This window comes from Aphis gossypii, chromosome 2 (genome assembly GCF_020184175.1).
Source record: "Aphis gossypii isolate Hap1 chromosome 2, ASM2018417v2, whole genome shotgun sequence".
In the NCBI taxonomy this organism is placed as follows: Eukaryota; Metazoa; Arthropoda; class Insecta; order Hemiptera; family Aphididae; genus Aphis; species Aphis gossypii.
In genome coordinates this window covers 4,995,885-5,140,063 of record NC_065531.1, presented here as the reverse complement: position 1 = coordinate 5,140,063, position 144,179 = coordinate 4,995,885, and the positions used below count along the sequence as shown (strand labels likewise).

Genomic DNA, 144,179 nt, shown 5'->3' with positions numbered 1-144,179 from the left:
ATATTTGAGTTAAAGATTCACAGTAGATTATACTAATATAGATTATCTAAAACATAACAATAAAATCATATTAAAAATGATTGTCAACTATCAATAAGGAAACATAATATTACTTTATATTATTAGTTTTCTAATACTAAAAGAAATCATTTTTGTAATAGGTATTATAATACGTAATTTATTACTTTTTGCATTATATAATTATTTTTGATTTTAGAGTATAAAATAAGTAATAAAAACCATATATGATTTTTCGCTAATCATCTTTTAAGATTAAATATTCTAGACTTAATTATATTATAAATTCGTTTGATGGAGCCCATTGCTCAATCATCCATAACAAAAAAAATATCGTTCGTTTTAATTAAAAAATGTATGTTAAATAATTTATGGTAGTTAATAATGGTTTTTTTTCCAATTTTCATAACCATAAATATAAAAATAATGATTTTTTTTATCTCAGACTACCTAGTACCTATATTTCATGTTTTTGTCATAAAATTGACTTTCGAATTTAAAAACTCTTTAATGATTTCGATAAACAATGAAAGGTAGTAAAATTGTTTATAACAAACTCGTGAATAGTCAAAAAATCAGCTACCTAGTCAAATTATTATAGCTGGTTAATAGGTACTTGAAAATAATCGTACAAACTAAAAATTAAATAAATTAATCAATAAAATAATAGTTAATTAGATTTTAACTTATCATTATTGGAATAAGTAAAATATTTTTATTTAAACATTTATATAATATTACGAAAATATTTTAAATTGTATAACTATTTTTAGAATTACATTTTTGTACACATATATATATATGTAGATCATTTTGCGGTAGACTACGGATAATCAAGAGTACACTGTATTTCTTTTGTATAATTAAATGAAAAAAGTATACATTTTTATAGTAAGTTATCATCAATTGTCTAAGTGTTACGATATTTTGAATGACAACATATATTTTTAATTTCAAATTACACAGTAAAACATTATTCGAAGTATTTAAATTTCTATTAATATAATTTCGAAAAAGTAGCTTATTAGTAATACCTTAAAAGTATTTTAAGTTTATGCGAGTGCAGTTGGAAAACCATATTTTACAACATTCGATGGTACCACTTCAATCTATCACATTAGAACTTTTAATATTTAAACCTCATATAATGATTGTCCGAAAAAATCGATTTTTATTGATCGAATATCTCAAAAATATATATATTCTGCTTTATTTTATTTAAGGAATTATAAATGCCTATTTTTATTAAAAATGTATAATGATAAAAAGATTAAAAGACAAATTATATTAAAAAAATATTGTTTATTTACCGATTTAAAATTATATTTGCAAAAATATTAATAGATTTTAAAATAATGAATTACTCGGTGATAACAGATACTATGATACATTTTTTAAGTTTTAAATACAGACCGACTATAATACTGAATAGGGTACTCAAAAATCAGGTCACAATGAACCATTTTTCAAAAAGAGATAATTGGACCATTAAAATTATAAAGTTATATCAGGCAAACCCGGTGATTAGATCACTATTTTAAAGAATATTGGAACATTAAAAGCTAGAAAACGAACTTTAAATCAAGATAATTATTTTTAATGATAAAAAAAAAATACGAAGAAGGAGATTTTTAGATTTGAATTTTTAAATTATGTATTACATTTTTTTTTTTTTTGAAAAAAATAAAACCAAGTAATAATTATTATTTGACTAATCTTATGTATCTAGTTGTATATTGTATATTTATTAAAAATAATGTAAAATTAATACATTTTTTTTTTTTTTTTATTTTTTAAATGTAATCTACAATCTATACCACTTTGGCACAATAAGTAGATGTGAAACAGATTAGTTATATACAAATTATTAAAATAAAAAATGCATCATATTCTTAATAATATTTATATATAATACGTGAAATTTTTGGGGAAAGCAGCCACCCATTAGTAACACTTTCATTTGGAATTTAATTTTTTAATTTATATATTTAAAGTTTTTTTTTTTTTTTTTTTTAATTAATATTGAGATTAGGTGACAAAAGATCACGACACCATTTCCGTTTTAACCAAAATTAATACATGATAAATTATTTTCGTTTATTTTTGTTACACATTTGTGACCCAATCACCGTTAATCAAATGTTGTATACGAAATAGATAGATAAAATGGGACCCAATTGCCGACAATCTGCTCAATATTATTTAAATATAGGATTGTACTAAATAATCATTAAGAAAGGTAGGTAAGTGCATATCTTTTTGAGTCGTATTTTTTTATTTATCGTACGTAAGCCGAATACAATTGTACCACAGATCCCTCCAACTACCAATGGTATTCGTTCTTCAGATACAAACATGCAGAAACAAATGGTAAACAAACAAGGAAGAATGAAAAGGATATATTCCTCGGTGACCTTTTTTTTAATCTATATTTCCAATAATATACATTATAATATCCACACATAAAAAAAATGAAAATACAAATCGCCCTTAACAAAATCATAACCACGATATTCAGGCGCATAACTTTCTCTTAAATTCTTTAGAGTAGAAGCACAATAAATACAAACTATGTCAAACAAATTGTCCATAATATTGGTTCGAATATAATAAAAATTATAATTACATTTTATTAGTTTTATTAATATTTCACGTAGGCATGAAAAAAATTAAACTGTAGGTACTCAGTATATTGTATCTAAGTATTTATTTTCAGCAAAATGTATTACAGCGGGAAAAATAATTAACGGAAACGTTACTTTTGTATCATAATAATTGAATGTCAACCGAAAATAAATTAATTATACAAATTCATAAAAAGGTGCAATAACGCGTTGAAGTTATTTTTACCTCAGCGTTTTTTACTACCTTTAATTTGATTAAACTCGCACCCCTCATAATTAGTTATATGTTTAATAACAATGTAATAAAATTGTTGAATTTAATATTCGTTTTGTAGACATTAAAAATAAAATGTATTGATTGCCTACTAAAAAGTTTATTTTACCAGACAAACTTAGAGAATATATATTGGTATAAACTATAAGAATATAAAATATAAAATCGTATTCGGTTAAACATTTTATTTTTATCTAACAAAAAAAAAAATATTATTATTCTTATGATATTTACCTACTTATCATAGATCAATATTATATTATTATATAAGTATAAAATAATTGAAAATCGGAAGTATATTAAAATTATAAGCGTTATAAAGTATTCAGTTTAATTAATTTTAAATGCATTAAATTCTCTATAAAATATTTTATAATAATGATAAAATAATAACCTTAGAGAATTAAACATTGCTTTCCAATTATTTATCAGTTATCACTAATCTAAAGACAAGTTAATGACAAAATTTTAATATGTTTTTAAAATTATTATTCTGACTTATTTTATGTATACTCTGATAATAACTTACATAATATCTTTTTATACACAGAAATCGATTAAGATTTTAATTAATTAATCAAGCAGGCATAGAGTTTTTAATGCAATTCGTTACTAAAAAGGTATGTACGGTGAGAAAGAGAATATATTCTGAAAAAATATCATCAACATTCATTGAGAAAAATGATAAATATTTTGAGTTCGATATCCTAATTTTAAATATTTTCACGCAAATCTATCGATTAAGTAAAAGTTCTTTGTAAAATTTTTACAACATGTATTCAGTTTGGTCTTACTTTATGTACCTATCTTTGTTATAATTTATAACACAATTATCATAAGAGTAGAGCTCAGATTTCTATGCAAAGTGCATATTTTTTTTAGTTGATCTTAGATAATAATTTCCGTGTACATAATTCGTTTCATGTAAAGGTTGCTTCAAAGCTGAAACTTTTATTTAATTTTTTTAACGCATATTTGTTCAGTATACAAATATACAATACAATTTTAGCATATTGAAAATTCAAAATATTATCTAATAATAAATTATTTTCTTGCTATTTAAGTTGTTTTCGTTTAATAAGTTTATCGTGTTTTTTTATAAACATTGTCAATATTTTGATTTAAATTATTTTATATAATTAAAGATAAGTCATGTTTGTGGTAAAATGAATTTTTTAAGGCCATTTTTGATTGTTTTTTAAAGCATATTTGTTTAATTTGAAGGTCATTTAAATCCGTGCCCTAGTTAGCATACTAGGAAAACTGTATTTAAAATATCTAAATTATTAAATTTCATCAACGCTTATAACGCACTAAGTAAAGTTTTAATGGTTTTCTTTTAGATTTAACGTTGTTGAGATCAAATTTGCTCGGATCACTCGATCTACATACACAAATATGAATATCAAAGGACAGGATTTTAATTGCTTTTTTACAATACGGTTTTATTTATTTATTTTGCGTTAAAATCTAAAAAAACATTTCTTTAGTTTATTTCTCTCCTCTGCTATTTGCATTGTTTGTAAAACGACGGTCTGTAAATTTCTTTTGACATAACGCCAGTAAAGATGCTAATTTCCGGTTGCGATCGTAGATTGCGTTTTGAGTCTGGCTAATTTACAAATATTTTGGCAGTCGCATTTTTTATACGTAGCACTTTGATGTCGAATAACGAATTAGCGTTTCTCCCGTCCGTACGGTTTTATTTCATTATTTAAATTTAAATATTCATCTTGGTATACAACGTATTACATAACAAAAAGCGACAAATTACTTTCGTTAGACAGTGTTTTAAAAAACCGACCATAATAAACACAAACACGATTGCTATTGTACGATATAACATTTTTTTTTATCATTTAACAGTACGAAAAATACATTATTATCCATTTTTGTTGTACCGTGTTAGGTACAATAAATATTAAGTATGTAGGATAGTTGCGTATATGTATTATTTTTCATTTTTAATAACATTTATATTGCTCATACTAAAAGTTGAACTAGTTAAGCTTAGACTCACAGTCATCATGTCAACAAAGCGCAAATTTCAGTGTAAATTTGTTTTTTTTCTGAATATCCAAATATAATAATTTCCAAGCACAAAGCTCGTGTCAAAGATCAAAGAATTTAAAAATAAAACATTGCATTTATTTTTATTTTTATTTATTTATTTTTTTTAAATACATTTTATAAGAATATAATACAAAATGTAATAACAATTAACGTAAAATAAATTATCTTACAAAAAAAATTATAATAATAAATACCTATTATTTATTTTGCTTTATCATATTATTTTATATACGTATTACCTAATATGTACCAGACAAAACCAACGACGTCTACACAACGACCTGACAAACTGAATGTTCGTCACATGCAGTCAAATACATATACAAGTGTATGCATATTATAGATAGTTCGTTATATTTACCACTTTTATTGATCATGAAACCGTTAAATTAAAAATAAATTTTTTTAATCATTTTTATTTAATAATTAAAAACATCATTTTAAGTTTTAAAATACGCATTATTAGTGCTTTAAATCGAATTTTTATTTAAAGACATTTAAATTCGTTCCATACACATCAAGGAACAGTATAATTACTCGTTTTTATATTCGTAACACGTTTTTCATTTAGTTTGCTATATATGTATTGATATCTTGAGCTCAACAGCATACAATTTTAACCTTAATCACGTCAAATATACAGTATAATAATATTTTTTGTTTATCTCAAAAAAAGAAAAATCTATCAATTATTTTCAGTTCTAAAAGACTACCCTACCTATATATATTTTTTTACACAAATTTAATTTGTAAAGCAAATACTTTGAGGTTATTGTTTTATTTTTTCTCGAGAAATGTAGTTTGTGCTTAATTCAAATTATATAGTAGGTAGACCATGTACAATACCTGATTTTTTCAAAAGCAACCAAAACAATTGTTAACTAATGGAAATAATGGAATAAACCAATTACCACATGCACAAAATAATATTATATTATTACATTAAACATATTATTATCATATAATTTACTGAAATATATTATATATTATATATTTATTAGTCAATACCTTATCATTTTGGAAGGTTAGGGTGTTTCTAGTGCAATACTAACCACTTCTCTAAGAAAAAAAAAATATTATTTATTGAAATATATACATATTATTCTAACATGTTTTAAATTTCGATCAATTATAATTTGTGATACAAGTAAAGTGATCTTTACAATCACTGTCGGTATGAATAATATTTAAGAACTAAAGTACCAACTGTTTCTGTTCTATCTTTAAATATATGAATATAAAATATATCAAACGATAATAATATGATATAAACAATTGTTATACTAAGTGTATACGCTTAATGTGGCTAGACATAAATCAATTGATTAAAAAGTTTTCTCGCGTAAAATGGTTAACAGAACCTATAATGCTTTACAGACACTTTTTTCTAGCCTTATAACTTAATTAAATTAGTATACTTATCTTTAAATATTGTTTACTCTCAGAAACGTATAATTCTCAATTAACTTAACATGTTTTAGTAAACAATAATTTTAAATGATTTTGTTAAAAATCAATTCATACGAAAGTAAGAAAAAATTGTATTAAAAATAAATGTTGGTTATTAGTTAATGCACGTAGGTTATCATTATTAAAATAAACTACCATTATATGCGTAATTTTATTTTTATGGACCGTGATTTATTTTGTTGGTTATTTTTGTTTGGTTTCTCTATAAATAACAGACTATTTTATCATTTATATTGTCCTGTAAGTAAATTATTATACTCAATTACATAATATAATAGAAGAAAGTATGTAATAACTGATTAGTCATAAGTATATTTTATGTATTTAAACAGATATTATTAATAACAGTTATAGCTATAGAATGAGCGTAAATTGCTGATAATCACAAGCCGCTATTTCCAAAATAACTTTTAAAAATAAAAAATTATTAAATAATGTAAGGAGGGCTTCTTTGTTAGCAGAGTATCCGCATCGGCTCCAATTTGTCCGTTTTGGCTTCCTTCAGATGCCAATGTTATGGACGTATCGGCTCCCAATTAGCAACATTTTCCTTTCCATTTACAGACTGAGGAATGATACATAAAATAAATAAAATCTAAAAAACATATGGTGTGAATTTAAATGAAACTTTTTTGACAACATTTGCTAATTTGCCCTTGTTTGTACTGATTAATCAATGTCTGAACCAAGTCGCTAATATTTTTCTGATTTTTTGTTTTTTGTATTTTTGCTGCGGAGCTTTAAATACTTAATACTTATATTGTAATATTGTATCTGCTTCAAAATTTCCATAAAATTGAACATTTTTCCTACTGCCAAAAACACGATGAACATTTGACAAAATAGAAGTGCTTTTAAAAGTACCATCAATAAAAATGTGCGTTCGCTCTTTTCTACGAATATAATAATAATAGTGATCATTCAGTATCAGAAATAACTGAAAATATTAAAAATACAATCAACTTTCTATTGCAATTCTTTATCATAATAGGACGCAATACGGCCACTAAACCGACGGAATGGTCAAACACCCAGTGCCGATACGGACTCATTAAAGCCTGCCGGGAGCCGATGCGGTATCATCCTTTGTTAAAGCTTAGTCGAATTATATTATATTATTTAATAAATATATTTGTCTCGTTTTTATGAATATAGTCAGTCTATTATAATATTTCGACCACCTTCTAATGATAATATTATTGATGATGACGCTCTGAACAGCAACAGTGTTACTTACCGGAACGAATCATCGTTTCCTCTTCTAATGGAGTTGACCTCCGAACTAATTAAACCTCGTCTCTCACAATCAGCCAGTCTGCATGAAAGTGAATCGAGTATCATCTAGACAAGTTAATTTAATAAGCATTTACTCCTATGTTTTCATAAATAAGTAACATATTAATTAAAATTTTGAGAACACTTAAAGACCATATTTTCAAATATTTAGATTTTTATATTACTTAAGAAGTGTCCTATGATAATCAAAACTTGTTTGATAATAACTAATTATAATTTCTGTAAACTGTTATAAGCAGGTGGTTTTTTGAAAATAAATTATATCCTAATCAAAATTCTAACGAATAGTTTTTGTTATTAAAATATAATTTACAGTATTACAGTATTATAGTAAGGATAAAAGTTCTTAAAAAATACTTTGAAAAAAATATGAAATACACTTTACAACTTTTATCTAGAATTGATTATACTCATAAATGTTAACAATTCATATAAAATATTGAATTAATTATGGGTAAATATTTAACAAAACTACAAAACAATTTATCTAATTTAATCTGTATATGTAAAAAAATCAAAAAAATACTCTATAATAATTTAAAATATAAATGTATCTTGAAAATTAAATGATGATAATAATAAAAAAAAACAACAAACAATAGGTATGATGTCTCAAAAATGTTGTTTTGTAATAAATTGAAAATAAGTAAATAAAATATTTTTAAAACTCTGTTAGTTGTCAAGATGATGAGTATTTGCTGTTTATAATAATCGTCCGATGTAATCTAATATTTAACTATCAACTCAATTTGATGTATATTCGCTTTAAGTGGCGTTCTGAATCAGACAGATAAACCACATTAATTGATTTCACACTCGGAGAGGCATGAGTAATGAAAATCCATATGTTACAAATTACAATAATGTTATCATCCAACACTGCTGTGAACAATAAGATAACAGCGATAATATGTATAAACATGTTAACTGCAGTGAATTTATGAAATGAATTGAACTTCCCGGAGTTGCAGTTTCCCTGCTATTTTAATTTTATGAAACAGTCTTACCAAATCGAGCACCTAGGTGGAGTTACGGACCAAGAAAAAAGTTAATCCATTTAATATATCCATTAATATTTATATGAAGTCTAAAACACTGACAATTACCTCGACATGATTCATTTTTATTGTATATTATTTATACAATGGCAATAGTACTATATACTATATGTGATCTACAAAAATCATTTGACCCGATATGAGATAAACTATACAAACCTTATTACCTTATTCATTTCATTTTGGAATTCGTCATAAACAGTATACGTTTCTTCGTTAAAACCTTAAAATGCTCATAACTCATTTCAAAATAAAAATATCAATAAAAGCTTCCGTGAAACGACCTAGATAATATTCATACTTTTAAATTTGATAATAGGTAAATTGACTCTAATATTAAAGATAAGTTAGAGAACAACATAAAATGGATTCTGCTTAACGCAAATTCGCTATTAAGTACACGTTAGTAAGACGAAGACAACACATGCGTGTTTCTCTTAACATTCAGATCACATATACAAATAACAATATTTGAAGATTTAATAATGAAAAAACTGAAGGTTTTTATCAGCATTTTAAATTGAGTTATTAAATGGAATATGTTATGAATGTTCAACAAATAACAATATAGCGAAGCGAACAGCATTTATATCATACCTATATATGTAGGTATACGTACCACGTACGTGTATATAATATAATTTTGTATAAACGTTATATCAATTTATGTTAATATTAAAAATACAATATTTCAATTTATAAATGGCTTTTTAACTATAATACCGGCTGCCATTTACAGTATAATTAAATTTTCAATTTGAGATTTTAAACGTGAATAAATAGTTGTACGTACCTATATGACAACATAACATGTAAGTCGGTAACAACTAACGAGTAAGAACACAATACAATACAAATAGGTATAGAGTTTATCATTAGAAATCATGATGATAAATTCTGAATAAATTTTAAGTAAAGTTCGATATGAACTTGGTTTGAATTCATACGTTATTTATTTGGCTTATGTAGTGAATTGTTTAAAGTGTAGTAAAAATTATCTCAAAGATTTATTATTTATTCAATAATAATATATAATGGTATTTAAAACAAAATATTATAATTTATAAGGTATGATCATCATATATCTTAAGATAAAAAAAAAATATTGAATCTAATTATTCAATTTTCATATTAAATGAATAGAACTATTTATCAATATCTCTAAATAAATTACTGAGTAGGTTATAAAATTGTTGAAAATTAAATAAAATTTTTTTTCAAAAATAATAATAATTAATACTTTAATAAGCGCTAAATCATATTATAGTTTTTAAAAGTTATTTGTATGTACATTTATGGAAATATACAATCTAAATAATGCATACCTTCAAAAGTTGAATAAATAAATGTTTATACTTCTAGTTACTTTATAGTTGTAATGATAATAATGATGAAAGAAGTAGAATGTAATTATTATATTTATCAATAAACATTTTTCATCATTTTTACGCTAAAAATAAATAGAACACAAAAAAAAATTTGTTATTCGCCAATATCATCTATTTAACATTAAATTGTACATATAAGCACCTTATTCTAAAATAATCGGTTAAGTAAACTTGAAAATAAAATTGATTTATTTTTTGTCGCCATTTTTAGGGTGAAATGATATTGAAATAACTTAAACATAAATATTTTAAAAAAAAACTTATATAATTTTTTAAGATTGTTGAGGACTATCATAAATCAACTGAACAGCTGTCCCTTACAGATTATAAGCCAAATAAATAATATTTAGGCAATCTAATAAATAGTAATAATGTTACAAATAGTTTTCTTAATTATAAAATCTGCATTTATGAATTATTTTGAATGTCTTTCACAGTTAAAAATATTTTTAACTTTACTAATTATTGAGATTAGTAAACTAAAACTAATAATAATAAATGCAGTTATAAATATATTATATAAAAAAAACAGATTTTTCGTGGAACATCGCTCCCTGAAGTTTTTAATAATAAAAGATAAAGTAAAATATAAATTACATTGTAACAATTAAGAGCACAAGTACTTATCCAACAATATAATATAATAAGAAAACCATAATATTAATTCTATAACCTAATGTTAGTACTTAGTAGACTTCTAAATATCTGTAAAATAAAAATAGATAATTTATAAATGTACTTATATAAATATAATTATGTAAATACAAATATGGGACGTATTTCAAGTAACTAGTATAAAATAATATAATATTAAAAAGTACAATACTTGAATTTAACAATTAATATAATGACAATATTAATTACATAAAAAACTTATTTTCTATTAATTATTTTATATCAAAACCAAAAATCATTATTATTCCATGTTATTATATTAAAACATTATTTGATTTTGGAGAAAAATTGTTTAGTTAATTATTTTTATTATGGACTATGGCTTTATTGCAATATTTATTGAATTTTCCTTCATGAAATAAAATAGAAGTACGGGCACTCACTTAATTGTTTAAAATCTTAATGATTATTATTATGAAGCATGACAAAAGCTGTATGTTGACTGAATAGCCTATAAAAAAAAAAACGAACAGTCGGAACGTTACATTACATTTTTTACATAGAAAGTTGTTAATGGTTTGTCGGATGAATAAAATCGTTGACATTTTATTTTTTGCATCATTTTACATCATAGATTATCTAAATATATAAATATAAATAATTTTATCAATATCTCCATTGCTCCATTAGGTACTTGAAATGCACTATAACACATTACATTGATAGCTTTAAAGATTTAAACGGCTGATCCTTATCAAAGATTCGTGACCTCGTTTTCGTTTATGTGCTCTCAAACTAAATTACACTTTTGTAATGCAACGGGCTTGTATACACAGTCAAGTTCTAGTGCATGAAGTAACTTTAAGTTTACTCTATGGCAGTTTTGATTTGGTGCAAATTTAATATCGTTGCGTTGCTTTTAAATAACGGTGTTTGCTATAAGTTTTCATTAAAACAATTAACTATTTCCATAATAATACCTATAATTAATCAGCAGTATTTAAAAATACCTTATTGTATATAGTCAACACTCAACAGGTATGATGAATAGAAATCGAGGAAAATTTAATAAGAAATATGCAGATGACGAATAAATTAAAAAATCCAGAGACAATACATACTAATAACAATATCTTCATCGGAAAACGAGCATAACGGGGCATCGTCATTATTTGACAAAAACGCTGACCGAATGATTACCTGGCTTTTTACGATTTTCCCCCGTTGAATTTTTAACGCAATAACTGCACAGTAAATAAGAATATTATTAAAATTCATCTTTATATTATATAATATTAAAATGCATATTATAAATCTATCAGATACATAACGTATTGACGATTTTAGCACAATCCTGACGAGTGACGGGAACGAGTGTGCTACAACCGCCTGCTCACATTTTATACATTTTATCTTTAATTTAATAGACCGTTTGCACACATATAAAATAATGATTTTTATACAATTGTTTAATCATAAATAAACAATATTTTTTATATAATATTATTTTTAACTACATATTAAACAAAATATAGTATTTTATTAAATAATGATTATATAAAATACGTATCTACATACACGCGTGATTATTTTATACGTAGATGATGATTTTATGCCGTTTCATATGAAGTAATTGAAATAATAAATTGAATTAGGTAACTTACATTAAGAATGAAATCGATTTAAAAATAATATATTATTATCGTCATTAATAATTATTAAAATTCAAAGATTTGGTTTGAATATTTAAAATCAATTTTTACAAATATCATTTTTTTTTTTTTTCATAAATGGTTTATATTGCGTATTTGGATGTATGTACGAAAAGCTGGTAACGACGACAAAATAATTATTAGTCATAGTTATTAAAATGTATCTTAAATCGATCTATGCATAACAACTATTCAGGTAAGATATACAAAACGGGCACAGGCGGTTGACGGTGCCTACGCTGCAAGGACATGAACACTTCTGCAATATAGTAATACATCGTACAACATATAAAGTTATCTAAAACGATATTCGCGCGAAAGTTACAACGACATAATATTATACGCAGTTCATATATTATAAAAAATATTATTATAAGTAAATTATTGTAAACGATACAGTGCACCGTCACTCGGACTCCTCCTCGTCTTCGTCCTTGATGATTCCCAGGTGCCGGGCAACGGCCTTGACGTTGCTGATGACCTCTTCCTGGACGAGGTTGAAGCTCATGGCCAAAAGGGCGATACCGAACAACAGATAGAGCGAACAGAACCATATGCGGAGCTTGGTGTCGTCGCCCTTGTTCATCACGCGCTGGGCGGGCACAAAGTCGCCGAACCCGATGGTGGTGAGCGTTATGAAGCAGAAGTACGCCGAGTCCGGTAACTCCCAGTTTTCCCAGCTCTTGAACAGGAACGCGCCCATGATTATGTAGCTGACCACTAACAGCACGCACAGCCATATGGGCACGGGCTTGATGTGGTCCGGGTTATTGTCGTCGAACTCGCACGGTTCCGCGTCGTCGTAGTAGTCGCTGTACCGAGTCGTCCGCCGAGGATATTGCCGGTTCACGGCGAAACCCAGTGGTGACATGATACGTGGACTGGGCGCCATCACTTCCAAACGTTTGCCTGAAGAAACGACGGTATATACATAATGGGTTAAAACAAAAAATAAAGCTTTAGACTTTTGACACAATAACATTTTATGACTTTTAATAATAAGTTAAACGATGCAAATCGTAATAATGTTATGAGATTAATTATCCTTTTTCAATATTATGTGCAATTGATTTTACACGTAGACAGTGACACGGTGTAAAGTTGGTAGTTATTTTGAGTATCGCTACGTTATGAATGCGTATAGTAAAAATAATATTATGTTATTTTGTATGAAATTTTAAAATTTAAGACCGTTGTCCCTTTAAGTTTTATAAATTTGTTTATTCGAAATCATAATAATGCATATTTTTCTATTTCATTGTAAATTCAATAATTAAAATAATATTAAGCTGGAACTTTAAATGGAGATTTTGCGCATCTCTCTAAAGAAATAATCAGTGTACACTGTACCTATGTCAAACTCATTTCACAAATTACTTGTTAACAATGATAATTTCGGTTAGAAAATTGAATTTATAATATTTATATTTAATTGATTAAAAATATTTATACTAAAGATTTTCTTAAGAAAATCAAAAAATGTAATCTTGTATAAATTATTATTAAAACCATTTGACGTTTTTTGCAAATATAGAATGAAATGATTGATCTGTTTTCATAATTTTTTGATAGAACGTATTAAAAAACATAAAGCATAATGATGTGTAATTATCTATAATGATCTATATGTATAATAGTGTATGGTCAAAAACGGGAAATCTCTTACAGGTCTGTGAAAGATAAATTATTTTAGCATTCTCTAATTTTATATCCTAATATTCACCTATGTAAATTTATACAACCCAAATAAATGAATAGACGACCTTACATCGGATATGCAAGAAAACATTTCATAAGTCTTTCAGTAGAAGGGAGTTAATATTTTTTTTATATATATAAATATATTCTGGGATTCGTAATTTTTCAAATAAAAAATCGTTAAGAACGACGGGAATTTCAATGGTATTTTACTATGGTATCGAGTTAGTACCTAACTGTATAAGCGCAGCGTACGGTTTGTTTTATATGCAATGAACTTATACGTTTATATATTATATAAAATACAATTATATACACTCAAATACTTGTTGGTATTTTTTGTCGTTATGCGTTTTTTTTTTTTTTTTTACAAGAAACTTATTCAATTTTAATTTTTCTTATTTTTTTTGAAAAAAAAAAAACATTTTAATTTTAAAATGATGTAAGTATATAAAAAGACCCAGATCTGTACACAGTATAAACATTCGTTTTTATTCAAATAAAAACTATTGAAATTAATGTCACGAACTTATTCAAACTTTATTCATATTGTATTACTATCATAAAATATATATTATACCTTTAACCCATTTTTCTCTTAAAGATGATCATCCAATATTTTGAAGTTTAAAATACGTTCATATATTTCATAACTTATCTTTGATAAATTGAATAAACTTTGAATCACAAAAACATGTCTTTACCGATGCATTAGCATACTAATTATACATAAAATATAGGATAAATAAATAAAGTTTAGACTTAAGATAAAGATAAAACAAAACATAAGCAAAATTTAAGCAAATTCAAACTATATACACATTAATACGTATAAACGTATATACTTAAAATTTATTATAAACATAGTAATTAAAAGTACACCATCTAATGTTCATATCAAAATGCTCAACATTATTCATACTTTTGCATTTATATTGCAAAATATAAGTTTGTGTTTACGAATCTTACAACTATAAACACTTATCATACAGTAAAATATTAATTTTATGTTTATTTTATTATTACGATTATGAAAATACGTCATTTTTAAAAAAAAAATTAAAATCAGAACCTTTTAACATTCATGATATATAACGATATCAATATATCGTTCATGGTTAATTTATGCGTATTGATATAATACGTATGTGTTTGGTAATGAAATGGTGTGTTCCCATCTGTCATGAAACTCTGTTTTCATTTTTATTTTTTTTTCACAAATAATAGCAGATGATGGTAAATCCGAAAATCTAATCCTAGATGTTAAGCGATTTCACTAGCAAGTTGCAAAAAAACTTCAGGCTTACTTAATCTCGTTCTATTATTTTCACCTTCATTTCATCCCCGTTTTCTTTGCCCGTTGCAAATTAAATGATGCCCCGGGAAACTTCACGTCCAAGGTTTAGTGGGCGGTGGTCAGAGAGATATGTATATGGGAAGCGGAGAGCGGAAAGCCGTCCGTAATATATTATTGTATTTATCCTAGGTTGTTCTAAGAACTAAAACTATGTTCTACAACCCAGCGACGGCCAATAAGTCACAATTATTCGTTCCGCTACGCAGCATAACTAAAATGTCCAATGCCATGGATGAGAAACATACATACTTTGCATACTGCAAGTACTGCGAGTACTTCGTAGTACTTTGCGAATTTAAAATATTGCACTAGTCAAACATTCGATTTTTAATTTTCAGTAAAATTTTAGATTTTGGGTTTTATTTTAACTATGAGTTAATACCAAATCATGTCGATTCGAACAAAATAATTAATTACTAAAGGATAAAAAGTATCTAACGGTCAAATCCAAAACACAAAAAAAGTATGACAATATTATAGGTTACTAAAGATTTAATAAAAATAAACTAATTCACTTAAGACCAAATGAATAAAGAAAATTATTATAATATTTGAATAATTCACTTAAGTGAAAAACAAAAACTAGTCTCTCAGTAAAAAATAAAATATAAAATACTATAAACTCTATACGTTTTTTATTAAATATTTTTATTTTTTATATATTAATATTAATAACTTATTTTTAAACCGTTATAATTATTGTTTAAGTCGGTATTCTGCTTAGTGTTTTTTATGTTTTTACTCGTGCAGTTCAACATAAAACAGCATTGTTTTTTTTAAATAATATCACAATAGGGAAATATTATTAAATAGCCGAATACGATGTTGTGTTTTATTTTTAATTTTAAAAAGGTAAACTGTTCAAGATAAATAATGTTCGCTACTTAATCATAAGCTACATATTAAAGCCACAAAAAAACCTAATAAACCCACAATATCATCAAAGTGCCAAGTACTCTCAAAACATATGCACTGTAATATGCTTTAAAACTAATTTTCATAGACATAAAATATAAAAGTAAAAATTATTTAAAATTATTAAAATGTTTTAAAAAATTAATTTTAATATGCCAATAAATTTTAACTATTTTATCTTATTAAGACATTGAAAATTTAAATAATGATAGTATTAATTTTATACACGTGATACCATAGTGTGGTATGTAATGAAATTACCTACTTAAATTTTTAAAAATTCCTGTCTGTTTTGATTTTTGATAAGGGAAAAGTAAATATTATTATTTCAAGATAAAACATGTGTGCATAAAAGTTTTCTATAAAACTATAAACTAAAATTTAGAGACTATAGTTATATTATTATATGTATATACAATTTAGTTAACTTTATAGTACCTTTTAATTTAATTCGATATTTCAATTGATCGTATATAACAAAATAAAAAGTTAATAGGTAGGTACAAAAACAAAAAATTAAATGGCAAGATGCGCCTGTACAATATTTTTCGAGAATAATTATGTCATAATCACTGGTAGTAGAGACGGTCATAATTAGTTCCGTTTTCCGTCGACAATTTTCTTCCAGTTGGTCAGAAATATACGTGCAAACGTCTGATTACGAAACAGTGGAATTGCAAACGTCCGTTCCTACCCAGGCCATATCTGAAGTCGGTCCAAAATGATTGTTATTTTCCCTCGCGCGCTCTCTCTCACACACACATACACAAATCTCGCGATTATAAGATGCACATTTTTTTTTTAAGTGGTTGCGAATGAGGATATATTCTTTTTTTTAATTATTTGAATTCTACAACCAAAAACGAGTATTTGAAATAACAATGATTTTTAGGGGTTTAATTTCATACAATAATATAATATGCCATGGGAATCGTAAATAATTCGGTTAATCAATACAAAAAGTAGAAAAAACTAACAATGATCGATAGTGAAGTTACATCGGTATATACATATACAGGGTAATTAATCATTGCATTTTACTTCTTCGATCATTTGGTTTTTCAAAGTCTGATTTAAAATAATTTAATTTATAAATATATCTCTATTTTCTAATTCTTGAGATGTTTTTGTACTATTAAAGGAGTACGCTGTTGTCGCTGTAACAAACTTTTACTTTTCAAACGATAATACTCATTTAAATGAAATTATTTAACTGATAATTTCTTTTTATAATGTTTATGAGCCTAATCCAAAATAAAAATGAGTAGTTTTAGTTATTAAACTTTATTTAACTAGAATAGCTTTGGAACATATTAGGGGTATATGTTAATTTGAAAATGTTAGTGAGTCTTATTAATTTATCAATATTTATCATTTATAAAAATGGTTCAAATTTAATAAATATTAGATCCGATACTACATCAGTTTTATATTTTTGTCAAACAATTTTTAAGGACTATTCTTTTCCATATAAACATTTCAATAACGGTTTGGTATATCAAATTTTTTTTAAAAATTATCCACTTAATAATTTAAAATAAAAAAACAAAGATTTTAGTTTAAAATATAAAAATTTGGATTACTATTAGATGTTCCTAAAGTAAGAGTCGTACAAAAAAATGACATGCGTATTGGTATACTTATAGTGAATTACACTATATATAAGAAGAGGAGAGGAAAATCTAGTATTATCAGTAGTTATGCTGCGTGCGCTCTCGTGTATGTGTATTCTATGTGTGTGATTGTCGTTTGCGACGTTTTCCTCATATACGCACCCTTACCGCCTCCACCGCCGCTACAGCCGCCACCTCCCAAGAATTCTTCACGTGACTTACTCTGATTGGAATTCCGATGTCTCGGTCGGAATTTTGGTTTCGGGTAGTAATCCTGATCAGGATGGTCCATTGGCGGCATGTCCACAACTAGATGCTGAGGTGTTTTGCTTCGGCTGTTCGTCCGCAATGTTCCCGACGGCGTTTCCGTCGCTAAATTTGGAGCGGCCGAGTGACCCCGGATGTTTCGGCGGATCTCTTGACTTTGCTTCGGATGAACTGCAAAAACAGACACAGAAAATAATATTTGTTTATTAAGCACATTATATGATACGCAGTCAACAACCACGACCACGACTACACCATGGTAAGACAAGACGATCACAAATCACGACTACACCATGACGAAATGACATTTCGAATACACCGCTGTGGATGAGTGATATTATGGAATACTATTAATATATCAGTGACATCTCAACATGTTCAAAATGACAAATAGTATCAACGGTAATTTTCACTGCCAATTAAATTATACATTACTATGATCATTTATACTAAAACCTAATATTATTATGAGTCAAAATTAACTAAAAATGTTTGACCTATCAAAATATGTAATCCAAAATTCTTTCTTTTTCTTTGTGCAATAAAGTCATACTTTTAACAAAAAACCAAATATTTTATCGACTGTTATAAAAATAACAAATTCAAAATTGACGGATAGCCAACCAAAAAAAAAAAAATTAAAGCCACTTTTCAGACTATTATTTTAAACAATATGCAGTGTATTTTAGATACAATATTGAGCACGAAACCTGTATCGCGTTAGCTGGTTTTAATCTGTTTTTTTTAGGGGAGGTTTCTGACAAATTACATTATCATTCCAAACGACTGTCACCTATCGCATAGGGCACTAAACAAAGTAGAGTTGTATACATAAAAAGTGATTCGTATTGTAGCTTTGGCGTATTTTTTTTTTACCACCTTATTGCGTATTTTTAGGACATCGTGTTTTAGTGCATACAATTTTGGTTCTCAGTACAACAATGTAGTATATTTTCACACTAATGTAATTCTATGATTTTTTTTTTTTTTTTGTTTAATACACTTTCGACAATTTATTTTGTATTTCATTCAACGAAATGGGCATCAATTCTATTCAATCTAAAAACGTAAAACTTTTTTAGGTTCATTACTAAGAGTAGTGAATACTTAGAACAACTTTAGTTATAAAAATGTTAAGTTATTTTGTTCACTGAACCGATAAGATCTGCAGTCTTAGTATTACTGTCCCCTTTAACGATATTTCTCTCGGGCTGAACACTGTTTTTCGCCGAAGTCACATGAAATTACGGTATCGTCTACAGTATAATGATTATGAAGAAAGCTCTTGGACTCCATAAATGAGGATCAGATAGGTAACATTTCGGAAAGCTTAACACTATTAGATTTATTAAACATCGTTAACAAGACGTAACTATTATTACAACACTTAAGTAATATAATAGTTCCATTTATAATCTTATTAATAATCCAATTCCGTGCTATGTTCCAGTTTGTTTTTGTTCAATATCTCTCAGCTTAATTTTAAACACATATCAACTATCCTTTTCATACTTTGTTTCATCGCTTTCTTTTTATCTTAATAGTTTTATCAATATAACCATAGTAACTTTACGTATGCGTTACACTTATGCATAATCCTAACGTAATATTGTGTCGAGTGGACCTCGTCAATGCCATTGTGTATATGTTCACAATTTCAAGTTTTAACAAGTTTTGACAAGTTTTTTTGTTGTTTCAAGTTTTGAGCTCAGTAAGTAAATGAATCTTTTTATATTTACTCTATGGTTAAGTTATATGAACATTAAAAAAATGTAATACACACATACATATTATATTATATATATTTATGTATAAATGACTTTTATCAAATATTTTATTACTAGTAAACAGAATGATAATAATAATAATAAAAACAATTAGCCATCATAATTGTAAATAATTGTCTGTAATTTTACTAAAATATCTTTGGCCAAATAATTGACAAATAACGTTCTAAATAAGTCTTAAGCGAAATTCGGTATCGCTAGCATCTATAGCTAAATAATTATAACATTGAATTCAACATAACCATTACAAATACCACTATAGTTTTATTTACAACCAAATACCAAATACTTGTATTTATAAAATAGTTTAATGTCACGAGGGTATTTTAATTAATTGAAGCTTGTTTCACAAACTTAGGTAAATCATAGGTATCAATTTAAGCAAACAAAGTAATTCAAAAGCAAAAGCGTAACAAAAAATAATTATTATGAGATTTTTGATTATAAACACTGTTTTGTTATTATATAATATATATTTATTATGAATTTTAGTTTGGTTCACTTTTGTGAGAAATCGTGTGTAAAAGACTACTTTAATTTTATTTATTTACCCCGTCTCCGCCTTTAATAATTCATTTCGTGTTAATGTATTTTAATTTTAATTATCTAACCCAAATTAAATTAAAATATCTCAGATTAAGAGATATGAAATACTGACCAAATGTATTGCATATTAATCTTATTTTTATCAGGTGTCAGTAAATTACTAACATGCACTCAACAGAATTTATAATATTCTATGTTATTTAAATTGTTGTACCATTTATAAAGCATGAATATGAAACAAAAATCTTGTTTAGCTTAAATTTTGTAAATTTTGTTACATATTATAATGATATCAAAAGTAAAATAATTATAACTCTTTTTGTATCATATTTTATATTGTATTTATCTTTAAATTATTAATAAGTTCTTATTTTAAATATAGGCAGTAATTTAGACTTACCGATTATTTACGTCTGGTTTTAATTAGCATTATAGCCAAACAAATCATCTTAATAAAATAATATACGTATCATTATTGTTACAGTGACATGCAATTCCATTGTTTTACAACGATAAATTAAACAACTGGAATGAGAATTGTTGTCACGAGTTATTTATGTCTTAAATAAAAGGTTAGCAAAATAGTATAAATTTGTATAAGCTACGCAATGAGTTTTGGACTTGTCAGCAATTTGTTTGTGAAAAAATCAAAGTTCATAAAAACTTTAGTATTACTTTTCAATAAATACCATTAATAAACCAAGTTGCATACCAAATTTACATATTTTTACTTTCCATTGATATTTTTGATGAAGCCTATTATAATAAGCATATATTTTAATATGAATGAATCTTCGTACCACACAAAAATAAATAAATTATATTAAAATTTATTAAGAAAAAAATATTTCATGTTTTAAAATATTGATTAATCAATTATAATAAATTTTAAATAGTAGTAATAAAAATGTTAAACATAAAATTGTAATTATTGATTTGAACGGTCAATTCGGTTTAAATGCACTAACTAATCATCTTGGGTATTAAAGTTTATACTCCTCTCGAAAAGATAATAAATATAAATATAATATCACCATTCACCATTCACCACATACTACTTTAGTAGCCAAATTAAATTAAATAGCGTAACATTAGAAAATATTAATAAAAAAAAAGTTATAGTCGACTACGAAATGATTTAATATATTATGAGGGCACAGTACAGGTTCTTTTTATTTTATTGAAAAACATCGCTAACAAGGAAAACCTGCAACTAGCTATATTCTTATTTTAATTATATTATATAAGAAGTATATGCGCAGGAATATTATACTATACGTAATACGTATGCGAATGAACCTTCTATTGAATCATATTTGAAATGTCTTGGAAATGTAATTATTATAAATTATTGAAGAAATAAGGAAGCTATAATTTATTTACAAGGTTTTTTCTTTCTTTCAGCAAACAGTTTTATGTTGCTGTATGCCAACATATAAATTGTATGTATACACTTACGTGTTTACATATAAAATATATGTAGTTCAGTTAGAAACGTACAAACAGTAAAATATCATAAAGCGACCTACTCAGATTAATGTCACATCTGCGTTATATTTTTTGTAAAAAAATTAGATTGATATTGTTCTAGGTGCAAAAGATACGGAAAAACATGCAATACCATAATCGTGGTTTAAAAAAAAAAATCTAAGTAAATACAAAACCAATTAAAAAATAAGAGTTTAATATTATTGACATTGTATTACAGTAATTATTCAATGTTTGTCTAAATCCTACGCTGTTATTTCAGACTTTGTTCTAGAGTGACCTACTACGATGTAATTTATTTACCATTGTAATGAATAAAAAAAAGATGTGAGAAAGTGTATACCGTTCTGCTCTAGAGTAGATATTGAGTGGGACAACTCAATATGTAGGAGATGGTAAATTATTATTTTGTGTCAAATTTTAATTCAATGATAAATCATTATATCTTTACAAAAAATGATTCTGAGCAGATATAGTCTAACAGTCTATATCACAAAGTTTATTTCATGTATGTTTTTGATATTGCTATTATAGATCAGTCAATTAGCTTACTGTTTTATACATACAAATTAATTTTACGGTAGATTGTCTAAGTTCAGATAGTTTTTTTTAGATAAAAATTGAAAAACGTATAAAGTATCTTGTATTAAATTGTCATATCTTAGATAATAAAATAGAAAAATTGTATAATTTTACCACAAAATAATTTACTAATTTTTGCGATTTTGACGAAATTCTAACTTCAGACGCTAATAATCCCTTACCCCTTAAAAAAAAAGTTTTAACTCAGAAATAATTATATTTCTGTATAATATAAATGTTATTAAATTCAATTAAAGTATCAGTTTAATATTGTTTATTATTTTTGAATTTTTTGGTAATTTCAAAAACTTTATATTTTAAATAATATGTATTCATTTAATGTAATCATAAATGATAAATACAATGTATATCATTTAATTATTTTTAAACGTACATCAATAAAATATATACTTTACTTTAATTTATGTTTCCGTATCACTATCCTATATCAATTGTTAATTTTAATATTTGCATTTAAAATATTAATTGTCTAACCCATATACAATCACAGAAAATGCTTTAATTAAAATCACAATTAATGTAAATTTAAATTATAAATATAATAATACTTTGATAATGTTAATAGTTATTAAAAAATAATGGATAATTTTCAAAACCTTACTTCTTCTAGATTCTTCCCTGTCCAGTGCATATTTATTAAATAAGATCGATGGCACTTGCTGCAGTTCTGGCCCATCCAATTGATCACCATCAGAATAACTTGGATCTAACAAAATAAAAAATAAATTTAAAATACCATTCGATGATTAAAATAAACCCTATTAATTTTCATTGTCCTCCATAAAATAGTCACACTGGTATAGCCGGGTACTTAACTTTATGTCATCGCAATACATTATTAATCCAACATACAATTATATTGATGGTTTTTCCCAGTAAAATGAATTGTATACATATATATATATTTATTATTTATATATAAAGTATTTTAAAATGTAACTGAAATACTCGTACTATGGTATATCATTTCCCTAGAAGGAAAATGTCTTACGTTCAAGAAATTCTTTTTTATAAAAATAATCTTTATTCAGACATTTCTCTAGGGATCGATATAATAAAAGTAAAAACAAACTGAAGTATATGATTATTTTAAAAAAAACTGTTACAAGATGTATTGTATTATCTTTGATAAGCGAATATTATTAGAAATATATTATAAATAAGTATTTTCTAAATATTTATTATAAAAGTTTGAAATATAATTTTTTTTTCATTTTATGTGAATAATATGGAATTAAAATGTCTCATCATAAACCACACTGCAACTATAATAACAATATCTATCTTTATCTATAAAATATATTTTCAACTCAATTTTATACTTTTATGAAAACATATAAAAAATAAATATATTATTATAATATTATATAGAAGGTATTACTTGTAGTGCATAATATTGTATAATAGCTATAAGCAATAATTTGTGTTGAAATAAACAACTCGTAAATATTTAGTAAGAAATTATTGTAAATAGGTACATATTTGGATCCAACTTGCGATATATTATACGGATTAGACGGATTGTAAGCGAAATTAATATATTTAACCATAGACTTGATTCTAGTTTTATGAAGAATAAGATATAATTTTAAATTTATAATGTGTTTTAATGGTTTTATATAGTTTAAAATTCATAATACGTAAAAGGAACGTTTATTATACTTAATGATATTTACGTGTTACTGGTTTTTACTCCACATAGGGGTACTTACTGGTTCAAATTTCTGGAGTATTTATACCAATGAAAGATACTGGTGAAATGAAAAACTATATCTATTAAGTTTATATAACTACGTTGGTACTTTCGAGTAACACTGTAGCTTTAATGTTAGTTTTTAAAGATAATTTACGATCTTGCATAAAACTCGAATTTATTACGGTACTAATGATTTTTTTAATAACCATGTTTACTTTGGAAACTTTATAAGAATAGATCAAACCAATGTTTAAATCGATCTTATTTTTTACTTCTCAACTCTTATCAATTAATATTTATTTTAGATTTAATAGTAAATTTTAGTTTTTAGCATGTATTTTTCAAATAATATTAATTATTAGTATGAACTTTTATATTTATGATTTGTCTCATTTAAACAGTTCATTATATGTATATTGTATATATATATATATTATATACATATATTTTTTTTTTAAACAGTTAAGTTTTCATGTTTTTAATTACGTCAAGTACAATTTTTAAGCAACATAAATTCAATGAATATTATTTTTGGTATTTAAACAATCACTGAAATGAAGAACATGAATCTTTTAAATATAAGTACAATGCATTTCCTTGTTTTACCTTTAACATACCTTAAATTCGTTAAATGAATTAAAACTGTGATAAAATATATACCTACTCTGTGTGTACTGTGTATCTAATTTATTACTTAACATTAACTAAGCTTAAATATTTTCATTAGAATACTTGTTATAATAAATAATATATTGATACACAAGCCTAAGATCAATTTTCTCGTTACTAATTTTATTATTGATTTCCTTTTACTCTAACAAACAAATACCAATAATACTATCTAATACCTTGTACTCGATATCGACCATGATAATAATGGTTAGAATTATTACGGTGACCACTGTTTTGACTGGTCGATCTTGGTTTAATAGCTGGCGAGTGTCTTCGTAATGGTACAGTGTCGGAATACCTGGATTGCTGTGAATATCGGTTAGGGGCTTTAACAGGCATCCCACCACCAAACATGGCATATTCTCTTTCCATTTTATCATAATACCTACAAAAAATACATAAATGTTATGAAAACAATATAAAATAAAATCTAACTATCAAAAGTCTATAGATATTTCACCTGCATTCGGTGTCTGAATAAGAAGATCTAGTGTAACAATCTGACATTCCAAGAGCACTGTCTGCTGATCTCTGTGATATTCGACCCGTTCTCTTTAGTGACGTGGTTCTGGAACTAGAAAAATATATTAAATTTTTAAAAAAAAAATTATCGTATTACAGAAATAGATTGTTATATATTTTAAAAACTCTTTTGAAAGCGCAAATTTAGAAATGACAATCAAGGATATTTTTGATTTTTTCGAGATTTTACAAAAATAAATTTTTAAGTTATCATTATGTTTAGTTATTTAATACAAACTATGTACATATATATTTTATGTACATGTGAGACGTGATGACTTCATATACTTATAAAATACTAATCTAAAACAACTATTGTACATGGAACTTAAAACTTAAATTGATTCTACTTTACCCAAAGAAATAATTTGTGTATTTCATAAATCATGAATTATCTATTTAATTTTATATAAAAAAATTTAAATATTTTAACATAAATGATAAATTTAAATAGAATACATAGTTATATACTTATATGTAATATAAAGAAAATAATTTCACTATAACAAAAATAATTTAATTGTTTAATTATATTGAAATAAAATGATCGATGTTGACGCAGCTTAATATTATAATATAATTAACTCCTCACACTTCTGCGATGGACTTTGCAAAAATATAAGACAATCAATAAACAATAAACACATTACATCAATTTCTGAATATAACTAAAAGTAGTCAAAATCCATAAAACTTGACCTATTGCGGGTCTTTAGGGGATTAACAAGTGAACGTGCTTTGACTGGGTTAAAATATGTAAATCTAAAACCCGGTACGTAAAATCTTACCCGTGTGATCTTGTAGTGGACCTTTGACTGCGGGACCTCCTTAGGGACTGTACTCGTCTCTGCCGCCTAGTGCACGTATAGCAACATACTTTCCAGTACAGGAATCTGAAGGAATGCGCCATTATGTCACCGATATTGGACAGGCATAGGAGCATCAACGGTATACCGACAATCGCGTAAATTATAGTGATTATTTTTCCGTTGAGGGTTTTCGGAGCTATGTGACCGTAACCTGAAACAAAATTATTTGGATCACCTACAAAAGCCGCTCTTATAATTTCAACCATATGATTATAAGGTACAAGTTCAAATCACGTAAGTTAACCGTATATGTTTATGCATTTTTCTAGAAACACATATTTAAATGTATTCCAAACAATTCCATTTTAAAATATAAGTTTTCAACGTATAGTTAATTTTCTTATAAAAAATACAAACAGAAATAAAATAAATAATATTTTTAAAAAAAATTGCACTTCACATGTATTAATCATCGATGTTTCAACTGGAAAATTCCAAATATTATATCCCTTATCAAACACTAGGAATATGTGAGTTTTTAATGTTATTATTATCGAATATTGCAAAACACGAAAGCTCTTTACTAGATGCCTTATGAATATTTTGCAAACACGTTTTTTATCCAAAGTTCCTTACTTCCTTATATGTAAGACTAAAGTGGTTTTATGAAATCATCGAGACTAAATGTGGTTTTACTGATTAAAGTTTAACAATAATTAAAATGGCTTTCTTATTTAAAGAACAAAGCCTGCTTAATTAAACAAAGTTTTTTAATGCCAGCCACTATACTATAAAACAGGTTAAACATAGAAAGTCGAAAATAATATACTGTAAGCAAACTTAGTAAATCAGATACAATAAATAACTACCTAAAGCTTTAAGTTATTTTAATTAATTAACAAATAGTGTTTGGTAAAACAATATTTGTAATAAATCATGTTTTTCTATTATTGTATAAATAAAACCAAAGCCAAAGTGATAATCAGAAAATCAATACATTTTTCACGTACATGAAATTTATACCCGGGCTATGTCAAATCGATTTTATTTTGGTGTCATTTACTTGAAACTAATTTATAACAATTTACAACGTCTATAAAAGAATTTGCAACTCATTTTTAACGAATCTTAAGGCAAAGATAACGTTTTGGAAGCACTAAGATTATGTGAAACTCTGATTTCACCTGTTCAGTTTCAAACTAGTGTTAACTATGTTAAGTAGTTTTTTAAGTAATATACCACATGCGTATTTACAATCTATTTAAATCAATTTTATTTTGTTTGATAAATCAAACATTATTTTTAACGATATTAAATATATATTTTTATTGTTTTATTGATAGGGAATGTAAAAGCTACATCAATACTTACACTATACCTAGTATAATATATTTACATCTTTTAGCTAATAACACTTTAATTCAATTACCTAATCATAGAGTGCTAACCAAATTTAATTTTCAAACAATTTAAAGATACATAATTTTATTTAATTAATGCCTTCACTTGTAGGTACCTAACGAAGTAACTGTTAAAAAAAAACATCTCTTAGAATCGTATAAATTAATTTATAAGCGCAATGGTTGGTTTAAAATAAAATAACAAAAATTCAGGACACATTTCTGTTTAATTAAATACATATTTAACATAACAAATTTTATAATGGTTTGTTTTTAAAATATTTAAAAACAGTTCATCTAAAAGTATGTTATTCAAGAATTATGAAAAATGCTTATAGACTTTGATAAAATTCTATAGAAAAACTAGTGTTGTACTTTGAATATTTCGAGATCATATATATTTATAAGATTCATAATAATTTATTTTATTTGAGACTAGATGAATATATTTATAATTACATACAATTAAATAAAACAAAAATATTTAAAACTTTTATGTTAACCAATGACACATTATATTATTATTTAATATACTGTACCTGTACTAAATTTATATTAAATATTATTAACTACTTCCTTCTCATAACTTAATTCATTAACTTTTTATTGATGGTTACTGTATTATAACAATTAACTGAAATTTTTGGTTATTTGTATTTTATTAAAATTAAGCATAAAAATAATAATACTCGAAAAATAAACACAATTTTATGTTCGAACAAATTACATAGTAAAATGCAATATAATTATATAAGACGTTAAACAATTAGTTTAATGTCATGGATTGTTATTACGGTACTTTGTATGCATATAATTATATTATTTGACTAGTTTATTAACAAATTACCGTGTTAATTACCATCCTGATCATTAAATTATAATTAAAATAAATCTTTTGTTAAGATTAAATCTATGGAGTGCTGTATCATAAATTAGTATGTACAATAATGTGATAATAAATAATAAATAATAATCAATAAATTGTCATATTATATTGTTTATAGGGTACATAATAAGAATGACCTAGTGATCTGCGTTATATACATACTTGTTCGTGGTTATTGCTAAAATACAAAACAAGTTATATAATATAACATTTTTTTCGTAGATCTTCAGTTATAATATTTTATTTAAGAATTACCTAAGTAAAATGAATAATGACACAAATGCATTAGTTTCTAATAAGTATTATTTAAAATATTCATTATATTACTTTACAGCATAATATTCCTGTCACATGAAAAATTTCGAATATATAGGATTAACATAATATATGATAATAATCATATAATATTGGAAATTGAGAATAAAGGCAATAAACTGGCTTATTTCATTTAAAGAAAAAAACATTTCGTATCGTACTCACTCTCCCGGAAATTGTCAGATCTAAGCGAACAAATCGAGTTTTGTTCACTTTCTGAAATGAAAATGAAGACTCATGCAATTATAATTTAAAAATTTTATATTAATTAGCCATGGTCTAAAAAAATAAACAGACGAAAAAAATTATATTGAATAAAAAATACATCCTCACGTGTCACAACGCGATCGTGATATAGGTACATCGAAAGATTTGTAACGCTTTACATGCACGTCGTCTGCGTAGTACGTCCAAAGATTCAATCAAATAGAGAGAGATCTCATGCTAGAACAATAAACGTTTATCGGGCATGGAAAATTAATAATTAACAATGTAACTCACATATATATCCTGTCAACCTAAATATGCACTCAAACTTCACGCTTATCCAGTGGACGATAATTAATAAGTTTTTTAATTTAAGTGTAATATTAAATTGTGTAGCCTACTTGTTGTTATATGTGTCGATCGTCAAGCGCATTGAACCTCAAAAAGTATTTTTTTCATCGTTGATATTATTTCGTCACCTCACGGCAATAATCATATAATACTACGACGCCCAATAAATTTTACTTACGAAATCTCTTTGTAAATCACAGTACATAATATAATTTATTGGACGATTCGCACAAAGTATGCTCCTTTTTATCCTTTGATAATTTATTCATTAAAATACTTTTTGAAATCTTTAATTGCATTAACATTATACTTACTGAGATAGTATTAAAATTTGAATAAACGAATTATCCCAGAGGCTACAAAAAATTTTAATAGTGTATAAGAGTATAACTAGTGAATCACCATTTATGTTATGTATATAATTATATTGTATAGTGTCCGATTGTATATATTATAGAAACGCACGTTGGTTCTCAAGACGAAGAAAATGTAGGAAGTCGTATATAGGTATATTATACAAACAATGACGACCTCGTTTTGATCTGGTTTGGTCATGCATAGGCTTATTGGTAGGTAAAATAATTGTTATTATTTTATTTTTCACAATCGTTAGACGGATACATGGGCGTATCACCGTCAAATTCGATATGTATTACTGTTGCAACGAGGACTTAATCGCAATCATCCGTAGTTATTTAATTCGGTTGTTTGCCAAACAATAATTTTATAAGGACATAGAACTATTACACGCATCCCAAAGTCCTAACCATTATTTTTCACTTGCGATTTAACGCAAAAACAAAAAAATTCACGTGAAACCACCGCATCACCGACCCAGGTCACGAGTGTGTTGTACAATATCGACGATATTCGATTCATCCTCTCGACCGTGCTGGCCGAAAACTGCTTTGAAAGTAAAACAGAAATTCCTATACAGACATAATATCTCGATACGTATTCGCGATTCTTCTTTGAACTGCACTATCTATCCATGTACAATAATACCCTCCAGCTAACTTTTATTCTCTGCTCACAAACAATATGTGATTAGGTTTATTGTTTTATTATACAGGATGACTTATCAAGCATTCTCATCTACCCTTTTTTATACTTAGATTATTAATTTCATCATATTGTGTTTTTTAGAATTTTTAAGTAAAATATTTAAAGAAAATGTTATTTAAAAACATATATTTTTTTTTAAATAATAATAACCAACCTTGTTTAATAAAAAAAATGTTGATTCATCTGAGTCAAAATTTGAACTATTGGTTTTTGAGTTATTACACTTAACACTTAATGTAATAAAAATAATATTATTTAATAATGATTTTATATAAAATATAAAATAGATTTATATTTAATCCAGTGACTATATTATACTACTTATTACATGATCCAAAGAGTTTTAATAAATAATAATTACTATAATTTTAAAATAATTATAATAATTTATCTTCTAAACCAATATCATCATAGACTATTATGCTTAGTATTAAAACTTTATAACTCAGAAACTACTTATTCAAATTCCGATTAACGTAAATCTATATCTTCATAAAAATCATCTCCCTATGATTTATATTAGAAAAGAGTTGGTAGTCGTTAGAAAAAAAAACTGGATTGTAACAGGACACTCATTAAATAACATAACAAATCTAAATATTTAAAATTACGATTCTTCAGTGTTCAGATTTAAATAAATAAATTATTCAAAGACAATTAGGGTGTAGTGTACACTGTTCACTGAATATGCTTGGTAAATCACCCTGTATATCTCAATTTCTTTTGATCCGTTGAAGTATAATGATTTGGGTTATCGTGGTGTATTACTTAGGGTTCTTTAAAATCATCCGAGATCAAAATAAAAATACATGTTATATCGAAAAACGTCCATAAAAACAACTAAAACTACATGCATTTCTAATGTAACTGAAAAAGATTTTAAATTCAATATAAAAAAAAAAATGTTTGTCTGTACCTTAATAATCTTATGTTCATAGATATTGTAAGTTGCGATTTTCAAATTATGTAAATTAAAATTATTGTATTCTAAAATAAAATAATCATAAAATAGAATCACTTATTAAGACACTCATGTACGAGTCTCACCACACATTTTGTACTACGATGTAATAATAACTTATTGTAATACGAATGTAAAAGCAAATTGTTTCAATCAAAACAACTGTCTAAAAAACAATAGTTTATTTTTATTAACCGTAATACTAATTTTAAATCTAAAGTTACATACAAACACGAGTATTAGACTTTAAAGTTTTATAGAAATATTTATTTTGAAATGTTTTAATACCTTAATAAAACAAATCAACATTTTGTAATTTAATGCATTTATATAAAGACTAGTTTATTTTTGACGGATGAGAATATTCTAAAACGAAAAATACAAATATATTTATTACCCGGAGGTATATAATAAAAAATAAAAAATAAATTATAATTTATTTCAAAAACAATAGCTCTTGCACTCCGTAAAGAAACTAAATTTAAATCTTAATAAACTGTTTTGGAGATTGCCGTTTCTTGAAAGAAATTCAATCCGAAATACTTATTAAAACTAACGAATTGAATAACGACAGAAATAAAAGTCCATAAAAACAAATCTGTCTTTGAAAATGGCTGCAGTGAATAATTTATTTTATTATCCCGAAGAAAGTTTGAAACGTCATCAATATTTGTCGTTGATAATTTTGTTTTAACAATTTAATTAAATTCCAACAACATTTCAATAGAAAATTATGTATATAAAAAATAGGTAACCAATAATTCGTCACAGCTAATTTAAAAAATTGTTCCCTTATTCAAAATCAAAATACATTTAAAAAAAAAAAAACAATAATTATCCAACAAAATAAAACTTTAATATACAATTGTTTTGTTTTTAATATACATCAACAGCAAAGCTATTAGCATTTTTAATCAAAGATATAACAATTTAAGTTTGTAATTTAGTTTAAGTATAATATCTATATAAAATAATGATAGCTTAAATTAAATAGTTTAATTCCGATGAATTAAAAAATGTTGTGAGTAAAGAGATGATTTTTGAATTTGAAATTATAAAATGTTCATACAATATTATTGTACATTATTAATACTTCTTACTTGTTTTTAATTCTGAATAAAATTTCCTTACTATTGATTTTATGATCACGTGACCACTTCGAAATATTATGCAGTCTAATCACAGATTTTCTTTTGCCAGTTATTATTAATGCATATGGTAGGAACCTTTTAAACATTCCTGAAGAACTCCAAAACAAATTTGTGAAGAAAACGTATACTAACAAATAAAATTATATAGAAACCATTTTTGGATAAACCCATAGTTCAGATTTAAATAATAGATTTGTTCTTATGTCAAGGTTATTTTATTGTTTTTATATTTTTACCACTAAAAAGCAAAGATTTTTAATCAGTTGAAACTTTTGAATGTTTATTAGCAGCACCACATAATATATTCTTGGATATAATTATTACTTGATAATAATCGATTAAACAAGTCATAAAGTCTAGTAAATAATAATTAAGTAGGTACGTAATATACATTATAATAGTTGCAAATGGTACAGTAATTCACGATTTACTTTCCAAATAAATAAGGACGTTTGATTCTGTGGTTTACACTCTAAAATAAAGTTAAGAGATCATTTATTATAGAAGATAAAGCACCTTATATACGATGTAGTACATTGAAATAATCAACACTATTAAAATAATATAAAACCGACAACACCGTTACTCGTTAGTAATGTCGGTACAAAAAAATCTTTTAAACGGATTTTTTTGTTTTTTTTTTTTTTTTTAATATTCGACAATTATTCTATATGTTCGCTACAGTTTATAAAAACCGGCTAGTGATGTGTAGAACATGGTGATGCAATTAAAACTTAATTTAATAAAATGACCCGTTTGCTTCACATCCCTTCGATACTTACTATTCATTAACATTCTCTAATGTATGCGAATAATATTATGATTACTGATGACTTGCTCAAACCAACACGATATTGACATAATATTATTTTCTCTGATGTATTAATGTGCGACGTCAATTTTAAGACTATTTCGTCCACACTTCACCGATTTTTTGTGATTAAACAATTAGATATAAGTATAATACGCGACTACAACCTTGCACCTCATCGCGGCGTTCCGCATAAAGCATCCATAATGATATTTAGTCTAAACAGCTAGATGATTCTTCAAAATTTAGTCAATATTTCGCTTTTGGATAAATTGTTAGATATCTTTCATAGGTACTTAAGTGTACAGTGCTCACGACTGCAATAAATTAAAAATCAAAGGACCATGCGTAAAAGTCGATTCTACCTGTTGTAATTAAGACGTTTAAATTGCGGGAGCTTTTCGATTTCGGAACGCCTTATGGTTATTAAAAAAAAAATATTATATTAATTCTTTTTGACACTGTTTCAACAATCGTTTGAAATCTACCCGAAAAACGTATTCGGGACCAGAGAACAAATTCAACTTTTTACGTTAAAAAAAAAAAAACCTGTAATCCATTACGGTGATTTTTCACAAACCATATGTAAGCAGTATGTAGCAGTGTTACGATAACGATCCATCGTGCATACCTGCTGCTGAGTAAAGTCGACGTAAATATTAGCTTTTAAGAAACATAATATTAATGTTCTTTCACAAGCCCAAGTAATAATAATTATTATCTAACATCACACGCTCGGTCGAAAATCCCGAAATTAATAAAATGTAGACGTGATAATATCATACTGTAGTATTATGACGTGCCTATAACAGCCGTATAGTTACAGTAATAATACTATAAGTACACTCTCGCCCGTGTTTGTGTTACACGCATTATGGCGAAACGTTGTGCATCGGCTCATTTCACTATCTGATTTTCAGTCCACTAACACCAGCGGGAGGACGACTGTTGCGCGTTCCGCGTTTTCCGTGTCGTAATAATAATAATTATTCTTATTAAATTATTATCACACGCGTGATAATGCCCTCTGTACACTTTTACGTATCCCATTACACGGCGCCGTTTCTGCCGTCACGATGGGCGGACGGCGCGAAAATATCGTTTTGACCGAACGGTTCGACCAGAAATCCCGGATTTTGGGTCCACGAAATCCGCTCCGACACGGCACGGCTAACTAGCGCACCGTTTGCCCAATGCGCACGAGTATCTCCGGTGGTGCCATTATTATTATAAATCGTACCTATGATGCGTATACGACGACGACGGTGTCGTGTGCGGAGACGGACGACTCCCTCCGGCCGATCGTTGCGAAATTATAATAAATAACAAATCGGTCGTTTCAAACCGTCGACGGTCACGCGGTCGCGGCGCCGCCGTCCGCGAACCTCGCGAGATCACTGTATTGAAACCGCCGACACAATAATTATTATTGTTTCTACTCATGCTGTAAAATAATAATAATAAAAAAAAACAATAGCAATAATATCGAGTTAGTTGACCGTAGAATATGGGAAAAACGCGACGTAACGAGCCTATAATAGTACGTTGTAGGTATAAGAACTGTGTGCGGGCAGCGCGGATCTAGAATAATCTCGATTGGGGTGAACTGTTTTTTTTCACTCAAAAATACGACAGATATAATTTTATTAAATATTAGGGGTATTATATTATAATAATATTATATATTTGTCAAAATCATGACAAAGTTTACTAAATTAAAAAAATTGGATCAGCTGAATGAAATTTTTCTTTCAACATTGTCTCCTCAGCAATTATTAATTTAATAACTGTTTAGTAAAATATCCATTTTAATAACGTAAATTATTGCAATTAAATAAAAAATAATTTAATAACTATGCACTAATTCAATAATGTTAAATAAATATTTCATAATTTTGTAATGTAGGTATGTGATAGATACAAATATTAAATAATTTCTTAAATTACTTTACGAATGATGTGCACTGTGCAACAATAACAAGAAATGGTAGGATAAATTTTTAATAAAATTGTTACAATTTAAAAGATTAAAAATCATTGTATATGATTCAATCAATAATTAAATACAATTTATTACATTTTTTTTTTGACCAAGTAAAGACATTATTTATCTCTGTATTTAACTAAAGTTTAAAATTTAATAAATTAATATCAATAAAATCTCCTAAAGTTTAAAAATAATATTTCAATCAAAATTATTCATAATCTACTAAATTGAACACCAAACACTCAACAAATATAATTAAAATGGGTACTTAAAAACGAAAACTTAACTATTTAATTAACTTCTTTCTTAAACGAATTTTAAACCCTTATCAATCAGCTTCTGTCAACTGTCATTGATAAATTAATTTTAAAAAATGTCAACTAACCGAAATGTCATTTATCCTTTATCAATAGTATTATTGAATGCAATTGAATTATTCAAAACAATAATAAACTTAAATATATATTATACGATAAAAAAAAAATAACGTTAATTAAATACATTAAAAATCAAATCGAGATTAGAGGTTCTCTCAATTGTTTAATTCTTTATTTATTCTCAAATGTACTTATCATACGCTACTTGCATTGATATTGTAAATATTTAAACGATATAAATAAATATAGGTTTATTATTTGTTAATATTTAACCAATATTCACTTAATGTCTTAATGTTCTTTACATTTACTAAACAGCGGAGATGCTCGTGTTCCGTGCATAATATTATACGTAACAAGGTGTACGTGGTGCAGAAAAACAAATGGTGAAATGTTAGATGTTAAAAACCCATCGCTGAACAGTTTCCACAGATTGATACTGTATTATAACATCTAATTGTTTCGCTGAATACAGTTTTTAAACCGTACAACGATGAAAGTAAAAGTGTTAATCCAAACATCTTCTCGTAACTCGTGATTTAACATACTTGCATAGTAAGTGTTATTCGATTTCGAAATATGAATATTAAATAACATAATATTATCAAACAACTCCTGGTTTTTGAATGATAATAATAATATACATCACGCTGCAGCACATACACGAATGCCGATTTGTTCCGTAATGCACGTGCAGTACGGTATACAAATTAATTATACGTTTCGAACCGTGAACGCGATTATTTCATCGGATTATTGGCGCGTATAATATATATTGTAGTATGCAGGTAGAGCGTTTCGCAGAAAAACGTCTGAAAACTTGTTTTCCGCACATGCATACATGGCCTATAATAGTTAAACATAATGCTAACAATACTGGCAACGAATCGTATCACAGTAATGTGATCGATCGCATCGACTTGTGCCGTTAACGCCGAAGGATTAAACGCTGTTTTAGGTTGTGGGCATAATTCATTTGAACGGCGCGAACGCGCGTGTTTGTGAAATAATTGGTGAAAAGCGTCAAACGCATGGATCAATTGACGTTTGAAACATTAAAGGGCACTGCACCGTGGAACAAAATCAATATTGTCCGCCGTGACCAGAGTCTGTCATTATTATACGCCCGCCGAATTCGACGCCGCTTAGCCGTGTCCGAGTCCGACTGTATACATAACACGATGTTATACAACACACGGTCGTTGTGCACGTAATGACTGTCATCCCGACCTATTGCAATAATAGTGAGCATACACGGTACACGACTGCAGCAGATTTCTGTTGCAGCTGCAGTTCGGATATCCGAACGGGCGGAGAGATTCGCACCGGAATTAATCGTACGTAAACACCGAATAACGATGTGTTCCGATGATAATATTATAATTATGTGTATTATTCTAGTAGGTTTAATTTGTGAGATGGCTTGAGTGTTCTAAGCACAAATATTACACTCGGTTTTTAAATTATTACCGTCGTAATTTGGGATTTGATGAGTTTCCATACGAGAGCACATAATATGTCGAATAATAATTTGTTTAGCCCGTACAGTGAATTTTATGAGTAGTACACCGATACAACAAATATATGATTCATATTATCATAGAAAAGCAATAGACAGTGTTGTTGAAAAACCATCGTATTGTGTTAGATTCTGAGTTATCAACTAATGCGCCAAACAATAATTAATACACTCATTCAGACATCACAAATATGAGAACGCCGTATCCATTTGGTTCAAGTTTGATACCGTAAAATGTAAAGCAAAATAGCAAATTTTGCGTTTGTTTATTAATTAATTGCATAGATGGTAATGGTACGTTTTTTCTCCTCTTAGTATTTTTTCTAATTGTAATTTCCACAGAAGTATTACTATAAAATCGCTTGTTTAAGTTTAAACTCCAAATTCAACTCAATATTGCCATACTTTATGTAATAATTTTTTTGATTTTTTTATTGTTACGAAAGTCTACTTTGATTTGGACCGGCCAAAATAGCATTTTAACGTATTTCCCATAACATATACTATATGATTCAGTTTAGTGGGATTACTGGACGACTGAGATAGCTCAACGTTTAATCCATGATAGCAAAACTAATTGAAAAATAAGCGATCTTCAGTACCGCTGACTATTGATTCTAAGTCAATTATTATTTTACCAATTATTAATCGTGGTATTAATAAATCGTATATTTTTTATCACATTGATTACTAATTATTATCATCAAATGGATAATAGTTGATTGTGGTACAAATCTGTTATATATTTTATGTTTATAAGCAACATACCTTTTCGTCATTATAATTTGTTTAAGAATGGTAAGTATACAAATGTACCTACAATAATCATCATTTTGATATGATTTAATACACAAACTTTAATAAATATATTATTTTGTCAAGGATGGTTGTTTTTTCTTAAGAAAAAATATAATAAATCGAACAAATTAACAGAATTATATTATTGTAAATATACTATTATTTTTTAATTTATAATTATTATTGCTATAATTATTTAAAATAGTTTTTACTTATTTTAAAACATGAAGTTATACGAATAAGTAAATTTATAGTTACTTTTTTTATTCCAATAATTTCTTTTAGCCAATTAACTGCAAATAAATAAACTGTCCCCCTCTACCTAATTTGAATGTGCATCTCTGAATATTATTTTTTTATCTTTATTTACTAGTTTCCCAAGGTAATTGCAGAATTAATGTTTATACTCAGACTGATAACTCCAGAACACGTCAATCGACGGCATTATATTATCGCTATAGTAGGATAAGAATATAACGAGATCATTTAATTATTTTTTCGCTTTTCTTATAATTATTATTCCATTCGTTTCGGCCGTCATGTATAGATCTGGACTGTCACAACGCATCGTATACGCACATCGCGAACACTGCAATGTATATTACCAAAGATAAAAATATTTTAATATAATGACTGCAGGTTAAGTGTATACATTAGAATACAACTGTTACATTTATTTTATACAGAAAACGTTTCAGTTTATTCGTCTACTATGTATACACGCGTGACATATAAATTATTATATAACACCTACAAAAAGATTGAAATAATATAGTATCGTTATAATATTATTATTATTTCTAGGCGTATTACTTTTTTAAGTTTGTTTTATACATTTAATAAAATATAATATACACGGATGTTACTTAAAGTAGGGTACGTGATTCAAATTTAAAACAACGTAACATCACGAACTTATACTTTTAATTGACGCAACAATAATGTAATTTATACTTAATAGGTAGGTTTATTATAATTTTTCTGTTTTTATATATAACAGAAATTTCAAAAAGGGTACTGATGATATGCACTATATTATTATGTATATTAAATACCTATTATGTTAATTGCTATGCCTATTTTATTAAATACAAAAAATCATTTAATGTTTTTGTTTTGAAAAACTAATAAATATTATTATTTTCATACTATATACCTATATTTTTTATACATAATAGTCACTATTCTAATATACAATTGGAAGAAAATAAACTCTAATATTAGTTTCGAAATGAGTTCTTTAAAAAAAAAACTGAATTGCAAATTATTATAATAATATTAAGCATTTAAAAGTCATGAAAGTTGAATTAATATTTTAAGATTTAATGCAACATTAGTACTAAGGCAACAATTTTTAAAAAGAATAATTGAATCTTTTGAATCCTATGCCCTACATATTATATTATGATTTTTCATGACAAGTAAATACCATCAGTACCCATTACAGTGAAACACATTTTTGACCGTGGACAAAATGTTTCAATGTCAATGTGTGAATTATATTATAGTCATCCAGTCGTCCTTTGGACGTGAATTTTGAAGGTAAGAGGGCATCTGCCAATATTATTATAGAGGATCGCACTGAAAAACGTGATAATAATTTTTCAAACTCGTCCAATAGTTTCCACCACCGAAGAACAATAATAATAACAACATTCCCACGTGGTTTTTTGCCGGTTATATAGTCGTCCCCTTCTATTCGACAAGAAAAAATTTTAACGCTCTCTTTTCCACTATTTCGACGACGTCTAAAATATCTGTATCCAACTGAGCTCACTAATCTTATGTAAGTCAAACAGTGTATACCGATATCGCTCATTAGACAGACTGCCACGCCGAGACGACAACAATCAAATGACGAGTGAGTAACATTAGTAGCAAATAGTAATGTCATAAGTACAAATACGTTTTCTATCTTTCAATAATATAATATTGTGTAAGTTCGACTTTTGCAATTCTACTCTCATATTGTATTCGCTTCATTTCGTCGATTCTATATAAATGAAAAGTTTTCTAAAGTTTCGAGGTAAAAACTATCAATTTAAGACACGCTCTGACTACGTCATTATAGGTTATCCGTGTGGTTGATCAAAATTAAGTTTTAATGCTAGTAACAAGCAAGAAAATTATTTCAATAGCTGCAATAATATTACAGTGGATATATATATATGTGATTTATTACATAACATTTCTTTCAAAAATACGAGCAGGTCGTAACGTGTATTTGGGATTAAAACTTAGTATTTCTTTTAAACCCAGTAATACATGTAGGAACGGTAACTATAGAAATAACATTATAATATATACCTACTATTATTTAGAAAATTATCTATGAACTGAAAAAATATACAATTTGCAAACCTCTCTCTCTCTTTCCGTGGTAATTCAAAAATAAGCTATACCTCCTTTAATACCTATACGCCCGCATTCTATATTTAATTTTGTAATTACATAGCTGCAGTAGTTATATAGAGGTACAATACTATAAAAATCTCCATCTAACAAATAATAACTATAAAATGAAATATTTTATGAAAATACATTCAAGTTCAGTTAAGAAATTGTTAATAGTGTTATTTACAAAGCTCGTATGCAAACACCACCCTATTATCATTAATATAAATTCACTATAATAACCTGAAATTAATATCATGTCGTAGACTTTGAATAATATAGTAACACCTAACTTAACTGAAGTTTCTAATAACAACAACAAAAAATAATATTAAAATACTTAATCGAAAAACGAATAAAACGTATTTGTTTACCTAAAAATGTATGTAGGATATTTCAAAGGTTTACTTTTTCCTTGAATTATTTACAATTTTAAATACTAGCTCTACTATATCAATTTAATAGTTATTTGAAATTCCTAGGAACATTGAAAATACGTTAAATAACTTTTTAAAGATCAGGCTATTGTAATTTGTAATACATAATTTAAAGATATTAAATTAAAAATGAACACTAAAATGATTAGACCAAGCATTACAATAAACGATAATAAACTGTATATATTTATTGAAAACTAACCGATGGAATGAATAATAATATAATAGTTGATATAAAATAAGACATACAATGGCATTTTTTTTAAATGTTTTTTTTTTTTTTTACAAGTACTAAAAACATCATTATATTATACTATATGAACAAGGCATTTGTATATTTACTGACTGTTTATTTACATAGGATTATGTTTGTATAATATGTTCTTTAGTGCACTAATTACCATTTTGCCACCATTATCCTAAATAATGTTGTTAAATATACTATATAGTAAAAAAATAATTATGATAAAATTGTACTTTATTACCATACCCGGAAAGGTCGGTTCCATGTTATGATTAACCCTTATACTTTGATGGTTAATTTTTTTATGGTATATTTTTTATTTCTAGTTAAAAAAAATATTTCGGTGAACAATGTTTTTATTTTATTGTAATGAAAACACTTTTGATTTATAATATAACCACCAAACCCTCAAATGATCCATTATAAAATTTTTATTTTCATCGTTTTTTATAATAAAATAATAGCTATTATTTATTGCATAAATTTTACAATAAGAGCATTAAAATAACAATTATACAGATAGGTAGTTCTAATTATCTCACCCTAGAAGTAATTTTAGAGTTGACCCCAGAAATATGGTTAGAAAAATAAATCATTCTAATGATAAATTAAAATTAAGTTTATCAAATCTTATATTATGTTATATACCTAACCACAAGTTAGTGAAAACTATAAAAGATTCCTAATAATTTAAAAACACGTTATACACATTGGTGAATACTTTGTTCATAATATTATTATGTTACGTTCAAAACTTAAAAAGATGCTTGCGCTTAATTTGTTATTTACTAAATCGTTGTTTGGTATTATTATACATACCAAAATTAAATAAACTGAGCTTAAATTTAAAATTTTTAGAAGTATTCGGTGCTGTCTTAAACGATGGATATCGCATACCTACGTATTTTACCGACGAGGACAACAGATCGAATTGACAAGGTCTCGCGACCTTGCACATATCAAAACATATACGCGTTACATTTTGGCCGCGTGGGAGCGTTAAGAATTACTGGCTCACGATATGATGGGTGAAATGGACATATGAAATTAACGATAGGTACCGGTAATCCTAATGGGTAATGTAATAATATCATGGCGATTCGGTGTCAAGGCAAACGTGGGAAAACCCATTGACCATCACAATAACAATAGCGAATGTCCGAATATGATAAATACGTTATGCTTAACCATAAACTATACGATTTGGATGAACTCAAACTAAAGTCGACAAAATCGATTAGATTTTACTAAATACGAAATCAAAATATTGTTGTATTTTGTAGAAAAACAATTAATTGATCTTGGACAAGCCAAATTATCTCAATGTAGACTGCATTCGAAAAAAAAGATGATCATAATAATGTTTATTAGTTTATTCCATACATGAATTATTCTAATTATTTCGTTCTTACATTCAATAGAGTATATTAGTTGAAATAGCAGAAAAACATAGTTTAATGTGCACAAATTATAAACTAAATTTGATATTTGAGGGTAGTAAATTACTAATTTTCAATCGAGGAAATTAAAAAAATACACGTAGATGTTTATATAAATTAATAATAAAGCTTCTTTGCGTACCAATAAAATCATTGATTAACGAATTTCAATAAAAATAAACAGTTGACCATAACATTATACAAGAAAAACACTAATAGTGGGTTGTTGCAGTCATTATGATTGTGAATGAGTAGTTTTCCTTCAAAAATAGGCTTAAATAAATAACAATTCATTCAAAGTAATAAAATAGAATTACATTTTATATGTATTCATATTTCGAAACATACAGTAAAAAAAAATCCATTAGTTCTAATTGAGGTAATATTTAACTTGTTAATCTAAGCAATAAAATTACGAGTTTCACTAGACACTATAAAATATGGTAATATTTTATAATAAATTATTTTGTTAATATAATTCATAATTTTTAATTACATAATACTTAAAATCGAAAATGATAAATATAGCTATGAACAAAGATTAAAAAATAAATTTGAAAGGGATATATCTAATAAGTTTTGAATTTAATGTTTGATTGATGGAAATAAGTAATTTAAAAATACTATATAAATATAGATTTCTTACATAAATTCAATATTTAATATGAATTAATTTATAATTAAATTTTCATAATATATGTTTAATCACCTAATATAACTTAGAAATTAATTAGTATTAAATTCCTAAAAAAGATGACTATAAAATGTCTATAAAAAACATTTTTAAAGATGATTCTTTATGGTCCATCTATTATAAATTAGAACAATAGGCTTAATTGATAAAATAATGAAATATCGATTTAAAAAACCTCGCAGTGGAAGTCTTTCGTCATAAAATGCATATGCATACTTATACAACAATATTTGAATTTTCTTATAAAATAATTGTTTATCAACATATTATTATACATTTTTTATTATAGTAATTTATTATTAAATTTATAAAGTGTGAGGTGACAATATAAAATTATATTGTGTTCCATGGCGATCCAAAATAACCAACAGTCATTGAGCTTACAAAAAATCATTCTAAATGCTTCCACTCAAAATGAACATTGTGTTTTACCTCATATTTCCACAAAATATCTATTGTTAAAACAAAATAAACTGATTCAAAGGAATATATTTTAATAAAAACTTAATAAGTATGAACAAATTTTGAGGTTCTATTACTGACTGGTCTCCCCCTTCACGACTTTTATGTTGTTATGCATAATATATCTTTTACCCATCAATGTCACATATAGTTTATGTTTAATAGTATATAATAAACTTATATTAAATAAATAAATGAAAAAATCACGCACTATTTACAACAATTTTAAATAGATGCATACGAGTATACTCTAACCTAACCTAACTTAACGATTATAACAGTATTCGATTACATTATATAATCATCAATTAAAATCTCCAACAAGATCATCTAATTAAATTCAGTATTCTATCATTTTATATCAGTGTTCATTAAAATTATTTTTAAATCAAATTTTTACTAAATAATATCACATATTAAACTGTGAATTGCAAACCTATCCTGTCAACAAATAAAATTAGGACATTTGTTTTAATGATAGGTATCATCAACTATTGTAGAACATTCGAAGTCTGTAATCTTTCGTAACACTTTGTTATGGTATCTTAACACGATAATACTATTGTCATATTAATACCATACCAACAGATTCTATACGATATTACAATCAATTTTGTCTTTTCAATAATCAGTGTTATATCTTTATGTCAGACAATTTAGTTTAATTTTATGCACTTCAATGATTTTTTAATGAAGTTATATGTTAAAAATATGCAATTTTAAATTCGACAATATTAGCTTATAAAGAGAAATTATTTTAATTTTGAACAGTGATAATTAAAATGTTTGAAATAAAAATGTATTTGGTTATAATTGAAAGAAATTTATCAAAAAATGGAAATTACTCGTTAAATAATAATTTATACATTATACGACAAAATAATAAAGGCAAAAATAAAAACAAAACTTAATTGAATTTTCTTTATTATTATTAATACCTGTAACATAATCGGGACGATATTGTACAATATTTTTAATACATCTAAATCAAAAATAAAAAAACAAATAAAAAATTAAATTACACCACAAAAATAAAATACAAAACAACATTTTTTCAATATTTCAGAATACGTACATTATATTTTGGGTACAAATATATTATTAATAGAAGTACCTATTCATTATTTGTTATTTTTATCATTATTTCACTTATATTTTATTATTTATATTCGATATGCAACAAATCGATGAGTACATTATTATAAATTATTGTAAACAGTTTAAATATTATATAATATAGGTAATACCTATTCTTTTAATCATTATCAATCAAAACTTTTACTTCGCAATTTACTAATGATTTGCAGGAACAAGAATCATATGTATAGGTATCTTGAATGTTTGAATAACTCTAGACTCTAGAGTTTTACGAGTCGCCTTACTTAATGTCATTACGAAACAATTTAAACTCTAGATTAAAATCTGTGCTTGATAACGAACTGCTGACTAAATAAAATAATATACTAACGTTATATTTATTCCTATACACGAATACACGATAGAATCGATAAATACTTGCATTAATCATTTTAAACAATGGACTTCAAATATCAAACAATCCTTATTAAGGTTAAATATAAACAGAAAATAAATTAATAAAATATTTATTTATAAACATAAAATATGCTATACAATACAAACTATAAATATTAATCAAGTGTATTACGTTTTGTTTTAGAAATTAATAACAGACCGCTATTTGCGGTATTATTAGTGTTTGTGGCGTCCACCGGCGTCACTTTAGCCGATGACGATAAATGGGTATGGGGAAGATCAAATGAGCAATTAAAGGCTGACTCGAGAATCGGGTCTTCATCCGACGAAGTAATCCGAATAGCTAAACCGTTATTGCGCAATCAGCCCAACCAAAAGCCAAATCCATTATTCCAACCCGCCAACAACCCGAGGTTGGATACTAAACATTACAGGTAAGCTTAAGGTAGGACTTAAAATATTTTTTTTGTCATCAATAAAAAAAATCTTCAAATTGTATTAGTTTTTAAAATTATTTTTTAAATACAAATAAGATAGTATTATCAATATTTTGATTAAAGAGTAATTTCAACACAACTACTAAAATAATGTACTAGAGTCATGATTGTTTTCACGTGAAAATAATTGTCGTGAATTATTGTAATATTCATTAAAAATACTATCAAATATGGGTTTTGTATCAATAATCCCGATGCCAATAAAATAATTGCACAAGTAATAATTAAATATAATATGATAGACGGATACTGATAATATTTTGAAACAACTACAATGAGATGTTACATTTAAGCTTAAATAGGGTGTTTCTAAAATTAATTATTCCTAAAGTCTTGAGCATAAAACCAACATTAACCCAAACTGTTAAATATATGTACAGGGATGACTCCATACGAAATGGACGCTATGAAGTCAACGAGGATTATGTACCAGATAGGGAACCTTTGATCCAGCAACCGATCCATATATCTGAGACTTTTAGTAGCAGGCCTTTCGACAGACCACCACCGCCGCCGCAAAATACCCTACCACAAAGACCTTTGTCAAGCTTCCAAGCACCTTTGCGACCACAGCGGCCGGCTGTAATCGTCGATTCTATACACGCACCGTCCAGAAAACCCGTGCCCGTAGCAACTGAACCAGCCGGGTCTGCAGTCGGCATACTCACTGGACCAGTGCCCTCGTGGCAACGACCGGCGGTCCACAAAAACGGCGATCCCACAAATTTCGAAAAGTGCAAATGCTCATTTTCATTCAACTGTAAATCTCCTGGTATCAAATTTGTAAGTACAATATATTATTATTATATCATACATTATCGTCGAGATCTACGCGTGAATAAAAATGATGTAATATATATCAATATATGTCCAGCTGGCACAAGGTACTTTTTGAATTTATTTATTACTATCAAATTGTCTAGGTAGACAGCACTTAAGTACTTAATTTAATTGAATTGATTCTAAAGTATCAAATTAAATTATAGTTGATAAAGTATTTAAGTATCTATATTCTATATTGAATTAAAGGGATACAAACTAAAATAATTGTTTAATATGTGGGAAATATCGTTCTTTATTTTGATAAAATTAAAACAATAACTTTAATTAAACCTATGTTTTTTGTATAAGTTTGAATATCACAAATTATAAACAAATAATTGAAACTTTAATATTTATTCCAAAATATCGTAACTATAATAAATTGAATATAGTAAGTAGAAAAAAAACCATACAAATACATTAATAATAAAATGTTTGAATACATTAAAAAAAAAACATAGAACAAAATGTGTTAATGTGTTTAGATGGAGCTTAATTAAATTTCATATTTAAATCATTGTTTTTTTAAAAAAAAAAATATGTTATATTAGCTAATCAAATTTAAAACAATTAGCATATATATTTTATCAAGGAATATTTTGATTTTTTTATGATATTAAAATTATAAATATTGTCTTTAATAAAACAATGTTATAACCAAACTAACTTTACTATATTATACTCTTTAATTTTCCGATTTCAGGAAAATGTATAAAACAACGTGGGCCAGCATTAAATACATATATATATATAAGAAAACGACGAGCATTTAGTAATTTATATTTATTACCGTATAATTAAAATTCGAAATATTACTATTTTTAATTACATAATACCTACTCGGTTTTTAATGAACAGTATATAACCCAACAGTAATCCCATAGCAAACTCCGTTCTCTTTTATCACTTATCCCTAATACATTTACCTCATTGCGTGATTAAAATTAAAGTTTAATTGAAATAATATGCTTTAAAATATAAAAAAAAAACTTGTATAGTAAATACATTCACTATTTAATATTTATCATTCATCCCTTTGAAAGTAATCATTGTATTATATTTTCTGGTTTTGCTACCATTTAATATTTTATATTCACCAGCTGAATTAAGGATCATCAAACAAAATAAGGCTTCTTATCTCAATAAAATATTATCTTGTTAAAAATGTGATTTTACAATAAACCATGTTAATAAGATTTATATAGTTTATTACATAATAATATGTGGGATGTGGATTCCAAGCATCATAATATAGTTGTTATTATCTAAATTTTTCTTTGTCCTATATAAGATTTGAACAATTTCATTAAGTGACATGCGTTTTTTTGGCGGACAAACAGTTTGTGGTAGCTACTAGCTACACACATGCAGCCCATCATACTATTAATCGGATTAGAGAAAACTCCTTTTTATCATCTTTTAAATAAATACGAATAAATCTTTACATGTTTTTATTAAGGATTAATAACTTACTAAACATTGTTAATACAAGTTTATAAAAAAATAAAAATAAATGTATTAAGTTATAATCAAAACAAGAGAAAATAAGTAATCAAGAATATAAGTTATCTGCAGATATTTCATAAAAACATTAATTATTAATGTATGTATTTTAGGGAAGCTGCGATGAGGGAAAACAATACTGTTGTTACAACGATTTCGATGGTGCAAATTCGGGAAGCCAAGAAGTAGACAAATATGGAGGAGATCGTAGCGAACCCATACCTTCTGTGTTAGTTGGCCCAAGTGGAAATCATAGACCTGGTTTGAAACCTGGTATATATGGACAAGTTTCCAACAAAAATGTAAGAACCACAAACTGTAAGTGCATGGTATACACATATTAATATTAGTTTAAGGCTATTGCTTAATATAAATAATTTATTTAAAAATAATTTAATTAATATCAATTTGCTTATAGCTAAAATAATAATAAATATAAAATAAATAAAGCCATTTTATATTAATAATATTACTATATTGTAATTGAGATTTTGGAAAATAATAACTTACATTAATATTTAAGAATATGCATAAACTCTAACTAGTACTTAAGTTTAATAAAAATATTCATTTATAATATCTATATAACTGAATTTATTACACGAAATATTATAACTTTAGATATTCAACAATAGTTAAAAAATATAACGCTATTTTTAAGAAATTTAATATTTTAATTACAATATATTATTGTAAAAAAAATGTTTCTAAAGGAATATTTTAGTTTATTGCAACTTAAATTAATTTTTAATTACAAATAAATTTTTCAGGAATATATTGATCGACAAGAATTAGTAGGTAACAGTTTTCCAAATGAACCATTATTCAACAGAAGACCAAACGAGTATGGAAACAATCCTTTTATTATTCCAAGACAATTGTAGTATATTAAATAATATTACAAGCAAATGTAATTATTATTATATATTTTTTCTTATTTAAATTGTACTATAATTTTATAAAAGCTAATTTATATTTGATGTATGCTTCATCACAAAATTGTAAAATATCAATTATTTATAATAGGTAATAGGTAGGCGCTAAAAAAGTATGATTACGGATATAAGATAATATAAAAACTATTTTACGTCTAATATTATATTCATATATAACTACGTCTTAATTATATATATAATTTTTTTATTAATTTATAAATAATTCTAATAAATATGAATTACTTTTGAAATCCAAAACATAATATAAATTATTATGAAACTATATTGTATTTATTTTTGGAGATAGTTTATATATAATAATAACTAACCACAATTTATTGCTTTTATATTTCTTTTTTTTTAATACATAAATACTTATGATAATTCATCTTATACAAACAACATATTTTAAAGTGTATTCTAAAGTATCTAGATTTTGTATTATTAGTTATTTATTTATATTTTATTTTATTGAAAAAAATAAATTATCATTTTGCTATAACCTACAATGAATTAGCAACATAAATTATTATTTAATAATTAATTTAATTAATGATTAAGATCCTATAAAATACTCAATAATAACTGCTGTGCTAGAAATATAAAATATATATATATATGTATAATTTTGTATTAGCGTATTTTAAAATTTGAATAGAAGTATTATTTTTACTTAATAATATTGCTTAATTTTATATAAAATAATACAAATGGTCTTTAAAAGATTATTACGCTTATGTTTAAATTTAAATGTCTTAATTATTACACACTAATAATCAATAAAATATTTAAAGTAATTAGAATAGAATAAATTGAATAAAATAAAAATAATTTAATAACAAATATAAGTACACCGCGTATAGGTACAGTCGAAAAAAGTTACGTTAGAGTCTAACGTATTGTCTAATGGTTGGACAATTAAAAAAAAAGAGTGGTCAAGTAAGTAACGCTCTACTATATAGTAGGTCATTATAATTATTGATGTATTAAATTTGAATCCAATGATAGGTATCATTAGGTATCATGATATTGATATAGGAAAAACGATTCTGAACCGAAATGCTTTGTCTGTCTAGGGTATAATTTCCAGTGGTTGGTATAAAAGGTGGTTTACGTTTTAATGGCCTGAATACACCAAAATTTAAGTTATTTTATAAGTATTGTTAGCCAAATAAATGGAAAATATTGTATTAAATTTTCAACTCTTAGCTACTTATACAAACATTTTTTATGAATACCTACAAAATAATTTGCAAATATTCATGATTTTGACGAATTTTTGTCAATATTTGAACTTCGAGTGCTAATAAAAAAAATTATAACTATATATTTTTATAATTTTTAAATCACTATAAAACTAACTTTTATGAGGAATTTTATACTACATTTTTAAGTATTTTGTCTCGGCCAAAAAAATGTTATCAATATTTATAAAAAAAAAAACTAAATAAAAACGAATATCTCTAGTGCTTAAAAATAGCATTAAAATAAGCAAAATATTTTGAAAATTAAATCATGTAAATAAAATATCTATCCAATCTAAATAACTGGTGAAATTTTCAAGTATCTACGACTTATAGTTTTTGAATAATAACAAATGATTAAAGTCATTTGACGATAAATCGTTATCGTTACGCAATTCGTAAAAAATTAAAATTCAAACAAACTTAAAATTTTTTCTATAATAATGCTTCGAGTTTTCTCTATAGCTACTTGAAGGAAAACTTATGACAAACTTAGTGTTGAATTTTTTAACCTTAGATATAAACACAAAAAATTGTACGATTTTTCAACTACAAAATTACTTTCAAATTTTCGTGATTTTGACATATTTCTTAAAAAATTGAACTATAAATGCTTATAAAAAAAAAATTGTGACCGAAACAATTTTTTTTTTTTTTAACTACAATAAAAACAATACCTTAAGAACCTTATATTAAATTTTCAAGTTATTTTGGACACCCAAAAAATTCTTAGAAAAATCGAAAATTTTAGCTCAAAATAAGTTAGACAGATTTTTAACGGTGAAAAGAGAAGTTTTGAAGTTTTCTAATTTAGGTACTATAATTCATATGAAAAAATTAATTATTGAAAAGTTTGTATAAAAAATAATAATATTATACAAATTACAGCAAAGTTATTACATCAGTGAGTGTTGAGCTTGTTATTGGAAACGCCCTATTAACACACTTCTATTTTCGTTCTTATTATTTTCGGCTATAAATTGTACACAATACGTTAACAACAGTAAGCACACTGACACATAACCATGTTTTTAATCTCTGTATGGCTGTATTAAAATTTATAGTCGTAAGATTATTAAATATTATATTAATAGTTTCAAAATTTGATTTATTTATACACTATCAAGCAATCGCACTATAGTCTAATCAAGATCAATTAACTAAAAATAAAATAAACTTTATATTCTTGTATAGTTTTTTTTTATAATCAATATGAAAGGAAAGCGCATAAATTTAAGTGTTGCTGAGTTACGTAAAACAGCTAAAAAAACAAACTAATTATTTCGAAGACATCTAAAATTAAAGCTTCTACAAAAATTTAAATCTAGTGTAAAATAATTAATAAAAATACACTTATAGATAAAAAAAATAACAAAATTGTACAATTTAGTACTCGTAAATAATAAAAAATAATATATACTGTACTATTTAAAAATAAAAAATATTAAGTCACGATTCATATGTCCATCCTATATCTAAGAATTTTTTTTTTTTTTACAAATATCATAACCATTTTAATGCTGTTATTTTTAAAATAATTAAATTTTTATGATGGTCACAAGGGTTGTAAAGGGTGGAATTTTAAAATCTACCCCCAGGCGGCATATTCGTTAACCCCTGCTTGTTTCTACAATATAACAGCTTAAAATCTCAGACCAAAATTAATTTTTCATAACAAAGTTACATCGTCTGAAAATTTAATTATTAGAACATAATTTTCGAACATCTTATATCTACTGTTACAAGTCCATGAGTGACTGGCCCGATTTTCAAAATTCACATATAATTAAATATTATAAATACAATTATAAGTGGAATTAATGCATAATCATTAAATTTTGAAAATAATATTTATAATATGATAAAAATTATGGTAGGTACTGTGAAAATCATAAACCATAGTGTTTCAATCGTGTCTAATATGCTAGTCTGTATGTTTATTTTTTATAGAAATATATTTTAGTTTTTAGATATTTTATTTATACGAGTAATTAAGTTTCTTTAAAAAACTCATTGAAACAGTTTTTTACTTTATGTGAGTATTCACTGCATTGTTTATTATAATATTTAAATAATATTAATAATAATTTATACATGCATTACCTATATGAATTAATTTAAATATATTCCATGAAAACAATTTGCGTTTGTGAATAGAATAAAAGAATGACCTCGTGCATTTAAACGAAATATGAAATAATTTTAAATAGTTAAATACCTACATTAGGTATTTACAAAAATATATTTTAATACACCCGAATTTACTTCCTAAATCAAAGTTTCCGCTAGTAATTTACCAATTTGAAGTAATGAATTAGCGAATATTCATATTGTAAAATATATTTCTTTAAATTATTCTCACTATGAGAAATAATATTTTTTAGTTTTTAAAACTTAAAGTCATTCAATATTTAAAAAAAAAAAAAAATATTATGAACAAATTGACTAGTATTATTGCATATATTTTTATTTTGAGATAAAACACTATTAATAGTTATATACTTGATTAGGTAATAATTATTATATTTAAATAATATAGTTTCAAAGTATTTGTGTAATATTGTGTACAAAATTAGATGTACCTATACCCCTTTTTAAACTTCATTAATTGTAAATAGATTTAAATCACAGTTGTTTAAGTATGTTTTGACCAAATATAAAATATAGATCTATAATTATATCCAATAATAAAAACTATTTTATTTGTTGTAACTATTTTCAACACTATATAAGTACTCGTTAATGATGAGTCAATAAATTCCTGAGTAAGCTCATTTTTAAAACGCAAAATTTAAAAATTTGACTAATATTTATATGATTTGTACCTAATTTATTTTGTTGATAATAAAATATATATTATTTTTAAAGCTATTAAATACGTTTTATGTTATAATAATAATGAAATTTTGATTATCTTTACTTTAATTTTCAATAATACCTATATTGTTATTATTATTTTGTTTCTTTTTTTTGTGATTTAGTGATTCTGAAATACATTTGTCGTAATAGTACCAAAATATTTATAATACATTATTTAGATTTTTACATACCCACATCAACTTAATTCAAAAAATAAAATATTCAGAGGTACAAAAAGATTGTTTTATAATGCATTTATATATTAAGCTATTTATAACAAACTAAGTAAAATGTATACAAATTAAATAAGAAACTAATTTTTAAGAAGTTACAACATTTATGGCTTAAATTATAATCCATTTTAAGAGTTCACAAGATCAACAGCTGATGATTATGTCATTTTTATTTTACTCTCACAATTTTAAAAGTTGTTATAACTCATAAGTAACATTAAAGAAGTTAATTTAAAGTTTAATTTAATATGTTGACATACTTTAATTTATCACAATCTATTATACAAAAATGTGCATTTTGTTCATCAAATTATTTTTCATAACATGATATAAAAAATTCTAAACTTAAATATTATCTTCCCAGACTTTTTATCTAGGTACCAGCTATCTTATTATGCATTTAATAAAACATAAATTATAAATTATATTAATTTCTCAAGCGAAAAAATCAATTGAATAAAAGTGTAAGCTTAAAAAGTATTTCACTAATGCCACAATTAAGTTAAGTACTTACTACTTTGTAAAACTATTATATAAAAGTATCAAATTATCTAATAGGTACTTATTTTACATAGTATATAGTATATACTATATACTATATACTATATACAATATATAGTTTAGTATAATACTATAAAACGACAGTAGATATCAGTTATAATGAGAAGTCAATAAAATAAAGCAAAACGTATGTTAAAATTTAAAATTGAAACTTATTCCAAGTTAAATGTAAAAAGATATACTTATTTATTTATACATTTATTTATAATCTATGCTAACAGTTTAGATTCATCATATAACATCTTAAATGTATATGAAATTAGTTGGATGTTTGTTTAATACTAATTATATTATATAAGACACAGTATGTTATCTATTTAACTTAGGTAAAATTTTCATGCATTTAACAGACATATAATTACTAATTAACGTATAGAAATATATCAAGAATAAATTAAATTAAATTGTTCAAATAATTACTTATTAAAATATTATAAATTTTAAAGACCCACAGTCCACATTTTAGTTAAAATTGTATAATATATTACAATTTGTGAGGTATACATTTATTGATATATATATATATAATTGTTGTTTCATACATTTTTTAAATAAAACAGATGAACCCTTTTCGATCTTTAAATCATTAACGTGCTTAAATACAAGTAGATATTTTAGTGTAGTAGTTATTAAAAACTATATGTTATCGTCAAAATTAAAAATATTTTTTTAACTAAAGTATATATATATTTATAGGATTACAAAAATATAAATGGAACTATTAAAGTTTAGAAAATGTTTGTATTTATAAAATTTTATCATATATTTTATACGGATAAATTCCTTTATGAATATAATATATTGTATAGGAATATTATATACTCGTATTATATTATATATTTATATACCATGCGTGTACGTATAATTATATGCTAATACTTAAAAATAAATTTAAATAATCATTAATCATATTCATGAGTACTCACCTATAGTTGTAATAACAATTATTGAGTAAAATAAAGCTCCAGTGAAGGTCCATTGTTGTATTTTAGTGTCTTCTTCGCCATCCCAACCTTTACGTTTCATTGCGTAAATCAAATCGTCTTCAAATTTTTGCAACCGGGCTGTTACGTTTGTTGTAAAATTATCTTGTTGAAGCACCAATGAATTTTTAGTGTATTTCCAAAGATCCGTAGTTACATTCATCCTCATTACACGGATACTATTTTTCACCTTTGAACATTATTTAATAATATTAAAATTCATAAATATATAAAATTCGATAATATGAATGATTTTATGGAATTTTCTGTAGCTTAAACTATAAACATTTGAAGTTATTCCCTATCTATTTACTACCTACTAAATACACGCATAACTGCATATGCTGATGTACCTATGTGATTAATAAGTTTTTAATAATAACAATAATGCACTGTGGTTTCACTAATAAAAATAACGTATGTAAACTAAACACTAGTATTCCATGTAGTCAGTAATCTAATATATCTAGCTAGTATATTGAGTATTGCAAACAATTGATAATTATTGTGGTTTTTATTTGGTATCAAATGAGAGAAGTTATTGCGGTTACTTCGGGTGTATATTTTGTTAAACGTACTCTATCAAAGCTCCATTAATAATAATTTAGATATCGTGACCTACTAGCCTAACTAAAATATTCATCATGTCGTAGTTCTTCCACTGGAAGGCCTCTACTATCTATCAAATCTGTCATTTAATTTTTATTTATTTTATTTGTCAACAATTATTGTTCTTATTGCTCCCTGTGAAACAGTTTCAATAAAAAAACTATGTAACAAAAAAATAATAATTCATTTCTATAAAAATACATTGAAGTGATTTAAACACTTTCCTTTTATGCATTTGTTTTCACAATTATATGTCGTTGTATATAATTATCCAATAGAAGTCATCAAGCAGTGAATAATGAAACTATAGCACCCTACTATGTTATAGCTAGTATCTGTAAGTATAATACGTTTTAAATAATACCAATAACATATTCCTATTTCCTACAAGGAACCATATACAGATGCATTATAAATTATAATAATATGACTATTGAAATTTATACTACAAACCTAGAAAACAATAATATGAAAATTTAATGAAAATTCTAAATATCTATAAGGTTATTATTTTTTTTAATTTACACCAAAAAAAAAAATCGATTTTGGTAAAAAAAAAAACCGTAAATTTATTTTTGTTTGTTTTTCACAATTATTTTGAAAAATACTGAAAATTTTTAATTTTTATATGTTTAAAATAAAAACTTAATCCAATTTGATATCAGAAAACCTAACCTCAAAGTTAAAAATAGAAACTTCGAAAACAACTAATTCTCGTGTTTATGTCATAGACTCGTAGCCATTTCATAAAATTGATCTTTTCGTGAAGTAAATACGGCTTTATTACATTTTTTGGAATACGAAAATATTTCATGAAATAGTAACTTCAATAATTTAACATCATGTTATTTTTTCAAAATGTGGTCATTCACTTTTTGTACTAAAATAAGACATTTATTGCACACATCAAGTTTGATTTTATAAATTAATATTTAATAATAATTATTAAACATCTAAAGTATTTATCAAGTATGTGGATATTTATGACAATATTATATTATTTGATTGAAAATAAAATAATTTATGACAGTTGCTGTTACATTTTCTAACACAAAACAAACACATGGATAGTTTGATTTGACAAGCATTTTTACAAGAACAACTTATACGAACCATAGTTTCACATAGTTATTTTTGTTTTTAATCGTTTTCAACTAAAATAAAATTGAACCACTCTATATAATAATACTGTGTGTAGTTCTTATCGGTTCATCTCATTTTTTTTTTTTTTTTTAACAATGATAACAATCAAACAAACAGGGTCGGATGATCTACACAAGAACCACACATTTGAATATCATGTATAACCAAAATCCTAATATGACATTATGATTATGACTGATCAAAACTAATATCATATACACAACTCAAATAACCTGGTAATTATTGCAGTACAATAAAAGTAAAGAGTATAGGTATTATTGTATGTGATAAATGTTTTATTTTAGTTAAAGACCTCGTTTTGAAAAACAAATTCTTCTGTATAATAAAATTATATATACAGATGAGATGAAGCTCTAGGAGAAGTCACATCTATTTAACAAAAATAAAAGTACCCTATCAACCTGTTTTGTTAATGTATTAGTGATGAGTTATTATTTTTTATTGTGTTTATATCTATTTGAATTTATATATAATACATATTGAAATGTTAATCTTATCCGATTCATCATAAGGGCGGCTCTACATTCATGTATCATGTTAATCAATAATTTCATTTATGTTTAATTGACAAATTTACAACTTTATAGATACAATTTCCTATGGGGAAGAAAGCGATTCAACATATTATCATTCTTCAATACGTCACGGGTAGAGTAAAAAGAAATCTTCTTTAATCTTTCATACTACAACAATAATTAACAACTACTATTATAATAATATATTATAATTATCTGTATTATATATTTATATTATTTTTTTTTAGACCAATTTTGTTTTGTATTTTATAAGATAATTAACACATAATATAGTTATTCTATCGTCTATGTAAATAAATATATAGCAGCAGCGATGGATATAGAACTACACAATAAAAAGTTTGTTTAACAAAGAGCAGTTATTTAATTTCATACTCTTCATTGGTATGAATACCACATTGAAACTTTTTGTACTTTTAATTTTATTCACATTTACATTTAACTAATCAGATAATAAAACAGTAAATTCCAACTATTGATCTTTCATATTAAAATTATATTACTTAAATAATAATTGAAAGTGTCTATTTTTTTAATTATTATATATTATTCTTTAATGTTCTGTATTTATTGTGTTTATAAATAATACAAATAATAACAAAATATATATATATTTATAAATAGGTATACATATATCTGAAAATTATATTAGTAAATTACATTTATTTTTTATTACGCTTTATAATTATCACAAAAAATAATTTGTTTTGTTTTACCGCGAAAAACCTAATCTTTTGTTCATTTGATGTACAAATTATTAAAACTATAGACAAGTATCTGAGGTATCATGAGGCAGCCGGTAGGTAATGATAGGGTTTCATTCCAATTTCTTATACATCATTATGATTAATATTTATATACCCTTTTTTTTAATAATAACAAAAATTAATTTATATTTTATTGCCAAATTGATGAATAAAAAAGTGACAACCAACTTAAATAATGAGCGTTACAAAATTTAAGTTTTTCAAAATTTAAATTAGGTATTATTTACATTTAAGAATGTAGACATTTTAACTGTTGAACATATTATTATAGTTTTATCTATGCTAAAGATATTACAATAATAGTTAACCTTTATTTTTTACTAATTATTATAAATTATTTAATATTTAATAAAATTTATGTTTTTTTTTTCTATAATATTTTAAAAACTACAATACTTATATATTATATATATTATATATATATATAATATGTATATATTTATAGTTAGATATCTTACAATTTTACAAATCAATACAAGTATAAGCTATTAGTTTTTAATTATTAAAATTTTACAATTAATCAAAAAATATATTTAGTTCCCTTAACTGAATTTAAAATTAATGATGAAATATTATAAGTTCTTAACATTTTTTTTTTAAATTAAATAAAATGTATGTTGAATTTCAATGACTATGAATAATATTCCGGTTATTTCTAAAACCAAACTCCTAAATCGTAAAAATGTTACTCCGTGAATAATAATATGATTCCTAACTACATCATGTAAAAATCCCATTCGAATAATATATTGAATTTTATGTATGTTACCATTGTAACAATAACGAAGTTACTATTCAAAAACCCACTATTCTAAATATGGACATTTTGTGGTACATATTATTATAATAATCTTGGAGATATAATCAAAATAGTTTTGAATAGATTTGAAAAAAATTCACATTGCACTACACAGTGACTATTGTGTTGTAAGCTTTTAGTAACTCTAAAGAAGTTTGGAGATAGTGAGTATCTCATTTATTGCTGTATTTGTGTATAGGTACAACTGTCTTTAGTAATAATTTTATTATAAAAAAAAGTAGGTAAGTGGGCACATCTCTGTTGAATATTGAACATTGATTGGGTCACTATTATAGGTGTGTTATAAATTTGAATTCAGCGATATATTATTATTATGTACGAAAAACGATTTTGAACTGAAACAATCTATCAGCGTATATCACCGCAAGTGATATGTTTTTTTGATATAGCTAAGTCATTTATTTTACTTTTAGTATTATAGTAGGTTGATATATTATTTTTTCCCGAAAATATTTATTTATTATGTTATTAGTATTTACTTATTATAATAATTTATTAATAATAATATACTAATTTATAAACAAAAATTGTAATAACTTCTTTCTATAAATATCGTAAAACAGTAAAAATTGATTTATAAATAAAATTTAAAAAAAAAAATAAAAATTTTTATTGCATATAGTAAAATTTATAATAATATAAAATACCTAAATATTGAAGTTTTCATGAGTAATGTTTTTAAATTAGGTACAACAACATAATTGATATATTGTTATTTATCATTTAATAACAGGCAATCCACATCGTTGGAACTTAAAGCGCCTATGAAAAATAATTTTCTATATACATTTTTATATTTTATAGTTTCCGTATAAATTACTCATGAAGAATTTTTTATAACATTTTTAAAACTTGAATACAAAAAGGAAAATTTTTATGCATTTTTACTCCTACTAGTTAGCGATTTTTTTTAAATTCGTCAAAATATTGACGACAAATGCATATAAAAAAATTGTGCCTATATATTTTTAATATTTTTATACGGATAATGTAGGTACCAGATACGTATAATATTATTATTATTAAACATTGTTTTTAATCAAAACTTACTTCAATTTCGTTTGCTGATTCCAGACGTTCAAAAGCAAAAGCTCCGAGCAAACAATACAGCACGACCATAGTGACAAGTAACACGTGCAGGAACAAGCACGTGAATATCTTCCATACATAGTAGACGAGTGTGGTGCATCGATTAGGCGTATCATCATCAAAATCAACATCCATCAACATGTTCACAATATCAAAGTATGATTCCCGTTAACCAAAAACCAAAAATGTAATAGTCACTTACGTGACGAATTATTTCTACATAATAATAATATTATAATATTGTTGTATCTTATATCGTTAAAAATCGGTGTGCGCAAACATGTTAATTTTAGTAGGTATTCCTTGTGGTACGCCGAGATTTTCGTGACGGTGACTGCTATAATAATATGATAATATTTATTGTGGTTATAAAGAGTGTGCGTGTGGCTATAGCAAAATGGCCGGTCGTCGTCGATCCAGAAATAAAATGGTCCATCTGTCTAGGTCCCTAAACAAATGGTGTTCCCACCGTCCTACACAGCTTGCCAAAATTGTGTATTTAAATTTAGAATCATTCCCCTACCGTACAGCAATAAGGTTTGTTTTTCCCACATAATTCTGAAGAAAATGTTATTATTTCCCTTCTTAGACCGCCGTAACACATGCTATAATGCACTGCGTATTTGAGTATTTCTGTTTGCCACCATACACGTCCGAGTATCAACACAACAACGGACGCATATCGTTTTATACTTTTATGGGTGTATATATATAATATTATACTATACAGTATACATGCACGTTAAATATTCTAGTGGTTGGGCACGAGGAGAAGCTTTTCGACTTAACACAATACTTTCACGGGTCCGTTTGTGAAATAAAAACTTACAATATATTTTATGCGTGCCCTTCGAGGACCGAGCAAAATGACCCGCTCACAAATCCGACTCAATGACTTTTTCTCAGCGCTATATTTGACGTTAGCTACTATAATACAGCCCGTTGAAAAATGGCGGTATTCATTTTTCAAATCGCTTCCGACTGCCCTTTCCAGTTTCCACTGCGATGCATTTTACTGACCCAAACACATCATAACAAATACACTGGTCCAGCATTATTATTTCTACACTATTCCCAGAATGTTGTGAATAATTTAATTATAAAAACAAATAAAATATATAAATGCCGTTATTTTGAACAACTGTCATTATTCTCACCAACGTTTGATTTAAATTAATATTTATACTAGCATAGATTTTCAAGAAATTCCATCTAAAATCTATTTTAAATATTATAATAACACAACATTTGATAAATTGAATTACTTAATTATTGTATTTGTTACTAATAACAAAATATAATAAAATATAGATGGTAAATAAAAATTTATCTTTGGAAATTTAAATTAGGTATTTAAAAAGTTTAAATGTATGTAAATTAAAAAATAGAAAAACATAGTTATTTAAAAAGTACTTAAACTTATTTAAACATTAATAGTGATGGCGTTAATTGAGTTTTTGCTCTATAGTATTTACTTTTTTAAATATACATAGTACATACATACTATAGAGCCATAAAATATAGGGTAACATTTTACCTTATTTATTTTTATTACCTACCTAAAAACGATTACGTAGTTTAAAAACCAAAAAAAATATATTGTGCGGAATAGGTAATTGTATAATATTATAATATTAAATGCTATATACTTACAATTGATATATGTACCTATTTAATATACATATGTATAGTTCGAACCAAATAGAATATATGCAAAAGCAATTTACTTGGCATTCAGTAATACATACCACCGGAAATAAAATAAAATAGAAGATAGGTACCTAGGTAGTCATTTGTCAACTAAATCAGCTTTTACATTATAAATATTGACTGACAATACGCCAAAAGTAGTTTTCCAATTTTCTCGGCACATTCGATGTTGTTTCATTTCATTTTATGCAACTGTAGGTTTATCTGCCAAATAATAATTGATTGGGTATATTAAGACGTTTTAATAATAATTTTATATGTAATAATATATAATAAATAATACAATTATAATTACAATAATACAAAGGTATCTATACAATAATGTCATAATATAATAATGAAAACGATAATGTAGGTCAGTAGGTTCTAGATAGTAAATATCTTCTTAAATAGTTAAGTAGGTATACATACGCTAAAAATTGCGATTAAATTTATTTTATATCATCCAATATTTGCGATTGTAAGAATATAATAAATATAGGTTAGGTAGATGGTAGATTATATATTATGGTTGTGCTGATTTGGATACTAATAACCACGGTCTTCAGGGCCTGATTAAGGAGTTAATCGTCAGTAGGCTAAAGTTGATTTGGCGGTCTAGGCTATAACCTACTCAGCCTATTGGTTAATCAGGTCCTGACAGTCTAACCTTAGACGATTTTCTATAAGATCGAGCTACTAGTATTAAATTCATTAGAATGTTTTTCATCCATAACAAATCTTAATAATATAAATGGTTTTTATTTTGTTTTTTTTTCTGAAAATCGAATATTTTTCTATCACATCACACAACACACATAATGACATAACTTACTGATACCTACCTTTATATTTTGTAATATAAAATTATAAATGTATCATAAAAAATAAATATTTATAATAATATGGAAAAAAAGTATAGGGTCTAAACGACAAACATAATAAAGACATGTGGCTCATAGCTTAGAGAATTACTAGGTGGGTACTTGTAGACAGATAACCAGGAACTTAAATAAGATATAGGTACAAACACAACAAACTACAAGTGTACGACATTCAAAGTACAAAATATTGTAGTTAAGACACAAATATTATATGACTTGACTGAGTACTTATTTAATAGGTATTAACTATATTAAAATAGCCAGCAGGTATAGCTAATTATTATTTATAATTTATTGCAAATAAAATAAACCTAGACATAGATATGGTGGTATCTACTACCATCAATTAAATATAGGTAGGTATTTACTTGGTTAATATTATATTCGTACTATATTTAATCTATGTTAGGTACTACATAATTTTCACCTTAGATCATATACATATATGATATATGATCTAAGATTTTCACGTCCTATCTTATTAATAGTTAATAGGTAGGTATATGGAAGTTATATAGGTAACACTATAACAGGCATACCTATATGGCTATATATTCATTAATATTATGCTTCTGCTTTAATCCAGTGTAATAAATAATAATGTTACTTGTTAATTATTGTAAACAGTAACACATCCAATAAAGTCAAATAATTGAAAGTGGAATTTAAAAAATAATTCATAGTATCGGTAGATATCTACTTAATCTATGATATTACTTATACTTACATAGGTAAACCCGTATACAGGTAAGGTCTCTAGTCAATCAATCAAAATGCTTAAACGTTAGAATCTGTTGAGTACTCTACATAGTTCTATATTATACATTAAAAATTATGCAAAATCTAGAAAGATAATGTCTTTTATTAATAAAAGATTTAATATTGAATAAAACAAAAATCATATACTACAGCGCTATCTAGCGATGAATTTTTTTATAAATGACTTATCTAAATATATTATCTTCAATTGTGATTACCGTTATCAATAATCGTAATTGTGAATCCATTGCCGTGTATTGTGTAATCAGGTTTTTTGGTGATTAAAATTACTTTATTTTCGTTATAATATTATTATATTAATATTTGTATTTTTATAATATTTTGAATACCAAGTAATGTAAATTAGCAAGAAAAGAGTTGTTAATATATAAATAACAAATAAATTCAATTAGGCAACTATTATTGTTTTTTTTAATAACTTTAAGAATAATTTTAAGTATGCATCCGGATTTGTCACCTCATTTGCACACTGAAGAATGTAATAACTTAACCATGGAATTTAAAAACTGTAATATAGAGGTAAGAAACTATTAATATGAATAATATTTAACTAAGCAATTCGATTACTTGAGTTTGAATTACAGCATAAAGTTTTGAGATTTGTTGGCAGATGTGATAAAATCTATGATCGGATGGTTCACTGTTTCCACTTGGAGGTAAAAATTTTATTTATAATTACCCAATAGATCTTGCTATCAATAACCAGAACAAAAATTAAATACTTTATATTAGTATGAATTATTTATACATAGAAACAATTATGATAAGAATTGATTTATGTTGGTCTTGTGAAATTATAATTCTTATACACTTACTAGATAAGCTATAATATTGTTCAATTCTTTCCATACCTGAATAATTTTGTCATAATATAAAAAAAAAATTACATATAACATTTATTTTTAAAAATGCAGTCCAAAGTCAAACCTATTGACTATGTTATTGTTTATTGTAGGATAGTAACTAAATCAATTTAAATTTTTATTAATGGTACGTCGTCATTAAATATTCTAATTCTTTAATCATTAACCACTCATTTATATTTTAAATGATAGCTTTTACTTTGTAAGTAAAATTATTAATAATTACATTAAATAAAAAATATTAAAGTACTATCATGTAAATGATCAAAGTTTGTATGGTAAGTAAATAAAGTTATATTCTATTCAGAAAGAACATGTAGCAGCCCATTAAAAACCTGTCCCGCCTCATCCCATGTGACACTCTCCTATAGTAGAACTGGTCATGATAACAGGGTTTTGAGTATGATGCATAGAATTGAAGTATTATCTTGCTGGACAGAGTTAAAACTTAAAAATAATCATTTGGACATTTCAACAGAATTAAATAATAATATTTTGCTGTTTTTTTAATTATTTTTATTGATGTAGTTATTTAATGTTAATTCAATGATATGACCATTATTTTAAATATTTAACTATTCATTCATATAAACTTTAAATTTTCAGCGACAAGCCAAGCGCATAAAAAATAATGAAGAAGCAAAACAACATCAAGCTCTAGTGAGACAAAGGATGTTAGCAGAAATGAGATCCGACAGAGAAAAAGGAATTGTAAATTGAGATATTTTACTATTTGTTGTGTATAGGTTTAGGTATAAATTATTGAAAAATAAATTTAACAAAATATAACTTGTGACTAGTTTCTTTATTTTCCTTTGATTTTTTAGGAACTTAAATGAAATACACAAAATATTAACAATTTTTTATAATGTAAAATGAAAGAATAAAAACAAGTATAGTTTTCCCTAAGTAACCAAATAACTTAAAAATAACAACGATACATTTTTGTCATATTTTGGTAACAACAAATTGTATAACTTTACCACTACATTAGATAGGTATCGAATTTATATTTTCATTTTCACTTTCGTCTGGTGTTTTTAATAATGTGCCTAATGCTATTCCCAAAAACATGATCCAACCAACATGGTTATTGGACACAAATTTATTACTACAATCCTTAGGATTGTATATATCCAACGTGCGTATCTGTTAATATAAAATGATTAATTTATTATTATTAAGATTTATATTTTATTTATTACATTCAACTTACTTGATTAAACATATGAGCACCTGCAGCACCAACTGCTAAATAATATGGCCATACTTGTCCAGTATTTACACCACAAGTAATTAAGCTACTCAATGAAATGGTGGCAAAAGATGTCAACCAAAATTTTGATTTTGAACCAAACAATACTGCAGTAGAGTAAATATCATGCTTGGTATCATCTTTTCTGTCCTAAATAATATTATAGTTATTAATAGTTCTTATAAATAAAAAATTTAAGCATTATAAAAAATTATCACTTGAAGACCATAAATGGTATCGTAGAAAAGTGTCCACGCAACACCAGCAGCATACAAAGGAAGGCAAGCAGTAAAGTCAATTGAAGAGTGGATAGCAGACCAGCCTAATAGAGCACCCCAGTTAAAAGTTAAACCTAATACAAATTGTGGCCAGTATGTTATACGTTTCATAAGTGGATATAATGTCACTAATACTGAAACAAAATTAAACAGTGGTATTATTTGTTTGACAGCATTCTGCAAATATAATAAAATATAATTACAAAAACTTTCTAGAATATAAATTGTAAAAGTTAATATTATTTTATTATAAATTTAATTTTCTAAATATTATTTTTAATAACATCACAATTATTATTAACATTTACAATATCAACTTTTTTTTTCTACAATCTTGTTACCATCCATCAAGGTAAAAATTAAAAAAGAAATTTTTTTCAACATAACATTATGTCTACATAAATATATAATAGTATGTTTGACTATAATATATTGAACCATATACAATAAAACAACACATACTCATTGGAATTTTATATTATAAGATACACTAAATATTTAAAAATAACATTGATTTTCTATGTTAACAACATAGAAAAAAATATTTTTTTAATCTTTATAACTATTTACATTTATTTTATCATAAATAATATAATTTAAACACATGAAAATAAAAATTTTAAAAATTCAAATTATAAGTTGTATTTTTTAAATTAAAATTTTTTTATTTTTTTAAATTTCATAGTTTACTATTGTAATAACATTCTACTAAAACATAATTGAATAACTTGATACAAACTGTTACAATAACTAATAATGAGACGAATTAAGCTTACCTAATGAACTAGCTCCAACCACAATAGTATACAAATTTAACTGCAACAATACAATAAGACTGAGACCCAATTGACCAGCTAGGAACACCCATGCATCAAACATACTTAACGATTTAATGACAAGAGGTCGATTTTTTGTTCTTTCAACCTAAAAATGTTCACTTACTAAAAAAATGCTTGTTATAAATAAAATGATGCACAATAATTTTTTTAATTATTGTGCACATAAATAAAAAACAACTATATTCAATCCATAATTGTGTTGAGTGGTATACAATACTTAAATTTACTTTTAAAGTTGAGGACAAGTATGCAAGTAAGTTTCAAAAAAATTAAATTAATTAAACTAAAATATTTTAATAAAACTAATTATAAAAATTTGTAACATAAATAACCTGAATATTTTATTAAATCAATTAGATGGTAAGAATATCCAATTAAAAAAAAATTAAATTAAATTAAAAAATAAAATCTTTAGTAGAAAACAAATATTAATTTTTTTTTAATTTAATAACTTTGCACATTTGATGCTTTAATTTTAAATCATATTAAATTGTAAAGTTTTTTAGTATGATTTATACAAATACCTAGTATTATTATACAATTTAATTAGGTAAATTAGAAAAAAACTGATTTTCAATTATAACTTTATACTTACATTTTAGTATAAAACTATTAGTAAAGTTTGATTTATGTAAAAAAAATATTTCAATAATCTAAGCTATTTTTTATACTAAAATGAAGTAAGTTAACTTACATTTTTATCGATATCTTTGTCCCACATATCATTTATTGTACATCCAGCCCCTCGCATCATGATTGCTCCCAAACCGAACAAGCCAAGTATTTCAAAGTTTGGAAGTTCACCAGCAGTCGAAGCTAGAGCAATACTCCATGTGCATGGCCAGTATAAAAGCAACCATCCTAAAAACCAATGTATGGTCAATATAATTTATGTCCTAAAGATCTAATATTAAAAATATATAATATTTGTCAAACCAGTAGGTCTAGAGAATCGCATAAGTTCTAAGTATGGTTTAATCGTGCTAATGACTATATTTTTTGGTTGGTTCATAGGTTTGGTCTGTTCGGTAATAAGGACCTTGTTCTGAGCTTGCTCCACTGAGCAACATCGTGCAAGTTTTGTATTGGGCAATGATGATTGGTTAATACATAATAATGTATTCCTGCTTTTAGTCGATAAGGTTTTGTAGTAAACATGAATGACAGGTAACTTTAATTTTGTTCCAATTCCCCTGGCAAACGTCTATAAAAAATTAGTGGCTATTTTAGCGAAAGATGTTTATTGCATTTTGAAGAACCAATTGAAATTACCTGAATAATCATTGTAACCAAATTTATTTCCAACCGACTATGTTATTATATTACTTTATTTTAAAAATTCCACAATTCGCAGTTTGATTGTTCATTTTCGGTACAGAATACGGTTAAAACTTGGAACAAAAATTCGGAATTCCGATTTCTGGCCCAAGGTCGGAGTAATGACTAATGAAACAAACCAATACGATAAGAATTAAAAACCGCGTAATGAAAAATAATTAACTGTCGATAATATGAGTTATGGCTAAATATGACAGACACAGAAAACACTATTTAATGAAAACTAATAAATAATGTATGATTATAAAAATATTATAGTGTTAATACTGCATATTGTACGATTATTGTAGGCAATAAGAGAGAATACAAAAATAAATAAGCCTTAAGTTTTTGTAAATTGTAAGCATTATTCACATACACATTACACAATATTATTTTACCTAAACATAATATTATATTATTAATTATTATTATTATTATTATTATTTCAAGACGACTAGAGTAGTTAAGTCAATTTACACTATCAATAAACATTATTTCGATAAAATTTCCAACCGAGTTTAACTACATAACCACAAATTAAAAAAATAATACCCAAATAAGATAACATTTTTTTCATATTAATAATTCTCTTTTTAGTTATTACTTTTTTGTTTATCAGCAAACGATTTTAGTTTCGAAACGGTTCACTCGATGGCGCTGTATGGCACGCATCGTTTACTCTCGCTCACGATCCGTAGAGAAAATTCAGTTTTCATCGTTCTGAGGATGAAAAATTACAATAGTCTTACAATTTTCTCGGTAAAATCTGTACGACAGAAGTCTTGTGTCCACCGAAATTCGGTAAATGACCGGTTAAATTGTTGAATACGTCTTTTTTTCAATACGACGACTACATGACGAGAGTAGAAATATTACCTATATAACAAATCCAAACTATCTCTAACGTCGATTCTTCCAGATTCATATGGGAAATGATGAACGGGTCTTATCTCTTCTTATGGAGAATCCTGTGCCTTCAAACTTGTTACGTATTTATCAGGTCAAACCCATCTGATCCCTACAAAATATGAATGAAGAATGCCACATTTATTAAATATTAATATTTATCATTTCTAGTTATATAATTGGTACATAATATTCATTTGTTAAAATTTTACAAATTCATTGTATGGAACTCTCAACTTTCCTGTTATTATTGGAGACTTGGAGTGCGTCATAATGCGCAAAGCTCTCCAATAAAATATGTATTTAATATGTATGTGTCATTTAGACGTTTAACTGACATCTAATTTAAATGTTAGATGAAAATTTAGTTTGTGTACCTTCTAACTATAACTGATCGTAATCAACATCACTCGGAGTTATTTGTCCGTGTTCTAAAATTATCGGGTACAAAAAATCGGATTTCAACAAAACCGTCAATGGGTGTCAATAATTGTCCGAGTAGTTAGTGTCAGGTGTTTAAATGGTTGTTTTTACTAGGTACCTATCATATTTTTATTGATTATCTTATTTACTGATTTTAAACCGTTTTAAAAACAACAAATTAATTGACTGACTGAATTTGAATCGTTAATAAGTTTCTATTTACCCAATAATACCAAATTGAAAAGACTAGTATTTTAAAAATATTTGCAAGAGTATGATATTGTTGAATTACCCTCAAAACATTCAGTCTCCATTTATTTTAAATCAAAATAAGCTAAGCATTTACTTCTACTAATATAACATAGTATTATGTTTTGTGGAGCAATTAATGCATTCAATCTCTAAAGTAGAATTTCTCTTAAAAATCAAAACACCTATTTTAATTTAAAACCTTATTGGTATTTCTGTAATAACAGTTACACACCCATGATAAACTAAAAATATGACAGGTAATAATTACACAACTTTGATAGATTATTATATATTTACATGACAAGCAAACCTAAACACCACTGATGGTAATATTAAAACCAGGGCTAGATCTAATTTATTTTTTACCTGGAAAAAATAGAAAATTAGCGTCATCTCATAATTCAGCACTCTCTATTAATATACCACTGTTATTTGATAATTTGGCGCCGCTGACCAAGACTTCTAGGCAATTGACCCAGTTCACCCCCTCCCCCTAAATTTAGCCCTGATTAAAGTTATATCAAATGATAGTTAGTAAGTGGCTTAGATATTATAACCAATATTTTACTACAAACAACAGAAATTCAAAATTATTTATTTTATAGTAATTTAGCTAAAGGAGTAATTTGTAATTGGATACCATAATCCTTTAGTTCTTATTATGTATAAAATACCATTGAACTACTACTACATAGCATAATAATATAAATAATATGCAGTGTTTTATTATAATTTTAAAATTTCTTTAGTATAAGAAGTATAACAATTTACAAAAAAAAAACAACAACAAATTTCATCAGTATCAATAGTTGTATTTCTGTAAAACACTATAAAAAAAATGTAAAAAAGACAAATTTACCAATTATTTTTTATAGAATATCAAGTAACGACTAATTCAAGCTGTACAAAATAATATAAAATAGGTAGGCCCTAAGTAATATAAATTTCCTTAAAAAAAAAATCAGTCTTAAACTTAACAAATTAAAAATATACACACGGACAATGGACATGCTATTTAAGTCAAACAAGACTTATTAAAGTACACAATAATAATAATAAACAGTCTAATAAATGTAATGTTTTAGTTTACACCATACATTTTGTTTAATTGATTTTCCAAACTAAATTATTTTCTTATATAAGTATGATTTTTTTTACATATATAAAAGTACCGTTATGAGCTTTCTAGGGTCGTAATTAAAATATACAAACATATACTTTATTAATGTATAAACAGGTATAAATAGTATTCAAAATATTAAACTGAGCATATATAGCTTAAAAATAAGAGTATTCTTTAACATTTTAAAGACCTAATATCTACACAATAATCAATGATACAATCAGATAGGTGTATTTAAGTTTAAAATAAATAAATACATTGTACAAATTTAAAGCAAATACAAAACGCTATAATGATACAAACTTTTGGAACTCATAAAAACATTTTTAAGTTTGCTAGCTAAAAATAATCTACTAAAAGAATAACACAATGTTCAATATTACCATTATGTTAAATTATATCATTTTAAATGTCATCTTTTATGACATTATAAACCTTAACTTATAATTTATATTTATGTTAATTATATTTTATATTAATGATCAATTTACCTTTTTGGTAATATTGTATATAATATAAAATAAGCACACACAATTTGACACAATTGAGACTAAACAAATATACAACTTATATGTATACATGGGTTAAATTTTACCAGTGTTATAAATAGATTTGACTTAATATGATATTTTAAATAAACAATACCAAATCAATAAAAATAAATAGAGTTTAAACATAAGATCTGTAAGTTGTAACACACAAGAATGTATGTAAAATTACTAAAAATAAAAAAATAAAAATAATAATATTAAAGTTTGGATCCATAAAAAAATTGTCATTTATAATTAATATATTCTATATTTCAGTTAGGCATAAATACCATGATGTATCCATTAAAACAGGGTATATTTTAAAACTTTGTACTCTACACATATTTTTGAGCAAAAAACTAGACTTTTGGAGCATATATATCAACGTTTTACAATTTGTTTAGCTCATTAATTAAGTTAAATGATTTTATGCTCGAAAAATGGAATTCAAGAATATATATAGGGTATTGTGTTATAAAATTTATTCTTACTTAAATGGGTTGAGGGTATATCTATTTCTAGAATAATCATCATACTTAATACAGTACCTAACAATATTAAATTTTGATCACAAAATTAAATGAAACATTTCTTATTTTTATAAATCTATTTGGTGTTTGTTCTAAATTCAAAATAAAAAGATAAAAATATATCACAATAATTATTAAGGGTAAATAATGAATATGTGTATACAATGGAAATATAGAACACATTGGTTAGTTAATTTACACTTTATCTATTAATGGAAGACTTAAAATAAAATTATTTTGAATTGTTTTTCAGAAAAATTTTGATTTAAAATGTGGATAATACAAATATTGTTTATTTAGACAACATTTTGTTGTTTATTTCGGTAATAATTTAGAATTCAATATCTTAAATTAGCTTTAAAAATTGATTTTGGATTTAAAATCCTGTAAAAAATGATGACCTAAGAAATGCTCAAATTATCAGCTTTTAAATAAAACATGTACATACAAGGAATGTGTATCTCAATTGATGTCAATAAATTAGTAATTACTTATAAAATGTAAACAGCACTTGAAATTGTCTTAAAAACTTATCGCAAAGTTCGAGATCATTTTTTGTAGATAAACTCACAGAAAATTTTTTGACAACTGAACATAGAACTTGTAAGTTCAAAGAGTGCCACGACGATTTGTTTCAATCACTATACGGCACAATTCCATGAGGGGCTCATAACCAATGTCAAGCAACAAGCAAATAGCACAATTGCAAGATTGTTGTGGAACACGTCAATCTGCTATTAAACCCTGTTAAACCAATAACAATATTAGTGAGTATAAAATTACTAATTTTAGTAATTATTATTTTTTTTTTTATAAATTATTAGCTATTTATACCTGAGATGTAACAGCCAGTTGATCTTTTAATAATCTAAACGATGGACGATCTTCAGGACAATGGCTCCAACACTTACGCATAACCTTTGAAATATAATCACATTTTAAAAATATAATTGCACACAAACATTAATTTATAATTCAATTATATTCAGGAAAATACATACCTCATAAACTTCTTTAAAACACATTTTTGGTTTTTCCAAAATAATGCCTCTTTGTACACGATCAACAACTTCAGTGTTTTTAAGACGTCCATATGGCATCTTACCACAAGTAAATATTTCCCACATTAAAACACCTAAAAAAAAGATTCCATACTAAGATGTAAATATGTAAATAATGTATACTTGTATATGCTTACCATAAGCCCAAACATCAGATTTGGAAGAAAATCTAGTGTAATTTAAGACTTCAGGAGGAGCCCATTTAATGGGAAATTTGGTACCACCAGAACTGGTATATTGATCATCGAGAACATACCTTATAATAAAATAATATATTTAACATATTAATTTAACAATACATTAGAATACTATTATGGTATTTATACATGAGTATTAGTTGTTTAAAATAAATAGATTATATTTAGGATTATATGCAGAGAAAAATTCCAAATTCAGACTTTTATAATACGCACCACCTAGTGACTATAAAATATATACCATTTAAAGCATAATAAATAAAAAAATATTATCAGTTGTAAACACGTGAGTTGATAATATCATTTTGTAAATAATAATTAGTATGAAAAATAAGTTTTGATAAGATATAAAAGATGTAGTATAATGTTTTAAATACCTGGCTAATCCAAAATCTGCAACTTTTACAACATTTTCTGAACCCACTAAACAGTTTCTAGCAGCAAGATCACGATGTATATAATTGTGACGTTCTAAATAAGCCATTCCTTTGCAAACCTAACCATAAAAATAATTATTATAGTAAAAGTATATTTTATTTTTAAACATATTGAAAAAACATTTACTTGAATACACATATCAAGTAATAAGCCATTGTTTCCTCCTAAACTGTTTTCATGCCGCCTGAGATAATTCAGCAGTGAGCCATGTCTCATATACTCGGTAACTATATAAATTGGGCGATGTTTGCTACAAACTCCATAAAGTTGGACTAGATTCTGGTGTTGGAGTTTCCTGGATAAGGTAAGTTACATAATAAATATGTTAATATTACAATGAAGTTGGCATTTTTAGTATTTTTACTATACATTATACTAATAAATTATAACACTACTTTTTATTAGACTTACGTCATGACTTTGGCTTCTTCAATAAAATCATCCTCAGACATTGTACCTTCTTTCATCATTTTGACTGCAGTGTCAATAGAACCTTTCCATTTACCATGCCGTACTACACCAAATTGACCTGATCCTAGTTCTTCCAACAACATGAGTTCTGCAGGATCTATTTCCCATTTATCTATAAATCGGTATGAATAATTAATAAATAATTGAAAATTAAATAAATTTAGTTTCTAGTTTTTACCATGACTAAGGCCAGCTGTAGCAGGAACAGGACGATCACAAGGAGAGGCTTTTAAACGTGATGCTAATCCACCACTGTTATGACGATGGTAATTAATTAATTCTGGAATAGTTGAACAGCAATGTTTTTCACTTAAAAAAAAATCTCCTCGGCTATTTTGCTTAATGTGATAATGCTTCACATGTGAATGTGGTCTAAAATAAATATAATAGTACAATCGTTAGTTTAAATAAAAATTATCTGTAAACCCCAAATTACCATAATAATAATGCATTAACATATTTAAATAAATGTAAACAAAATACTGGAACTAGAGTTAGCAAGATCTGTTATAGATTACCTATCTACTGGGTTGTAAATGTACACTATTCAAGAATTTAAGTTCAACTGCCAAATTTTTACCTAACCATAATTTTCAGTATACCTAACGATACATAAGTTAAAACTACAAAAAGAAAGAGAGTATCCGTTAAAGTAACAAAATTCCCAGTTTTTTTTTATTTAAGTTGATTCGTGGTCATTTAATACTAGTTAAAAGACTAACTAAAAATATTAAATATACTTAAAATGTTATGCAAGTTATACAATTTTAAAAGAACTTACACTTTTGTAAAAAGAGATAGTGTATAAAGGCCTTTGGTTGATGAATTTCTAACAACAAAACATCCTTCTTTATCTTCTTGTTTAAGAAGAGATTCAGCTCTCTGTCTTGACATATCTCCAACATACCACCTTAAATATAAATTATAATATAATCAATGTTATATAAAATCCAAGTTTTTAGTATTAATAATAATTAATTAATAAAGAATCGGAAAAACATATAGGTACTGGTTAGTTATTGTGATTACTTAATGACAGTTAAAAATTAAACTAGTTTTTTATAGGTTTGTTTGATATGTAAATACTCACTCATATTTTTGAAGACCGAGAAATTCTTTTTCTTTAACATAATTACTAGGAATGTAACCAATAGCACTGTAACATTTTTTTAAGAATATTTTGTTAACATCTATAACAAATTTCAACTTTTGAAATTTAAAAGTATATACAATTTGCTTACCCATGCTCATCTCTTACTTTCCACCAATGATCTTGAGAATCATCAATGACGTCATATTCACATCCCTAAAAGGTTTTAAATTTTATTTACTTAAATAAAACAACAAAACTTTATAATATTCAAACAATACATAAAATTAAGAGAATACATTCACTGCTAATGGTTTATAACATAATTACTTTATTTTACTCCAAATTTAACACATAAATTACGTCAAACATACATCAAAGGTAATTAATTTTTTGATTTTAAAATTAAAATTTATTTCAAATTAAGTGCTACTAATGGGTGGCTCCTTATTTAGTATTCACACAACTGCTTTAATGTTTTTTTTTTTTTACAAATCTATCTTACATACTTATTGTGCTTGATTGTATAGATAGAATAATTCTTATAAAAATAAAAACATTTTAATTTAGATGTATAAATATTGTTTTATTCCATGTTTTATAAAGTAGCTTATTACATGCTAATTGTATTATACATATAAAGATCTAATAATGAAACTCATTTATGAAGATTTTTATACCTACTCAGGGAGTCAAATTTAGGTTTAAAGTTAACAGTAATAAAAATAATAATTTAACAAATGATTCCATACTAGATTTATTTCTGGATTTCATTTTTGGTTAAAAAATATAATTAACAATACTTAAACTATGACATTATAACAAAAAAAAAACCCCTTAGCAGTGAAAACATAGATCAATGAGATCCCATTTTGAATCTCATGGCAGTCAACTTAATTATAAATAATATGTGATATCTTACTTTAACTAAAGTCAAATCTCCTGGTTCAATCGCCTTAAAGGGATATAAAGCAGTGACTACCTTAATTCTTGGGACTTGGTCCTAATGATAATTTAAAATAAATAAATTTAATTAATATAATAGTTTGTATTTTAAATTTATAAAATATTTATTATATAGAAATCCTTACTTTTAACTTAGCAGCTGGAGTTCCACCGGGCATGATTGGGCTTGCTGTTAATGCTGTGAAAGAAAACATACTTATAATTTAATATAATATTCCATAAAAAATACCTAACTTAAAATCTATAAGACTATAATCATAACATTGTTAATCCAAACAAAATAATATTATATTTGTTAACTTAATACAATGGGGTCAAATAGAATTGGATTTGTGTTATTAGTCATGGTGAATTGACCTCAACTCAGTAGAAGCAACTACCATGTAAATTTCACTTGGTTTATATTTAACACTAAGGCTCAAAAGTTATTTGACTAAAAATTCATAAAATTTATTCCAAAATGACTGTAAAAAATGTATAATCTCATTCATTGTTTTATTATATTATAATGAAAAAATAAAATTGAATATTTTGTTAATTGTTATATTCAGAAAAGTACATGTTTAATGGCCAATGGGAAATTAAAATAGAATAAATTAACTTTTTAATTAAAAAAAAATATTAATAAAAATTTATTAAAATATATCTTATAATAAGGTATTTTAAAAACCATTAAACAAAAAATGTATTATTGGCTTTTATAATTTTGAAGAAAAATTACGAAATCAAACGAAAATGCATACAATAAACGGAATTTGTAAACAGTATAACAATTTTCATTACATTTACATAACAAAAATTGAAGTATTTAAAAAAAAAAACATGTAACTCCAATAACTACCGAGCCCTGCTACCTCAAAAGTATTTTTCACGATTAAATATTAAAATGTATAAAATTTAGCATTTCTAGTGAAACAGTGAAAATATTCTTCGTTACACACTTTATGTTTCATTAATAACATAATGTTACTTATACGAGTACGTATACGAATCATGGGAATACATTCGAAATCAATCATTTTAACCCCACAAAGTTGCAATTATTGATTTTTTTTAAATTTAAATATTAGTTTACATAATGGGAACTAATTGTTCTATATTCTAAACCAGTAGTTTGATTCAAGGGCTTCCTTAAAATATTAATTTGTATTTACTAATATTCTTCATATAATTAAAAATTAATAATTTTTAATTTATATACTTTTTTTTTATGATAAAATTGTTATCAAATCGTTATAATAATATTGGGAAAATCAGAACATTGCAACACGTATAATGTCATTTTGTAGTAATTTTACACGGAAAGAACAGTCACGAACTAGTCAACGACACACAATTTCCACTATCGATATTTCAAAATAAAAATGAACAGTACCTTGTACCTATAAAAAAAATATAATACATTCGTTGGAGAACAACTATTGTTTTGTTCAAATATAATAATGATAATGATAATAATAATAATAAGATCGCCTGTCTACACTCTTTACTTGTATAATCGTTGGTTTCTTTTATATTTTTGTACGCGGACCGGTGGACCATTCCGTCTGTTACCTTTACCATAAACAGAACAGAATATAAAGTCATTCACCTGATGCAACGCCTTTCCCACTTTTTTTTAGTTTTCGAATCATCTTCTTTCTCTATCTTACCCTAAGATAATACAATATATCAGTGACGTACACTACATACTCGCGCATTATGCAAAGACAATTACGCCTTTATGTGAACGATGTAAGGAAGAAGAGACAGAGGTGAAGCCCAAAGACTATACGCGCGCGTGTGTGTATATATATGTATAGTGTGCATTGTCTCAGAGTTCCAAATACATAATGCGCCCTATTCTTATGCGCGTGTACGGAATATCGAAATAAAAAACAGTTGTGTGTGTGTTTCAATGAAGGTGGTCTACAAATATTTTATTTATTTGTTTTTTTTCACTCAGAATAATATCCCCCCTACCGTCGAGTGAAAAAGCATTACTCAATTATTCACAAAAAAGCGTATCACTCGTAAAATAATGTTGGTGATACTTGTGGAATGAGTTACACAAAATAAACCACAAACAATATTAAATCCAACCAAAACACACGGTTTCATCACATAATAGTATAGGTACGAGCATAATAAACAAGCAAATTCAAGTATTAAATTTTTGAAATTTCCGTAGACACGTAGGTACCAAACAACGATAAATAATATTTTAAATTTATAAAAAATGATGTTATAAAAAAAAATTCCATAAATTGATTTAAATTATTATCATAACAATTACATTATTGGATCATTTAACTTGATACAAACTTTTCAATATCAATATAATAAATAAAAAAAGGTATCAATTTGGTTATAAAAAACATTTATTTGAAATCCACAAATGCTAAATAAAATATGATAAATATGTGTATATATGTGTTATATTCATACTTTACTCTTAATATTTTAAAATAAAATAATAAAATTGGTATTTTTATAAAATATTATATAGAATGGTCAGACAAAAGGTTAATAGAAATTTAATAATTAATTTTTAGACCAAATATTGACCGGAACATTTTTTTTTTTTTGTCAAATGTGAAAATACAACACTTCAAACATTATTTATGACTACACGCGTGTGCCGATTATAAGTGTCTGCCATTCGTTCAAATTGTAATATTCTTATATAATTTGTTTATATCTGCGCAGTTTTGGAAGAAATATTAAACCTTAAGTTTCTCGCTTTTGGGGGAAAATGTAAGATCATTAATATTTTTTATGACAGGTCATAAAATTTATTTTCGATCTTGAAGTTTATTTATTTTTATCAAAAAGTAATTTTTTGCGTGTTTGTAAATGTTCAGTACGGAAATTTTCGAATGTGTATTTGAGATCATATCATTCCTTAGTTAAGTTTTCACCACACTAATTAATATCTTTTTCTAAGGACAACTAGATATCGTTGTTACGTTCTAAAATAAATTGCATTTTTTCATTACAGAATTGTTTTAACCCCCCCTGCCATAAGGCATATTAATGATCTTACGTTTTCCAATAAAAAGGAGAAACTAAAGATTTTTTATATTTAAACATATGATCGAATTGCGAAAGGATGATGAACGTTTTGAGAATGTATAATACACTGTTATATTATGACAATTTAATATTTTTTATTAACATCAAATAAAATAGATAAACCGAAGTTCACCCAAGTAGAAAGTCTATTTTTTAGCACATACGCTAAAAAAGTAAATACAATATTTTATAATTAATAATGAAAATACATTTTTAAAAATAATAAAACAAACGGAGATTACGTTAAACCTACCAGCTCTATACAGCCTATATATGCACCATTAATAAACAGGAAATTAAAGAAATTTAGAAAACGAGGGACTATATAGTAAATATATGCAAACAGTGTTCGTGTCTGCTAATATAAAATGATTGCCGAGAATAAATTTAATGTAATGAATACGAGGGGAATAAACACCCAGTATAAAATTACATTATCCGATGACTCACTGAATTCAAAATGTTTTAAAACTTAAATATTACCAACATGTGTTACCATGTTACCAAGTGCCTATCTAATATACTTATACCACAGCAATGAAATACAGTTTCAATTATAATAAGAAAAAGTAATGTTCATTATGTTGAGATGAAACATTGGGTAATGTTTTTAGATTGAGTAAATTGTTACATTCATATCATCCTATAATTAATTTCCAAACAGCAATGTAATAAGTTAAAAAAAAATAGTTGTAGATAGGTCTGAAATAAATTAATGATTATTAATGTTGATGACGTCGAAACATAATGTATTTGTTTTTGTAAAAACAATAAAATATCTATTAAATTTAAGAACAATATGATATTGCTACTAAAATAGGTTTTTTATACTTGATCAAATAACGTTTTTATTTAGAAATATAATCTCAGTAATATATAATATGAATTATCAATGTAGTAGTTACTATAAGTAATACTAATAATTAATAGAGCGATAAAATAATAAAAAACAAACTAAATGAAAAAGATAAATTGTTAAACAAGGGGTACTTTATTTTCCAACACAGGAAGATGAAGAAATTAATATGAATAAAAATTTTCAAAGAAAGATTATCTATAATGTACTCACTATTTCTTTTATAGAAAAAAAACTTCTAAAAAATATCTGAGACTCTCAGTCGAAAAATTATTATAAATATATAAGTATAGATAGGTACAATGTACTTATTTTACTGTAAATCAAACAAACAAAACTATAATAATGTACCTACCTGATAAAAATCGTAATAAATACAAAGAAAAATGAATATATCATTAAAGTAAAATTTATAATTAAAATTAATATATGCCCATTTTTACGTTATTATTTCAAAGCTACGGTTGACCAAGTTTCTAGATTTCTCAATTCGATAAGGTTCAAAAAAATAGTTAATGACGACAATAATAATAACAAGTTTTATTAGGTGTACCACCAACCGCATTAACTAAGTGTTTTAGCATCTATGCACTTCACTGTAGGTATATTTCACTAGTTCGATGGCACGGAAATTTAAACGCCTCAAAGCGATTTATATTCTCAAGATTATGGATAAAAAACATTGTGTACCTAAGAAATGTGTCGGTCAACTAGTCACGATTAACACTACCAGACTATCGACATTATTAACAACAGTTAAGTTACAACACGAAAAATAGAAAACCAGTACTTGTCGTCGTAATCATCATTTTGAATAACTTCAAATAAATACTATATAGGTAGTGTATGTTAAATAGTATAAAATAATGAAAATGATTATATATATAATATGCAGTTTGTGAGGTAAATACCGGACAAACATAATAATTTTTAAACGTTATCTACAAAATGTTTATTTCATGTACATGTTTGTATTATTTTAGTTAACATTAAATAATTTATCTTATGTGTTTAAATTCAAATTAATTACATTAATTAAACATTTTAAAAACACAGTATAATACTTGTATGTGTGCAACTGTGTATTATATTTATATAATTATAAACGGAATTAATGGTACCCTATAATAATAAAATACTTATATAGGTATATAGCATAAAATTTATTAGATTAAAAACAATATTCGTGAGAATTAGACGCGGGGTAGTTATTATAATATTAACCTAAAGACTATAGATATGAAATATATTTTCAAAATAACTATAAAGTACATTCATCTATCCCCGATTTTATCAATTTATTAAAATCATCAACACATTAATTGAACGAATTATAAGAAAAATAGGTTTATCTAGGTGCATAAGGTATACAATGTACGTAAAAAAACGAAATTATAATAGATTTATTTTAAACCTTTTCCCATTAAAAAAACTCAACTTAAAATCGAAATGTTGATATGAAAACTATCTATATTGACTTTTAGTATCCTATTTCAAATTTTGTATTACACTAAAAGCGTTGACTGAGTCACGTCCATATTTTATTGATTGGCGGCTCGTATAAACACACCCCATGCAATGGGAGGGTAACATACATAGTGCAATAAGAAAAACGCACCCCCTTTTGAGCACCAACCCAATCGAGACGAGATTTGTACAGATGATTCAAAACGGAGTTCTAAATATTATTATATATTTATATCTCGCAAGCTACAAACAAGACAATACATCAATACATATTATACTATACTGCAATACTATATATATTAATAAATTATTACATTATGTTGCTATAAAATTATTATGTAAAAGTATTGAATTTTGATTATTTAAAGTTTCCGAGTGGTACGCACCTTGGTTTAGTGAATATATATATTATATCCGTTTGATTGTTGGCCACGGCTGTATTACATGTCGTCTTTAAACGTTTTCTTTAAAATGTTAAAGGATATCCACCGCATATGAGTGGATTTATAAGTAGGTTTATCGGACGAGATAAAAATATTTGGTAAGCTAACCTCACAACTTTATAATATATGTAAATAATGAACGTTCATATCGCCGAGCACTGCAAACGACGTTCGGTAAACGCACGACCGAGATGTGTACTAACACCTGTCTGAACTAGTTGGGACGACGATTCTTCGTGGGGGACGAGCGTAACGTAAAGATAAAAAAAAAGTGAATGGCTGAAGGCGCTGCACCTCCACCGCAGCATAATATATTATAAGTACTGGCCGCGCGAGAAGGGGAGAACGCATCAAGGCAAGCGCACTAAACGCATACATTGTTATTGACCGGGTTAAAACACCACTGCAGTGTGGCCAGCTCCAAGGGCTTGAAACACGACCGAAATATTATAATCGAGTTAATTTCAAAATAATTTTTATGTACATATTATAATATTATATAGACGTTTAGGTACACACCTCTGTTGGCTATTATTATTATAATTATTGCATATAAATGTGAACCGGTTATATATTCATTTTCGTTTTAAGAACTTAACCATTTGTTTTAGACAAAAAAATATCAGTATAGCCTATAATACTATTAGATATAATATGTTTATTATGTATAGGGTATATCTATTGTAATTAAATATTAAATTGCGAATGGACTTTCAAGACCTAACCCTTAATGAGTGCGTATCAACACTTTCATCCCATTTCGGTATCTATATTATATCTAATATAATATATTATAGTTATTTAACTAATATGAACAACTAATATAAGAATTACGGATCTGTAGTTCAGACAATTATTGTCTAAATATTAATTGGCAAATGTTGTCAATTTGCATTATTAATAATATAAATCAAAAATATATTATAAGTACGAAAAAAGTTTAATTATCACTCATTAATAAATGCATTGCGATCCTTTGACGTGCGTCCATAGAGCGTACTATACTACTACTACTAATAGGTATGCATATCTATAAATCATACACGTGAAAATGGAAATCTTTGTCATGCATGTTCTCTGAAACTACTAATTCTATTATTTGGTTTTTGGTTTTTAAATGAAAGAGTACATTTGAAGAGCAGGTTTTAAGCCTATTTCTGGTTGGTTTTTGGTCTGGAATAAAAAGGAAATTAAATTTGGATCGTTCAAAAAAACGATACATTTTTTCAAAAAAAAAAAAAAATGCTTTTGTTAAATGGTAAAAAAGCAAAGCTGAGCGGATTAGCTGTGTAAAGTTGTACGTCGGAAATATCATCTATATACCAAATTACAAAATCAAAAATATTATATTTTATGGACACACGTCATGGTAAATGTTAACATTAGGAAACTAAACTTAACACGGATGTATTTTATACGGACAAAAAAGTGCACGAGGATAGCTAGTGATATTATATAATTAACATTTTAGAGTATATTACACAGCTTCGATAACAACTAACGTTCTAAAATATATGCTTGTTGCCTGTTGGTTGTCGAGTTAACTAACCAGTTTTTATTTATTTATATTTATATTTATAATTCATATTTTTAATTTGCTTTAAACAAATATACTTTATTTATAGAAAAAAGTTATAGACCTTGGTTGTAATTTCTTCCATTTGATTTGAAAGTTTATGTCAAATAGGGAGATTGGAGGTAAAAGTTGTCTGATAAAATAACCTTACTCTGTGATGGACGATGACATACATACATCAAATTTCAATTATGCCTGAAACAACTAGTCTTTATTTTGATGTTTTAAAAATAAAATAACTAGATGATTATCTTTGAAAAGTAAATATATTAATTATTATCTATAGTAATGTATTGTATTATACCTGAATATCTTATGTAATTACTAAAAGAATTAATCTTTCAATCATGAAAATACTAAAAAAACACGGAAACAAAATTTTACTTGGAAAATAGAGATTTTAATTTAGAATTAACAATAACTTCGTATATGATTAGTTCCAAAAAGCGATAACAAGTGAAGTTCATAATACATTTCAAAATTCATAATTCATTTCAAGCTTCAAGAAAATCACTTTTTTTTAAATATATTCACAACACCTAATAGCATCTAATACTAAAAATGAGAGAGAAATAAAAAAATAAATTTTCTGCAAGATATAAATTAAAGTCATAAATATGGTAAATAAATCTGAGCGTATTTATACCTGAGAAAAAATAAGACACATTGATGCATAGTAGGTTTTGAGCGAATCTCCATATCTTGTTATTATTAATTAGGTCACTAAAATAGTTTATAATGGATGTGTACAATTTATATTCAATCATCGTACGTTTTCCGATTATTTTAAAACGTACTACAAATTATCTACATTTTCTTAAATAAAAAACACGCATCAATTTAATACTAAACATAGATTACTACGCTTTGAGTACGCTCAAATCTAAGTTATACAAAAAATAAAAACTTAAAATCATTAGCTTTTGATATTTTTTTTTAAACATAAAATGTGTTAACTTTTAAACTCATTATGCATGTATTATCAAGTTAGAGATTTATAAAACTAAACATAATACTTAAAATGTATTACCTATTTATATAATTATATGAATAAGAAAATGGAAGTTGTTTTAAGGTTCTTTTGCTGCCATACATAGTTATTAAATTTGTCTATATAATTGATTTTTGATAAAATTTAATATTAAGTTTTACACAAAAATCCTTTCCCTTATTTAAAAAAAAATATATATAAGTGGTTATTAATGGCAATTTCAACAATATATAAATATATTTATTATTTATAGTCGTGAGAAACGACATATATATGTATAAACAAATTGCATAATTTACATACTAGTGGCACAATGTATATGACTAGTATAATCGTGAGAGTGCAATAACTACTCATGCGTGTATAAACTATAAACAGAATCTTCTGATTAAGCGATTAAGGCTTTTTCAATCAAAAACAAAAAAAAATAAGTAAATAAGTTACTTCTAGCGATATAATCAAACACAACAATTACTAAAATTACTTTTTTTATAATTATATTCTTGATTTACTCTCAGTTTCAACATGGATTAATATCGAGGCATTTCAAACCTAATTTTTTTGTAATGACTAGTGTTACAAGTGATTCTTTTTTTATAACGAATGTTTGACATTATAAACTCATAAGCCATAGTAATTCAAAATGTTTACCCATTTATAAATATAAAATAATGGTTTAGATTTATAAGAATTGGTATAGGTACCTAGATTAATTATTTGCCATTAATTTAATATTTAATATGGGATTTAATTCCGGTTTTTCAGTTACCAAAATACACCAAATAAAAAGAATATACCAAAATATGCACATCTAAGTATGTCAATTGTGCCAACTGTCGTATTAATCAGAACAAATTTCTGAAAACCGTGAAAAAATATTTAAATTATCACGAAGTTTAAGTAATTGAATATTATTTTTTCATTTTTACATTTAACTCATAACCTTTCAAAATGTTGAATATTAAGAACTAAAAAATGTTTATAATATTTAATTCACCAAATCTACTAAAAATGTAAGTAATTCATAATGTATTGTAATTAATTTGGGTTTAAAATTTTTTTCGGATTACTAAGTTAGACACCAGTTTTTTTAATACAATTGGAAAAAAATTGATACTTAACTAAAAAAAAAAAAATGAATTAAATAATATCCGTTTATCCCGCGTCGGTACATTATTGACATGATTGCGCATGCAAGTGCAGGTGCTCCACTATTTTTACACACTAAAGATACCTTCACAGTTCACACTATATACATAACGATCACTTCCTAATTACACAATCAAGCAATATCATATATCCAAGCATTAAGAAAATTCCCTATATTGTATTTGATTTACACAAAAATGATAGATTTCGAATCCTGAGGACGTCTAATCAGAAAAACATACAACACATAGCAAACTTGCATTCAAAAGAATTTATTTTGTGGTATTAGATTTTAATATTTCCAAACTTAATTATAAGAACCCTGTACATGTTCGTATATATAGTTTTTAATAATGTTTAAATATTTAAGGGAGTTATGACTTATATTTTATGATTATTACTTATATCAAGTTAAAATAAATATGGACACTATAGTATACATACTAAAAGGTTAGTAACACAAAATTAAATCTGTGGAATGAAAATTTGCATAAAGTAAGTTTATAAAACAGAAAATACATGTAGGTGAAACATCCTCTTAATAACCATTTTATTTTTCTATGAATGAAGTTGACGCACTACAAATTTTGGGAGTGGTATAATTGTTTTTGCAATTTTATTTTTTACTACAATTATAAATTAAATTACCTCAACATAATTATATCTACACATATTCTGTTTCAGATAATGAAACATAAAATCCAAAGTTAGAAATGTCTTATTTGTATAACTCATAAGTTTGAAAAAATAAAGGCATTAGCAATTTAGATAATATAAAATATTAGAATCATGGTAAATAGAAAATACTAACAAAATTAAGCAAAATCAGGTGCAATAAACAAATTAACTCAAGATTTTAAACTTTTGAAAATGACAAACCTAAGTACACAAATAATATACTATACGTATAAGTTACTTATATTTATACAAATTTATGTCAATGAATCAAGATGTTTCAAATTATTTATATATATTTATTTTTTTTTATGTTAACATTTTGAAGTACAAAAATCTCAATTTTAAATAATGAGTATTTTAATAGTTTACAACATCTTGATTCCATTGTTTATACATATTAGATTAAATTAATTCTAGGGCAGTGTACCTAATTTTTTGTTAAATCCTTATTTTGCTAATGCAATTTTAAAATTTAATTCAATTATTGATTAAATTGAATGAATTCTATGTATATTATATAATGATATTTGTTATTAAAAACAATCATTCCTTATTAGAAAAAATACTTACCTAATATTGGACTATCATTTTCACTATTTTTTATGACAGGTGAATTTGGTGGTGTTTTGTTCCATTCAGAACATGGTTCACAGCCTTCAGCAATACGTGTTGGAGCTCGACAACATTGCCATTTTTTACCACCCCAAATTGATGAATGATATTTTTCACTCTTTACCAAAGTGTCAGCACATACTTTAAAATTAATACCATGTTAATTAATACCTGATGTGTGTAATACACATAAAATTTAATAATTTATTAATTTATACCAGCTCTTAATGATCTTATCCAATCAGATCGATCTTGAAGTTTTTGAGTGATTAAATATAATGTATATTGTTGATCATTTCCATCGCTATATGATATTTGAAATGCATATCCATTTTCACCATCATTGTTAGTATTATCCTGAGATAAAATATTTGGTGAAGAAGTAATGGTAGCTGTTTCAATCACAGTTACCGAAGACAGTTTTATACGACCTCGTTCTTTTTTACGCTATAAACAAATTATGAAAATAATTAAAACACAAATATTATCTAATTAATAGTTATATAATAAAATATAAATAGCAATTCATTTCTTAATTTGAACAGAATGGAAGAACATTTGATTCAAATATTTTGATTAATTTAAATATTATAAAAATATAAAATATCCAAATATTTCAATAATTTAACTGAAAAACCAGAAATCAATAAAATGTAAATACAACAATTTTTTCAATTTTTACTAGTACTTAATAAAGTCATCAATTACATATTTAATATTTATAATAAAAAAACAATAAGTGTATATATTATAACATGTTAAATGTAATTAATTATTTTGAAATTTGTGCAAAATAAATAATAATAAAATATATTTAGTTTTATGAATTAGATAATCTTTAGACAAATCTTTTCGAAAAATAAGAAAAAAATAACTATTGACTTGGCATTATAAATTTGGTAATATTCAACAGAATTAATAATTTATTTAATTAAGTACAAATCAGTTTTATAATTTCTGAAATAATAATTTTTTTAAATAAAGATAGTAACGTAAATGTTTTTAACTATTAGGTAAACTTAGATAAAGTTTATAAAGTTCAGTGTATTTATGATTTACAGTTTTACACTATACAGATATAGATATTTGTCTTTTGTTTTACACTTTTAAAATTAATATTTATGGTTTAATAATATTTTTAATTCTAACTTAAAGCTTGATATTAAGAATTACAGTTTAACATATTATGTATAAGAAATATCATCATTTATGATTAAGATTTGTAAATTCTAGCAAATATTTATATATTTTTTTTGGTAAGTCATAGAACATTGAAAGTAAGGTACAAATTTGTTTCACACTTTCTATATGTTGTTAAAGAAATTTAATGTTTCTAATTTAGAGTTTTAAAACAGTACTATTTATAGTCATATTTTTAAAGGGAAAACAATACAAATTCAATAAAGTATAAAAATATGCAAACAATGAAACAAAACCATGTTAAACATGACGTATTTTAATTTTCAAATATTAGATACTTAATCAGTTATTACTGCTAAACACATCAGACAATTTATTCCATTAATTGTCAATAATATGGTTATTTTTAAAATAATGCCAGATGCATTGTGCAGTAATTAACACATTTCTGTTGTATTTACATTTCATAGTCATACCAAATACTTATAGTTCCTAAATATATACCACCATATTCTATAAAAAATTTACATTTGTAAAATTTAAAAATTCTTTGATGAAAAAAAATTTGGTAAAAAATTTTATTTTGTATATTTACTAATTTTTAATACTATAACTTCTGAGTCCTTATCACATTCCCCAACTTATTAAGTTTATAAATTTATAATTTTTTTATTAAATATAAAACTTTATAGAAATTGATCCTATAAACATAAAACTAATAAGTAATAACATTCATAATTTTTAAGAAATTTATACAGATAATCATAAATTATTATGAGCTTGTTCTCAGAAACTATGTAACTACAAAAAAATACATAAAGAGTATAAACAAATCAAAAAGGAATAAAATAAATGTACATACATTTATCAACTATCCATTAAAAACATAACAATAAAAAGCCAAACAGGATACAATGTTACAGTGCTGGGTCCTTATTTTATTTCACTCACCTCAATACAGGATAGTGGATTAGTGGATAGAGCTTTAATATTTTACATTTTAGAATAATTATAAGTTATAATATACCATAATTTTAATTAATTAATAGTTGAGTGATATAAAGTTTCATCGCCAAAAAATGTGTCCACAGAAAAATACTATTAGGTATTAAGCCAATACCTATTTTGGTCAACATTAAAACACATTTTTTACAATCTGTCCTTCATATGGATTTTAATATTTCTCAAAAAAAAAAAGTATCATAACCTTATTCTATCCAGTAAAAGAACTCGTGGAACTATTAAAATTGGTTTTTCTGAGCATCCCTGCATAACACCCAACTATTGAGAATGGTTTCGCTATAGCAGGGTGTTGCACAAGGATGTATTGATTCGGTGCATTCTCTTCTAGGACAACGCATAAGTTAATCTAAATTTTTTCTCTACAACAATAAACCACCATGAATAAAGAATTTAAACTCAATAATAAATAGAGAAATCATACACAATAAATAAACCTTACAATAACATAAAAATTATTTAAATTATTTGAATTACAACTTGCCCATTATTTATCATACAAATAATATAAATTATTAATTACCAAATTAAATAAATGACTTATCTGTTAATTGTTACGTTCATCTGTCACAATAACTATTTTAAAGTAAGTATAATAACAATTTCTTGATTTAATATAATAATTGTATTTTTCTACTATATGTTTTAAAATGTACCAATATCTGGTAAAACCCTTAAACATATTAAATTATTTAGTGAATATACATGCATATAAGTGCATACATTGTCAAGAATTATATAATATAAATAAACAACATGCACATTTCCTATTGAATATATTATGTATTAACATTTCCCAACTTGTACAAGTCATTATTACGAGCAAATTAAATAATAAATAGCAATGATTAAATAGTGTTAAAATGAAAAACAAAATATGTATGCATAATTTTTTATAAATATTATAAATTTGTGATCTTGTACTCAAGAGCTTTACTGAAAACCATTTCAATAATGGAAAAAGTATCAAATATACAAAATAATTTAAAACAAAAAAAAATGTATTTACTTGATAATTGTTTTGAATTATGTATAGGTAAATTGAAAAATTATTCTATTTAAAATTTATATTACTTAGGTGGTTCATTGTTTATTGGTTAATGATATGATCCTAATATTAGTAACAAATAAAAGCATAATATGTACCCTGTTAAGCAGTTGATGTATGTTATGGAGACACGGCAGTGAGCTTCTTTCAATAATTTCCTATGGAACGGAGAACAAATAATATAAGTTATTTTAATATTTCTAATTTTGTATTTATGTAATTTATAAAAAAATAAAAAAAAAAATGACTTAGAAATAAAATGGGCTAAATTAATAATAAATGTTAAAATTAATACTATAATGAACCTAGTTAGACCTACCCTACTTAATCAGTATTAATTTATTTGTCAAATAAGCAAAAAATATATATTTTACTACATTAAAAATGTCAACTCTTGCTAATATTAATTATAAATTAACCCCACTAAATTAATTTTTTTATAAATTATATTTACTAAGATTTTTACTCATCATTAATGGTAATCATAAATATCTACTAGAATAATACAATAATATTCACATGTAAAAACTATTTGAATATCAATACTATTGAACTACAATAAAAGCTATTAATAAAAATTAAGTTTATAAATATTAGTAAAATTAATGAAGTGTATCTCTTAAATATTTGTCTATTAGCCTATTTTATTTCCAAGCCATACAATTATTATTGATTAGAAATCAATTAGCTTGATAAATTATAAACACAATTCCGGAACACCGAGCACGAAAAATAAACCTAATGAAACCAAGGTAATAAACATTTAAAACAGTTCTCTGATAATTAGTATTTAAAAAAAAATTTTCAATTATTTTTAAACCAATAATGATTAGAACAATGTGTAATTTTATTTAATTTTTACTATTTAAATTAAAAATGTTTACATAGGTAATTCTTGATTCACATGAAATATATAGGATTTAGTAACCCTGCTTATGAAATATCGGTGTTCATGCAATAATATATGTTATGAATGTGAAATTAATAAATGTATTTTATATAAATGCAAATGTTCAACAACAAACTAATCAAAAACCAATAAATTCAGATCAATTAATACACTTACTTCTGATTCAGATTCATAGTAAATGAAGTTCTTGGTTGTCAATACAAACCATCTTTGTTTGTAATTAATAGGCATGAATCGTTTTTTATTTTGTGACCGCTTCACCATCAGACCCTGTTTGATGATGTCACAGTCATCAATTTCATCTTTGCCAGCCATCATCGTGTATCTAACAATACATACTGGAAACTATTTAAAAATCATAACAGGCTTATAAAAATTCAAGAATCTAATTAGGTAGACACAAAAATTTTAAAATCATAACATTATATGCAGAGATCATAAACAGATTAATTTAAATATTTCTGCATGAGTTTTATTTAGACTTCCTACTACACCAGATTATTCAAGGGGTTTAAATGAAGGTAAAAAATAAATAAATGAAAATCGTAATTTGTACTTCACACAGATCACAATTGAACAAGTCGAGTTTTTTTGTATATCATTTATGTTGTCAATACTCACTGATTTTCTTTATTATTTCAGCCTTCGACGAATCCGAGTAGTTGGTCGTGGATAGAACATCATCGTATTCTGTCGTCCGCGAACTGATTGTTGGGTTTAGTTGTAATAAACTGAGTTTGAAAGATTGATATAATAATTATGAAGGAAAAAATCAACAGACAATGAAGGAAAAAAAGAGTGTGCGATAGACGTTAACGTTCCTTGGACGGTATAGTTGACGACGAAACGAAATTTAAAAAAATAATAATAAAATAAATAAATAATGGAAATAAAACGAAAAAAAAACCGAAAACCAGTTTTAGTATTATATATCTTGTATAATAATATCTGTTGGTACTTTAATTGTGAAAGGGTCGGGCGGGGGTGAGGACGTCGTGCGTTCTTCGGTGGTGCTGCTATCACCGCTGCTAACAGGTGACCACGACTGAATTAATGGTTACCAGGTTGCCACCGGCAATTGGTAACCGGACATCCGAGTGAATTTATTATGCAGCAGCTGATAACAGATCGATTGTCATTATCGTTTATGGACTCCATGACTATGATTACCCGTTAACGTTAACAACAATAACAAATCAACAACAAGACAGAGTACCAGACTGCCGAATCTGGACTTAGGTCTTAGACTCTACTACAACTATAGTCATAACTCATAATTAGTGTTAAGTGACCAACTTGATTACTTGAAAGGAACTTAGTGGCTTGTGCGTTGCGAGTTAGTCGTAATCGCAATAATACTTAATTACCGAATATTATTAGGCAATAAACTGAATAATTGTATGCGGTCTTTTTTGACATATTGTTGCAATATTATACGTGTAACGTAAAGGTAGTGTTCAGATAATATCACCACCTACAGCAACTACAAGTTACAACTACTGTCAAGTAAGTACAATTTGAATCAAATTATCTATTCACTAAATCCCAAAACTCCGTTTATACTTAGATTTACTTCGCAGATTCACAGTTCACTTGCTATATAAATTGTTTGCTTCTTATTTATGTTACGAACCGTAGGTACTGCATTTGCATTCTAAACAAAAAATATTACAATATAAACTCCATTTTTTTAACTTTAACTTTAATTGTTTCTATAATTTTATTTAATATTCAATTTTATTAATGTTATTTCTAACTTCTGAGTATTTTATAAGTATATCTTAAGTAACACTTATATTGTACCATTTTAAGATTTAAAGTGTAATATTGTAATTATGTCAAAAAATTGATTTGGGTTTTTCACAATGTATTCAATTTTCAGTAATGTCAAATAATCAAGAAGCGATGCAAGTGTGTTCTTTGCCTTTACCACCTGTGCAATACTTCCAAAATTATTCAGATGAAAACATTAGGCGGGGCCGTGCTTCTAAACCTCCACCGATAATTCAAGAAACATACACAATGTTTGGAAACCCCTATAATGCTGAAGATAGTATTATAAGACCTTTAGAAAGTCAGGTATGTTGTACCTACTTATAAAGTAATAATTTATGAATATTATTTGTTATTATAATTGTTGTGGTATTCATTTTTTATCTTATAGAAATCAAGTGATTACAATATAAATAATATACTAGGTACATATTATATAAATATAAGCTTAATTTAAATTATGCGATTTCAGGGTTTTAAACGCCTTTACCCTCAACATTTTGATAGACGACGTGAATTACGTAAACTTAACCATTCGTTATTGGTGAACTTTCTCGATTTACTTGATCTGCTAATCCAATGTCCTGACTCTCCTAGACGAGCTGAAAAAGTTGATGACATAAGTCTACTGTTTATTCACATACACCATTTATTAAATGAGTTTCGTCCTCACCAAGCACGAGAAACTGTCCGTGTCATGCTAGACTTGCAGAGGAGACAGAGAAATGAAACCACAATACGATTGCAAAAACACATAGATAAAGTAACATTTTACATTAATAATTTTTATAATTGATAGTAACTTAAATAACTTAATATCTCATAGGTTAGTGATATCTTACAACAAACATTAGAAAATTTGCCAGACACAGAGCTTGATTCTAAGTTAATGGTGGATACATCCAAAATTGATCGTTTGGAACAGAAAAATGCTGATGAACCAAGAGTTGACAAATGTGTACCTAAAGATAAATTGATGTGTCATCTTATTGATACAATGAATACCAATTAAAAATTAAGACAGTTTATTTATCTTTTGTTATTGTTTTATATATTTATACTTAAAAATATTTTGAACTAACAATGTTTTTGTCATTCTTTTAAAATTGAAATATTTATGTCCCCATGGCCCTTTACATTACCTTTGTGCATTTTAAAATTTAAAGAACATTGAATAATTTAAATATACATTTTTTTTCTATTGATAGGTAATTGGTTAATATTTTATAATGATATCACTAAAATATCTAACCACTGTTTAATTGTATTTATCAACTTACTGTATAATTATTTTTTCTAAAATAATTAATTATGAATTGAAGTAGATTTTAGTATCACTTGTATATTTTACTTATGAATTATGGTACTTTTTTTTAATAATAATATTTTATAAATCTATTGGTTAATATTTTTTATTATTAGAAATTATTATATGTAGTTTTTTATAATAATAGAAACTTAAAACGGTACTTATATCCTTGATTTTCATATTAAATATTATTTAAATTTTTGTTCTGGAAATTAAAATTGATTATATTATCATTATTTTTTCTATCATAATACTGTATATTTTAGAAGTTATAGGAAAAATGTTTTAAACACGAAATTAAAGAAACATTAAATTTTATAAATACAATTATAGATTTAAAAAAAAAAACAAAGTATTCTAATAAAAATAAAATAAATTTGTTTTTTATGTTTTGAAATTTAATGTACATATTATTAGTTGAAATTAGTTAAATACTCATTTTAACTAATAAATTGTATACTTAATTATACAATAAGTAAATATTGATATTTTCTTATGAAAGAAAAGTGCATATAGAATTATAGAACATTGTAAGGTAAGCTATATAACAATAAAACTAAAAAAAGACAAACTAGTATTTACTAATATAAAAATATATTTAATTAATCTTATATTGTTCATACAATACTGAATGCTGATGTATTAATGTGTTCACAACTGTATTAGTAAAAGTAAAAAAAAACACTATAACTAAACACAGGTGATAGGTATTGCACTAGTATAAATATAAATAATTAGTGTCTCATAATTTATGAATACCTTATAAGAGGCAGTTTCATAGTAGAAAATGTTCTAACTAGCCTTTGAAAAAAAAAACTTTGTTTTATCTATTTGTAACTTTTAAGTATTACTAATTAATAGGGTTTGAGATTTAGAACACTAAAATAAAATTAAAATACGCACTAACATATGACCTAAAATACTTAAAAGTATGCAATTAAAAAAAAAGGATTTATTAGATATGAAAAAAATTGTTATTATTGGACATTTAATTATAAGAATATATATATGTATAATGTATATATTTATAATATAAGTAAATATTTATTAAAATTTCTATCTTTGTGATTGCATTGAACTATTAGATTATATTAGTTTTTTTAACATTTTCAAATGATAAATTCCTATTGTTGGCTAGAATAGACGTCTTATATTTCGAAAATGAAAGTTTCATGTTTAACAGGAGCTTACTTTAGTACTTTTAATAAACCAATTCGGATAATTTCATTGTTTTTAACCATTTCAAATTGCTTTTGTTGAGTATTTAAAAATGACGTTAAATACATTTTTTTGACAGCTAAAAACAAATAGTATTACTTTGCTCATAACATGTGTTTTAATTAATTATTCAACATTTTAATTAATACAAGTTCTATGTTCTCCATAAATTGTTAAAAATTGTTGAATATGCGTCAATATAACAAAATATGCAAAAATAAGAAAAATAAAATTTTATGTTTGTATTCTCTGTACTATAAAACTTATTTTTGTATCACTGCTATGTTTACTACACCTATGATGGATATGCAAATGCTAAAAGTCCCAAACCCTGCTCATTGATAATTTTTAACTAGAGATTAGAAAAAAATATTTTTATCCACACCTATTTCATATTACAACCTAATACTTGCGACAAAAAACTTCCAGACTATTATATTATGTATTATTGCATTCTTGAGTTCTTTACAACAATAATTTTTAGTTAACAGTAAAATAGTCAGTCGTACCATTACACATATAATATGTAAGCTATTAAAGTATAAATTATACCCATACATTAGACATTAATTAGGTAATAATTATATACATTATTACCTTTGACAAATCTGTACCCCATGGTAAAGAACACCATATCACAAAATAATAATTTTACAGGAGATAATATTTTTGATATTCTTTACCGTTAAAACAAATGGACATTGTTTTATGAATGATAAAGGACTATGATAGTTGATAATGGTTTTATGTTTCATAGTCGTATTCCCATTACTAATAACTGGACATAACGCCATATACCTTTACATAGAACGAAAAATATACAAAGACATGTAGCTAACTCTATTTTGTTAAAAATGGACATGGTGTCCTTTACCTCTGGAGTACAGAAATATTAATTAACAAACATTTTAATTTTACTTATTAATGTTTACTTGATGTTACTATAAATATCAAAACTGAACAAATAATATACAATTCTGCTGCTTCAATTAAGTATATATATTTTTTAATTTTATACAATAAGTTAAAAAGATGAAAAACATAAATATATCCATGAATTGGTTATCTGAATAAAAATGTAGTATGTTCAATCTGTAATACAAATGTTATCTGATTAAATTATTTGATATGAAATAAAGATACTATGGTTTTATTGACTACAAAAATAAAAACATTAATATAATCAATATTTATAACTATATATCTTAGATATGGATAAAGTTAAAAATAAACCATTTATTTTTTATAAGTATTTTAAAAAGTTGATAATTATAATTTACTTTTGGCGGCCGGGAGGAAGTAATGCGAAAGCAGTCCCCTCCCGGTCGTCGGTTCCAAACCGCAAAAAAAAAAAAAAAATTATAATTTACTAAACTATTTGAAGTAACTCACTATAATATAACACCGGCATATAATCAACTAAACTGTGTTACTTTCATTGACTTCATAATATTAACACTAGAAGATGGAAAGATAAAATGTACAAAAACCAAAGGGGTTAAAAATAATAAATAATTTATAGTAATAATATATGGATATCCCAGCTGATATTTAAGTTAAGTACCTTACGAAATAGCAGTTGACTGACATGTTGAGAAATGACAATTAAATTATTAATACATGGGAAAAATATTAAAGATAATTGTTATGATTGTGATTATGGTTATGACAAACTGGAGATAATTTATCAAATAATAAAAATGGGGGTATAGATGTTGTAGGTAAGCAAAATAGCCACAGAGGTTCAACAAATAATAATAGAAATAGTTACTGTTTTATTATATACAAAAATTGTCATACATTTTATATATATATAAAAAAGCAATGAAAAAATGAAAATAACTGCTGTCATTTAGAAAAAAGTTAGGTATATACTAAATTAAATTATGTTAAAAGTTCTCTGATAGATAGGACAGTCTCATGTTTTTGTTATATATTTTTTTTTATATTAAAAAATACAGTTTTTTTAATGTTCTTCTGATTACGATAAAAATATACTTTCAAACAAAGTAAGAATTAATTTTATTATTTGTCAAATACCTAACTGTATTTGAATATAAACTAACATGTTACAAGGTAGCTAAGCTTAGTGAATTTACAAAATAATTGGTCAGAATAAAAATGAATATGTACATAGTTCAATAATACTAAATCATATTATAATAAGCATTATTGCTTGGAAATAAATGAAAACTATTAACATTTAACAATTAAATCAGTAATGTACTTATTATATGAATAGTACTAAGAACATGTCAGTGAAAATAATTGAATTTGATTGAATTGTAATTTACATCAGTATGGTCGCCATGAACGACGATTGGTATTGTTGGTGTCAAATGATCTTTTAGTGTTCCAACCAGTACCACCACCACGACGATTATTATCTAAGAAATAGAAAATTATATAGAAATTTTAGAAAAATATATTACAGTTAAAATAGTAAGTAATGCCAGAAGTATAGTTACTAGTTGTATTGTTAGAGAATTTGGCACTAAATTTATCTTTTGGAGGCTGATATATTTGTTGGCTATTATTGCTGCCATCAATTCTTTTAGATTTTCCATCGACTGTAATAGGTTCATGCTTTTTACCTTCCTGAATAATTTGAGCCTATAATAAAAATTATTAATTTTGTCACTTTTGTAATTTAAAAGGTATGTTACTTACAAGTTTGGTCTTAGTCGCACCCTCAAGCCAGGATAGGTTAATAGTTGCTTTAAATCTAGGAGGTATATTAAATAACTCTTTAATTAAAGTATTTATGTTCCATGCTAATTTTAATCCTTCTAGTTTTTTTTCAACAATTGGATTATTTTTTACATCCTCTTCTCCTTTTTCTTTTAAATCTTGCCTAACAATTTTTACAAATGTTTGAGTACACGTTCCAACATATAATAACCTAAAAAATTATAAGAAAATTTCATTTAAAATAAATTCACAGTAAGATTTATTTTTATTTATTATACTTTTTCTTAAAATCTTTCTGTCTTTCAGGATCTTTGCTCAAAAAATCTGGACATTGTTTTCCAAGTTTGTGGAAAGTATACAAAAGTGCTTCAACACGATGTAAATCCATATCTTCTACTTTTTTATTAGAATCATTCTCAGGAACGGTAACTAAATCCTAAAATTGTATATTCACTTTAAATTTAAATAACATATTCTAGAATAAAATAAATAATCATTTACAATTTATATGCCCTTGTAGAAATTAGACATGCTTATGCCATATTTATTGATAGGTTTTGGGTTGATATTTTTGTACGAAAATTATGGATTTGATAATTAAAATTCATTAACTATTGTTTTTAAAAATCGAATCTATACAATAATTACTTATTGAACAAAATATTTAAAAACTTTTAATTTTTTACCATAGATTTGGTTTTCTTTGCAAAATTGTACAGGTTAGTTGTAAAGAAATATATTTATATCTTGCTTCAATTTTTTAAGAAAATGAAGTCTAACGGCATATACTAATGAAATTTATTTTAATAATAAGTAGCAGATAAAAAATAATGAAAAAAAACAGATTAACATGTAGTTGAATTTGAAAAAAATATTGACAATGATAGTTGGAGTCGGTTTAACTGTTTGTGTTTTATCATTTTTATTGTATATTTGAAGCATGATTATGATCAGCCAGAGGATTTGTTTATGGCAATAAATAACTCTTAAAAAAAATGGGCCTGAGTTACTAAGAATTTCAAAAAAGTTTAGTTTGAATAAATCTTTAGAAGATACATATTAGTAAACTAATTATTTTAATATATTATAAAAAAACATATATACATAATTGTATTATTATTTTCAAATTCTAATAAAAAAAATGCAAATAGTGATAATGTAATACATAATAGATGTTTGAAGTTATGCTCTAAACTAATTTGACAATTTTGGTATTGACAATACCTTAATCATCTCTTCAAACAATTTAAACTACTTACTAATAAAGCTTGATACACTTGTCCAACTACTGCTTCAGGATTCATTAGTTTACCACAATATGGTACAGATTCTGCTAATAACTTTAAAATGATGAATTGTTTATCATTATCTTTTATAAGAGTATAGCGATTCAACAATTCACATATGTAGACAATGAACTTAGTGGATTCTACATGGGCCTAAAATAAAATAAAAATTACATTCATTATTTTAATCAACTTTTGGACTTTGTAACAAATATTTACCGAAAAAAATGGAATAGCAAAATCCAGACAAGTTATAAATCGATTAACTTGATCTAAATCTTTTGGATTAAAAAACTGATCAAGTTCAGCTGTGCTTGCCAAGAGTTCAACGAGTTCTTTTTGACCATCTGGTGTATTTATTAGATGAGTCAATGATAAGATAGTCATGAGTGTTTCAAATTCTTCACAAGTAATATTTTGCATTACTTTTTTGCATTCTGCTATTATTAAATCTTCTACATCTCTTTTAATTATATCTTTACCCAATCCCATTACTTTGTTTGATATAAACTTCATGGAACGTTCTCTTACCACTTCCTCATTTGATTGCATTTGGCTAAATATTCCAGTTAAGGCACCTATTAATAGGTTTAAAAATAAGTAACGATATAGATAATTTATAAATTGTCCATATTGTTTGAAAATATTACCTTTAGCATCAATTTTAAAGAGTGACAATAATGAATTCTGAGCAGTAAGCAATTCTTGAGGGTCGTCAGCCTGAAGTAATTGAGCTAATATATCTGCTATTTTAGTCAGGTATTCTTTAGACTCTTTACATAATACTGGTAAATCTTTAATTGCTTGTTTTCGTATCTAAGTACACATAACATATTATATAGACATAAAATATAGTTTATTGATTAACATTATATAGTATTAACTATTAAGTATATATAAATGGATCGCCTATTAACTTACACAAATATCTTCATCTTCACAAAGATCAAGTTGAGCTTCTAACGCTTGAGCAGCAAGGTTTGGAAAATGTTTAAAAAATCTGGTTATAAATTGAGATGCAAGTCTTTTTTCTTTAGTTGATCCTTTAACTGCAGATAATATTTCCAAATACTCAGGTTCTTTCTATAAAATATTTAAGTATAATTTATTCCTGACAGTTAAAATATATATGTATATGGAAAATATTATAAGGAATCAATGGTTTACTCATAATATAAATATTACCAATAGGTAATCAATATATAAATATATATATACATACACAATCAATATGCCATTTTTTTTTTTACCACAACCTATTTACAGATCATTCAATTTTTTTAAGTGTTAAGTGAATATAAAATACCTATCACATCCATGCAATGTGTTTTAATTATTTTAGAACTGTATAAAACAATATAAATCTAAAAGGAGCAGAAAAGACAAAAATAAGTATTCACAATATAAAAAGCGTTCAATTCTAAGACAAATGATATTGGTTGAATCTTGCTCCAATGAATTAAGAGAAATTGAAAAAACATGAGTAATGTTATTGGGCCCGGCTCATTGTAATTACTATTATGCATTACTCGTAAACATGTAAAAGTTTTTCGCTTCACCCAACAATTCATGTATCTACCTACATAAAAATTTTATTTTTGGAATCTAATTTTTGTATAAATGTGTAATTTGATGTGTTTAAGATAATTAAAAAATCAGAAATTCAATAGGTATAACATTTATTTATTTATTTAGGTATAGAAGAAAAGAATATAATTATTCATATTAATAGTTGTCAGCTGAGTTTTTTTAAGAAGCAGAAGTATTCAAATGATAAAATTGTATTATCATGATTATAATCTTTTAACAAACCACCATTATTCTCAATATTATGATTACTGTACTTATTCATTGATCTATTAAGATGATGCTTCTTCCGCATGCATCGTCTCCGTTTTACAAACTTACAACACAGTGAAAGTGAAAACCATTACACGCAGATGTGGGCAAGGACCACTCGGGTTGTAGTCCAAGTTAAGCAACAAAATTTTAAAACTAATAAGAGGAAATGTTGAACTGTGCAGCATTATTTTTATTTTTTGAATATCAGAATAACAAAAAATAAAAACTTCTTACTATTACTTAGATTCTATTCTATAATCAATACTTATGATCAATTTTAAGTATAAAAACAGTAAAACTTAAGAACTCTTGGATAAATATATTATATTTATTAATTCAAACATACTACTACTACTTAATACTGTATACGGATAACATTATATTACATTATGTTCTAAATAGAATAGAATTAAGAAGAAGACGCATAAATATGATTGTTTTAAACTTACCTCGGCAATGTTTTCCTTAGCATCGGCAAGTATACCAAAGTATTTATACATTTTCTGGATGTTGTCTTCGGCCTCCATTTTTCTGTTGGGGTATACAAGTATTACCTATCAACGGTTGGTTGAACGGATTAAGTGGCAATTGCAAATATAAAAACGTCTATGAGTGACAATCGGAAGATACGAATTACGAATTCACTCTTAACCGTCAAACGTTATACGATAAATAAACGAAAAGTACTAACTACTAAGCTACTGGTGAGGACAGCGGGACGCGGGTGGCTTAGGAAATTAAGATTCGATAATCAGAATGATAATTCACGGGTCTGTGTAGTTTTACAATTAGTATGAAGTAAATAATAATTATCAATAAGGACGGCGTTCCGGTGAGATTGGTATGTGTTATACGGTAGTCACAACGTGTTTAGGTTACGCCGTTACGGACCAGTGCCGTAAAAAAACAAAACATTATATATTGTGCTCAACATAATATCAAACAAGGGTCATTTACTTCTTTTACCACTAAAAATCTTTATTAGATATTTGGATCATTGGATTCCAGTGATCCCAAAATCAGGTAATAAACTCCATATAATTCTTATTAAATCTGCATCCGCGAATATGGTGCCAAGACGTCATGGTTCTTACGCGTTGTTTAGTTTTATGTTTATTCCATACACGATGTTGTTGTGGTATCAATGTATATTGATTAAATACTGTTTTATCATCTTGTGTTATTATCATCCGCGAATGCAGTAATGCTTTTAAGCGTCATAAATGTTGGTATATTACTCATAATTCTAAAGTTAAGGATGCTGGACCTTAACTATTGAGTATTGGTGTATTCATCAATTTATTAAATACTGACTTTCAGGTATAAAATTTGAATTTTTTTTTGTATTTGTTTTGTATAATTTAAATTAGTAGCTCATGGTTTAATAATTTGTTTTGTTTTTCATGCGAATCTTATGATAATCACAATACTATAGAACAACACTATCGGTTTTGTGAATTTTCTTGGTAAGTTTAATGTCATTGTTTTGTAGTAGTGACCCATAGGGTCAAAAGTTTAATTAAGGAGTTGCAGTCTCTTACTTACTTAACTAACTTACCTTACATATTTGACTTATAGGTGCTCTAATGCGTTCATGTGTTGTGGACCATGAATTTTTATATTATAATAATCAATTATATGATTATATACTTATGAATGGGATATGACTTAATAAGCTATAACTTAGGACATTTAACTATTGTCTATTATTATCATGTCAATACTCATTAAATCTCAACCACATATTCTCACTTAATAATAGAAAAATAGTATTTAAACATAGTAGATTAATAAAATGCACCGAATTTTTGTGTAGCCTCACTCTCTCAAAATGACAAAATGTAAGAGAGTCCGTCAAAAGATCTTATAAAATTGTCTTTAATTTAACATTACAAACATTTTAGATAAAATATTAAATCACTCAAAAGTCTTGGAAACAATTTTAAGTTTTACATTTTTACATTGTATAATTATTGTCTTAAGCACTCAATAAATAAATACACTAAGTACGTTATCTCAATTGCGAATGTTTATCGTTCATATTTGTTAACATTGAAAATTAACAATCATTTTGTTACACAATGCATATTATGATTATAACTACAATTTAACTAAGTATTAACATTTTTATATTCAACATTGAAAAACTGGTTCTAGTAGATTAATTATTGCATTATTATTATTATTCTTTTTTTTTTTCTAAAAATTATATTATTTAACAACATTTTTTTTACACAATACAACATTATAATATTATATTATATAATCAAAGAAATAATATATATTTATTTAATTAATTTAGATATTTTAGTTATGTGAGAAACATCTATTGCAAATTGTAATTATTTAATTCTATGTTAACTATTTATTGAATTTATACTTCTAAATTGTGAACTCATGGGCCTCCACACAAACTTGTTCAATAGGCTCATTATATTAAAGAATAATAAGAATAATAAAAAAAAATATATATATTTATATGTAGGTACATATTAAAATGTTATTTTTGTTACCCAGGAATTTTGTAATTAAATTACTAAAATGGATTATCAAAACCGTCCTGGTGGTAAGACTGGTGGTGGTGGTGTTGCATCATGGACAGAGACTAATAAAGATAGACGTGAACGTCTTAGACAATTGGCTTTGGAAACTATTGATCTTCAAAAAGATCCTTATTTTATGAAAAATCATTTAGGTAATTATTATAATTATACTTGAGTAACTTGAAAAATTAATATTTAATTATATATACATGTTCTTAGGGTCCTACGAATGTAAACTTTGTCTTACTCTACATAATAATGAGGGAAGTTATTTAGCCCATACACAAGGTAAAAAACATCAAGCGAATTTAGCACGTCGAGCAGCTAAAGAAGCTAAAGATGCTCCACAACAACCTGCTCCTGAAAAACCACGAGTAGAAACTAAAAAGTTTGTTAAAATTGGACGACCTGGATATAGGGTTACGAAGCAAAAAGATCCAGAAACAGGCCAACAAAGTTTACTTTTTCAAATTGATTACCCTGGTTTGTAATTTATTTTATATGCTTATGTTTTTTTTTTTTTTTTTTAATACAATTTGATCTATTTAACTTATTGTCATATGTTTGTTTAGAAATTACTGATAATGTACGTCCACGCCATCGATTCATGTCGGCATATGAACAAAGAATTGAGCCACCTGACAGGAAATGGCAGTATTTGTTGTTTGCTGCAGAACCTTATGAAACAATTTCCTTTAAAGTACCAAGTCGTGAAGTGGATAAATCTGAAATGAAATTTTGGGCTCATTGGAATACTCAAGCAAAACAATTTTATTTACAATTTGCATATAAAGTTGAACAAATGAAACCACCACCTCCAATGAAACCTCCTCCACCATCTCTTCCACCTCCACCACAACACAACATGATGCATCAACCTGGTTCAAATATGATGTCTCATATGTTCCCTCCTCCGCCTATGTATAATCCTGGACCACCTCAAATGATGAGTAATATGATACCTCCACCTCCTCAATTGATGGGTTAATAACTTTATAAAAATAACAATGTAATAATTTTAAATATGTTTTATTACAATCTAAAATACTCCGTAAATGTTTTTCTTTGGTAAGAATAAAACTGTAAGAACTTCAATAAATTTAAAGAAATTAAAATGGTAAATTTCATTTTGTTTATTACATTTCATTAAATGTGTTCAATAAAATGTTTTAACATATAATTAATTAATTGTTTTGATACTTTTTATACCTATAGCCTACAACAATATAGCAAAATTGCTTGCTATTTATAGACATTTTATATTTAATATAAAATCTATGTATACGTACAATATTTTACAATATAGTTATGTTTAATTATAGAAAATTATGAAACGAACACACACAATTTATTAGGTATATAAGTTATTATTTATACCATTATTGCACACACATATACTTACTACTGACACCTTTGTTTTTTCCATATACACGACAATGACTTTATATGACTGGATGCGATGGTCTTAAATGATAAAAATGTGTTGCCATCTCGACACATCTTGCTATAACAATTTGGCCTATTTTAATTTCTTACTAATCTAAAGTAAATTTCTATGGACATTTTATAAAATAATATTAATCTGTTTATATATACGAGTACCTATACGACAATAGTTAGATAATAAACTTATAATTATTAATTAATAACCAAATACCAAACACAGAATACAAAATATCCACCTCTATATTTTCTTTTTTTATAATAGGTAATGATTTTTTTAAGTATTAACCACATTTTTAAATACTTAGATTTCGTATACCATTTAATGAGTGTCTTGTAACAATAATAACTTCATTTTTTTTAATGAAAATCGTTAATTGTTGATAGAATTTTTATTTTTTTAAATGTTAACCATTAGTTATTGTCTATTGACGAGTTATTAAACTGTAAGTACAAAGAATAGGTAATGGTCCATAAAAATTATTTCACAAAAATATAGAATAAATTTTGTAATTATTATATACAATATACGCCGTTTATAAGGTTCAGTCTCTTATTAGACTCAAAATTGTCTAGAATGGTCCGGACGTAACCAAATACATTAAAAAAAAATCGGTTATAAGACTCAAAGTTCGTAAAATAAATAAAAAATAAACTTTTTTGGTTATAATTTAGAAATAAATTGATGTTGAAAAATGAAATAATATTCGTATTGATTATTTATAGTTTCTATTGGTACCTTTTAAGTTTTAACGTATAATACATTTTATCGCAGATAAAAATTCACATTTATCGCAACGTTTATCGTTATTATAGTGAGGTATAAACTATAAATACACTCCTGGCAGCTGCACAGTTATTAGTTATAGAGTTCAACGTCGTAGTTAAACCACCATCAAATAAAGAGGTTATGGAGGCTTTAGACGAGTTAAGGAGAGCTATGTCCATCACCGTGGTAATAATTTCAATATACAATACGAATACGAATAGGTAGTATATTCTCGAAATATTGGAACAAAATAAAAAACAAACTAAAATTACAATTTTTTTTCAAAAATAATAAATATGTTCATAGTTCATACATACATACAACATACATAATATTAATTATACCTACATATTATGTACCTATGTAATTAAATAATATAAATAAATAATTAAAAAAATGTTTCTACTGCGCCTATAAAATTCATTCGGTTATAAGATTCACTTTATGGCTGGTCTCAAAGTGAGTCTTATAAGCGGCGTCTACTGTACCTAATATTTCAAACTAGTCGTTATTATACTTTGACAATTTTTACTAATTTTAAAATGTTAATGTATAAATATATATATAGTAATATAATAATGCATATTAGTAATCACTATGAAAAAAGTTCTTATCGTTTCAAAATTCATTATTTCTGTGTTTTTCAAACTTGAATATTTTTTTTTTTTTTTTTGTTCTGATATTATAAAAATAAAAACGATATTGCACAGTCCAGTACCTATCTCTTTCTAATGTGAACATTTTTGTTACTTATTTTGGATTACAGTCTGAGTGGTCTTTGTCCGCGTTAAACGACTTTTACCATGTACGTTTGTAAATCATAATTTGCAGGTGAAGCATCCTTTTTATTACCAGTATTAATATATTATACCTACTTGTAAAAAATAAATTTAACGAATACATTAATTCAGGAAAATATGATGATGAGCTGTGAGCATAATTATTGTTGAATTACCTGACTATATATTTTAAACAATCATACTGATCTATGAAATTGAATTTATTAACCTATACGTGTTTGATAAAATATCTAATTACCTACATTTCATTTGCTCATTTTATTTGTATACAGAATTAAGATGTAAATTAATTTTTTTATGAAGTGTCATTGGAGATCGATGGATGGTCTCTTCACACAAAGTCCACATGCCTTATAAATAAAAATATAAATATTTTTTTGGTTTATTGTACTAATCGGTAATAATGTATAGATGATAGATCGTTAATTTCTCTAATAAATAATATAATAATACCTAATATTATAAATTTGAATTAAATAATGCGTGTAGATCGCGTTAAAGACTATTATTATCTTATTGCTTTTATTTCATTCGTAAAATTTCTCCATAATTATAAAACTACAATGGAAAGACAATATAAATAGGTATATGTATAAAAGAAAAAATTAAAATTATGTAAGCTAATATATTAATGTTATTAATTTAAACAATAGGTATCCAAATATTATATATATATACATTTTACTGTGTATACTATATAGGTACATTTAACGAAAACAAATAAGAATAACAACGACTATTTCAAACAAGTCTTTAGTAATAAAATGTCTTGTTAATTATGTTTATCAGTCTTGAGAAGTCTACAGATACCTGCAGCTGCGCATCTTACAAAATTCTCAATAACAATAGCCAATAGGTAAGTCCTATAAAATTATTAATAATATTTATTATTTACCTAACTATATGTTTATCAATAAATAAAATTGGGTATAAATTTTTTACATAGTATATACCTATACTTACAAATATAAAACTGTGAAAATAAAATTCTTAATTCTTATTGAACATCTACCATACGTTTTACATCTATATATCTATATATTTAGTACGTTTTTGATTAACAGTAGATAATAGATATACCATATACCTACTTACCTGTAATATGAACTATTACATTATACAGCTATCAAACAAACTTTTAGTTTTTTTTCTAGGAAATGTATATTTATCGTTTACCGATAATGATATACAGATAGTTAGGATAATGACGACTTTTGCATTATTTTTCTTTGATTCTATACAATGTTATCTTACCTGAAAATTTGATTCATGCTTCCTTGATGCAGAATATTCTAATTTTATTTTGCATATTTTTGCTTTTTTTGAAAATTTTTAGCTATAAATGCATTTTTTTTATTTATTAACGTCATTTTTCAACATTTTTAATTCATTTTTTCATATTTATTTTGAGGTCATTTTTTGCAGTTTTTGTACAATCAAAATTTAAATTTAAATAAAAATTTGTATAACATTAAAAAAAAATCTTTTTAATATTATTATTATTGTGAGGTTTTTGTTGTTATGAATTGATAAAACAAATGTTCTTTCAGATATATTCCGATCATACCCGCTTTATTTTTTTTAATTTATATTTTATTTTTAAATTATTTTTAATAATTTTATAACCAAAGCTTATAAAATGTAAATGTATATTATTATTTATTGATATTACAATTCTTATTTTAAAATTCTATTACACCCATATTTCTTATAAAAATTATTATTTATAAATTAATTATAAATTATTATATATTGTAGTTATACACTTATATGGTATATCTTATACCAATTATCAATACATAATATAAAACATTTATAAAAATGTTCTTAGGCATCAATGGAGGAGCTATTAGCTTCATAAATACACATACACTCTTGGATCTATAGTTAGATACTCTGGAATAATTTTTTTTTTTAGATATTAAATTTAAAATATTAAATTATTGTACACTTACTTACTTATTGTACACTTGGAGTATATTTTTTTTTCTATTTGCATTTTTAAAGTTCAATTTACGTAAATAAATACTATACCTATTTATGAAAAAAATCCAAAGTATTGCTATTATTTTAATTTTTCTAACTTTTTTTTAATTATTTTATATGTATACACAATGTTATAGTATAAGGATATAAATTATTATACATTATTCTTATTATTGTTATGCGTACACTATTATGTGTAAAGTTATAAAATACGATAACTATAATTTAATTCTAAAGGTTATTATTTATTGGTAATAACTGGCATTAATTGATAGGTACCTATTTATGAATTTATGACTCAATGTTGAATGAAATATGTCACCCCATTAGTTTCATATACGATTAAATAACAAATTTTTATTAATTTATTTTTAAAACAAATATCACCTAAATTTCACTGAATATTTACTTACATTAAACATTAAAGTTTTTGATTAAATGTTAGTTCTTATTCCATAAAATAAACGGTTAAATAAGTGATATATTTTTTTAAAAAAATTCTATGTAATAAAATACTATTTTAGTATTGTACATTGTAATATTTAAACATGAATATTTGAAATTTTAGATGAAAAATCTGTGGATACCTTCATAATAAATAATAATTATTATAAATTCAAATGTTTTATTGTAACAATAAAAATTGCATGCGCATTGGTTATATCACATTATTAAAAATTTAATTAGCCATGAAGTCACTAAAAAGTAGAAATTTTTTGTGTAAGAATAAAATAAAAATCAATACATTTTTTTTACTAAATAAAACCAAAAAGGATAATGTCATCATGATGATAATAATAATAAATTAATAATTATTACAGAAATAATATTTGATTTTAAATGTGATGAATAATAAATATACCTGTACCTATATAAACCTACATATAAAATATATTAATATACAATTAATATATTATGAAACTATTAATTTTTATAAATATAAAATATTCAGTGTTAAATATTGTCTACAAGTTTATTACTCATAAGTTAAAATATAATACATTTAATGAAGTGTTTTTCCAAAAGTATGTTGGTAAATAAATAAGTAATTATAATATTTTAATTTTAAACTAATGTATAATTTATTATATTTTAATGAGTGTTTGTTTCGTTTATAATTTTACATAGGTGTATAGGTATATATTTACTGTATATTACATTAAATTTTCATGCAAAAAAATTAAACAACAATTATTATTTACAATAGAATTATTAAATTATTATATTATTAATCAATTTTAAATTTGATATTTTGAGGATTTAAATCTTGATTAGGCACTAACAACAAATCCTAATCCTGAATCGAAGTTTTTTTAAAAACAATAATATTTTATAATATGCAATATACTTATTACCTAAATTAAAGATTGAACGATTAAATTATTAATAATATTCGATAAAGTTAAACTTATATAGCGATAGGAAATGAATTATCGCCAACATATTTCTAGTTTCAACTTTTTATCAATAAACTATAAATAGTACGGTAGACTTTTAGTTTTATTTTATTTCTGACGTATTAATAAATTGATAAAGTTTTAAAAATTTGATTTGAAGATCAGTTGAGCATAATAAATTATAATATTTTTTTTTCCTTTATTGTTATATGCACAATATGTACCTCAAGAGTACAATAAGAGTATTGGCTAAAATACAAATTATAATACATGGATAAGCTTGATAAAAGCAACCATCCAGTGATGACACTTTTAAGTGAGGTTATAATATATTGTATATTATAAAACATAATTAAATTAAATTATGAACAAAAACCTATTTAATTAAACGAAACGTTATTGAAGTGTATTATTGCTATCTCCTCTTAAACTACTGGATCAATCGTCATGAAACTTAAAATATCTATTAACGATCATCTTAAGGGTGCATAGAAAGTTTGGCATTTCTAAATACTGTCATTATTATTGAGTGGAGAGAAACGTAGGTCTTCTATCTCCTAGTTCGATGCAATAACCAATTAGGTAACAACAGTAAAATTATGACGACGGGATAAGTTGCAATGCTTGTGGAATTTAGATCAAGAAAATGTATATGACAATATACGGAAATATTTTTATATGTTTTATTTAAATCTAGAAACCAAAATATATTTTTATCTTCTATGAAAATAATGTTATTATACTGATGAAACAAAACTGTATTGTAAATTGTGGGGTATTGTGATGATAAAAAATATAAATTTCGCTAAATACATGAAATTGACTAACTTGCTACCCATCGCTCCACCCTAATTTTTTCCATGGACACTACTAGTATACACTTTATTTTATATATAAAAATATAATATACCTATTGCATTTCTCGAGAATTAGTTAAATGCTAAAATAAGAGACGTAATACATCATACTAACATAGATGGTATGTTTATTATGACTATACTCGTACTATGCGTCTAATGTCTATGTATAAATACAATAAAAATAAAACGATGAGTGTATGATAGTGTGTGATATTTTGTGGATTTATTATAAACAACTAAATAAATCAATTAAAATTATATTTTATTATTTTATTTGCTTTTAAAGTAATGAATTGGAATTTGTTTGTTACGAAAAATATAGAGTAAAATCAAAAATAAATGTATAAATATAGTATATTATTATACTATTTTTTTTCCATAGATAGGTATAATTGTTCATTTTCTTAAACTTTTAAAATCTTCCATTTCCGACGTGGTCTTGCAAATCATTTTTTTTATTACAGAGAGATCGCGTGGAATCTCAATTTTAAATTTCAGTATGATGTTACCCCTCTTGTCACAATTTTCTTCGTAGGCTGGCATTCCTTCACCCCTTATTACCTTTTGATACGATGGTCTATAAATAACAATAATATCAGGTTTTATCAATTTATATACTTTATGTACCTATTAGTTTATACATCGTTAATAAATAAAAATAATAATAATAATAATAATCTTAATAAACTTTAATTTTAATAATGATTAATACATTTTAATATTTTATTATCAAAATACAACAATAATAAGTGAAACGTATATACTATATACGTTTTAATTCTATATAAATTCTATTACACGTAGCATTAGACAATGCCAAGTCGTCCTTCGTCACAACTGGTAAAATAAAAACAAATAGGTAAGTATTAGTTAGGTATTTATTTAAACATGATTTTACTAACCATAATTATTATCAATAATAAAATTGTATGCAAACTCACGGGACTGTCATAAATATTTTTTAAATAATTCAGTTAGGTAACTTAAATTTCATTTTAGTAATTGACTAGAACAAATTCTATCGTTCGTACGTAAGTATTACAATTACAATTAGTATAAGATATATTAGGGCATATATTTATACTATTATTATAATATTATAATTGTTTATTTGACTCAAACTAGTTTCATAATTTTTAAATCGTACTTATTCTATTTTAATTTTACATATCTTTTACTCCCAGTATTTATTATTTAATGTTTTATTTATTGATGTTTATTTAAATGTTCTTAATATAATAACAATAGTTTTGATATTTCTTAGTTTTTAAATATTCTTCAATAACATTTAATAAAATAAAACGGTTTAATGATCTAGTTAAAATCATAAATTTAAAGTAAATTGGCTCTTAAACTCATCTTTTTCAATTGTAATCATAATTGATAATATTATAGTAATATGGTATAATTATAGGAGCGATAAATTGCTCACATATCATAACTATGAGTATAATAATTAAATAATTATTATTAGTATTTTAATTGAAGAACTAAGAAATAAATTATTATGTTGATTTAACAATAAATATGTATTTAATTAAGAACTTATTTACTTATGAGTATAATATTTTAAATCAAAAATTAAATGTTTGTTTTTTTCTGTATTTTTTTTTAAATTGATTAATAACAGTTACAAATATAAGTGATAAAATATTAATAGATAGTAGTGTTTTGGAATTAAATTATTGTTTTGGTCCAACATAAAACAATTAAAAATATTATTGGTAATAAAACAATTTATAGCATCAACAATATTATTGTAAACAATAAATAAATTAGTCTGTTAATTAAATTGTATTAACGGTCTTTCGTATATGCCTTGGTATTTAAATACATTTTTATACCTAACAATTTTTATAAAATGATATTACAGGTAGGTACGTACGTTATAACTTGTGTGATATTCACTCTTAATTGCTTGTTATCTATCGTGTGTATTATGAATTGAACACCAAACATCATTTCTTCGATAGTTACAGAATATGTGCTTATTAAATTTTGTCCACTCCTTACAAAATGTTTATGTGGTAAATCATTGGTGATAAAAACTGGCAAAAATATCATGATTAATAGTATCAATATGATATTATACAATACTTAGAAACTATAGATAAAACTACTTGTTTTGAATTTTGAGGAATAAATGTGTGAAATAATAAAAGTGATACTGATGATTGGGAATTATTTTTATTTGTGCATTTTCTAATTAATTTTATCCTTTACCTAAGTATTATTTTTTTTTAATTATTATTAGAATCTGATAATAACAACAGATTCTATTGTGGAAAAATTTTAGAAATAGACCCGAAAATCTATTGTATTATTGTAGACTTCCTACTTTGTAGCTACCCTCGTGAGATATAAATATTATAGATGATCATTTATGTTACCCAAATAAACAATATTTTGGTGTATTTTGTTACAATAAAAGTAGGTATAGGTACATATTTTTCATTAATTATTAAAATATCGTTAATATTTTATTTTCATTGATGAATTTAAAATAGGAGGTATTTGTAATAACAACTGCCTATAAATGATATTAAGCATTATATCCTCATAAATGTATATTGGTACTTAAAAATAATGATTTTATCATTTTACTAATTAACATTATCTACATAAACTATATATTTTTTTATTTAAAAAAAAAAAATCATGTTTAAATCTTAATTAATAAAATAAGCAAAATTCATTTTTATTTAATTCTTAACTTTTATTTAAAAACGTATTTTCGAAGGTGACAAGATTTAATAGTGATTATACTTTGATGTTATAATACTTATTTCTAAATTTAACTAACTGGCAATAACATAATATTATTATCTATAATACCTACTATACTATTTCATCACAGTTCACCATTCGCATTTAAAATTATATTGAAACTATTTGTTATACTCGCGTGCTCCACCCCCATGAATAGTTGTTTACAAATTGTGTGGCTGTTTCTTTGTCTTATAGTTATTTCGATCATAAAATGCTATTAAATGTACATGCCTTATACCTACGTAGAATATTGAATAATAATAATTTAAGGAGTTTATAAATTCTAATAAATATTAAATATACTTATAGATAATAAAAATAATTTTTTTCTTAAATATATTATATAATAATATTATAATGTCGTTAAATGAATAACAATATTAATGATTATTGATTATTAAACAACATTTGGCATGACATTCTGTTGGTTTTTGCACCATACAGCCAATCAACGCATTACTGAGTTACTATAGTACCTAATTTTCTATTGGTTATTATTATTATTATTGGATGTATTTTAACTCATCTTAACTACTCGAGGGTCAAGATTAAGTACGTCAGTCGTAAGGTTAGAACGCTGTGATTTATACTTCGAACCCCGAAAGGCCGTTCAAAACATCCAACTGTTGTCACATCTCCTATACGTCGACAATAATAATTGATTCATCGTCGATTCTATATACACATTCTGAGGTGGGTCGTGGGCAATTGCTTAACTATAGGTACGCTTTAAATAATTATTTTAATATATCATAATATGTAGTACATATACATCGAAATTCAAATTTTACAGGAGATACACAAAACGTATTTTGTACGAGTATAACCTATTATGTTCCTTTTTCGAAATAAATGAAATAAAGATACATTAAGTCACTTTTGTTTCTATAGGAACACGTAGATTTATTTCGTTTTTACACCAAATAGTGTGTTTAGATACAAATAACATATTTCTGTAAAAATTTGAAAATGTCAAAATATTGGACATGTTCCCTAACAAAAGTCTTAAATCTTTAAGTTTATCTAATATCTTTAAGTTATCAGGTATAACAGTAAAACATTTGGTAACGATACGGTGAACGATGTGGATTTGTATGCGTGACAAAAAATTCGCTAACATTCTCACCTCTATTTTAAATTCTGAGCTGAGCAATGGATATATTTATTGGTTTACAATTATTATGTACTTAAAAAATTTCATATTATATTTTTAAATTAGAAAAATTCTTAATCTTCTATATTGAGAGTGATTTCTATTTTCTAATAATAATTGCATTTATATACAAAATTTCTAAACAAAACAAATACGAAAATGAAGGCACTCAATCCACTTACTTACGGTTCTTCCATCTGGCAAGTCATGAACAATTTCACTGTTAACCGGTAAACCTTTAGGTATTTTTAAATTAGTAATACACTGAGTTCCATCACTTTTAGGAATATTAATTTTTTTTAATGCTCCATAAAATATCTATCAAATAAATTTAAAAATATTAAAATTATCTTAATTACGATGATTAAAGCTTAAATATTTTTACATAATTATATAAATCATAATTATTATGAGTAAAAAGTACATACTGCATAGTACACATTATTTTGTCTGTTTTATTACACATGAAAAATTATGTTTGAAACTATTGTTATTTCATAACAATTTAAATTTAATATTGGTACCTAAATATAGAGTAATCGTAATCTTGGTCAGCTGTAACATTGATCACTAAGTTATATACGTACATACCTATTTTCAAAATATAAAATGTAATATCTATAAATTACCTTACAATTTTAGGTCCGTATAAAATTATGTACCTATGTTTTTATTCTTAAGTTATTTTTTTAATGAATTTGTACAATACTGCAATATTGTAAAATTTTATAAGGGAGAAAATAGGAGACATAAATAAATACATAAATTAGAGTTACATTTGGCCATCACCAGATATTATATCATCGAATTAAATTTTAACACGTCTATTACGGTGACCCACTTCACAGTTGACACTTATACTATACAGTAGAATATACTCACTTGACACTTATCCTATATTCCTATATTTTTGTTTTTTATCGATTATTTTAAAAAATATTAGGAATTTTTAATTTTTACCTTTCAAAAGTATCACAATTGGATCCAATTTTTTATTAAAAACCACCCTTAAAGTTTAAGATCGAAGTATTTGTCTACTTTATATTACATATGCAGTATGCACATATAAAACATACTTACACACACACATGGTTGTAAAATATATACTTCCATCGTTCGGCTCAGAAACTATAACTATGAAAATCTGCTAAATAATATTTTATTTTACTTACTTCGTTCAATGTTAAATAAATAGGAATCTTTTCAACGTCTTGTTTAACACCAACATTTATTGTTGCTTTCTTGTTTAACAACATGGATATTATATGAGCATATGGATTCGTGGATCCATAAACTGATCTTAAACCATAAAAACAAGTAATATTTATTAAATTGTTTTATAGGGAAGTACTTACATATAATCATAAAATATAATATTTTTTATGACAGTTAATATTTTCTATGAATGTTAAAAATTGCAGATTGTTTGCCATTATTACTTAAAAATAGATTCATAAAAAGGAAAAAAATATACTATTATTTATTTAAATGAAACATTTATGGTTATTTTAAATAATATGTCAATTTTTTTTACCTATATTATATTATTAGAAATCTCTCTTTGATCGAATTATGAAAAAGAAATTTATATTAGGTATATTTTAATACCCATACAAGTTTTACAATTAGCAATCACTATAGTAGTTATTAATTATTATAAATATAGCATATATTACTTGTATGTTAAAAAAATATCGCCGTGATACAAATGCCGTCTCATATCTTTTTCTTTATTAACAAATACACCTAATTTTATGGCTCGAACCCCAAATTGATCATGCATTTCACGCCAAAAAGGATCACTAAGAACGTCATAAGCCTCAAATGCATTAAGCCTACAAATTGTTTGTTCTTCGTTCAATTTTTCCATACCATACTTATGTATGATTTTCCGAAATCTATACATTTATAATTAATATTAAATACATTGAAATAAGAAATATATCACTATCAGTTAAATAATGTACCTACCATTTTAATAAATTTATATTTTAAGCTATTATGCATTTGGGAGACATTATGAAAACTTACGCGTTTAATATATCAAAATTCGAAGAAGTTCTTTTTAATCCTAATACACTGTAGTAATCAATATCCATGATGACGTGTCACTTTAAAAAAAAAGTTATTATTTTTAGATACAGAAAATCTAAATGTTTTTTGTTGATACAATATATGGTATCTAAGTATTATATATATGTATATGCTTTTATAAATATTTATGCATTTTTACCAGAAATTCAATTATGTAGCTATTAGGCAAATAACAAAATTGTATAAAAAGTAATATTAAATCTAGAATATTATATTATAATAGGTAGATATGTTTCGTACTATACACACAACTATATTACTGTTATGGTACTTTTGTCTTTTTTTGCAATATATTTTATTGATAAGATTGAATATTTTATTCATGCAAATAAAACATTCATGCTTATTAAATATTAATATTCAAGAATCACAGGATTCTTGATTTGATTCCAATATTTATTGATGTAGATAATGTTTTTTATTTCTTGTAAATAGAATAGTACACTACAATACAAATTGCTTTAGTTGTCATCGTAATAATTTTGTGAAATTGTTGGGCCATTTCATCGGGAGTAGATGATTCTACAGCAAAACGGGTCGGGTGCTCAGGTGGTACATTGATTATTCTGTTGAACAATAAATAATGGGAAGGTTATAACTACATAGGTACCTAGTATTTGTATTTTTGTTTTTAGACATATGAGTTCTATTAATTTATAAATGGTTCAAAAAAAAAAAAAAAAAATCGACTAGTTTTTATGATAATTAATTAATGTTTCACTTCATATTTTTTTAGAGGGAAAAACATTTATTGGAAAGAAACAAAGTTATAAACAAAACCTCATTACTGGATAAAAATGCTTTTTTTTCGAAGCCACATTTTTTTATTTCTTATTGAAAGTTTACTAAATAAATATAAATAATTTTATCAATAGTTCCTTTACAAGATAGGTAATCAATTAATAAAATTGACTATTTTTCTAAATCACACAGTATTATGTACCTATAATATTAACTGTATGTAAACACTTAATTATGTTTCTGTCTTTCAATACGTCATTATTTGTCGCATAAAATTAATAATACCATAATTAATTTTATAAAAATATTCTTTGATGATATTTTTTTTTATTTTAGAATTCAATTATGTAAAATAAAATAAAGTTTTGTTTGTATTTGATTTTAGATAAGTAAGTTTAGCTAGTAGATAATAAATTAATAATTATCGAACTATTTCATTTAAGCACCTATTGAATAATTATAATATAAATATGGTATTGATTCCTGAAGTTTATCTAAGAAATTGACAATGGTTCAAATGATATGAAAATATGAATGGTAGTTAAATTTATATGTATTCATTGATGATACGTTTATGGTAAAACAACGTATAACATATTTACTCATAATATCTGCAGTCTGTACTTAGATTCATATTATGTGCAATTGGTAATTTTAAATTCAAAACAAAGCAATGGAAATATGTTTTACCACGATATACTTATTTTCACTTTTGGTGTACAATTCTTCCTAAATTGCAAAAAAAAAAAAGATTTCATTTTAATGATAATTTGAGATCTATATTATGTCGAGTCTTTTTGACAATTAGTTAACATATTTTAATGAATCAGTAGAATATTTCCTTAAACATGGTTTAGTGGTCAATGATTATGCAACTCAGTAATAATCATGTAAAATGGAACACTAGTCATATTCTAAATGACTCTTTCAAGAGACGATTAGACGATTATAGTAAATTTTAGTGAATCATTCTGGTTATTAGGATAATAAAATAAAATAATAATAAATGATAAAATTAATTATTATGTAACTTGCATGCATATCGACAAGGTTGGCCGTGAAATTTGAATATAAATTAGTTTATGTCTAATCTTCAAAACTATAGAAACACGTTTGAGTAAGCATGTGTTATTGTATTACTAGGATAATAATATATTCGTATTATTTACGTTTAAAAATAAATCAACAAAGTCATCACCTTTAATAAGTTTACAATGATGCAAATTAATATTTTAAAAAAAATTTATTAATTATTAAGTAATATATATATATATATATATAAATTAAGCATTCTTGTTCAAATGCTATTTTATATGTTTTACGATTAATGACTTTTTAGTTATTGAATGTATTGATTTTAGTAGGATAGGACTTTTTTAGAATTACTACCAACTTAGATCCAATTTACTACCAGAGGCGCCGTATTTGAATATTTAAGCCGAAAAGGTGATTACAAAAAAAAAAAAAAAACACATATTATTATAAAATCAATACAGTTATCGCTCTGCTCATAATCTAACATATTTTATGTGATTCTAAAAACTAATTAACTTAAAAATTATATTTTTAAATCGTTCTTTTTATAATTAAATTATATAAAAAAAATATTTGCCTACTTCTTAATAGTTCTCAAAACATTAAAAGTATTTGATACAATTAATGTTAAACGAATAAACCTGTGATTTGCATAATATAAATGCAAGGCTGTAACTGGTCCAAGGGTCCAAGGGTCCGGACCCCCTCGAAATGTTTAAAAGTAAAAATATTTAAGGTAAATTTATAGATAAAAATGACAAGTGTTCAGTAACTAGATATTTAAAAAAATGTTGGCTCCCCACCCCCGAAATTTTTTTCAGTTACGGCCTTGTATCAATGTATAAAAATATTTCCAAAAACATAATTTAACTTTAAAATATAGCGGTGTACATGGAACCAATTAAATTAATTTTGTTCTCTTACAAAATAATACTTGCACCTAAATTTACAAAATACTGTTATTTTGTGGTTTTAATGTCTAGTTCTATATGGGGCACCACCTAAAAGGTTAGGCAAGGCTTCCATTTAAATATATTACGCTTTAACCGCAAATCAATTTCGATTATTCCATTTATGCAATCTCGTGATATAGCTAGTTGTTTTCTGTTCACTATTGAGTTGAGAAAAATTAACTTATACCCAAAAAAAATTTCTTGTAGGAAAGCGTACCTGCTAATTCTATAAAATAAATACGTACTTACTTATATAGGTACTGTTAATATTTTCAATAAGTAAATATTATTATTGTGTATCTAAATACATACGTTCATTGTTTTAAGGTTTATTTGTTCGAAACTATGCTTCCGCGATTAAATGGCCGAAATATAAATATTTTGTATTTGTTTATAATGCTGCAATAGTACAATGTAAAGCACTGCATGTGTACGTGAAATTTTGAATGTATGCCATATGGAGCTTATATTTTGCAATATCTAATGAATCTTGCTACCTTTGTCAGAGCTATTATGATAAATTTCTATAGATCAGCACTCAGTTGGTAAGTATTTCAAGTGTTTTACTTGAATTATTGGATACCTAAATATTATTACACATCAAATTATACTTGCGAGTTCATGCCGTGTTATGCATATTTAATATGTGCAAAATCCTAAAAAATATATCAATTTTAAATACTATTTTTCTTTTATACTTATTATTTTGTATAATAATGTTTATAATTTTATAATAATATTTCAGAATTGGGGAAACACCGGAATATAATAACAAGATAATGAGATAATAAAAACGTAACGTAAGAACAACTGTTGACTGGAATAAAGTAGGAAAATTGTATTTTAATAATAATAAAAATATACCTAATGATATCACGAGTCCCATTGTAAGATTAAAGCATCGATTTTTTGATATGTATTTTTTATTTAGCCTGTTTTTTGAATCACACAAATAATTGTTTACATATATGATATTCTGCTACATTAACAACACTCTTAATCCAACTTCTAAATCAGCCAATTATTGTTTTTGCAATTGGGGGGGCAGTATAAGCATCATCATTAGCAGCAGCAGGAGACACTCACTACAATTCTAGTAGCAGTCCAGTACAATCAGCCGTACGTACAGTCAACAGACCGATCACTTTCGGGGATTATCGCGCAGGTTAGTACTGATAAATGATAATAATATATTAATATATTAAAATGTATGTAACTTTCCATAAACGAGATAATAGTTGATTATTTGTTAAAATAATAATATGTGGTTTGTATAATGTGGAGAATGAGTTAAATAATATGGTTTTTACATTTGTTTGTCACTTAGTACTTATTTCATGTTCAAAATTTTAAATCGTGATGAACCGTTTTTATTTGCATATGAGGTCGTAGTACGAGTTGTATGAGTGTTATAATTAAGAAAAAAATGTATAGCAAAAAAAAAAGAATCGTCTGTGTTTACATACTTGATGATAAAATTAAGACATAGACAATTTATTTATAATAAGATACTCAAGTTATTGTATTCGTAGGTGACTGATATACTTAGCTATTGCTGTAGTTATAACTTATGTTCATTGATTGCATATAATATAATGAGGTATCTCGTCAGCATTATGGAGTTGAGGAGTTGTTACGTCATACTGCGAATTTTCCACAAAACAGTACGTCATGATATGAAGTTTTTTTTTATTGAATGTTTTGAACAAATACTATTTTACCGTTTCAATATAACGACACAAAGTTATAGATATTATATCGATCGAAGAACAGTAGCGTAGGTATCTAAATAATATAATATAATATGAATATTTTTACATTTTGGTTTTAAAACATTTTAAGTTTATATTTGATTTAGATAACCAAATATGTATATAACGTAAATCATTAGCATTTAGCACCCATAGCACAGTAATTAATATGGTATAAAATCTAACGATGTATTTAAAAATATGATTAATCTAAAATTAATATGATATTTTTCACTTCTATTGAATTTTTATAATAGGTTAAAGAATTGATTTGTTTTGAACAATCGAACATATAACAATATTGCGTTTTTACAATGTTACAACATTGTAATACTGAAAAAGTGTAAAATTAAAATAGTATAGACACTGTGATAAATTAATCAAATGTTATTGTTGTCTAAGAATAGTACATTTAGTCGTTATACATAGCTTTATTTGATGACATACATTTCTTAGAGCGTTGTAATGCATGGATGCTTTAAAAGTTTTAAACATTAAATTTGTAATACTTATTACAATTAAATTGGGAATTCGAAGTATTGAAGTTATTTTAGTAGTATTTAAGTTTATCAGTGTTGATTGTCTTTACAAATGAATTTATCTCATTTTAATAAAGTTATTGCAAATACAAAAGTTAAAATGAAATAATAAACACGTTACATATTTAATTTAATTTAATCATATATTTTTTTAAAGATCAGACTATTGAAAAATAAATTAGCATTAAAAAGTTTTTTTTCAAATATTTTAGTATTACTTATATTGTGTGAAAACATAATAAAAATTATTATAATGATACAACACATTTATTTAAGTTCCCTGTGAGTAATGAATGTAAATTATTCTTAGAATTTGTATTTTTATCTTAAAAATTAGCGTTAATGAACTAATAATTTGATTACATATTTAAAGTTTATATAATATGTTGAGTTATTGTCTTCTCAAAATTCTTATAATACCTAGACGGGTTCTTGACTTTGTTAAAATTGTCTTCAATGTCTTTATTCTAGGTATCACATTCACTTATTGTTCTGTATTTTTGATTTAGGTATATGTAACAGAGTAGGTAATAAGAAAAATGCTTAAATAGGTATTAGGTATATACTTTGGTTGTTATTCAGATAGGTTGATTAGATATAATAACAATAATAATACACGCAATATTGATATACCTATTATATACAAGATGTATATTGTATAAAATATATCCAATGTCAATATTTTAGTGTATCATAATTGTATACCTATAGGTATACCGTTTAATTTAAATATATATTTTTATTATGTAAGCTTACATATACTTATTATACTTACTAATATCAACTATCAAGTTTCATAGTGACAAATAATTTAAATAATGGTAAGTGTTAGGTAGTTACGATTTCCATTTTAGTGATATAGGTAATGATTAATTACGTAACCTAGCCTAACTTAGGAAAGGAATTTAAATGCGTATGCAAAATTTCCTATAACATTGTTTTCCAAGAACAAAATTATTTTCATACATAAAATAAATAAAAATAAATTTTTTTTTTACTTTTTTATAACGTTTTTCTTTTAGAGCATTTTTATTATTTATTATTTTATATAATATTATTTTAATTAGCTATATATGAATTATGTTTTTACCTATCAGATAAAAATAGCAGTCTAATAAACAAATTGTTTGTCACGTGATGAAATATATTATATATATTCAATAACTAAATTTCTGTAAATTGAATTAATTAATTGTAATTTATTTATATTGATTATTTTTTTAACGGTTCTACTTTGTCTGTTTTGAGTTACAATTTTGACCACATAAAAGATATGTATGACACTATATTTTTTCGTACATTAGAAAAAATATCACATTTTTTGTCTTAACAAATTGTAACAATAAGAATCTTAACAAACTTTTCTTACCTAATAATAATTTAATCTTTATTTATACTATACTACACTAAAATTATACTTCTATTAACAAAAATAAATCAAATATTATAGGTAACAATTATTATTACTCATTATTTACAATGTATTGGATTCATCTTAAACTAGGGCCCCGTTTTGAGCTATTGTAATAAATTAATATTTTTAAAAAGCCAAATTAAGTTTAATTCTTTTTAACATTGAAATTATGTAAAATAAATGTTAACAAAAATTATCTTTTATGAATAAAAAAATAACATTTGCTATCAAATTTTAACCATAAATGTATTAGTAAACACCAGATTTTTGTTTAAATGTTATTAAGACATAATATAAACTACGTGGTAAATAAATACTATAGTATATGAATTTATTAATGTATATGAAATATACTTTTAACGAAAAAAAATATTATGTGAGACATAACTGGGCGTTGAAGTAATATAGTTTAGATATTACATTATAAGGCCATTATCGACATCTTTTCGTAATCCAGGGTCAGTTTTGAAATGAATATAAAATACTGGTAACGTCATCATCAGAGCACATTGCGAATATGTTTCCCTTATGCTGAAAGTAGGAACTGTAGGCGTACTAGTCATAAGTGCTCAGCTGCTGACGTTAGATCTACTTTTGCCCTCTCACTACTACCTTCGACGTCACTCACATCCATCATGATGTGACTATAACCTATACTTCCGTGTAGTTTAAAGTAATGACGACGTCATCTTGGTTGTTGTCATTAATCTGTAGTCTGAACAATATTAAACATATATTCATAACTGACGATTTCCGTCCACTACTAATACTATGTCATAGAAACTTTTCACAGCCTCAATATTGTCTCTATCTGGTTCCCAGTCAATCAAAGTGGACGACTGCAGTCTATAGGCCTTATTAAATGCTTACATTTTCTTTATCGATACATCTAAAAACTGTTTATAATAATTTCCATTCAATAAAACTCACTTCATGTCAATTGTGGACAAGTCACATAAAAGTAGTGTCTTTTTTTTTATAATAGTTTTTTTTTTCAAAAGTTTTTTTGAACTATTTTATTGTATAGAAAACTACAAAGGTCATTAGCATACATTACTTAATCGAAAAATTGTGATTTTATAATCACGTTCATCTTGGGATTTGAAATGAAAGTGACGACGTTTCTATTGTTTTCTTATAATTTCAAATTGTTAGCTAAATATTAAAGACACTGCATATTATAATATTACATAAAATAATTGATACCTACAACCTACTAATATAAAATACGATCCTTTTTTCAAAATACCTATCCTAATTTTGTATAATATGATATTTGAACTATAATTTATTCAATCGCTATAGTTTTTTATTTTTTCACTGACGTCACCGGATAATTTTAGTTTCCTTACCCTCTTACCATAATACATTTTATCAACGTTGTTAAAATCATTTTGAAATATAAATTGTTGATTTAATTTAAGTTATCATCAAATGTATAAATTTGTGTTTTATGAAATAAAAAGTCATCCAGTAATAACATATTTCGGGAAATTCTATTCGTTTATCATTTAGCAATGATAAAAAAATATATACATTTTATATAAAATAATAAATAATGGGAATATCATGTTTCAGTTATAAATAGGTACATACTACACGCATACCAGATTATAATTTAATAATTATTATTATTACTATTGACAGCCAAGGAACTGGACTTGATCTTTATTGATTAATGAGATGATATTAAAAAATAATTATAATAACAAGTTCTAGCCTTAATTGTTCGAGAAATAATTGATCACACCTAATATAACTAGATACCTACGTAATAATTTCTATAGGACTGATGTGTTTATAATACATGTATTACATGTAACAATGTAACATACATTTGGGTAACTATAGACATTAATCTTTTTGTATTGTATTGTGTATAGGTATATATTACAGTTAACATAACATATAAATACGAAGAAGTATTTAATTAGAAACATCGTTTTTTACATCCATTATTGTGTCCTAGGCTTATGATTAGTAAAAACAAAAATATTAAACAAATTTGCTATCCATCAAGGACAGATGCGACGATTAACCAAGTTTTCTTTGATACTAAAATCAACAATATAAAATATTATTAAATACAAATTGTACCAAATGTTTTGTAGTAGTATTGAGTAATAATGTAATATTGTACGATTTCGTCGCATGTAGCTATTAAACATTTTGTGTAATAATATTATAGCGTACAACGTTAGCTAAGTTACTATTGAAATACAATAATATGACGTACCTATTATAAAAGTATAAAAGTATTGTTTATTTAATATTTTAATGGTATTCATAGGGTCAGTTACTTACCAATTCTTTAACGAATTTAAAAGAACTTATAATAAACACAATGATTGTACCAATTACCGATGTTCAGCTGAAAGAGATTCAAAACTTTTGCCCAAGATCAAAGGACGAGATTGATCAAGATGTAGACATTGTAAGACACTGGTTGAATAAACAACCACATCTACCCAAAACAAGTAAGTGCCAAGTTTACAGTAATATCGATTTTAATTTATTCGACATCTAACGTCTTATTAATATGGGGCTAACGAACCAAATTAAGTATAAGATGCTATCTAATAATACATATGAGTGAAGAGATTATAATAAACAAAAACACCAATCTTTGAGTTGATAAATAAAAAATGAATTTCTTATTATATTTTACGTTTTGTGATATTCATTTAAGAAGTCGTCATGATAATTTATATTAAGCTAATTTTCTTTGATAGTATTACTACATAAACATAATAATTGTATATTAGTACCTATACTAATATTATTATTTTCATAATTATATTGCAAGGATATAAGTAAATTAAATAAGAATTGCACATGAATTAACCGGTTGGTGGTCGTAATATAAGTTAGGGGTTTACGACTCGTTATAAATGTATACTATAGAACTCTATACAACACGAATGCATATTAATAATTATACAATCATCATACGAGTTATATTATAGACCTAAATTTATATCATAGATGCTATATATACATACATATAAAAATAAAAAATATAAAAAAAACAGACACAGAAGGTTATTTGTAAATTTAGGTATTTATACCTTTGACAAAAAGTATAATTTGTAAATCATTACATATTATATGGGCATACGTAAACTGAGCCCAAAATTTTATCCATGTTAGAAAAGTATAATATAAACTGCGCCCGACTAACTAAATTACTAATTTTTGACTTATTAAAGTCTCTATGGTTGAAATTAAAATAGATACATGTATAACACTAAATAATATAAATGAACCCTTTAAATTCTAAAATTCCAAAAAAAAAAAAATGCGAAAAGTTACAAAATTTAGTTAATAAATATAATATAGTGATTTAACTTCAATTAATGAATATGTATCAACAATATGTTATTATTTGTTATATTTGTAATTATTTTACTTTTTAATATTATATTTTTTTTTAATTCCTAATTCTGTTTTTATTTAAATTATTTATATTATACCGTATATGGCTGTAATGAATTAAGTATAAATTAAAGATAATTTTGCAAAATAAAGCTATTGATTTTTAAAATTTTACCTGGGCACAGTTTACATCTGTGATTTTGTGTTTACTTGTATTTTGGGTGCAGTTTACAATCGCCATATTATATTAAGTGCAGTAAGTTTACATCAGTTCTCTGTATTTGTTTACATAATATATAATACGGTGTAAAATTGCTGTAAGTAATGTATCATGTTTGGTTTTATAAGCCTAATTTGGTATAAAATAAAACAATTAATATAAATATTTTTGGGAAAAGGTTAGAATAATCAATAAACATCAATAAAATATAAACATTGTTCCATTCAGCGCGTACATCAATCAATCTTCCATAGATGAATATAGTATGTAAAATAATATATCGAGTTATAACACCTAAAGACAAAGTCGGTGTATAAATACTACGCAATCGTCATTCTCATAGCCATACGTAGGACCAAATATAATTAATTATCTGTTTATAGAAATTCAAAAAGAAAAATGACTAAACTAGATAATGCGCTTGAACAAATGGTTTATGCAACAAACTATGTATAGAAGGTTTGATGGAAATTATTTTTATAATTTTAATTACTAATGTTAATGTTTTTCCATAATTTAGTTTTAATTGTTTATCCGTCATATTTTATAGTTTTTAATCTTTATTTATCAAGATTCATGTAAAATGTAAATATTAAAATAAATACCTATGCAATAGGTATCAAATTAACATTAAGACAAACATCTTTAAGATAAGTATTCATGGGTCCCACACGATCATGCTTGAGAGGCCAATTTTATAATATTATATATTTTATAATATTGAAAATAAAAAATAAAAATAATTAAATAAATTATTTTAAATTGCAAATCATTTACGAATTATAAATAATAAATTCAACTCGTTATTTTTTTCAGGTGATGAATTCATAAAAAAAGTTTTATTTAGCTTAAAATACCGTACGGAGAAAGTCAAACTTGTGATCGAGAATTATTATACTGTTAAAGAATTATTTCCTCAAATTTATGGAGACTTAGATCCAACATCAGAAACCTTTCGAAAACACGTAGAAGCTGTGTAAGTTATCTACTTAGATATCTCAATACCTCATTTTGTCTCATTATAAATGATTTATTATATTATTTATACTATTAATATTTGTTTATATTTAATATACATATTTTTTTATTTTTTTTTTTTTTCGTATGGCGTATTAAAGTCCGGGAGTAGGCCCCGAAGGCCTAAGTTCGGACGCCTATTTGGCAGAATTTCTAATGGGGCACCCGTAGGTTTCTGCCATGCCCCGGGGTGGGGGATGGCGGCACTTATTCTTCGGACACCGTGACTTGCCCGAAGAAAAATGCCACCCGGTGACCGCGGATCGAACCAGCGACCGGCGCCTTAGATCGCACGGCCACCTCGTCCCCCAATATACATATAATTAATTCATAAATAATAAGTAGATATAGTATAACTCTTATGTAATTTAATTCACATATTATGACGTGTAGGCATGGGCGGTCATAAGTAAAATTTTAGGGGGGGTCAAAATAAAAAATTCTCAAATGTAAAGATAATAATTATATTATGGTAATATTTATTGAGTTACAAGTTTTTAATATTTTTTGTCCAGGGGGGGCAAGTGCCCCCCCCTTGCCCCTCCCAATGGGCGCCCATGCGTGTAGGCTTAAGTAGTAGATCTTATATTTATCATTGTTAATTACATTAAAAAGTATGAACTTAAAACGTTAAATAACTTCTGTGTTTTGTGGTTTAGGTACTAAATAAGACTTAAAGAATATAAATAATAGTTACCTACTTATAGGTTTATTAAACTTCATTATTGTATGATATGCATTATTTTAGTTTACAACAACGAAATCATACTCCAGTTACTTTAACTGACTCATATAAGATAACATGAATAAAAAAAAATGATACTAAGTAGCATATAAAAGAACACGGATCAAAATGTGTTTACTATTTTATTTTTAGATTAGTGGATCTTAAACAATTAAGCCAGTGTATAATTTATTGGTTTATTATCATAAATTATATAAATCGTTGAAAACCAAAAACTGTATCAGTTTTAATCTATGGAAAACATAACTTTTTAATTCGTCGTTTTTAATAAATTATAGTCACATGTTTCCATTGCCTAAACTTACGCCAGACTTCCACAGAGTGCTCTGTTACCGGATGGCAACGACAGATGCGAAAGCGTTTTGTCCTGATAATCAATTGAAACGCAATGAAATGATGTGGAATTGGTTGTTCGATGAAGATGAATTGACATTAGGAGATATTTGGGTATTCGATCTGACCAATATGAACTCTATGGCTCAATGGGCGCACTTTAATCTCAGTTTTATGAAAAAAATTCTTAAAATAAATATGGTAATTTTGTCTATTGATTAAATTTGTCTATTAAAAAATCATACTTATCTAATATATTTCATAGATAATGAATTTTGTTTGGTAAAACAAAATAAAAATTTTAATGAAAGTTAGCGAATTCATAACTAAGCTAGTGTCTTAATGTTTCTAAAAGTAGAAAGCATTACTATAATTCATTATCTGCTACTACAATTAAATAATTTTTTTTTACAATGCATTTAATGTACAATTAAGTAAAAAATAATCTAATCTATTATGTTTTACATAACACTATTATAATAATAAAATCGTTATCTTTGATATATTAAAATATTATTTTGTCTGTATGGTATATAATTACTAATTAATGTTTTAAAATATTACTAAAAAATTATTAGTTGAATTGTGATATTATTTAAATATTTATTATTAAATGTATTTTCAGGAAGCAAAACCAGTGAGGATCAAGCGAGTTCATTTTGTAAATATAGCGCCAATAGCCGAAACTTCGCTTAATTTTATAAAACACTTTTTTCCTCAAAAATATAAGAATAGAGTGAGTAGTATAAGTCAATATTATTAAATATTCATTGTAGCTATTCAATATTTGAAAATAGGAGAGCTAATTTAAACATTTATTTTAGATCTTATTCAACGCGACTTTCGAAAGTCTTCAAGGTCTATACCCAATTGATATGTTTCCAAATGAATGGGGTGGTAAAGCTGGAAATATGGCTGAACTAAGTCGTAAGTACTTTGCAAAACATAAGTAGTATATTATGTTTGTCATTTGTACATTTAAATTAAACTACTTTGTGTATCTGGAATCTTTCACTATGTGCTACTATACTGTCTGTACTTATATATTTTAATACTTAGTTTTTTGATAAATTTTTATTTATAGAAATTTTTATAATTACAGGAAGAATGCATGAAGAATTAATAAAACGTAGAAATTGGTGCATTGCAATGGAAGGTTTGAAATCTGATTCTAGTAAGCGGATTGGTCAATCTAAGATGGCTGATAAGTCAATACTGGGAGTCGAAGGAAACTTCAAGAAAATTTGTTTTGATTAAACACTGCGAGATGAAAACTAATGAATAATATTACCTGTATGATACAGTGTACATTATGTTAAAATTAAAATTTTATTATTGTAATTACTTTTGTACGTGTAATTTATGGTTACAGAATCTGTGATCTGAAATTTAAAGAAACACATTTTAGAAATACGACAATGTATAGTAATATTAATATATAATGTGGTTTAACTTTTTTTGTTTCCCTGTATCATAGATTAAATAGTACTAAACATATATATCAGTATACATATATTCTACTCTGATTTTATTGTATGCAAAGTTGTAAAATATGTAATTTAAAATATTAATAAAATAATGTTCGCGAAAAAAATAAACGCCTATTAAAATTATTGTTTCTTGTTTTCAAAAATAAGTTGATTAGGAATTAAAGAGTTATAAATTAAAATCATGACAATTTTTAAAACTTATTGTTGTATTATAAAATAAAATAAAATATTGTAACTAGGGTCAATTGAAACTCGATCGTGTGTGTTTGGAAGCCGCCTAGACGCCTTCAAGTTGGTCGAGTGTAAATCGTTTCCCTAGGTCGGTGAGGTTTGAGGTTTAATATGAATAAGTGGATTGCCGTATCTGAAAGTTTAGCAGTTATCGTCCTGTGTAAAAGTTTATCCCATAGATTACCAGATGCGTTTTGTATGCAAAAATATAAATATATAACGATACAACATTTGAGTGACTATCTACCAGTTTTAACATAATGTAAATTAATACCAAGCAAGGTTAGGTAAAAAAACTGAAAAAGATTGTGAAATGATGTATGTTTTTTTGTTTTTTTTTTCGTGTCTGTACGCTGCACGCTGGTCGTTGGCGACGGAGGTATCATGGCGGGCAGGGTTGTTGCAGGAGGAACACAGGCGATCGACACAATGGGAGGAACGGCGGCAGGCTATGACGGAGTGAGTACAGAGGTATCGGCGAGGACCAAATCCTCGAGAGGAGGTTCTAGAACTCTCATTTTCTACCTACTAAAATCATATTTTAATGTGAATACATTTTTAGAAGAAGGAAATCAAAAACCGATTGTATTATTAAATTTCACACATAACAAACCATTTTAAATAAATCAAATTTATTTTTACTCATATAATTATAATAATTATATTATAATAGTTATATTTAAATGAATATGCTTTAGTTAGAATTCAAGTCTTAAAAAGTTGAAGGATATATTGTAAAAAATAAAGATTTTGTTAAGTTAAAAGTTAAAATTATGTTTTATATTAATATACCAGGTATTCGTTACATTTTTAATTTATATACGTTTTATATGTGACTTATAAGAAACAATTTAATATTTATTGTCCCAGTTTTCGCGTTTTTTCGGAAAACAACTATTTATTATCGTTTATTTAGTGTTAGTATTAGATTGAAAATTTAACATCTTGACATAATCCTAATTTTTCATAAAAAAAGTGTTCTACGATCTATTATCTATCAATGTAATATTATGTCCACTTAAAGACATTTAATTATATGGCGGATGTACATTGTATCTAACTCTAATGTGTCTGTTATTAACTTTTTTAAGCATCAATACCTTAATGTGAACATTGTCAATGACTATTAAATTAGATTTTATACTCGTTGCCATATAACACGAGAAAATACAATTCTTTTAAATATAACAGTTTTGATTATAACGTATGATTTATTTATATTTATTCGAATATCATTATAATCTGATAATAGTAAATATAATATTTTTAGATAATATATTGGTATATTTGTACGTATGTATTGCATGTATGTATGTATGTATGTATGTATGTATGTATGTATGTATGTATGTATGTATGTATGTATGTATGTACCTATGTATGTATGTATGTACTTGTGAATGTGTGTATGTATGATATAGTCAAAAAGTACATCAGTATATTGTATATATTTTTTTAAAGTGTAAATAAAAGGGGAGGTAATGTATTTGAAGGGGGAGGCGTAAAATATATTTCAGTCACGTGTCAGATCGTGTGGTAGTTGTGATGTTTGACGTGTTTATGTGTATTGCGGAGTTGCCTATATTGAGTAATTAATACAAGTTTGAGCGGTGCATGTTCAGTTATTACCTATATACGTACCGAGGTCCTATGATTTTACATGTAAAAATTTAAGGGGGCGATACTCCAGATATTATACTACTGCTGACAAAATTTCGATCAAAAATTTCACGGAGCGCCCTATTCATCTGAAAATTATATTTTTTCGTTTTCATTATTTCCTCCAAAATTGTGATTTTCTAATGATACTACTAATCTTTTCATTCAAGATTGAATAGTAGTTTTTATTATCATCATCCAAATTCCCATTTATTCATGAAAGTTTTGAAAGATGTACAGAGCGAAACATATATTTAAATTAGTAGCAGTAATATATAACACAATGCAGACAGACAAAAACAATTTCAAAATATGAATTTATACTTACTCAAAAAAATAAATTTGTAAGAGGAGAAATTGGACGTTTAAAGGGGCAAACGTAAATTGCGCCCGGTATTTTTTAGGTATACATTTCTATGTAGGAAATTGCCCAATAGAAATATTATTTTTATTATAATAATATTTAGTATTACCCGGAGGATACCGCGAGAAGGTGACTATCACTATCCTCCAAAAATTATTTTTAATATTATGGGATTAATAAGTTGTTTTAAATATTTTTAGGTTAATTTTTACAGTAAATAATAATAATAAAAAAAAATAATACTAAAATATTAAGTAAATTATATAATATAGAGTAAATAGTATAATACAATTATAAGTTATATATACGCATAGTAATGACTAATAAAACATCATTTTTACATATTCAGCTCTCGTAATGGTATTTTCATTGTATTGTTGAACAATTTTTTCCATTGTTTTGAAATTTATAAGGTTCATTTAAACTATTAATTTTTTTGTAAATTTCGGACAGTAACTCTAATATTTTATCCATAAAATTATAATTAATATGATGATGAGAAGTATAAAAGCATTTATAAAATGACTGTGGAAAGATTCACAGGTATTAGAAGTCCGTGTTAATGTTTACGGAAGCTGATGCCTAAATATTCGGATGAAAGTTAGCAAATAAAATCGCTAATATTATAATAATTAACGGTTACGTTTGGTGTTTACACCAATAAATGTATAAAAGTGTTTAAAATGGACGAATTCAAGGTCGTATTTAGATTAGATATTATTGGGGCATTTTACCACATAAAAATTTATACCTGAAAATTACCGGGTGCAATTAACTATACTATTTTCACTATCTGCTCACTATGCGGGTGCTATTTACAATCGCCCGTTTGGAGTTTATTCCAAAGTATGCCTTAAAAATAAAAGTAAATAATTATGAATGCTGTTTTATTAAATTTTTTTTTTCAAACAATTTTTGTTTTAAGTTTGTACTTTTGTATAATATTATGTATTAATATAATATAATACAGATTCTGGTAAAAGTTTTATCTCACTACAGGTAATCATGTTTTCGTTGAATAAAAACCTAAGAACACTACATGAACTTGTGAAACACCACTTAACTCTTCAACGACCATGGTGATTATCTATCAGGATATTTAAGATTTGCGAGTTTCTGTCAAGATTAGATGAGTCAATTTTTATATTAGGTGCGTACCTACTGACGTCTATGTTTTGATGAATTTACGTTTCTGTCTCCGTTACTCATTGGATCTCTTTCGCGTAAATATTGTGCATAATTATTATAAACGATTATGTTATATAATTGTTTATATTAGGTATACCTATATGGCTATATACATTTTATATCTCTACTTGATATTGTTGACGCAGTTTTTATGGTCGTAGGGAAACCCATTTTCTATTATCTCCCATTAACCATTGTCGTAGTCCTAATCAAAGTATTAACGCATATACCGCTAATATATTATGTTTTGGCAGTTCCACTAGCCTACCTCTGATAATTATTGTTGTTAATTTTTGTAATGTTATAGTCTAATTGTTATATTATTATTATCGTGTTGGTATAAATAATATCGTTATCATTACCCAACGCATCCGTAAACTCTCCGACGTTTCGTCACCGCACGCTGTCGCAAAAACTTTTACAATGCTATAGTTTAATTATTATCGTTGTTTTAATTGAACAGAATCAGAGTAATATCATTATAACGTGTACAATGTTGCAGGTATAAAGATATCTATCTGTCGGAAGAACTCGCGGGGTGTGACCAATTATTATTATGGTTTTACAAATGTTACAGTTTTCTTTTCTGTGGTCTGCGAGAAATGCGCATGATATATTTTAACGTAAATAATGATAATAATAATAATAATAATAATAATAATAATAATAATAATATGTATATACGGTACCTATAAATTATAATGATATACTATATTGTTTAAAAGCAAGAAAAATTTTACTGGCGTGTTGTAATCATAATGATTTTATATATTGGAAAAGTATCTCTGGCGTCACCTATCTACAGTAGCACAATAGATTAATGAATGCATCCGTAAATTCTCCTTACAGTATAATTTTGTCGTGACGTGTTTACATCGATCAACACAACTTACAATTTTAATCAACCATAATACAGTGGTAGTGCATGTGGAACCACTTAATATTCAATATTATCACGTTAATTCCGCAAACAAGTTTAATAACAGAAAATTAACACGAGTATCGGAGTATATACGTATAATAAACGATAACGATTAAGTAACGAAACATTTGCACTATAAGGATAATGATACTGCTATGACCAGTTGGTAATGAAGTCAGCAGCTGAAGACGGAAAACTCGGATTTATCAAAAAGCCTGTTTTTATAACTTTTAAGACCTGCAGGAGGATTGTGGACATTTGGATAACAGAAAATTAAATCTTTAAAAATAAACGCCTTTGATATTGTCAAGTAAAAGGTTTACTTTCTAGTTCCTATAAACACCGTACATAAAACAAAAAAAATTATAAAAAGGAACATAAGAAAAACTCATAAAAATGTAATGTTTTTTGAATAGGATCCGAAGACATGTCAATATAAATGTATTATGCTCATCTGGATTAGAAATATTAGATTTATTTTTTTAATGCATTTTAAAAAGATTTATTTATTATTGGGCTGTAGAATTGTCGTTTATTAAACTATATGGAAAATATTTGATTATGAGTTATCTATATCAAAATAGTAGATTTATTTAAATACTATAAATAAGTATATATTATAGTAGTTATAGTGAAAAATAACTATGAAAAAATCAGGCAACGGCATAAAAAAATGATTAAAATGTATATTTTTTGGAGAGAAATAATAGTTACAGAAGGGTTTCACTATAACAGCGAATGTTAAGATATTTTACCTCCACTGTTAAGATAATTTTTTATCAGCTTAATATTACATAATTTAATTGCGATTTGCGATAGTTATACAAGTGCATTTTTTAAAACAAAAATGAAATCGAGTCTAATGGTTGTCAGAATAACGGAGAAATACTTTGTTATTATTTAAAGTATGTATTTTTTTTTAAATTATACTTATATTATTGTAATAATATGTTATTCAATGTATAACTAATAAATATTAAATAATTTTTTTTTTTTCTAGAAAAAGTTATTTAGATCACTGCTTATAAATTTCAAAATCCAGCGTAGTCCGGATGCAACACTTATATAGTGTTTGAATATTGACGAAATGGCAATGTACTTTCAGATATCAGAAAAAGTATTTATGATACAATTCGAGTTACCAATTGACTTTGTTGTTTTTTTTTTAGTATAATTTATTATAATAATTATTGTAGTACTGTACAATAAGTAACTACGATGTACAAGGCATCTATGGATTTATTTTAATGGATTATTTTAGAAATTGCATTGACGTTGTGACTCACGAGTGCAGCATTCACGTACAAGAGTTGTGTTAATTTGTTAATTCGTAAAATATTATATTTATTTATATACTTATAGGTATATAAATATAAAAACCGTTTATACTCATTACTCATGAACCAGAGGCGCCATTTAAACACAAACAAAGAATATATTATATTATATTTTTTAATCATATTTTTATATTATAGAATCTATCGTAATTAGGGCAACGACTAAGTACTTCATCGAGATCATGTGTTTCGATAAATATTGTTAAGCAGTGACACGAATTAGTAAACGAGATTAGGTACGAGACCTTGACCTGCAAGAGGTTCGTAACACTGAAGTCTGGCCAAGTGCGTTATCTCATTACAATAATTTACACATCGGTACGACGTGCTGTAATGTGGTTATAGATCCAGCAGGTATATAGGTGTAATAGTATTAAGTTAGTAGGTTGTTTTTTAGCTGTTTTTATCATTGAATCGGCGTTGTTATGTAAACTGCGTATGTACGATAATACGTTTCTGAATTATTTATTAATTATATTAGTACAGATTTTGGCATTTTTTTTAAATATATAATTTTCACATAACAAAAGTATTGTGAGGAAATATTTCTTTAATATCTACTTATAGTTAATACTTATACTATTTTGAGGAAATTAATTAATGTATTGTAGTGCATAGTGTATAATATTATCTATGTTATATATTTTGAATAAATATGATTTATGATGTTTATTAAACATAGGTGAATAAAGATAAAATAAAAAATATATAAACAATTATTATAAAATACATACTTAGTAAGTTATGTAATGGATTTGCTTTTATTCATACTTGTGAATATAATAATTACGTATTTAGTTTTACTGTCAAATATTAGTATAGGTACCTATAGTTTAGCTGAGACATTGAAATCATTTTTTTCTTTCTACTATTTTATTTTTTACTTAAATATTATAAAGGACTATAATAATAATAATAATAATAATAATATGTCTAATTTTGTATTTTTTTTTCTATTCAGACGATGTTTGTTTATAAATTTTGATAAAACTTTCTTTTGATGTATTTTTTAGAATATAATTTGGCATTGATGCTAACAATTAGTCAATCATCTAAGGACATAGAAAATTGAGTTATAAATTATTATCTTTCCTTAATGATGTTTGGTTTTTTTTTTGTATATATAAATAAAATATTTATATTTTATAATGATTTTTAATTACATATAGGTATGTGATTAAAAAACTAAAATAATATTATTAAGCATATGTTTGTAAAGTATCTAAATACTCAGTTTTTATTTTGAAATGTTTGAATTTTTATTTTCAGAAGAGCTTAGTGTTAAATTTTAAACTCACCTATTTTTAGGTATACGATTTACAACCGAATTATATATAAATTTTTTAAATTATAAAATTATAAAATAAATAAATAAAATATGATTACTATTGCATCTTATCACACATTATATTTGTATCATTTTATACTAGTTTAATAATATATACCTACAGGAATACTACTTATTGTAATATTGAAATATCAATGTTAGTATGTATAATGTGCGTATATAATATAATATAATAATTATCTTAATATACAATATCATAAAAAAAACAAATAAAATGATTTAAAAAAAATATAAAACATTCTTTACTATTTATAATGATACGCGTATAGTTAACTTTTCATGATTTAAATGTAATATAATGTACATTACACTGTTTTGTAAACTTGTAAAGTAAATTTATCAGTCCATATTTGCACCGTTAATTTCTAACACCTACAGCAGAATTCCTTGGTATTCTAATTTTTTTGATCTCGAACAATAATAGAAACACCAAATGTTATTATTAGACGTATACACGTTTCTTCTTTTAATAATTTAAGTACCACACTAGACATTTTTTATTTTTTTTTGAACATGGTTCCGTATAAAAAGGTAATTATTACATTACATAATTATTGAAATTGATAATTCAATGTCACTATAACCGGTGTCATTATGAACTTAATTTTTGACCCTTGAAGAGTCTACATTTTTGGATATGTAGAAGTTAAAGGTATTGTTGGTATTTATTGAGAATAATGTGTTTTATGTTATTTTGAATGCCTAATACCTGTTAAGTTTCAGTTTTTGATGTCTTATTCTTAACGATAATGTATCAGTATGTTTTTTTGGTGTGTGTTATAAGTAGACCATTAATACTAAAATAATTTTTTAATTGTTTTAAAAGTTTGGGGTTTTCCCTCTCAATGCAAATTTTTTGATTTGATTAAGTCAAGTGTTTTGATCTTTTTAAAATATGTTCTGTTTGTGTCCTACATTGATTTTATGGAGTTTTTTTTTTTATTTCACCATAATATGGTATTTTGAATACTTAATATTATTGTGTTTGTATTGGATTTAAATGTTTTAGCATACATTTTGTCTGTGGTTTGTTTATTTTATAAATTAAAAATATTATTTTAATATCTTGCTTTTTCTATGAAATTATAATAACCATTTATCTTATTACCCATTGCCTATTTTATATTTAATAAATTAGTAGATAGGTAAATACATTTAATAGATCGCATATTTGGACCACTGCCCAATAGATATAGTATATATACTATGTGTTTTTGTATTGCATTTTTATACAATATAGTGCATGACTTTTAATTATTAATTTTAAAAAAGTCGTGTTTAAAGCATCATAAACATAAAACAATAAAGATATATCTTTCAACATTTAAAAATAATACAATTAATACTGTTGTAGTGATTATGATCATGTACCTATCTTAATTGTACTCATTACACAATTTCTTTTGAAACTAATAATATAAACTACAATTTACGTTTGATGTTTTATTAAAGTTATATATTATATTAGTGAATAAGATTTTTTTTTCATGTACATTAATCTAGACAGCCGTAATTATAATTATTGCTCATAAGAATCAAGAGAAATTAAAGAGATTTCGAAATATACCATTTATTTTATAACTAGTCACTAAATATCTTAATGCGACCGTGAAGAGAAATCATAATCATCATATATTTTCTTTCAGTAATGTTCAAAGCAATATTGTTATACTTAAAATGTATATATTATTGTCCGCTACTATAATATATAGTACGTTAAACTAAAACGTAAATTGAAAGAATTTCCTAGAAGTCTTCTTACTCATAAATAACGTTTTTATTTTGTTTATTTTTCCCATTTTAATTCGTTTTTAATGGCATTATTTTAATGATGCGTATTCACATTAATGATAAACACGCTGAGAGATGTAGATATAATTTCATAATGTATTGTTTTTGTTTACAAATTATCCTAAGTTCGAAATGTTAAATCATTGTCAAGTAATGAATATAATTTATAAGTAAAAGATGACAAAGATAAATATTTAATTTGTTCACATTATTTTTAATGTAAGCCATGAGATAAAATAGCATTAATATAAAATCGTTACTAGTGTATTATATACTATTTAGTCTCATTAAGAATATTCATATAAATTAAATTATTGTAATTTTTGAAGAATATTGTCACTATAATAATATTAATAATGTAAGCGACGGTTGACTGATAATGGTATCTATAGTCAGTATAGTCACCCCATAAAATCTACCAAACCAATTCATTTAAAAATAGTCATGTCGTAAGTATCGTGGACCGTGGTCACCTTGTAGAATTTTAAATGATATATATGAAATTGTTTTTTTTTTTTAGATAAAAACCAGCCTCAATTTACAATCGTTACTATTATAGATACGGTGACTGTACAGTGCACAGGTACGTTTAATTATTATGATTGTGTTCATTGATGTCTAGAATAGACTATTAATATATATATATATATAATATTTATCCATTATGTTTGTCTGAAAAATAATAAAACTCTGCAATAAAATTACTAATAAATTTAATTGAAATAGTAATCATTTTTGATTTTTAATAAGCATTGGGTATAGTTTACATCCTTTCCAAATATTTAAATACATCGTACGAAACAATATATTTTTTGATTGGCTTGCACGACGTTTGTAAAATATTATTGTTTGTAAATATATTGTATCAAAACATCGTTTAGCTCAACTCTTTGATTCAAGAGATTATTACGTGTGTTTAAATTTTTTATTTTCCCATATAATTTAATAATTACCTAGGTATTTATATATTTAATAATCGTTGTCCTTGGTATTGCCTGCAATTATTTAATATTCCAAGTATAAAAATATACGTCCATCATCTTCATTTATCATCTAAATGTTTTATTTTTTTTAAATAATCAAAAAATAATAATAAATAATATATTATGTACAAAAAAATGTAGATTTCATACCATTACCCAAACCACAAGTGGTGATACTACTCATTTACAATTCACTGAGATGACATTCAAACTCAGTCAGTACGCATTTACAATTTAGAACACTTAATTATATTTAGTATAAATACTATTAGCTACCTTCTCTAAACGATATCTATACCCAAAGGTGGGCAAGTTAATGAAAAGAATTATAACTGTGGCTTGTTAAGTTAATTCAATTAAATTTTCTTTAGTTACAGTTAAAAGTTAAGATGAAAAATAAAATAAACTTAACTCAGTTAAAAAAAAGTTAATTTTATTTTCAAGTCAATTAATTCATATCATAAATTGCAATAGTATTTTGATTTGTATAAATATTTACCAAGACGCTTAGCACTGTGTAAACATAAAATTTAAAATTATTATTATAGTACATACTACATTGTTACTAGAAACTTATTGGCTACATCTATTCATAAAAAAATTTAAATTAACTTAACTGTAAAATAATGATAATTAACTATAAAAAGCTAAATTAAAACAGTATACAATTTAACTAAAAAAAATTAACTTTTTAACTTAACATTAACTTTGTATCAAGTTAATGCCCACCATTGTCTATACCATAGAATACTGTAGAGTCTATTCTGTACTAGTACCATTAGGTGTACAACAGACCTTAGATCATATTATACTATATGATACGTATATGATCTAAGCAAGAAACATTTTTATATGCAATTTTTATGTTACGATTTTGTCGACTTGTCATTGTAATAATTATAATTTTGTTTCTTTTATATTTATTATGAGTATGTATACCTGTTGAACGTGCTACGAAAATTGGAATTAAATCTGCTTAAATGATGGCGTTCAAAATAATAATATATACTTTTTCTGATGACGATACCGTTGCAAAAATATTATATATATATGTATAGTGTGTATCTACAGAAAAATTTAATAAATTAATATTAATGGAAAAAAAAAATCTAAAAAATACTATCACAAGCGTATTTTAGCAGAACGTCTTGTATTTATAACGTACGATTTTGAAACGTAGGACTAGTGGTTACCCACTATTGGTCTGATCAATCATACGGTGTTCAGAGCCAAATATTTTGTAGTCTGATGATTTGATGAACCTTCCATGCGTCACTAATCATAAAATTATTATTATTATCACTATATTACACTATTATTAATATTCTATACAAATTATATTTTGGTTTTGTCCTCGGTTTGTAAATGTTTGGTATTCATTTTATCAACGTGCACAATAAACGAAAAATTCACGCAATCCCGTAAAGTCTATGTCGCTGCTGCCCCCAAGGTGAGTGAAAGTCGTCGATATCATATTATATTTGTATTATGCATCATTCCCTCGTGGGCACTGTATTTTCCCTACTCCGTCGCATTATCGGCCTCCACCACAGATACATTCATGCCGATTCACACTTTGCCGTCGTCCTCATACGATAAACACTCGCACGCTGGAATACCGCAGTCAGTATCCGGTAAACTGTACAGAAACTATCGCGGATTTACGTCGAGGAAATTCACAAAAGGTAAATATCTTATACGATCAAGTTAAAATAGTTTTAAGTGCGTTAATGCAACCATCTATTGTTCTACGGAGAAAGTAGAATTGAAAATTGTATTGCTCGATATAGGTACGCTAAAATTGTTTTTTACATATTATTCTATATCGATAATTTGAGAGACATTATCGAACACGGATTATCGTGATTAAGTGAAAGGATATTAATCCTCTGCACGCTCGTCTTCAATACATCTTATTTTGGTTGCAAAAAAACCTGATGCTGACATGTATAATATTATTATTTATTTTATAAATGTATTACAGCATTATAATTATTGTTGTTAGTGTATAACAATGATGATACTGTAAATAGGTATATTATAATCATTTTATCCAATATCATCGCCGAGATGATTTTTACGAAAGACATCCACCACATCGAGCCATTATTATTATACTAAACGTGTCAGAAAGATCAAACAGGTTTTTTTCTGTAGACCGTTTTTGGTTATTTCTGAAAAGAATTTTCGTTATTTTCTGTAAATCGTGTATCCTATTACAATACATTTCACAAAACGTACATTTCGGGGGAATACGACGCGCAAATGCAGAAGATAACAGTACAATTAGGTACCTATGTGCCTACGATAATAAAAATATATACGCGAACGCAATATTGTTAATTACCAGTAGACAGAGAGTTTCTCTTTCTTTTTGCATTCACATGGAAGCTGTACAATGAAATAATATTTTTTAAATTGTACCTATGTTTTTTTTTTAATTATTATTTTTGGTAGGTACCTATATACATATTTAAAGCTACGTATGACCAGACATGTGTGTTGTGTGTGCGCTAGCAAGTGTATATGTGATTTCTTATGGATAAATAATAATTTATTATGTTTCGTAATTGAAACTGGCGATGTGGTAATAACGCGCCGACTCGTTATACAACGGTTTACAGAAGAAACACAACGCGCCGCGTTCCACACAGTTTTCGACAAACATCGTCTTCCCCAATCCTCTGCACGGCGAGACCGTCAAAGTGTGCCATACGTTAAGGTTCAAGATCAACTGCCATTGGCAAGTTGAGCATAGTAACCAAGGATTGAAGTAGGTACCTACTTAAGAAATGTGCGCTATAGTCTTATTATCATTCGACCTAACTGCAGTAACTTGGAATTTGCTCTAGAAAAATTCAAATAAAAAAAATTGTTAGACTAAGGTCAACTATATAATATTAAATTCTGTACTGAACATACCAGTATCCCTACAGAATAAACTGGAGAAAGTTACGTATTGGCATTTAGTGACACGCGCACGTTAACCATAAATTATTATTATTTCCATTAAAGGTCGGGACTGTCTACAAATTCAGGCTCCCATTGTTGGTGTTCATAAAAAAAAATAATTATGAAAATAATGAATACCTACGGTATTATAGATATATCGTATTCGTTAGAAAATACTTTTAATTATCGTCAACAAATCACCCAAAGTAAATCGTTTTATAATGTACCAGATTCGTCAATCACCGTGGCAAGCACCGGCCAGAACTTTTCTTTTCACGCGCGACGATAGTGTAGGTTTCTGTCTAAATTATGGCAATATGTACGACTATTAGAACAGTAAAGATAACAAATAGAAGAAAAATATGCACTTAAATTATTTTGTATTTTAATTCCCATTAATATAAAACGGATTTATAACGTATCCATAAAGTACTGCTATCATTTCACGTAGTATAATAGATGTATACAAAATACATGCAAATGTGGTGTAAGTCCCGAACCCCGATAATTACGTATTATTATACTTCGTTTTCCCTCAGTACGGCTCGTTTCGGTTATTATCAAGATATCACTTAACTAGCTAATTATACCTATATTGCTGCTGTTGACGTGTCGTCCGACTTGTGTTGTTGACGATGACGTATACCTGTAATAGAGTGTGGAGGAAGTCGAAATTGTAACCTATCGCGTTATTATAATATAGCGTAGTTATCGTTTGCATTGTATGTACGCACATACGTAATTTCCCGTACGTAATATTTTAGTTTAGGTAGAGTTAATCGTCAATTTTTTTCGTTGCGATGTGCCCACTGTTTCACCGACGATTCCGGTTTGTTTGCAGTATTACGTCGTTTTACCAATAGATAATAATATGTACCTCCTAGAATAATAACGGCCTTACTTA

The 144,179-nt window shown here is 25.4% G+C and overlaps 11 protein-coding genes across 26 annotated transcripts in view; 6 read left to right on the top strand and 5 right to left on the bottom strand.

Annotated features, from left to right (window-relative positions):
• Positions 1–10,403: 10,403 nt before the first annotated feature.
• Positions 10,404–60,550, bottom strand: LOC114129781 (uncharacterized). 3 transcript variants are annotated; one of them, XM_027994612.2, is made up of 8 exons: positions 60,077–60,550; positions 55,074–55,320; positions 26,481–26,712; positions 25,631–25,744; positions 25,347–25,555; positions 23,404–23,508; positions 18,274–18,549; positions 10,404–13,437 (listed from the first exon to the last, which is right to left on the bottom strand). In XM_027994612.2, exons 1-8 carry the CDS (start codon positions 60,254–60,256, stop codon positions 12,935–12,937), a joined length of 1,866 nt encoding a protein of 621 aa, XP_027850413.1. In that variant the 5' UTR covers positions 60,257–60,550; the 3' UTR covers positions 10,404–12,934. The 3 variants fall into 3 exon arrangements, with proteins under 3 accessions (XP_027850413.1, XP_027850415.1, XP_027850416.1); XM_027994614.2 differs by having other exon boundaries at positions 18,280–18,549; XM_027994615.2 differs by having other exon boundaries at positions 18,334–18,549; positions 60,077–60,549.
• Positions 40,028–49,597, top strand: LOC114129782 (uncharacterized). 2 transcript variants are annotated; one of them, XM_027994616.2, is made up of 5 exons: positions 40,028–40,190; positions 45,678–45,927; positions 46,371–46,773; positions 48,429–48,617; positions 49,086–49,597. In XM_027994616.2, exons 1-5 carry the CDS (start codon positions 40,184–40,186, stop codon positions 49,197–49,199), a joined length of 963 nt encoding a protein of 320 aa, XP_027850417.1. In that variant the 5' UTR covers positions 40,028–40,183; the 3' UTR covers positions 49,200–49,597. The 2 variants fall into 2 exon arrangements, with proteins under 2 accessions (XP_027850417.1, XP_027850418.1); XM_027994617.2 differs by having other exon boundaries at positions 48,429–48,633.
• A 3,171-nt stretch (positions 60,551–63,721) lies between the features above and the next one.
• On the top strand, positions 63,722–65,120 carry LOC114129787 (COX assembly mitochondrial protein 2 homolog). Its single transcript, XM_027994624.2, has 3 exons — positions 63,722–63,987; positions 64,053–64,124; positions 64,938–65,120. Exons 1-3 carry the CDS (start codon positions 63,907–63,909, stop codon positions 65,049–65,051), a joined length of 267 nt encoding a protein of 88 aa, XP_027850425.2. The 5' UTR covers positions 63,722–63,906; the 3' UTR covers positions 65,052–65,120.
• LOC114129784 (4-hydroxybenzoate polyprenyltransferase, mitochondrial) lies at positions 65,118–68,570 on the bottom strand. Of its 3 annotated transcripts, none has more exons than XM_027994622.2 (8): positions 68,422–68,570; positions 67,976–68,146; positions 67,640–67,907; positions 67,398–67,564; positions 66,641–66,788; positions 65,805–65,998; positions 65,548–65,736; positions 65,118–65,480 (listed from the first exon to the last, which is right to left on the bottom strand). In XM_027994622.2, the coding sequence occupies exons 2-8, from the start codon at positions 67,985–67,987 to the stop codon at positions 65,322–65,324; spliced, it is 1,137 nt and encodes a 378-aa protein (XP_027850423.2). In that variant the 5' UTR covers positions 67,988–68,146; positions 68,422–68,570; the 3' UTR covers positions 65,118–65,321. The 3 variants fall into 3 exon arrangements, with proteins under 3 accessions (XP_027850423.2, XP_050058026.1, XP_050058024.1); XM_050202069.1 differs by having other exon boundaries at positions 68,400–68,530; XM_050202067.1 differs by having other exon boundaries at positions 67,976–68,497.
• A 1,825-nt stretch (positions 68,571–70,395) lies between these two features.
• LOC114129783 (tyrosine-protein kinase Btk29A) lies at positions 70,396–91,923 on the bottom strand. Of its 5 annotated transcripts, none has more exons than XM_027994618.2 (18): positions 91,576–91,923; positions 91,111–91,299; positions 90,143–90,202; positions 87,055–87,283; positions 86,795–86,977; positions 76,136–76,188; positions 75,967–76,047; positions 75,196–75,260; positions 75,045–75,110; positions 74,736–74,864; positions 74,133–74,326; positions 73,895–74,066; positions 73,610–73,778; positions 73,423–73,541; positions 72,986–73,104; positions 72,789–72,922; positions 72,622–72,705; positions 70,396–72,531 (listed from the first exon to the last, which is right to left on the bottom strand). In XM_027994618.2, the coding sequence occupies exons 2-18, from the start codon at positions 91,270–91,272 to the stop codon at positions 72,514–72,516; spliced, it is 2,037 nt and encodes a 678-aa protein (XP_027850419.1). In that variant the 5' UTR covers positions 91,273–91,299; positions 91,576–91,923; the 3' UTR covers positions 70,396–72,513. The 5 variants fall into 5 exon arrangements, with proteins under 5 accessions (XP_027850419.1, XP_027850420.1, XP_027850421.1 ...); XM_027994619.2 differs by having other exon boundaries at positions 91,111–91,279; XM_027994620.2 differs by lacking the exon at positions 90,143–90,202.
• Positions 91,924–92,105: 182 nt separating this feature from the next.
• LOC114129786 (mediator of RNA polymerase II transcription subunit 7) lies at positions 92,106–94,125 on the top strand. The gene is made up of 4 exons (XM_027994623.2): positions 92,106–92,460; positions 92,837–93,033; positions 93,200–93,490; positions 93,554–94,125. The coding sequence occupies exons 2-4, from the start codon at positions 92,839–92,841 to the stop codon at positions 93,737–93,739; spliced, it is 672 nt and encodes a 223-aa protein (XP_027850424.1). The 5' UTR covers positions 92,106–92,460; positions 92,837–92,838; the 3' UTR covers positions 93,740–94,125.
• Positions 94,126–96,235: 2,110 nt separating this feature from the next.
• Positions 96,236–102,013, bottom strand: LOC114129772 (apoptosis inhibitor 5). Of its 3 annotated transcripts, XR_003592865.2 has the most exons (11): positions 101,523–102,012; positions 100,153–100,314; positions 99,882–100,047; positions 99,451–99,809; positions 99,205–99,384; positions 98,224–98,381; positions 97,925–98,156; positions 97,723–97,867; positions 97,549–97,641; positions 96,647–96,712; positions 96,236–96,346 (listed from the first exon to the last, which is right to left on the bottom strand). XR_003592865.2 is itself a non-coding variant. In XM_027994602.2 (10 exons), exons 1-9 carry the CDS (start codon positions 101,598–101,600, stop codon positions 97,550–97,552), a joined length of 1,572 nt encoding a protein of 523 aa, XP_027850403.1. In that variant the 5' UTR covers positions 101,601–102,013; the 3' UTR covers positions 96,236–96,346; position 97,549. The 3 variants fall into 3 exon arrangements, 2 of the variants coding, with proteins under 2 accessions (XP_027850403.1, XP_027850402.1); XM_027994602.2 differs by lacking the exon at positions 96,647–96,712 and having other exon boundaries at positions 101,523–102,013; XM_027994601.2 differs by lacking the exon at positions 96,236–96,346 and having other exon boundaries at positions 96,389–96,712; positions 101,523–102,013.
• A 228-nt stretch (positions 102,014–102,241) lies between these two features.
• On the top strand, positions 102,242–104,800 carry LOC114129773 (splicing factor 3A subunit 2). Of its 2 annotated transcripts, XM_027994604.2 has the most exons (5): positions 102,242–102,393; positions 102,509–102,539; positions 103,591–103,768; positions 103,836–104,099; positions 104,189–104,800. In XM_027994604.2, the coding sequence occupies exons 3-5, from the start codon at positions 103,615–103,617 to the stop codon at positions 104,602–104,604; spliced, it is 834 nt and encodes a 277-aa protein (XP_027850405.1). In that variant the 5' UTR covers positions 102,242–102,393; positions 102,509–102,539; positions 103,591–103,614; the 3' UTR covers positions 104,605–104,800. The 2 variants fall into 2 exon arrangements, with proteins under 2 accessions (XP_027850405.1, XP_050058033.1); XM_050202076.1 differs by lacking the exon at positions 102,509–102,539 and having other exon boundaries at positions 102,270–102,393.
• A 2,668-nt stretch (positions 104,801–107,468) lies between these two features.
• On the top strand, positions 107,469–130,354 carry LOC114129779 (uncharacterized). Of its 3 annotated transcripts, XM_050202073.1 has the most exons (10): positions 111,812–111,902; positions 119,944–120,161; positions 120,362–120,443; positions 120,548–120,781; positions 125,611–125,797; positions 127,732–127,891; positions 128,956–129,211; positions 129,636–129,746; positions 129,835–129,937; positions 130,113–130,354. In XM_050202073.1, the coding sequence occupies exons 5-10, from the start codon at positions 125,665–125,667 to the stop codon at positions 130,265–130,267; spliced, it is 918 nt and encodes a 305-aa protein (XP_050058030.1). In that variant the 5' UTR covers positions 111,812–111,902; positions 119,944–120,161; positions 120,362–120,443; positions 120,548–120,781; positions 125,611–125,664; the 3' UTR covers positions 130,268–130,354. The 3 variants fall into 3 exon arrangements, with proteins under 3 accessions (XP_050058031.1, XP_050058030.1, XP_050058029.1); XM_050202074.1 differs by lacking the exon at positions 111,812–111,902 and adding an exon at positions 107,469–107,484 and having other exon boundaries at positions 120,362–120,781; XM_050202072.1 differs by having other exon boundaries at positions 120,362–120,781.
• LOC114129788 (dnaJ homolog subfamily B member 4-like) lies at positions 111,136–118,368 on the bottom strand. 2 transcript variants are annotated; one of them, XM_050202075.1, is made up of 7 exons: positions 118,231–118,368; positions 116,825–116,904; positions 116,470–116,691; positions 115,966–116,092; positions 114,976–115,111; positions 112,757–112,919; positions 111,136–111,448 (listed from the first exon to the last, which is right to left on the bottom strand). In XM_050202075.1, the coding sequence occupies exons 2-7, from the start codon at positions 116,890–116,892 to the stop codon at positions 111,268–111,270; spliced, it is 897 nt and encodes a 298-aa protein (XP_050058032.1). In that variant the 5' UTR covers positions 116,893–116,904; positions 118,231–118,368; the 3' UTR covers positions 111,136–111,267. The 2 variants fall into 2 exon arrangements, with proteins under 2 accessions (XP_050058032.1, XP_027850426.2); XM_027994625.2 differs by lacking the exon at positions 118,231–118,368 and having other exon boundaries at positions 116,825–116,972.
• An 11,487-nt stretch (positions 130,355–141,841) lies between the features above and the next one.
• LOC114129777 (alpha-tocopherol transfer protein-like) overlaps positions 141,842–144,179 on the top strand; it is a 9,294-nt gene continuing 6,956 nt past the window's right edge. Inside the window, exon 1 of the mRNA XM_027994609.2 lies at positions 141,842–142,008. Coding sequence (XP_027850410.2) covers positions 141,885–142,008 — 124 coding nt within the window. The 5' untranslated portion in view covers positions 141,842–141,884. The remainder of the gene's footprint in view (positions 142,009–144,179) is intronic.

Bases quoted from the DNA above. Each gene is read 5' to 3' on its own strand.
- LOC114129772 (XM_027994602.2), bottom strand. From the start codon at position 101,600: ATGGAGGCCGAAGACAACATCCAGAAAATGTATAAATACTTTGGTATA. The intron at 100,315-101,522 runs GTAAGTTTAAAA...AATATTTTATAG, and splicing joins CTAAGGAAAACATTGCCGAG to AAAGAACCTGAGTATTTGGA. The intron at 100,048-100,152 runs GTAAGTTAATAG...ATGTGTACTTAG, and splicing joins GTGAAGATGAAGATATTTGT to ATACGAAAACAAGCAATTAA.
- LOC114129787 (XM_027994624.2), top strand. From the start codon at position 63,907: ATGCATCCGGATTTGTCACCTCATTTGCACACTGAAGAATGTAATAAC. The intron at 63,988-64,052 runs GTAAGAAACTAT...TTTGAATTACAG, and splicing joins TTAAAAACTGTAATATAGAG to CATAAAGTTTTGAGATTTGT. The intron at 64,125-64,937 runs GTAAAAATTTTA...TTAAATTTTCAG, and splicing joins TTCACTGTTTCCACTTGGAG to CGACAAGCCAAGCGCATAAA.
- LOC114129773 (XM_027994604.2), top strand. From the start codon at position 103,615: ATGGATTATCAAAACCGTCCTGGTGGTAAGACTGGTGGTGGTGGTGTT. The intron at 103,769-103,835 runs GTAATTATTATA...ACATGTTCTTAG, and splicing joins TTTTATGAAAAATCATTTAG to GGTCCTACGAATGTAAACTT. The intron at 104,100-104,188 runs GTTTGTAATTTA...ATGTTTGTTTAG, and splicing joins TTTTCAAATTGATTACCCTG to AAATTACTGATAATGTACGT.
- LOC114129781 (XM_027994612.2), bottom strand. From the start codon at position 60,256: ATGTTGATGGATGTTGATTTTGATGATGATACGCCTAATCGATGCACC. The intron at 55,321-60,076 runs GTAAGTTTTGAT...TAATGTTCAAAG, and splicing joins AATCAGCAAACGAAATTGAA to GTGAAAAATAGTATCCGTGT. The intron at 23,509-25,346 runs GTATTAGATAGT...TTATTTTGTTAG, and splicing joins TGGTCGATATCGAGTACAAG to ATCCAAGTTATTCTGATGGT.
- LOC114129784 (XM_027994622.2), bottom strand. The intron at 66,789-67,397 runs GTAAGTTAACTT...GAACATTTTTAG, and splicing joins ACAAAGATATCGATAAAAAT to GTTGAAAGAACAAAAAATCG. The intron at 65,999-66,640 runs GTAAGCTTAATT...ATTTTGTTTCAG, and splicing joins GGTTGGAGCTAGTTCATTAG to TATTAGTGACATTATATCCA.
- LOC114129779 (XM_050202074.1), top strand. From the start codon at position 125,665: ATGATTGTACCAATTACCGATGTTCAGCTGAAAGAGATTCAAAACTTT. The intron at 125,798-127,731 runs GTAAGTGCCAAG...TATTTTTTTCAG, and splicing joins ACCACATCTACCCAAAACAA to GTGATGAATTCATAAAAAAA. The intron at 129,938-130,112 runs GTAAGTACTTTG...TTATAATTACAG, and splicing joins AAATATGGCTGAACTAAGTC to GAAGAATGCATGAAGAATTA.
- LOC114129788 (XM_050202075.1), bottom strand. From the start codon at position 116,892: ATGGATATTGATTACTACAGTGTATTAGGATTAAAAAGAACTTCTTCG. The intron at 116,692-116,824 runs GTAAGTTTTCAT...ATAAATGTATAG, and splicing joins AATTTTGATATATTAAACGC to ATTTCGGAAAATCATACATA. The intron at 115,112-115,965 runs GTAAGTAAAATA...TTTATTTGATAG, and splicing joins TTTATTTAACATTGAACGAA to ATATTTTATGGAGCATTAAA.
- LOC114129786 (XM_027994623.2), top strand. From the start codon at position 92,839: ATGTCAAATAATCAAGAAGCGATGCAAGTGTGTTCTTTGCCTTTACCA. The intron at 93,034-93,199 runs GTATGTTGTACC...ATGCGATTTCAG, and splicing joins TAAGACCTTTAGAAAGTCAG to GGTTTTAAACGCCTTTACCC. The intron at 93,491-93,553 runs GTAACATTTTAC...AATATCTCATAG, and splicing joins TGCAAAAACACATAGATAAA to GTTAGTGATATCTTACAACA.
- LOC114129783 (XM_027994618.2), bottom strand. From the start codon at position 91,272: ATGATGGCTGGCAAAGATGAAATTGATGACTGTGACATCATCAAACAG. The intron at 75,261-75,966 runs GTAAGATATCAC...AAAACCTTTTAG, and splicing joins GAGATTTGACTTTAGTTAAA to GGATGTGAATATGACGTCAT. The intron at 74,067-74,132 runs GTAAAAACTAGA...ACCGATTTATAG, and splicing joins TACAGCTGGCCTTAGTCATG to ATAAATGGGAAATAGATCCT.
- LOC114129782 (XM_027994616.2), top strand. The intron at 45,928-46,370 runs GTAAGCTTAAGG...ATATATGTACAG, and splicing joins TTGGATACTAAACATTACAG to GGATGACTCCATACGAAATG. The intron at 46,774-48,428 runs GTAAGTACAATA...TATGTATTTTAG, and splicing joins AATCTCCTGGTATCAAATTT to GGAAGCTGCGATGAGGGAAA.